This window comes from Pseudochaenichthys georgianus, chromosome 11 (assembly GCF_902827115.2).
Source record: "Pseudochaenichthys georgianus chromosome 11, fPseGeo1.2, whole genome shotgun sequence".
In the NCBI taxonomy this organism is placed as follows: Eukaryota; Metazoa; Chordata; class Actinopteri; order Perciformes; family Channichthyidae; genus Pseudochaenichthys; species Pseudochaenichthys georgianus.
The window spans coordinates 2268209-2409783 of NC_047513.1; the positions used below are offsets into that span (position 1 = coordinate 2268209).

At 43.0% G+C, this 141575-nt stretch overlaps 2 protein-coding genes and 1 long non-coding RNA gene across 3 annotated transcripts; 1 reads left to right on the forward strand and 2 right to left on the reverse strand.

Moving 5' to 3' along the window:
• Window positions 1-43156: 43156 nt before the first annotated feature.
• Window positions 43157-80071, forward strand: LOC139434853 (cocaine- and amphetamine-regulated transcript protein-like). The gene is made up of 5 exons (XM_071204907.1): window positions 43157-43259; window positions 43344-43485; window positions 45172-45236; window positions 58771-58870; window positions 80025-80071. Exons 2-5 carry the CDS (start codon window positions 43353-43355, stop codon window positions 80069-80071), a joined length of 345 nt encoding a protein of 114 aa, XP_071061008.1. The 5' UTR covers window positions 43157-43259; window positions 43344-43352.
• A 7820-nt stretch (window positions 80072-87891) lies between these two features.
• LOC117455293 (zinc finger protein 177-like) lies at window positions 87892-104313 on the reverse strand. The gene is made up of 2 exons (XM_034094736.2): window positions 103966-104313; window positions 87892-91564 (listed from the first exon to the last, which is right to left on the reverse strand). The coding sequence occupies exons 1-2, from the start codon at window positions 104141-104143 to the stop codon at window positions 90762-90764; spliced, it is 981 nt and encodes a 326-aa protein (XP_033950627.1). The 5' UTR covers window positions 104144-104313; the 3' UTR covers window positions 87892-90761.
• Window positions 104314-110329: 6016 nt separating this feature from the next.
• On the reverse strand, window positions 110330-111174 carry LOC139434818 (uncharacterized). The gene is made up of 3 exons (XR_011644115.1): window positions 111148-111174; window positions 110530-110590; window positions 110330-110447 (listed from the first exon to the last, which is right to left on the reverse strand). It is a non-coding gene; the product is annotated as an uncharacterized lncRNA (long non-coding RNA).
• Between the last annotated feature and the right edge of the window lie 30401 nt (window positions 111175-141575).

Below are 141575 nucleotides of genomic sequence, written 5' to 3' on the forward strand. Positions count from 1 at the left end.
GCAATGAATATCTTAAGTGCTTTGACAAAAAATCCATTAAAAAATGTCATCTGTAGAAGCCGTAATACTGTAAAAAGTACAACGATGGCCTACCTGCCTGTCAGCCTTCCATCGGGGCACAAACTTATCTTGTGCCCTCATTGGTCATGTGCGCGTTCGTGTGTGTTGGAGGAGGGGCTCTGTAAGGAAGTGGCAGATTTTCTCCCGTTGTGTATTTTCAAATTCTAGTGATCTCGAGCCGGTTTCTCAAACTTACCTACCCCACCTTTAACGTCACTGCAGGCATAACAACAGCCGGTGTTTCTCGTGAGGGTATTCCCTGGGAAACAAACACAATACACACAAACACAAAAAATACACACACACACACACACTTGCGAGCCTCCCCCAGACCAGTAATCCAAACGAAAATATCTTCCCTCCGTACTACTTTGATCATTTGCTCCACTAATAATCAATCAGATCGATGGGTTCCAGAGAAGAGGAAACTTTGAAGGCCTTTTTCTCAAAATGATGACTCGGTGACAGTCATTATATAATGTGACATATTTCGCTTAATATTTGGAGTTCAACAACAATCCTGATATCATTAGAAAGCTAGGAATATCCTCTTTCCAGCAGTGTATACAACTCAAAATGTGTCTTCGGGTCAATGCGACTGATTTCGATGGAGCAGGTCACATATGTGAGATGATTTTTCCATGCACTTAAAATAACTCAAACATATTGTGTGTTAGCAACAAACTCCTGACAACAACAACAACTCTCCTGCCCACACATGTCAGTTCACTGCTGACCCTGCTTGAATATTTTCTCACGTGCTATTCAGTTAAACACAGGAGAAACACGTTTAGATCAGACGAAGAAAATCCCAGGATTGTTGAGACTTTAATGAAGCTGGACACAAAAATGTATTTAAAGAATATGAAATAAACTTTAATGTAGTGTGGAGTTTATTTGTATATAACACAACCTGATCTCACCAGAATGCGTGACTCCACCACGACTCCTTAACACCGCATTGCGTGGTGGACTCACGGACTTTGTTACATTTACGTGTCGGCACCACGCAAACAACCCCAATGTAAAGTGAATGAGGCTCTTTTGTCGTGGTGCACACACGCATTTCTACAACGTCCTGCAGTGAGCTTTTATTCTATAAAACGTTTTTAAAATCTACTTTATAGCTTGTAGTAACTCACGGGAGGCTTCTTTTATTTTATTTGTATTCATAATAATTTACATTTTTCGTCAGAATGTATTATGGTGCATTAGTTACGAATTTTTGTACTAAAAAAACAGTGCATTGTGTATAATACATTAGTTTGTTTTTAAGGAAGGCCAGAGCTTCAGCTGTGTCCAATAGATTGTTCCCTTTAGTTAACATTATTTAAAAGAACATTATATTCCTATTTGATCATGTCCCCTTTATTGTATTACGGAGAGCAATGTGAGCGTCTATTCCCATTGGATAACGGAGGATTTTACACCCGGAAGTAAGTATTCTCTTTACTGTCGATTGATTTTACAGTGCTATCTGCACTACTCATCAACTCAAAAACACCAGATTATCCTTGTTGATTACACAACATTGATTGGTTTAAATTGTGTACAATGCTTTTGTAATTTTCCCCTTCGATTCGGAGAAACAAATATTTGTTCAGTTTAGGATGGCCGAAGACACTACACTACCCAGAATCCTCAGCTATCGTTTGGGACTACACCATGTGCTTTGCTTGACAAACCCCGTGGTTTTTCCTCAAGCTCTGTGATTGGATGTTGGATGTTGAAGTTTACGCTGAGCGACAAACAGCATTTTGAAATGGAATGAAACCCATCGACGGCACACTATTCAAAACAGGAATCGAACGTCTCCTACCCCTCCCCCCTTTAGGTCACAAGCTCCTCCAACAGTGCAACACAATAAAACAGATAAACAGAAAAAATAGTGCAAGTCAATACAAAAAGAAAAATAGTAAAATAGTACAAAGTGAAATAGTGCAATAAGAGTCTATACAAGTGATTGGAATATGATATATTAGACAAATCATTTCTAAGTAGCAGCCAGATGAATGTTATGGATGTTATTTAAAAGTGCAGGTGTTTAATAGTCTTATGGCCTGTGGGATAAAGCTGTCCCTGAGTCTGGTGGTTTTGGTCCGGATGTAAGATAACATAAGATAAGATGGTACTTTATTGATCCCAATTTGAGACATTGTTTTTGTTGCAGCAGCATAAAAGACAAGGCATTTTACAATAAAACAAAACCACAAATAAACAAGAATAGAAAGAAAAGAAAAGAAAATAGAAAATATACGTGTTGAAATAGAAAACATACATGTAGATATTATATATGCAAATATACATATTCAAAAATATATGACAATGGAATATGGACTATCAAATATTGAACAGATTATATATGTGTAAAATGTACAGCGAAGTTGTATTAGAGAAACTATGGAGCAGAGAGTTCTCTTCCAGCCAGAGGTGATTTATTGCACAGAGTTATTGCAGTGGGCAGGAATGTGTTCCTGTATGGGTCCTTGTGACAGCGGAGCTGCAGCAGTCTGTTGGAGAAGGAGCTCCGTTGACTGTCCAGCTGCAGGTGGAGAGGATGGGTGGGTTATCCATCATGGACAACAGCCTGTTCAGTGTCCTCCTCTCCACCACAGCTTCAAAGGGGTCCAGCTTGATGCCGATGACAGACCCAGCTTTCCTGATCACTTTATTGATCCTGCTGGTGTCACCGACTCTGATGCTGCCCCCCCCAGCAGACTGCAGCAAAGAAGAGTGCATTGGCCACAACAGACTAGAAGATCTCCAGCATCTTGCTGCACACGTGGACGGATCTCAGCTTCCTCAGAAAATAGAGTCTGTTCATCCCCTTCTTGTACACGCGTCAGTGTTGATCCTCCAGTTCAGCCCATAAGTGCACTCCCAGGTGCTATAGTCCTCCACAACAGCCACATCCTCTCCTAGAATGCGGCTGTTGTGCCAGATGGCAGCAGACAGAACAATTTGTGGCTGGGGTGATGGGGGTCTTTTATAATCCTGAGGGCTTTCTTTAAGGTTAACCTGGTATTTTTACTCCACTACATTTATTTTAGTTACTTTACAGATTCTGATTAATGATGTGAAATATAAATAACCCTTAAAGCAGACTTTAGTTACACCTGAGTAAAATTCAGGGAAGGTGATTGTCAAGTGCCAACAATCAGGAGAGATATTTGATTGGAGGACTGGCTTATCTATAGCCAGTTGAGTAGCACTTGAAATGTTTGGCTCTATGAAACCTGATGTACTTTATGATTCTGTTTTCTTCAAGCTTGTATTTTGTTGGTCGAACGCACTTATTGTAAGTTGCTTTGGATAAAAGCGTCAGCTAAATGCAATGTAATGTAATGATTGTTGGTGCTTGAGAAGACTAAATATGTATCTGCAGATCCCTATAAAGTATATACATTACTCGTTATTCTCTACAAATAGTTAATTAAAAACTGTATATAATTGCTATTTTGGACATCCCTTTTCAAGATTTCAATATTACTCTAAACGTGTAATAACGTGCTTTAACCAGTAGGTGGTTTGGGTTAAAAAGCTGTCAAGTTTACAGTGTTAACAAAATAAAATATACTGCTGTTTCTGGTATATTTAGTTATTGTTTTGATATTTGTAACACAAAAGCGATGGAAAAAACCCACAGCAACACAGAAAAGATGGTCTTAACATGAACCAGCGGTCTAGTAGTTAATAAAAAACAATAATATCAAAACAAATTATTACGACTAACTTTATTGTGAAATTAAAACTGAACGGTAAAAGAATAGTTTCCGGTCTATTCTGAGCCCGATCTCTGTAGATAAATACAAATAAAGAACTACGACAGATGTGTAATTTTTAATGCAGCCGAACCATTTATTACAATGCATTCATGTGATGACTTTCAAAGAGTAAAGCAAGCACTGCTGAATAAAGTATGATTTATCTTTTACGAAACGTTTTTTTCATATGGAATGCAGTTGGAGGTCAACCAATCACAGACCTTGAGGCAACGCGGAACAATAGCTGAGGATTCTGGGTAGTGTAGTGTCTTCGGCCATCCTAAACTGAACAAATATTTGTTTCTCCGAATCGAAGGGGAAAATTACAAAAGCATTGTACACAACTTAAACCAATCAATGTTGTGTAATCAACAAGGATAATCTGGTGTTTTTGAGTTGATGAGTAGTGCAGATAGCACTGTAAAATCAATCGACAGTAAAGAGAATACTTACTTCCGGGTGTAAAATCCTGCGTTATCCAATGGGAATGGATGCTCACATTGCTCTCCGTAATACAATAAAGGGGACATGATCAAATCGGAATATAATGTTCTTTTAAAAAACGTTAACTAAAGGGAACAATCTATTGGACACAGCTGAAGCTCTGGCCTTCCTTAAAAACAAACTAATGTCATAAAAATCACAGTTGTATTACACACAATGCACTGTTTTTTGAGAACAACAATTCGTAACTAATGCACCATAATACATTCTGACGAAAAATAAAAATTATTATGAATACAAATAAAATAAAAGAAGCCTCCTGTGAGTTACTACAAGCTATAAAGTAGATTTTAAAAACGTTTTATAGAATAAAAGCTCACTGCAGGATGTGGTAGAAATGCGTGTGTGCCCCACGACAAAGGAGCCTCATTCACTTTACATTGGGGTTGTTTGCGTGGTGCAGACACGTAAATGTAACAAAGTTCGTGAGTCCACCACGCAATGCGGTGTTAAGGAGTCGTGGTGGAGTCACGCATTCTGGTGAGATCAGGTTGATATAACATTACCAGAGGGATTCTTATTATTACATTATATGCATTATTGTGCTCATGAAATGTTGTGATGACTATAACGGGTTTGATACGAATCGAAGGGGACAGTCATGACAGTGTTTAGCTTGCAATGCTAATGTAGCAAAGCCAGGTGCAGACACTGTAAGAGGACAATGAGTTACTGAGGCTCTGGCCTTGACCGTGTGGGTGAGTTTCGCTCCCACGCATAGCTGGGAATCAGTATAACCAGGATTCCACTTTTTCTGTAGAAACTTTAGCAAAAACAAATGACTAGGATAGCGACAGAGTAGGGAGGAACCTTCACAGGCCGGCCGAATGCTGATTGGAAGATCGTGTTGCCAAGAGACTTTTGTCTAAGTCTGCGCACCAACCAGGGTAGCCAACGTCTAAACCATGGCCCTCCCCACTCAGTCTCAACCAATCATAAATGTACGGGCAATGCCCTGTGTAATAAAATGTATTGACGCACAAGGTTCCATGCTTTTTTACGGAAATAGTGGTTACAGATTACAACTTTACTGCCTGTGATTTCTGTGACCTGACGGAGTCCTTGGCCAAGTAATATATATTTTGCTCTCTTTTAATAAATAGTTGAACTTAGAAGTTGTTTGTCTTTCCTTGAATTTTGAACACAACAAAATGGCGACCCACGACATGATTCCGAAGAGACGATTTGTGACTCACGGCTTCGACCGAAGGACGGCGGCGACCTCCACCAGATCCTACCAATACTCATCGGGCCAAGATCAAAGGAGAGCAGAAGTACGTCTCCTTGGGATGTGCGAGGTCCCAGACACACCCTGTCACCTGTGGTGTCCCTCAAGGGTCGGTCCTTGGGCCTACTCTGTTCACCCTGTACACTCTTCCCCTTGGCCGTGTCATCAGCAAGCATGGAATATCATTCCATTGCTACGCTGATGACACACAGCTATATATAAAGACAGACCCTATCCCACATGGTTCCTCACTGTCACCATCATCATCACCGTTTCCATCAACATCCTTTAACACCTGCATTGAGGAGATAAAGGCTTGGATGCAACAAAACTTCCTGCAGCTAAATAGCTCCAAAACAGAAGCTATTTTAGTTGGCACCCCAAACCAGGTCCAGTCCTCCCCCATAACCCACATAACCTTTTCTGGACAAAACATACCCCTCTCCGCATCAGTTTCCAACCTGGGCGTAAGATTTGACAGACATCTGACCTTTGACACCCACATCAAACACCTGTGCAAAACCTCCTTCTACCACCTCAGGAACATTGCAAAACTCCGTCCCACACTCTCCCTGTCAGATGCTGAATAACTGGTCCATGCCTTCATCTCCTCAAGGCTCGATTACTGCAACATTGCTCTCCTTATCGGGACTCCTAGCGGGAGCCTTCAGAAGCTCCAATACGTACAGAACAGTGCCGCTAAGATCCTGATGAGGGTGAGTACAACCACATCACACCAGTCCTTCATTCCCTCCACTGGCTTCCTGTCTCATTCAGGATCGAATACAAGATCGCACTACTGACCCATCAATGCATCCACGAGAACGCTCCTCCATACCTGAAGGAACTTCTCACATCTCAAACCTCCACACGCAACCTCCGCTCCACAACCAACCATCTGCTTCGTCCCCCCAGGACCAAACTCCGCACAATGGGGGATCGGGCTTTCTGTGCAGCTGTTCCTCACCTGTGGATTTCCCTCCCAGATCACCTGAGGACTCCACAGACCACCTGAGGACTCAACAGACCACTGACGCCTTCAAGAAAGGCCTAAAAACCTTTCTTTTAAAAAAAGCTTTTGATTAAACTTTTGTTTCTTTTTATTATGCCTCCTGTAGCACCTTGGGATTGCTGTTAGCAATGAAAGGTGCTTTACAAATCGAATGTATTATTATTAAAAAGGGTGATTACGTTAATTCAGTGACGGCTCCTTAATTGTCTCATTCCTTCCTATTAACTATACTACACTGAACAAAAATATAAATGCAACACTTTCGTTTTTGCTCCCATTTTTCATGAGATGAACTCAAAGATCTAAAACATTTTCTTTATACACAAAATAACCATTTCTCTCAAATATTGTTCACAAATCTGAAAAAATCTGTGATAGTGAGCACTTCTCCTTTGCCGAGATAATCCATCCCACCTCACAGGTGTGGCATATCAAGATGCTGATTAGACAGCATGATTATTGCACAGGTGTGCCTTAGGCTGGCCACAATAAAAGGACACTCTGAAACGTGCAGTTTTGCTTTATTGGGGGGGTCTGGGGGGGTCTGAAAACCAGTCAGTATCTGGTGTGACCACAATTTGCCTCACGCAGTGCAACACATATCCTTCGCATACAGTTGATCAGGTTGTTGATTGTGGCCTGTGGAATGTTGGTCCACTCCTCTTCAATGGCTGTGCCAAGTTGCTGGATATTGGCAGAAACTGGAACACGCTGTCGTATACGCCGATCCAGAGCATCCCAAACATGCTCAATGGGTGACATGTCTGGTGAGTATGCTGGCCATGCAAGAACTGGGATGTTTTCAGCCTCCAGGAATTGTGTACAGATCCTTGCAACATGGGGCCGTGCATTATCATGCTGCAACATGAGGTGATGGTCGTGGATGAATGGCACAACAATGAGCCTCAGGATCTCGTCACGGTATCTCTGTGCATTCACAATGCCATCAATAAAATGCACCTGTGTTCGTCGTACATAACATACGCCTGCCCATACCATAACCCCACCACCACCATGGGCCACTCGATTCACAACATTGACATCAGAAAACCGCTCACCCACATGACGCCACACACTCTGTCTGCCATCTGCCCTGAACAGTGAAAACCGGGATTCATCCGTGAAGAGAACACCTCTCCAACGTGCCACACGCCATCGAATGTGAGCATTTGTCCACTCAAGTAGGTTACGACGACGAACCGGAGTCAGGTCGAGACCCCGATGAGGACGACGAGCATGCAGAAGAGCTTCCCTGAGACGGTTTCTGACAGTTTGTGCAGAAATTCTTTGGTTATGCAAACCGATTTCAGAGTGGCCTTTTATTGTGGCCAGCCTAAGGCACACCTGTGCAATAATCATGCTGTCTAATCAGTATCTTGATATGCCACACCTGTGAGGTGGGATGGATTATCTCGGCAAAGGAGAAGTGCTCACTATCACAGATATTTTCAAATTTGTGAACAATATTTGAGAGAAATGGTTATTTTGTGTTTATAGAAAATGTTTTAGATCTTTGAGTTCATAAACAAAAGTGTTGCATTTATATTTTTGTTCAGTGTATAATATCCTAAAAGTGGCAGCTAGGTAGGGCTGTTAAACAGCACATTTAGCATTTTGTTTCTAAATGACCAAGATCTTTTACGCTGTTTTGATGTTTTGATGAGTTGATGTGGATATTTTTAACAGATATTAGAGTAAGTGGGGTTTGAAAAGTAGAACGAACACATTACAGTTAAGTTAAGCTAAAACATAGTAATGTAATGAGAAGGAATTTTATTTAGACAACATCCTGTCTCTAGCCTGGTAAATAATTAGAAGTAAAAGCCATAGACTTGATTTTTTATCTTGAGTATCTTCCAAATTGCTCTATTGTGTTGTGTAGATGCGGTACAGCATTTTCTGGGTCTGTTAAGTAAATAATTATATCGTCAGCATACAAAGACATGTTATGTTCACCGTTAATCTTCACTCCTTTAATACTTGTGTTGTCTCGCACACATGACGCTAGTGGTTCAATCACCATAGCAAAAAGCAGAGGTGACAGTGGACATCCCTGTCTTGTTCCCCGTGTTAATGGACATAAATCAGAGGAACTGCTAGTGATGACTGCTGCTTTAGGATTTTTATAAATTGATTTGACCCACTCTATGAACCGAGAGCCCATATTTCATCTGTTCAAAATAGCACAAAGAAGATTCCTTTCTTTTATTTATAGGCATAGAATGAATTGCAGCCAAAACTTCTACTTCTGTAAATGATGAGTTTAGATACTCTTGATCTGATTCAGATAATGTAGGTAAATGTTATGGAGATAATTGTCCAGTTAATCTTGTGAGTGATCACATTGAGATTTGTATAATTTGTTATAAAATTCATAAAAAGTCTGGTTAATCTGTTTTGGGTGGTTTGTAGCCTTTATTTAACCGGGTGAAGCCCCTTGAGATCAAAAGATCTCTTTTTCAAGGGTGACCTGCAGGACATTAGTTACACTTGTAACATAAAAACAACAGAACAACAATAAGGATGACACACAACATAATGTACAGGGTACAGTTTACAAAACTCTATTTACAGTGACAGGTACCATGAGTATCAAACAGCATGTCACCCAGCCAAGTTTTAAAGTGATGCAGGGGAACCAAAGTGCTCAGTTTTAAACATGTTTGCAGACTGTTCCAAGTTAGTGGAGCTGCTCAACTAAAAGCTTTCTTCCCTAAGACAGTCCGAGCACTTGGCACATTTAATAAAACAACATCATGAGATCTCAGGCAATAAGTACTTTCAATTCGTCGAGAAATCAGAGAGCAGATATAAAAAGGTAGTTTACCCAACATGGCTTTATAAATGAACATGTACCAATGACTGAGCCTCCGTACAGCTAGTGAAAGCAGACCTGCCTTGGCATACAGGGTACAGTGATGAGTAAGTGCTTTACAGTTTGTCACAAATCTCAGAGCACTGTGATACGCAGCATCTAACTTTTCAAGGCATGGGCAGGTGCATTCATATAGATCAAATCACCATAGTCCAGCACAGGTCAAAGGTCACAGTGACTAGCCTTTTCCTGGCCTCAAGCGAGAAACAGGACTTGTTCCTGTAGAAGAAACCTAGCCTAACCCTCAGCTTTTTAAGCAGATTAATGACATGAAGTTTAAAAGTAAGACAATCATCAAGCCAGATACCAAGGTATTTGTAACAGGTAACCACTTTGACTACTTGTCCTTGCATAGTAACAATATCCAAAGCAGTGTCTGTAGTCTTGTTAGCTTTAGAAAAGAGCATTACCTTGGTTTTATCAACATTTAAAAGAAGCTTAAGCTCAGCGAGCTGAGTCTGAATAATGTGTGAATAATGTGAATAAACAGCCTGTAATTTAACACCAGCCTCCTTAATGGAGGGACCTTCACAGTACATCACGGTATCATCCGCATAAAAATGTAAAGTAGCTTCATTCACATTTTCACCTAAACTGTTGATATACACTTAACAAAAATATAAACGCAACACTTGTTTTTGCTCCCATTTTTCATGAGATGACCATGAGATGATCTAAAACATTTTCTATATACACAAAATAACCATTTCTCTCAAATATTGTTCACAAATCTGAAAAAATCTGTGATAGTGAGCACTTCTCCTTTGCCGAGATAATCAATCCCACCTCACAGGTGTGGCATATCAAGATGCTGATTAGACAGCATGATTATTGCACAGGTGTGCCTTAGGCTGGCCACAATAAAAGGCCACTCTGAAATGTGCATTTTTGCTTTATTGGGGGGTCCGAAAACCAGTCTGTGAGGGGTAGGGTTAGGGTTAGGGTAATGTTGTGAATCGAGTGGCCTGTGTTCATCGTCCATAACATACGCCTGCCCATACCATAACCCCACCACCACCATGGGCCACTCGATTCACAACATTACCCTACCCCTAACCCTAACCCTACCCCTCACACCAGATACTGATTGGTTTTCGGACCCCCCCAGACCCCCCCAATAAAGCAAAAATGCACGTTTCAGAGTGGTCTTTTATTGTGGCCAGCCTAAGGCAGAAACACACAGAAAACACTGAAAACACAAAAAACAGGCTTGTGTGCTAGTATGGTTTTTTGAATAAACACATCAGTATTATGGTTTTTTGTGTTTTCAGTGTTTTCTGTGTTTCTGTGGGGGTATAATATGCACATTTCAATACACATTTATCCTACATCTTCCCTGTTACCCTCCCCTTGTTATAATGAAGACAACAGTGCATGTGAAGGACTGTAACACACATGTATCAGACACGCTCCCCTGGTCGATCTCAGTAATGAAGTCGGTGAGCCAGAGTCGTTTCATTAACGCGTTGTAATTGTTTCTGAAGAAAAAATCGGGCATCTCATTCAGACAATCGTGTTGCCTCTGGCCGGGGTGAGTGACTCTGCATCCGTTGAAGATTTCTCTGTACTGATACAGCACCCTCTCCAGAATATGAACCAACTCCGATTTCACTGTGTCCATAAACAGAGACGTCTTGGCCCAAGGAGTAACATCAGCAGAAGTAGTACTGTAAGATTCGGGTGTCCAAAATGGTGGTGATGATGGTAGTCCAGGAGTCTGTTCCTGGCTGCAAGGGGGAGACTTGGTTTTTCTCAGATCCATGGCTAGTTTTCAACGGTCGTCTTAGTGGGGTCCTTAGTTTTAGATGATTTGCTGAGTGGAGGGTGGGACTTATTGCGTTGAATGGGGGAAGTCATCTGTAGAATTGAGAGTTTTTGAAAAAGTTCTTTAACCTGTTAAGCCCGAAGGTCCCCGCCGACGGGGACTCTGTTTTTTTTTTTCACAACACTGTGCCACAGGGCATCTTAATATTTAAAAACCTATTAATGTCTTATACCAGATTAACGAGAATAATCTCAGCTAACTGACAATACGAACCATTTTTTCAGGAGGTGGCTAGATGCCTAGGTGCCATCTGATGAAGGAAAATGCCTTCCCAGATGGAAAAAAGTAGAAAACATTACATTCAGTTATAACTGCCAAAACAAACATTATTTACACTATTATGGCCCCTGTTAAAAATGTTTGTAATGTTAACTACTGTAAGTTGGTCGAACCAATGCCTCCTCATCCGGAAGCTGACCGAGCAGACCCGAGCAGCAGTCGAGAGGAGCCGAGCACATCCGCGAAGCACACGTCAGAGTTCCCGTTAGCCGGCAAATCTAAATATCTTCGGTCAAAATAATTTCCCTTTAGAGCAATACCGCTTCAGTTGCGCCACTTATGTGACAGACAAGAAGAGTATGTGACAGACAAGAATAGTCAACTCTAATGTCTAACACTTAATGTGGAGAAAGAGATGTCCTGGATGGGTTGATTGTGCGTTGATCTGTTGGTAATGCCTCGGTGTTCCGGTTAGCATGTAAACAAATGCATAATGCTGCGCTATACTTTGTGGCCTCATCCAGTTGCATAGCGACACTTATTGTTTAGGTGTCTTTTAATAAGCAGGTAGTCATATCATTATCTAGAACTAGCTGGATCTGATCGATATGGACATAAACGCGAGTGAAGTCTAATCTGACGGGAGAGAGAGATCAGCTGCTGCTGACGAGTCGAGACTCGACACGCAGCTCTGCATAACCACATGCAGCGGTGAGCGGAACAAAACACACACTTCAGGTTAGAATATCACACGTAGCTATTTTAATTACCTCTCAAACTACCTAAACTAGTTATAGATATGTTTAGTTTTACTGTCGGGTCACTCATTACTGGATCCATGAGCTGCATGATACTGGCATAATAGATTGCCCGATCGGGCAACCAGCAGGTGAGGCTTCATTGCCCGAGCTAAATACTAGATGGCCCCGGGCCATCGGGCAGTCCTTAATGTCGAGCCCTGACGGTGCAATCCAGTGAGCCAGGGAGTTGGTTATTTTCTCAGACGTGGACTTACTCATCCTGGCCCTGAAACCAGTCATCTGGTTGAGTGTGGGTTGGGTCAGGGTGTGGTTCCTTGCACTCGGAGTCGGGCTAACGTCCACGCTAGCTGCTACATGCTTTGCATTTAGGTGATACTTTAGGCTTGATGTGCTGCGGTGATATGCAAACCTTTTTTTGCATAATTTGCACACAACCGTGCTCTTATCGACGCTTCCGTCCGTCCGTTTTTTAAAACAAAATTTCCCATCCACGGGGCCGACCAAAGCGGTCTCATCAGCTTGTTCGTTCATGTTTGACTATTGTTCACCGTGGTTTGTTGTTGTTTGAAGTCCCATGCTGAAGTCATGAACGTTAGTTGGTGCTCCAGTATAATCGGTACGCCTGAAACTCATCCAGTGAGAAACGTTCCGCTGTGCAAAAATAAGTGCGATTAAAGTGCGATTAAAATGCGTTAATTTTTGTGTAATTAATTAATCTTAATTAACGCGTTAAAGTCCCGGCCCTAATATATATATATATATATATATATATATATATCAGGGTTTCCGGTCATATTTCAATAATAATAATAGTTGTGTAGCAGAGTTTCCGTTAGCAGGTAATTACCGGACTATGAGCAGATATGCTTCAGTTTAAAACTCAGTTCACGGGCTCATTTTTATATTGCTTCAGTTTATAATCGTAACGGATCGAACAATTCAGATTAATTTTCAATAAATGATTCCACAAACAACAAACAACATAATTATTACATTCAAATAAACTACTTGTAGTAGATAACGTACATTATTCAGAAGTTTACATCAACTTTGAATAATAACACGGGAGAAACGGATCCTCTCCCTCCCTCTCTCTCTCCTGACAGCACTTCAGTTTCTCATGCAGCTCGCTAAACAGAGGGCGGGGCTTCAGGTGATCCTGCAGAGCTGCGTGTCTCGGTCAGACTCAGCAGCTGATCTGATCTCTCTCTCGCTCCGGTTACACTTCACTTGCATTTATGTCCATATCGATCAGATCCAGCTCTCCTGATCGGCCTTTATAGAGAGCACCGATCTAACTATTAAGAGTGAATATCGGCCGATAATGACCGGCGGCCGATCGATCGGAGCCTCCCTAATTATTACCAGACATTTTGACCGTCAGGTTTTGAATTTACCGGTTTTTTATACATTTTACCAGCTAAAAACCGGTAATTACAATTACGTAATTAATTAACGGAAACCCTGATATATATATATATATATATATATATATATATATATATATATATATATACGAAAACTAGATATAGGGTCATTTTCTGCATATGTCAATAGCAACTATCTTTTTTTGAAAATTAAAATACTGTAACGTTCACAAGGTGAGTCGGAAACAGGCTTCTCGTTATTAGGCTTTAATAACAGATATTCTTTACAGATGATCCCAGGTACAGGTACATTGTGGGGGTTCTACCTCACACTTCCCACACTGACTTAACTCCTACCCCTACACATATATATATAGCAGTGTCTACGTCACAATTCCCCGCCCTCCCCCGTCCGCTCCCCCAACCACAGGCCCGCACCTCAACCAGCATCACTGTGCAGCTCTATGATTGGCAGAGACGGGGGATGCCTGAGTGACACCCTGAACATCCTATGCAGGATCGCTACACTACCCCCCCACTACAAAGTTCCTCGCCCACGAGGAACAAATAAAACACAGCACAAACACTCCCCCCACCCTCTCCAGTACTCTGCAGGGACCAACCCACTGGCTGTCCACTGACACGCTGGTCTCCACGCTGGTCTCCACGCTGGTCTCCACGCTGTCTCCACGCTGTCCACTGACACGCTGGTCTCCACGCTGGTCTCCACACTGGTCTCCACGCTGGTCTCCACACTGGTCTCCACGCTGGTCTCCACGCTGGTCTCCACGCTGGTCTCCACGCTGTCCACTGACACGCTGGTCTCCACGCTGTGAGGAGAACCCTCTATAGAGGGGCTGAGAGTGTGGCTGGTCTTCTGCCTTTTCAGAGGCTGCTGGTCGATGGGCGCCGCCATTGTTGTTTACATCCAGCTTGGAAATGGCGCGAAATGGCGCGGAAGACGGCGACATTCCCGCGTCTCTAGCCATCTTCACCGCCGACTCTCTCAGGCGCTCTCTCGCCTCCCGTGCACTCATGAACTCCCCGCTCATGTCCTTCGACCACCCGCATGCTCCCTCTTCCTCTCCATCACTACTTTCCTGCTTCACTCCCATCTTGCTGAACTTTTCCATCTCTGCTAGCTTCCCGGCTAGCTCCGTGACGCAGTTACGGACTCCCGTCAGGATAGACGTCCTCCGTTCGAAAAGTCACTTCTGACACCAATGTAACGTTCACAAGGTGAGTCGGAAACAGGCTTCTCGTTATTAGGCTTTAATAACAGATATTCTTTACAGATGATCCCAGGTACAGGTACATTGTGGGGGTTCTACCTCACACTTCCCACACTGACTTAACTCCTACCCCTACACATATATATATATAGCAGTGTCTACGTCACAATTCCCCGCCCTTCCCCGTCCGCTCCCCCAACCACAGGCCCGCACCTCAACCAGCATCACTGTGCAGCTCTATGATTGGCAGAGACGGGGGATGCCTGAGTGACACCCTGAACATCCTATGCAGGATCGCTACAATACTATATATAAATATATACATAGGTACACATGTACTTGGCAAATTAATAATAATAATATATGCATAATTGCATATAAACATTGTGAACACTTATTTTCAAGTGACTTTTTTTACATTCATATGTTCACGCTGTGGTTTGGAACAACCTGATCTCACCAGAATGCGTGACTCCACCACGACTCCTTAACACCACAATGCGTGGTGGAGTCACGAACTTTGTTACATTTGCGTGTCGGCACCACGCAAACAACCCCAATGTAAAGTGAATGAGGCTCCTTTGTCGTGGTGCACACACGCATTTCTACAACGTGCATTGTGTGTAATGCAACTGTTAATTTTATTAAATTAGTTTGTTTTTAAGGAAGGCCAGAGCTTCAGCTGTGTCAAATAGATTGTTCCCTTTAGTTAACGTTATTTAAAAGATAATGATCATGTCTTGTATTACGAGCGTCCATTCCCATTGGATAACGAAGAATTTTACACCCGGAAGTAAGTAGTCTATTCTCCTTACTGTCGATTGATTTTACAGTGATATCTGCACTACTCATCGACTAAAAAACACCAAATTGTCCTTGTTAATTACACAACATTGATTGGTTTGAATTGTGTGCAATGCTTTTGTATTTTCCCCCCTTCGATTCGGAGAAACAAATATTTTTTCGGAGTTTTTGGACGGCAGAAGACACTACACTACCCAGAATCCTCAGCTATCGTTTGGGACTACACCATGAACCCCGTGATCAGCCCTCAAGTTATTTGATTGGTTGACCTCCAACTGCATTCCATATGAAAAAAAACGTTTCGTAAAAGAGAAAATCATACTTTATTCAGCAGTGCTTGATAGTCATCACATGAATGCATTGTAATAAATGGTTTGGCTGCATTAAATATTACACATCTGTCTTAGTTCTTTATTTATCTACAGAGATCGGGCATCAGAATACACCGGAAACTATTCTTTTACCGTTCTGTTTTAATTTCACAATAAAGTTAGTAGTAATATTTTGTTTTGATATTATTGTTTTTTATTAACTACTAGACGACTGGGTCATGTTAAGACCATCTTTTTTTGGTTGCTATGGGTTTTTTCCATCGCTTTTGTGTTACAAATATCAAAACAATAACAAAATAATATTCGTCGTAAACTAAACCGGAAACAGCAGTATATTTTATTTTGTTAACACTGTAAACTTGACAGCCTTTTAACCTATGCTTTTAACCCAAACCACCTACTGGTTAAAGCACGTTATTACACGTTTAGAGTAATTGCAATGCAGGAAGATTTGTGTTGCTTTTTAATGACTGTTTAAAATGCCTTTTTCTTAATGTCTTTCATTTTTGTAACGCACTTTTGAATGTGTTATATTTTATGAAAACATTCAAATATTAAGAGTACATACAAAATAGTGGGAAAGTAGAAGGTCAATTATATAAATATAGAATAGAAAATATCAAGAAGATACTCAAATGATATCTAGAGTAAAACAGTTTAGTGCCTGATAGGAGGATGTGCTAACTAATAAGGCTTTAATTAACCTGTTAAACCCCGAGCCTGTTTTTCAGGTTTCAGGCTCGAAAATGACATTCCCAGAACAAATGACTATAACTTCACTTCTAAAAGGTTTATATGAATAATTTTTGTTATCAAAGCAAGGTTACATCTGTGAGTTGGATGTAGAAGTGTCAGAATCAATATAGATGTTTCTGTGTCAGAGTAAATTCAGATGGAACATAGCAAAAAAATGTAAATTCCTGTCTCCGCCTAAAGAAAACCCATTACTTATAGTGAAGACCAACCTTGAATGATGGGTTAGTAGCCTAAAAGCTTTAGGAATCCAAATTATAACATATAATAAGTACCCTGTATCAAGATTGAGGCAAAACAAGTGCCATTTGACCTTTTTAGAGAGATTTATGAAAATAAAGTCCAGGCGGAATAAACTTTGGGCACATTTGGTTCCATCAGTGCCATTTGACCTTTTTCAGATACCAGACTATAAAAATCATTGTATTACATTGAATAATCACTATAGGTATTCATTCCATTAAAAAAAAAAAAATTAAAAATATTTAAATAAAAAAAAATATTCTTAAAAAAATATTAGAAATATTTGTGTGAGTGTGTATAAAAAAAATCAGGGTCCCCGTCGGCGGGGACCCTGATTTTCCTGCTTCGGGCTTAATTAAAGAATATGCAGAATACGACAGTGTAATGGTGGAAGTATACACACATTGATAGATGTCTTGTAATGCACTGTTGATGAACCTGTGACCCAAGTTGTTCATTCATTGCATAACTACACTGTTGTGTATATGATATGTCAATAAACCTTAGAAAATCTTGAAATCTTGAAAGGGATGTGCAAAATAGCAATTATATACAGTCTTCAATGAACTATTAGAGAATAACGAGTAATGAATATGCTTTAAACGGATCTGCAGATAAATATTTAGTCTTCTCAAGCACCAACTATCAAATATCTCGCCTGATTGTTGGCACTTGACAATCACCTTCACTGAATTTCACTCAGGTGTAACTAAAGTCTGATGTAAGGCTTGTTTATATTTCACATCATTAATCCAAATCTGTAAAGTAACTAAAATAAATGTAGTGGATTAAAAATACCAGGTTAACCTTAAAGAAAGCCCTCAGGATTATAAAAGACCACCATCACCCCAGCCACAAACGGTTCTGTCTGCTGCAGTCTGGCAGGCGGTACCACAGCATTCGGACTAAACCCACCAGACACAGAGACAGCTTCATCCCACAGGCCAGAAGACTATTAAACACCTGAACTTAGAAATAACATTCATCTGGCTGCTACTTAGAAATTATTTATCTAATATATCATATTCCAATCACTTGTATATAGACTCTTATTGCACTATTTCACTATGTTTTCTGTGTATCTGTTTTATTGCGTAGCACTGTTGGAGGAGCCTGTGACCTAAGGGGGGGGGGGGGGGGTAGGACACGTGCGATTCCTGTTTTGAATAGTGTGCCGTCGATGGGTTTCATTCCATTTCAAAGTCCTTTTGGACGCTCTGTGTAAACGTCGCGCATCCAATCACAGAGGTTGAGGACTGATCACGGGTTTATCAAGCTAAGCACATGGTGTAGTCCCAAACGATAGCTGAGGATTCTGGGTAGTGTAGTGTCTTCTGCCGTCCAAAAACTCCGAAAATATATTTGTTTCTCCGAATCGAAGGGGGAAAATACAAAAGCATTGTACACAATTCAAACCAATCAATGTTGTGTAATTAACAAGGACAATTTGGTGTTTTTTAGTCGATGAGTAGTGCAGATATCACTGTAAAATCAATCGACAGTAAGGAGAATGGGCTACTTACTTCCAGGTGTAAAATTCTCCGTTATCCAATGGGAATGGACGCTCGTAATACAATACAGAGGACATGATCATTATCTTTTAAATAACGTTAACTGAAGGGAACAATCTATTTGACACAGCTGAAGCTCTGGCCTTCCTTAAAAACAAACTAATTTAATAAAAATAACAGTTGCATTACTACACACAATGCACGTTGTAGAAATGCGTGTGTGCACCACGACAAAGGAGCCTCATTCACTTTACATTGGGGTTGTTTACGTGGTGCCGACACGCAAATGTAACAAAGTTCGTGACTCCACCACGCATTGTGGTGTTAAGGAGTCGTGGTGGAGTCACGCATTCTGGTGAGATCAGGTTGGTTTGGAACTGCTTTTGAATGTTATTAGGCATTTTCTTATGGAAAATGTTGTGCATAATCAGTACTGTTTTAAGCTGTACTATCTCAACACATTTGAATAGATTGAGTTTGGGGCTCTCTGCTGGAACTGCTACCCCCGACCCGACCACGGATAAGCGGGAGAAGATGGATGGATGGATGGAGTTTTTTAAATATGGGAGTTGTGTGTTCATATTTACCAGCACCACAGACTATTCGTAATACTTTTTGTTGGGATGTTATTATTTTTGGTAGATTTGTTGAGTACATTTCCCCATATTTCGGAGCAGTAGTAAAGGTAAGGGAGACATAGACTGTTATAAAGAGTATATTTTCTTCAAGAATGTTCTTAGTATGTGTCACAAACGAGCTGAGGACCAAAATGCAGAACACGGGAAACCAGGGATAGTTGGTAACCAGCTTTATTGATGGCAATAGCTTGGTTTCACTTGACGTCACACCGCTGCGTTCCTTTGGCGCGAAATTCCATTGGAGGTCAGGAAGTAATTTTCGACAGAGGATCTAGCTGCTGTTACCATTGTGAAAATGCCGGTGTGTTGTGTCGTTTACGGTTGTTCCAATCGATCCGGCCGAGAGAAAAACAAGAGGTTTTACCGAGTGCCGAAGGCTGTCGTCCATAAAGCTGAGCAATTTAAGAAGCTAACCGAAGAACGCCGGAAAAAATGGCTTTCAAACCTACATCTGCGGTCGGGAGGAGCAGAGTCGTCTAATGCACGTGTCTGCAGCGACCACTTCATCAGAGGTATTAGCTAACTTGGTTTTTGTGGCTTTGTTTATGTATTATTGGGTTGTGGTTAAATGCTTATTTACTTAGTAATACTGTTCATGTTTAAGTTACCTGTAGTCTAATATGGACTTTGTTGGGACTTTTTAGGGTGCCCTAGCGCTTTGGGTGACGTTGAGTCGGTAGACTGGGCTCCCACTGTTAGCCTCGGTTACCACACAGCAAGTAAGCCCAGATCAGAGGCATCTCTTCGACGAGAGCAGAGGATGGAGCTCAAGGAAGACCAACAAAGACGATCAGAATGTGCAGAGGCTTTGTTGGATCTCCTGCAGACAACCGAGAGCCCAGAACCGACGCAGCTCCCGTCTGACAGCCCACAACCAGAGGACACCAGTGGGATATTAAATGACCAACAAGGTTAATTAACCACCATTATTATTATTAAATATTACAAATGTGATTGTCAGAAAATCAATGCAAACTTTGAATTAGGTTTAGAAAATAGAGTACTAACTTGAGAATCTGCAATAATTGGAACAGAGAACTTGCATGTCTGTAAAAAGGTTGTCAAAAAGATAACTTCACAACAATTCACATTCATATTTGACTATTTTAAATAACTAATTATGCTTGCTACTGCTATATTGTATGCAGATGCAGGATGCCAGACTGATTTAACGATGGAGGACATCGAGAGGATGGAGGATGTTCTGAGACAGAACACAACAGAGCTGGGAGATCTTCGGACAAAGGCACTGGACACACAGTTCAACGAGGAGTCCTTTGAGAAGAACGAAGAGAAGACAAAGTTTTACACCGGGCTCCCCAACTTCTTAGTTTTACTTCAGGTTTTTCAACTGTGCGAACCCTACATCACCTGTGGCCCTATGTCTGTGCTCTCCAAATTTGAACAGTTCATTTTAGTTTTGCTGAGGCTGAGACTAAATCTCCCTTTCAGGTTCAACATCTCTCTCTCCACTGCTTCTAGAATTTGGCATAAGTTAATTGACATACTTCATGAGAGTACAGAATTTATAATTGAGTGGCCAGAGCGACATGTACTTCAAGCTATAATGCCAATGGGATTCAGACAGGCATTTGGGTGTAGAGTTGCTGTGATTGTTGACTGTTTTGAAGTTTTTATTGAGAGGCCCTCTAATTTACTAGCGAGAGCACAAACATGGTCCAACTACAAGCATCACCATACTGTTACATTTCTGATTGGTGTTGCTCCACAAGGCTATGTCACTTACATATCTTGTGCCTGGGGAGGAAGAGTTAGTGATAAACAGATCACAATACAGAGTGGGCTCCTAAAAAACCTGTTACCTGGAGATATTGTCCTAGCAGACCGTGGGTTCCATATTGGCGATAGTGTGGGATTTTACTGTGCTTCACTAAAGATGCCTGCATTCACCAGGGGGAAAAGTCAGCTGTCAGCATACGAGGTGGAAGAGACAAGAAAAATAGCTAATGTGCGTATTCATGTCGAAAGAGTCATAGGATTAGTCAGAAGAAAATATCAGATTCTGCAAAGCAGGGCTATGCCCATAGAGCACATGCTAACAAAACCAGGTGAGGCACTAGTATTAATTGACAAGATTGGGGTTATTTGCTGTGCCTTGTCTAATCTGTCAGTGTCTGTCGTCCCATTGGCGTAAAGTCATGGAGCTGTAGTCTTGTAAATAAGAAACCATGTGTTATTCAGTAAACATCTTTTTGTGTTCAAACAATTTGTGTTCAAGTCTTTTCAGTAAACATCTTTTTGTGTGTTGTAAATTGTGTAGCCCTACTCAATATACAACTTTCATCTACATTCAGGCTTAATTCATTCAACAATATTCTAGAGATGACAATTGGTCTGGTGACGCTCCCATGTATGGCCATTGAGGGTTATTGTAAATGTAAATAAGAAACCATGTATTATTCAGTCTTCTTAGTATCATTTAATCTTTTCAGTAAACATCTTTTTTACAATAGCAATATATCACACAGCCCTACTTCCTCTAGTGAGTGTGGTCAGTGAATATGAAGGTGCTGTAATGCAGGTTAAAGAGCTGCCACTGTGCAAATAATAATGCAACAAGGAGAGAACCACAACTTCCGGGACCAGGACAGACCACAGGTGCTGGTAATCACGCCTTCTCTCCCTCCTGATCATCTTGCAACTGAAACTGAAAAATGGAACAGCAGACAGGGAGAGGAGGCTTTTAGTCACCTGATAGTTATGCACCATCATGTTCTTGTGGAAAAAAATGAGCACACCAACTCTTTATGACTTTTACCTTTCCCCTTGTAAGTTTCTGTCCCAGCACTTCAGGGAGAACACATAGCACTAAAAGTTCAATGAAAAGAAAAGTAATATATTGTACTAGGGCTGTGCGATTATGGCAAAAATCATAATCACGATTATTTGGGTCAATAATTGATATCACGATTATTTTGACGATTATTCATTGACCATTTATTGAACTTTAAAACAAATAATATTTTACCAATAAACAAGATCAACAAATATGTTGGAGCGCACTTCCAAAACCATACTAAACATATATTATTAATTAAATGATAAATAAAAATAAATAAATTAGACCAAAATAAATTAAATCAAATATGATGCAGTGCACTGTCACAACCTTCTGAAAACTCCTTAACATATAGCCAACATGATGGTAAAACATATTCATTATTCCACTCAGTTAAACGTTGAAGGCTGGCCAACCGTCATGGTCCAGAAGTAACAGGAAATAAATGTTGAACTACAATTTAAGACCAAATAAAAATGTTTAGGCCACCATGGTCACACCATGCTGGTAGGGCTGCTCGTGTCATCTCTTAAAGATGTGTTGCTAGAAACACCAGCCTGTTTACATGGTCTGGTTTCAGAGATGAGCGCAGGCAGGTGACAAGCCACCTGTACTGAAGACCCTCAGCCACGCCCAGACACATGGGGTGACGCCGGCCAATCACAAAGCTTTGATGCGTTCAAGTGCATTATTCTGGCACAGGAAGATTATGTTACAGGACATTAACGATAAAACAGAATATTGTTGTTCTATTTTTAGACACATCTCGCGATCGACTGGTTGGGCACCCCTGGGCTAGACCATAGGTCTGTTGTGGTCGCAAAGTAGTCAGCTGAAGCCACATCTCTCTCAACTTCCCCACGGCATTTGTCATATAGTGCAGGCAGCGCAGACCTGCTGAAATAATACCGAGACGGCTTCGCGTAACGCTTGTCCAACATGTTGACACGTTGCTTAAAGCCCTGGTTGCTAACAGCGCTAACTGGGCACATATCTTTACCGATGTGAAATGTAATGGCACCTGTAATATCTCTGTGTCTCTGCGAGCTCGTCACGTAGGCCGTTGATCTGTACAATGCGTCCTGAATCGATGACTGTGATAATGTGGTGGATGAAGTCGAGCGGGCATCTGCTTTGTGTTGTATTAATGCCCGGTCGTATTGCACTTTGTGGTTGTATTTGAGATGATTAAAGAGATTGGTTGTGTTAGCGTGTGGTGCCAACACAACCTGGTAACACATCCTGCACTGTACTTTGTTTTGCTCCACGTCGGACTCCTGAAAGCCAAATTACTTCCAAATAGTGGAAATAGTTTTACCCTTCTTTTTAACGAGTTGCTGCTCTTGTTCTGACATCTTCGCTCGCGCTGAACACTCACAACACATGTCACTCCCACGTGGCCGAGTGGGCTTTTAGGGAGGGGCGAAAGCGCACCCAGTAAAATAATCGTATTTTGTCAATTATGCTGTTTTCATAATCGTCGCAAGCTATAATCGTAATCGCGATTAAAATACGATTAATTGCACAGCCCTATATTGTACTGTAAATAAGTCTGCAGCTCAAAATGTATTGGGAGAGGATCCCCAGACTCAGGATCACGTCACAATCCTATACTTACCCGCTTTACTGTAGCACAATACTGAACAAATAACTTACCTTTATCTCACAGATACCAGTTCCATGGCAGGTGCACGTGACACATCCGTCTGGCGACGCTCCCATGTATGGCCATTGAGGGTTCAGCCAAAGCCCGCTGTCTTTACAGCTGAAACCCTGGTGGTGCAGACTTTGTACTCCTTCATACTGCTTTCGGGCAGTTGCCTCGTATTTGCATCCATACCTGTAATGTATACAACAAGGAACAGAAATAGAACATTGTACATTATAAAACAGACAAGTCAAATCAAGCAATCTGATTGGTTCTTAGCCGTGATATAATCAGCGTATACCACGGGTAGAATTAAGTTAAGTTACTTTTCACAACAAGTCGGTATCCCTCCGCATCTGAGAAAAACTGTACAGTTGCGTTGAAAAGGAAACTGCCTGCAGTTTGCTTTTCAAACTGGAACAAGAAAGCAGCGGAGAAGTAACGGGGCAGAAACCCTCCTTTTTACGCAGCGGTCCAGACGCTTCGCGTCGGGCCGAACCACGCCTCTTAGCTGTGATATAATGAACAAATACCACGGCCTGTCGTGAGCTATTGCTTAATTATACCATGGTCTGGGTGAATACTCCATTCTGATTGGCTCCCTAATCCCTAATAAATACCTTGTTGCAGCTGTAGAGAACTTGTGTGCCTCTGGGTAGCATATGGACTTGATCAAGGACTTTGATGGCTGTGCAAGACTCGTCTGTAGAACCTGCTTCAGTCTTGAGGCTGTGATCCTTCCTGCTCTTTGGCTAAACCATATTGGTGATAAGCTCTGGTTTCTGGTCTCCTCCTCTACTGCCTGGACCTGTGGCTGTGTCAGTTCTTCCTGTCTGAAGTCCTGGCATGCATTCTGCAACTCTGTTGGGGACACAATATATCCTAAGCTAAACACATACACTCACATCAATATCCTAAGTACACACACCATAAGCACCCGAGTTAACCTCTGTTAACAATATCATAAGGACACACACATACGCACCAATAACACACAAACATTCTGAGGTATGGTCGCATGGCGTCCTAGCACAGATCCAGCGCCCCAAATGTCAACAACGTGGCAGCTTAAGTAGCGTCATCAAGAGGCCTCGGGACCTCTGGTAGGACCGAAACAACGTCGCCGACGCAGTAACCATAGTACCTACATGTAATCATAACACAAATACATATATATATATATATATATATATATACACAGAACACTCACAGGCCAGTTAATGCTGAAGGCAAGGCGACAGCCGTAACACTGCCTTACATGAGTCCATGTAGCTAAAGTTAGCTAGCTAGATGTCTCCTAATAATGCTACTTAGAGGTAAGAAGGTAACTCACCCGGGCAAAAACAAGGCGACATTTGTTTAATGCCTTTTTGGTGCCGAGGTCATTCACCCATCCACACACAAAGTAGTTAAAAGCTTCCAGGCTTTTATACGCTTTCATTTGGCTAGCCGTGTAGTAGGAGGTATGAAGGACGAGGTAGCTGGTGATATCCATCGCCTCGATAGCGGGAAAATCTGATAAATCACGAGAAAAGTCGCTCTTTTTCAGCTGATACGGATCGTATCTGATGTGTACTGTGATTTTTTTCACGATATCTGCGGCGTGCAGGTTCATTTAATTGTTTGACATAGTCGGTGTCCTCCATGATTCCTGCGTTGATGAATGATTGCGTTTTCACTTCCTGACCTCCACTTGAATTTCGCGCGTCGTAGAAGTCACGTGACTGAAACCAAGCTATAGGCTGGTAGGAGACAAAACGGCAGATAGTAGGCAAAGGGCTGGTCGGGGACAGGCGAGGGTTCCAGGAGAAAGCAGGACGGGAGTCGCAGGTACAGAACGGGTCAGGGAGCAGGCGAGGCACGCTGGTCAGGGACAGGCAGGGTCGAAACCGGGAGAGCAATCTCAAGGGTAATGCGGGAAAGACTGGCATGCTGCAAAGTACGATCTGGCACTGAGGTGAAAGTGAAGTGGGCCTAAATACTAATGGAGCTGATGGGTGTAACAGAGTGAGAGAGAGACAGGGTGTGACTACCAGGTGACTAAGGAAAGTTAATGCAGAAAATAGATGAGTGAGAAAGCAGACTGTGACAGTATGATACAAAATACCTGTTGTTGTTGACAGTTTAGTCTGTACATAATTTATATGGTGCTTCCAATTGGGTTTTTCGTCAACAAGCAGTCCTAAAAATGCAACTTTTTCTATCTCTGTATTGCAAATCCGTATAATGCAGTCATTTCTACTCTCAGACTTTGTATTGAATAACTTGTAATTTGTTTTGGCCACATTAAGGGATAATTTATTAACTGCAAACTAGTTACATAGTATTTTTAATTCTGCATTCACAATTTTAACAACATCGCCAAGATTATGATGGGAGCAGAGAATGCAAAGTTCATGTTCAGCCTCAATATATTTGGGGAGAATTAAAATGAGCCATCTTCATTTGTAGACAGCCAAGCCCCCTCCTGTGTGCTCAGTGGCGTTTCTATATGTACAAAAGTGGTGGGGCACAAAAAACGTAGACGTCTATATATAAGCTTCTGCAGTGAGGTTCATGGCTGGTGAGGCACTGGCACTGACTCTTCAGGTTTACAAATATTATATTTTGACCTAAATCAAAATCTAATATTATTTTCAAAAGCTTTTTTTGTCTGATGCTTCAATTAATTTTAAACAGACAGTTCAACAAAAGGATACCCAAAAACGTAATTGTATCATTTACATATTGAATTGTTCTCTCTTAGTAAGATCCCATTTTTCTTACCTTGACTTGAAGATGAAGTCCATTTGCCTATCCTTCTGGACAAAAATCTCTATTACTTTTTTGTAAAAATCCTCCTTATCTTCTTGTAGTTTCAAAGGTCTATCATAAATCTAATCGATAGATTTATGATTAGAACATTATAAAAGTAGGGTAGACATGTGGATATTATCCGGCTGAACAAAACATGCATTTATCTAACAGCTACGTTTCCCACAGATATTATTTTGAGCTATTTTCTAAAATCCCATGGAGAAATATCATTGCTTTTTTGTGGAGGGAAGCCATGCGCAGCTTACTTCCTGGTTTTAGGACGCGTCTCTCTAAAACGAGACGCGTCTCCACCACACTTTTCGCGGCACACGTACTTACAGCCAATCAGCTCTGAATTATGTGAGATGACGTATGGTGGGGATGGCGGCTCAGTGCTCCTATGGTCATTATTTGTTTGCCACACACATTAAATAGGACAATACTCTGAGCATGCGCAGTGTAGTTTTTGCAGTCACCATTCTTAGACAGTCAGAGGGAGGGGCAGGATCAGGGTTTGTCCCACATGGCTCTAAACAGCTCAATAGGCACACACTGTAGACACTAATTAGAAGAACACATACTAAAACAGCAATGTACAGACGAATCAGATGATTAAACATGATCTTAAAATATATTTTATATATTTTGTTATTTATTTTTTGCATTTTTTGGAATCATTATTTGTAATACTTTCTGCTGACACTAGGTGGGGCTGTACCAGTCGCCACTGTGTGTTCAGTGAAGCATTATATGCTTACAAATCCAATGTAGGATATAAACACGACAAAATTGCAATGATAGCAAAGCTGTGGCTTGGGTTTTTGGGGTAATAAAGTCCAAATCTGACTGCCCAACGATCTGAATCTGAGGAAAAATGAAAAATGTAAATTAAACATTGTTGAGAAAATTCTGCATCTCTTGCATTTATTGACATAGAGGAGCCTTATTGTTTACCTCTTTAATATTATTTTTTGTATTTTTTAATAAGGTAGCCTCTCTGCGCATGCTAGCTTGCCTTAGAGGGGAGAAATATTGCTGCTCTGATATCAAGCAACGGAAAAGCTGTTTTATTGCTTATGGATTATCAGAACATTTCAAAGGGGACGCAGTCACATTGGATTAACTACACCATCGTTTTTATCGTTTTAATGCCATTGAAGACCAGTTTAGACCAGACAAAGACGAAGGTAAGCCATGTTAGCGTTGTGGGGTACCTAGTGCCACTTGTTTTGATGTACGTTTTTGTTACGAGTTTGTATCTTTCAGTGTTGAGGTGGGCACCGTTAGATTCTGTGTCTCCTTGCGATCATAAACGATGTGTTGGAAGTGCACCTAGGATAAGTAATAAGGGAGCTAGGAGTGATTATCGGTGCAGTAATAGGTTAGCATTTTTCGCTCGGGTCATTTAGATGCTTCTTATGAGACTTGTGTTTTGTTTTGGTAAAAATGGTTTGTATCGTCAGTTAGCTGAGATTATTCCCGTTAATCTGATATAACACATTAATAGGTTCTTAAATATTAAGATTCCCTGAGACACAGTGTCGTGAGACTTTGGGGCTTAAAAGGTTAAGGGGAAACGTTTAAATGTTTTGGAGTGGCCTAGTCAAAGTCCAAACCTTAATCCAATGGAAAATCTGTGGTACGACCTAAAGATGGCTGCACACGAGCGGAACCCATCTAACCTAAAGGAGCTGGAGCAGTTTTGGCAAGAAGAATGGAAGCAAATCTCAATGGAAAGATGTGCCAAGCTCATAGACACAGACCCCAAGAGACTTGCAGCTGTTATTGCTGCAAAAGGTGGCTCTACAAAGTATTGACTTTAGGGGGGTGAATAGTTATAGTTATGCACGCTCATTATTTCTTGTTTGTTTCACAATAAAAAATATGTTTTGCATCTTCAAAGTTGTAGGCATGTTGTGTACATCAAATAATACAAATCACATGTTTTAAAGCAATGAAACAAGAAAAATGCCAAGGGGGGTGAATACTTTTGCAAGGCATTGTATATGGTTATATTGTTTATTTTACAGAGTATGAACAGTGTCCCCCCCCCCCCAGGGTACCACAGTTATTCCTGGGTTTGCGTGCAGGGCCTTTTGATGGTGATGGGAGATGTCGGGTATCGAACACGGGCCATCAGTGGCTCACAGCGTGGGGAAGCCTCGGGTTGCACGTTTATTTCAGGAGTCTGCAGACAGGAAACATTCTCACCGCTGTAAAGTGTTATCCTCTGGAAGGAAAGAGCGTGTGGAGTAACCAGAGAACATCTGGATACATCTGTCTGGTGGACAACATTCAAAATGTTGGAAGAAGAAGACAAGATAACTTTCCATAGCTCGACCTGAACAGAATAAAAGGAGCTGAGATGGAAACTGCCGACTGAGAGTCAAAGAAGCCGTAACCTCCCAAGTGCTTTGCGACTCATCACAAAATACATTTTTCAAGTCATTTCATTTAACTTAAGTAAATACATGTTTCCACACTGAACAGATAATAGATCCAGGAACTATAATGTGGAGCTCATTCTTCTAATGACAGAACAGTTTTAACTTTGGTGTAAACACTCCTCACCTGCTGCAGTGAGAGACACAGAACGACCGAGACATACACTTTTACATTTTCACTATTTTAATGTTGGATATTCTGTCCTGTGTCTCCTGCCGGATCATTCTGACGGCTGTTGCTGTTTTTTTCTCTGGTTCCTCTGAATAAAGTGAATAATAAATAAGTGTGTGTGTGCGTGCGTGCGTGCGTGTGTGTGTGTGTGTGTGTGTGTGTGTGTGTGTGTGTGTGTGTGTGTGTGTGTGTGTGTGTGCAGCTGGATGGTCTGCTGTTATTGTGGCAAGGGCCAGCCCTGACTAATGTGCTGCCCTAGGCAAGATGTTAGCTGGCACTCATGGATCGATGCGCTCTTAGCATTCACCTATACTGCCTATGCCATGGGCCGACCATGATTGTGGCACCCCTGGGATGTGTGACCACATTAAGTTGATATGTATATTGAGAGGTATGATATGCATTTATTTGTGTACATTTGTTTATTTTCATATCACTAACGGGGTCGATAAATACAGTTAGAAGTGAGGCGGAACGTTTGTGATTGCTTCAATGGTTCCGGGGTACCGGTTAGAGGGACAGACACTTCCGGTGTTTGCTCAGAAGCGATCTAGAAGGAAACATAACACACCGTGAACGTTTCCCATTTATCTAATTTCTCCTCATTGACTCCTCTCCTCGTGTCTTAGTCCCGCCCACAGGAGATGCGAGCGGAGGAGTCGAGGAGGGGAACCGAGGAGAGAGGAGGGGAAGCAGCAGGCGGTTAGAGAAATGAGAACTCCTCTCCTCTGAGAGGTCATTTTAAAGAGACGTCCATTAATGATGACAGGAGGCACAGCAGCCTCTGTCTGATGGACAGATGTGTTCATGACCACTTCTATATTTACTTTGATTCATTCACAGTGCGGTGTAATGAGACAATAACATGCTACAGATGCGGACATATACACACCCACTTATATATATATATATATATATATATATATATATATATTTATATAAATATATATATTAGAGCCGGGACTCGATTAAAAAAATTAATCTAATTAATTAGAGGCTTTGTAATTAATTAATCGAAATTAATCGCATTTTTAATCAAATATACATATTTGACCTGAGAACAGTGAGAAGCAATTTTCACATGGATGTTACTCCAAGTGGTCGACAGTCGAGTGCAATGCAGTGAGCAGGGAGTTGGGTATTCTCTCAGACGTGGACTTACTTATCCTGGCCCTGAGACCAGTCATCTGGTTGAGTGTGGGTTGGGTCAGGGTGTGGTTCCTTGCACTCGGAGTCGGGCTAACGTCCACGCTAGCTGCTACATGCTTTGCATTTAGGTGATACTTTAGGCTTGATGAGCTGCGGTGATATGCACATTCTTTTTTGGCATAATTTGCACACAACCGTGCTCTTATCGACGCTTCCATCCGTCCGTTTTTTAAAACAAAATGTCCCATCCACGGGGCCGACCAAAGCGGTCTCATCAGCTTGTTCGTTCATGTTTGACTATTGTTCACCGTGGTTTGTTGTTGTTTGAAGTCCCATGCTGAAGTCATGAACGTTAGTTGGTGCTCCAGTATAATCGGTACGCCTGAAACTCATCCAGTGAGAAACGTTCCGCTCTGTAATTTTTTTAACGCGTTAATTTTTGTGTAATTAATTAATCTTAATTAATGCGTTAAAGTCCCGGCCCTAATATATATATATATATATATATAAGTGTGTGTGTGGGTGTATATAAATATATATATACAATTTCAGAATCAAAAAAGTATGAGCACTCTCATAATAACATAACACTATCAGAGACTGGATAGTGTTATGGAGTTACTGGAGCTCAAAGGCTTTCTCCAGGCCCACTTAAGATTTGTGCTAGACAAGATGATAATGAAACACAACAACAGTTTCTCTACCGGGTGATAGGGTTAAAGCAACGTGTCCTATTCACATCCAAATTGTCAGACGCAGGCATTAAATACAGTCCAGCTGCTGTTCAAGATGTGTTTTACATATTGTCTTGCAAGGACTTGGATATAAAGACAGAAGGAGATCTTGAAGCTGTACTGGCCCTGAAGGCGAAAACACCGAAGACCGTAGGTGACCTGTGAACAGGGCCGCCTTAATGCACGGACTGACCCGGGCTGAAGCCCAGGGGCCTATGGAGATCGGGGGCCTATCATGAGCCAATACAAAAATAAAAAAATAAAAGTTTTTTATTTCAGATGTTTTTTAAAAATGTTTAAATAAACCAAGTCTTGGCTTTCAGAATATGAAACTTTATTTCCAAAATCACACGATAAATACATTTTTGAAGCTTGTAAAGGGAAGAAGACAGCTCTCCCTCGCCACTCTGCTCTTCCACAGCGCCGCTTCCCCTCCCTCCGCTGAAATTATGAATGTAGGCGTAGAGTAATCATAGATAACACGGCAGGGTCCGTTACAGTTTGTTTTCATCTGGTTTCAAATAAACTAAGTCTTGGCTTTCAGAATATTAAACTTGTTTCGGCAAATTCAGATGATAAATACAACTTTGAAGCTTCGGCATAATTACAAGCGGAGAACGGAGTAACTTGACGTCACAGCAGGCACAACAACAGCCGGTGTTTCTCATGAGGGTTTTCCCCGGGAAACAAACACAATACACACAAACGCAAAAATACACAAACACACACACGTATACACCAGAGTTCCCGTTAGAATATTTTTTCGCCGGTCAACATGTCCGTTAAAGTTTAAATCTTCCGAACAAAATGAGAAAAGTGCCGGTCAAACGTCTTCTTTGTTATTTATTGAGCTTTAAAACAAATGGATATGATTCGATATTAAACAAACTAACTATAGCAGATTAACTACATTATTCAAAAGTGTTCAGTAATTTACAATAACAAGGGAATAATAAACAGAGTGCTCTCCCGCTCCTGACAGCCCGCCAGTATCATGCAGCTCGCGGATCAGTAATGAGTGACCCGACAGTGAAACTAAACCTATCTATAACTAGTGTAGGTAGTTTGAGAGGTCATTAAAATAGCTACGTGTGATATTCTAACCTGAAGTGTGTGTTTTGTCCGCTCACCGCTGCATGTGATGCAGAGCTGCGTGTCGACTCGTCAGCAGCAGCTGATCTCTCTCCCGTCAGATTAGACTTCACTCGCTTTTATGTCCATATCGATCAGATCCAGCTAGTTCTAGCTAATGATATGACTACCTGCTTATTAAAAGACACCTAAACAATAAGTGTCGCTATGCAACCGGGTGAGGCCACAAAGTATAGCGCAGCATTATGCATTTGTTTACATGCCCACCGGAACCCTGAGGCATTACCAACAGATCAACGCACAATCAACCCATACAGGACGTCTCTTTCTCCACATTAAGTGTTAGACATTAGAGTTGACTATTCTTGTCTATCACATACTCTTTTGTCTGTCACATAAATGGCGCAAGTGATGTGGTATTGCGCTAAGCGGAAATTATTTTGAACGGACACTTTGACCGGAGAGATTTAGATTTGCCGGTCTTCAGCATATTTTACCGGTCGTAGTCCGGTAATTACCGGCTAAAAGGAACTCTGGTATACACACACACTCGTGAGCTTTCCCCAGACCAGTAATCCAAACGAAAATATATTCCCTCAGTAGTATTTTGATCATTTAATCCGCTAATCAATCAGATCGATGGATTCCAGAGATTTTTCTCAAAAATTACGACTCCGAAACAGTCAGTGGGCACCACTTAACAGCCAATCAGAATGAGAATATGTTTCACATGTGACTTATTCAAATTGCGAGTGATTGAGTGACAGATGAAGGTTGTTCAAGAGAAAAAGTTTGAGAAGAAAAAGTTTGAGAGTGGCGCTCGGGAAAGGAAATTGTTGAGAGAAAAGGAGTTTCTAGACAAGCAGCTATTACAAAACATGTCGAAGCCTACAGGTTATTTTAGACCTGTAGGCCAGGATGAGGAGGAAGGACAGATGAGTTCTGTACCGAGAGGTAGCGGTGCCGGCAGCGGTGCCGGCCGCGGGGCCTCGGAGCCAAGTAGGCCGTCTGGTTCTGATAGCGATGGAGTAGCGGGAGAGGAAGAACAGACAGGAGGGACATTATCCGTTGGAGGAGATGGAGAGGATGACGAGGACTTGCTACGTGGAGGGGAGCCAACGGCAACCGGACAAATACATGAGGGAGGCCCGATACGTCACTAATCTGGAGGAGAGGACCAGGCGCGTAGAGCAGAGTGGAGAAGTGCGATCACAGAGCCTGCCGAGGCTATAAATGACTTTGATTTGTTGTTTAAATAGGGGGCCTACAAAACCTACCAGCCCCAGGGCCTGATGGCAGGTTAAGGCGGGCTTGCCTGTGAAGGGTCCTTGGCTTTCTCAGTTACTACAGGTCGTCCATACAAGACTTCTCGAAGATAGCAAAGCCATTATATGAGTTGCTCCAAGTGAAAGCCTCAGCACAAGCTCAGTCTCTGCAGATCAAAGCTAAAAGCCCCCAGCTGTCATCCAGGGCGCCTATAGAGAGGACTGCTGTGCATCAGACTACATTTGAGGAACTGGTTGATATGTTAACTCATCCTCCAGTTCTCGGATACCCAGACTTTGACATGCCATTTGTCTTGCATACTGATGCATCGGAGCAAGGGTAGCTGTTCCAGCAGAGAGCCCCAAACTTTCCTTTCCCTGGCTACATCAACCAGCTCTGACTGGGGGATCCCAAGGCGCTCCCAGGCCAGCGAAGAGATATAATCCCTCCACCTGGTCCTAGGTCTACCCCTCGGTCTCCTCCCAGCTGGACGTGCCTGGAACACCTCCCTAGGGAGGCGCCCAGGTGGCATCCTTACTAGGTGACCGAACCACCTCAACTGGCTCCTTTCAACACGAAGGAGGAGCGGTTAAACTCTGAGTCCCTCCCGGATGACTGAACTTGAGAAGAGGATATATGTGGTAAAGGAACAGGTTTCAGATAACTCAGTATATGTCGTCCATCCAGAAAGTGATGCAAAAATGAATACCAGAACCTTGCACAGAAACCTGCTTCTGCTTGTCAATGACTTGCCAGTGGAATTCCCACCACAGTTAGTCAAACCAACCCCAAAGCCACCACAGAATCAAGGAAGCCATCCAAGGAGACAAAGGGATGTGAGAGACCAAAATGCTGAGACATCTAATTCAGAGGATGAGTCAACAGGAGGTTACTGGTTTAGGATACCAGAAAATCGGGATAGGCCTATCATAACAGTTACGCCAAACAGACCAATTATGTTAAGAAGAGAGCAGACACCAGTGTTGGAACTACAGTCTTCTGAGGAGATGTGTGGATAGACTCCCAGGAACTCTGGTGCGGAGAGACAGCTGGAGGTCCAAACCTTACCTGACACGGACATTGCTGGAGAACAGGCTAGAGGTCTTCGTGAAGGAGGGTACTCGTCAGACAGGGGTGGACTTCAACTTGAGGATGAACCGGAAATCCCTCATCAAACTGACTCAGAGGAGGACAATGAGAAGACAGCCCCTGATGTATTTCAGACCGAGGATGAGCAAGAGTTGCCTCAACGTGCATGTCTTGAGGAACGGGTACAAGACCCTGACCTGATTCACCTGTCCCACTGAGACGGTCTAGTTGGGAGAGACGACCAGGCCAAGTTCTCACCTACTCATCTCTTGGCCACCCAACATGCCAGTCGTGTCCCACACTAAATGCTATTGATACATACCTCATGCCCTACACTCACATTTGGTATTCATACAGCAACCCTTTTAGCGCCTGGATTTCCAGTGAAAGAACCAAACACGAGAGGAGGTAGAGTTGCACACCATAGTGTCTTTATTTCACAACCACCATAAAGAACAGCCAGCCAGCATGGAGGTGTTAACCACTTTACTCCGACTGAAGACTGGCTCTTTTATAGAGGATCTTATTGGGAGAAACTATTCACAGGTGAGCCAATATAAATACACATGTCATCATAATTGGTATAACGATAATCTATAATATTCTGTGCATGTATGATCAGTGGTTTATAGCCAGCTGTTAAGTTAACCCCAAAACCCACATTATAACTGACCATAATATATAGAAATACATTCCCAACTACAACAGAAACCCCTACGCCCATCCCGCCACTTGGTTCGTCCCGGAACCTTCTTTAGTCAGTGTTTGTTTCCCCCCGAGGACCTTTTGGCCAAACACACTGGAGCGGACACCGGACGAAACCGCATGGGTAAGCAATGGACGTAACCTTCACACAGTGTTCACTTCTACAATGAATGCAACGTAATGTCATGGCATATACACGCTAAAACAGGACATCTGCACACAATGACTAATCTCATCCGCTGTCAATCTTACACAATCATAAACACTGTCGGCGCTCTCGCTATAACTCCCCTCTCTTTTCAGGTGGAGCCGAGCACCGACCAGCATCTGCCAGACGACATTCCAAATAATACGGTTTAATCATTTAACAACTACTACATCAATAAATAGTATAGATTATATAAAAATGTGCAAATAGGCCATGTCAAACTGTACTGTGCAAATCATGCTAATAAAGTGCAAACTGTTCACGAAAGTGCTGGGTGACATTATTACTGTGCAAAAGGAAGTCGTAATATAAAGTGCAAACCCACATGTGCAATATTACAAGGCATTAGGGGTGTAACGGTACACGTACCCGTACCGAAATTATTCGGTACGGGCCCTTCTGTTCGGTACACGTGTGTACCGAAGTGTACCGAACGAATATAACGTTAAACGTAAAAGATTGAGAACGTGAACAACTTCTTGGAAGTAATCTCAGGTGATGCGTCGCAGCATTCAGAGTAATTTGTGTTCAACGCATCATAGAGCGAGCAAGTCATTTCATTGGACGAGCTGGTCAGAGGGATGCGTTCAAATGTAGTCAGTAATTTGAGGAACTGTCGAAATGGCGAACGCAGATAAAGTTGAGCTCGAAAATCCTCCAGCATCACTGAAGTCTCCAGTTTGGGAACATTTTGGTTTCGCAGTTACGTACAAGGATGACGGACAAAGACAGGTGGACCGACCCAAAGCTGTTTGTCGGCATTGTTCAACTAACATTGGTTACGCGGCTGGCAATACATCAAACGTGCACACTCATTTGAAAAGGCATCACCCGAACGTGAATATCACCGGTACCAAAAGACTGAAGTGCAAACCCAACTCCCACTAGCATGTAAGCCTCCACCACTCGCAAAAACATCAGACCGAGCCAAAGCTATTACAAACGGCAAATATCCTTATGTTGCCATGTTAGCAAAGCGCTACCTGGCTGTATCTGCTACTACCTCTGTCCCTAGCGAGAGGGTGTGTTCTCCACAGCAGGAGACATTGCTAGTGCCAGCAGATCTGCCCTTTCGGCAAGCAATGTGGACAAGTACATTTTTCTTTAAAAAAACATGAAAATACAATGACAAGCAAGTCCTAATGTCAAACTGGCTGCTTAGGTACAGTACAGTTCAAATACAGATTATTTCAGTTCATCGAAAAGCTGCACCTTAAATGTTCATTTTATTTTATATTTATTTGAGTGAATATTCATAGTTTAATAATAATTAAAAACCCAAAACTAATAGTTTATGTTTTGTGAGTACTAGTACAGTAAAGTTCAAATACAGATTATTTCAGTTCATCGAAATGCTGCACCTTAATGTTTATTTTATTATATTTTGTATTTATTTGAGTGAATACATTATTCACAGTTTAATAATAATTTAAAAAAAATATGTTGTGTTTTGTGATAATTTTTTCTGCTGTACCGAAAACGTACCGAACCGAACCGTGACCTAAAAACCGAGGTACGTACCGAACCGAAATGTTTGTGAACCGTTACACCCCTACAAGGCATAGTAACGATGTTACCTTCGTTATATTTCCTCCTCCCTCTCCCGAAGGAGAACAGTGTCTCATTCCTGCGACACTCTGGACAGAAAGTCCGCCACTATATTGGTCTTCCCTGACCTGTAGCGAACGGTGAAGTCATACGGCTGCAGTGCCAGGTACCATCCAGTGATGCACATATTTGCATCTCTCATGCGATGCAACCACCGTAGAGCTCTGTGATCTGTTTCCAAAACGAAGTGCCGCCCCAGCAGATAATATCGGAGGGAGTCAATGGCCCACTTCATTGCCAAACACTCCTTTTCAACCATGGAGTATCTAGTCTCTCTATCCAGCAGCTTGCGACTCAGGAAAACAACAGGTCTCCAGTCTCCCTCCTGCTCCTGCAGCAGCACTGCCCCTAGGCCCACTCCAGAAGCGTCGGTTTGCAGGGTGAAGGGCTCCAAAGTCTGGAGTGTGAAGGACAGAGTTAGCGCAGACTGCATCTTTCAAGTCTCTAAAAGCTTTGTCACACTCATTGGTCCAATTCAGTTTGTTGGGAGCAGAGGCTTTGGTCAAGTCATTCAACACAACCGCCCTGTCTGCAAAATGAGGAACAAACTTACGGTACCAACCGACCAACCCCAGAAACCCTCTCATCTTCTTCTTGGTAGTGGGCACAGGGAACGACTGTATGGCCTCGACTTTCCCCAGCTGTCGCTTAATCTTCCCAAATCCGATGATGTAGCCCAGATACTTCACTTCTCTTTGAGCGATAGCACACTTGTTTGGGTTGATTGTCAGACCAGCTGCTCTGATCCGCTGCAAGACGTGTTGTAGATGGAACCTGTGCTCATCCCAGGATTGGCTGAATATAACCACATCATCCAAATATGCAGCAGAGAAGTCAGAGACATCCCTCAATACATGGTCCATCAGTCTTTGGAATGTTGCCGGCGCCCCTTGGAGACCAAATGGCATGACTCTGAACTGATACATACCAAATGGGGTCCTAAAAGCTGTCAACTCCTTAGCTTCAGGTGCCAATGCTAACTGCCAGTAGCCTTTGCTTAGGTCCAACGTGGTGATGTACTGAGCTTTGCCAACCCTTTCCAACAGATCGTCAATTCGAGGCATTGGGTATGGATCGAAATTAGACACTGCATTCAGGTACCTGAAGTCAATGCAAAATCGAAGTGATCCATCTTTCTTCGGAACCAGTACAATTGGGCTGCACCACTCACTGCAGGAGACCTCGATTATCCCCAGTTCCAGCATAATCTTTATTTCCTTTTGTAGAACAGGAATAAGCCGTTCAGGAATCCTGTAGCTCTTCTGCCGAACTGGAGCATTTCCTGTTAGACGGATCCTGTGCTGGACCAGTGAGGTAAAACCTGGTGTCTCTTTAAAAAGATCCGGGTCAAGGAGTGGCTTTACTCCTTCCTGCTGGGTGGGAGATAGATGAGACAGGTCCAACGTCAAGGGCTCTGCTGTTGCAGTGGTGGCAGGAAAGAACTTCTCATTTGCTTCCTCATCCTGGACAGCACATACCAACAACTGGCACATAGGCTCTTGACGAACCTGGAACTCCTTGAGCAGATTGACATGGAAAGTCTGATATTTCTTTACTCTTTCTGGCATATATACTTCATATGTGACCTTACCAACAACCCTGGTAATTTCATAAGGTCCATGCCATTTTGTCAGCAGCTTACTGTCACACGTTGGCAACAATAACAGTACCCTCTGTCCTGGATTGAAAACCCTCTCCCTGGCCTTCCGATCATACCAGGTTTTCTGTTGTTGCTGTGCCGACTCCATATTGTCATGTGCCAGTGCTGTCATCTCCTCAAGTCTCTTCCTCATTTTGATCACGTATGAGACAACATTTTCTCCTCCTGGCTGTGGACTCTCCCAGTGGTCTTTAAGAAGATCCAAGGGTCCTCTCACTTGATGGCCATACAAGAGCTCGAAAGGTGAAAAACCTGTTGACACTTGTGGAACTTCCCGATAGGCAAACAACAGGTACGGAAGCCATTGGTCCCAATCAGCCCCTGTGTTGGAGACAAACTTGCGTAGCATGCCTTTGAGAGTCTGATTGTAGCGCTCTACTAACCCGTCTGTCTGGGGGTGATAAGGGGTGGTATTAATGCCCTTCACACCTAAGACTTGGTAAAACTGCTTCAAAAACTTGGACAAGAAATGTGTCCCACAGTCTGTAAGGATCTCTCTAGGTATGCCTACTCTGGAGAACAGATGAACAAGACAATTTGCTACCTGCTTGGCTTTGATGGATCTGAGAGGGAAGGCTTCTGGATAGCGGGTGGCATACTCACATACAACAAGAATGTAACGGTGTCCTGAGAAGCTTTTCTCTAAAGGTCCTACTATGTCCATGGCTATCCTCTCAAAAGGTGTGTCTATTATAGGCAATGGCTGAAGTTGTGCACAGGCTAATGAGGTAAGTTGACAGGTTTCACAAGACCTACACAACTGAGAGACTTGCGTATACATCCCTAGCCAACCAAACCTACTTCCAATCCTGTGCAAAGTCTTTTGGAAAGCCATATGACCTGCCCATGGAATTGAATGGCCTAACTCCATCACTCTGGTTCTGAATAGCTTTGGCAGAGCTAAAACCTCAGTATTTCCCTTGCGCTGATAGAGGATGCCCTGCTTAACTATGTAGGTGGCCTCCTCCAGATAGCTATGGTTGTCTTGCTTAACCCCCTCAACCTCTGTTACTTTCCCAAACCAATGCGTCAGTGTGGCATCCAGTTTCTGTACTGCCCCTATATCTGGGGGAAAGTCGAAGTCTAGCAGATCTGGTAATTCTGAAGGTTCCTGTGACCCTTTCTCCAGAGTACCCCTCAGTTTTTCCCTTCTTCTCTGCGCTCTAGTCTTGGGCGGTTTACCTGGACTTGTCTCCCAGTTCACCCCATAAAAAGGCATCTCAGCGAGTTTCTGCGCTCTAGTGGTAACATTACAAGGCTTGACTGGCTGTAGGACTGGTTTCACCTCACCTTGGCTAAGTGGCTCCCTGACCGTTGCCCCAAGGCTCTCAACCTCACATCTTTCCCTGTCAGACTTGCAACCTGGCTTGTGCACTAGGTCATAACGTGTAGGGAGATCATTACCAAGAATGACTGGGTATGGCAATGTTGGGGCTAATGCTACAGGCAACATAAAGGTTTGGCCTCCTACAGTTAGAGAGACCTCTGCTGTGGGGTAAACATGTTGATCACCATGAATGCAACTTTTGGTTGAAGTATCCTGACTCCACTTTTCCCTAGGGACCAAACTGGACAAAACAACTGACTGAAAACATGCTGTATCCAGCAAAGCTTCTACCCGCTGCCCATCCCGCCACTTGGTTCGTCCCGGAACCTTCTTTAGTCAGTGTTTGTTTCCCCCCGAGGACCTTTTGGCCAAACACACTGGAGCGGACACAGGACGAAACAGCATGGGTAAGCGATGGACGTAACCTTTACACAGTGTTCACTTCTACAATGAATGCAACGTAATGTCATGACATATACACACTAAAACAGGACATATGCACACAATGATTAATCTCATCCGCTGTCAATCTTACACAATCATAAACACTCTCGGCGCTCTCGCTATAACTCCCCTTTCTTTTCAGGTGGAGCCGAGCACCGACCAGCATCTGTCAGACGACATTCCAAATAATACGGTTTAATCATTTAACAACTACTACATCAATAAATAGTATAGATTATATAAAAATGTGCAAATAGGCCATGTCAAACTGTACTGTGCAAATCATGCTAATAAAGTGCAAACTGTTCACTAAAGTGCTGAGAGACATTATTACTGTGCAAAAGGAAGTCGTAATATAAAGTGCAAACCCACATGTGCAATATTACAAGGCCCCCAAAGCCGTCAGTCCATAGTAACGAAGTTACCTTCGTTACAATGCCCACCATCATTCCACTTCACACGCCTAATCCCATATCCACATCCACCATTTAGATGTCCCATATAAGGTCATTGAAAGGTCACACACAGTATTAGTCCTAAGGTCATACATTTTGAGGTTTGTGTTTTATGAGGATGTTAAAGTTATCCTGAATAGGAACTTGTGATTTCAAATACGTGTCGGGAGAAACTTTTGTGGTCGGGGAGCGTGTGGCACCCATGAGATGTGTGACCACATTAAGGTGATATGTATTATTATTGAGAGCTGCTGCGAAAGCCCTGTCACCCCAGGCCCGGAGCTTTGTTCTGATGGGCTGCAGTAGGTGAGCGTCAGCAGACCTGAGGCGAGGGTGGGGGTGTGTGGTTGGATGAACGACACATCCAGTATAATGACACATTTAACAATTAACCATAGAGAGCATTTCAAGCATTAATACAGTTACACAATAAGAAGAACACATGGGGGTAGTTACTTTACTGCACTGCAATAATACTGAAATAAATATGTTTACAAACATGTGGTTTTGTAGCACATTAAGCTTTAAATGATCTATGATTATTTGTTCATTCATTTATCTTTTCTCTTTAATGGAGCAACTGTTCTGAAATAAACCTTGTACCCTGTACTTGTACTCCCTGAGTATCGATGGCTGTGCGTTTGTACTAGGGATGCCCTCGACTAAAGATTGTTTTAGTCGACCAATAGTCGTCAATTAAGGCGATTAGTCGACTAATCGCCGCACGTTTATTATTATAAATATATATTATTATTATTTTTTTTTTTTTTTACCCAAAATGGTTTCAGTCTCAAAGGCTGATAAAGAGTGATATTATAACAGCATGGTACATTGTGCTTCACATACAATATATATATATATATATATATTTTTTTAATTTATTCTACTAAAATCATACAAAAACAAAAACGTATAATTCATACACACAAATGAACAAAATTAGTAGAAGCGGGAGGGCTGAAGCATAGCTTATGGGGAGTAGCCCTCCCGTGCATCATCATTAGCATCAATATAGTAATGGCACATATTTCGTCAAAAACGTATAGAAATTAATATACAATAAACCTTTGAAATATACAATTAAATGTAGCGCATGGGAGTCACAGCGCACGGACGCAGCGGTCCGCCCGTCAGTGGTGTAAACAGCAGAAGCTCCGGTTAGGATTCTTATTGTGTGTTTGAACAAGCAGCGAGGACACACATGGAACTTTAGTTTTAGTTTCTATTATTCATATCTGACAAAGTAACAGACGTTAACACAGAGCTTAATTAATCCTTAATTAAACACGGAGCTTAATTATCCCGACGACAATTGTCGTCGGGATAATTAAGCTCCGTGTTTTGTTATGAAGCCGGCATTCAGGAAACTGCACTATGATGGTGTGGATATGGACGAGACTTTTTGCCGTCGTAGTTTGCTCGTCCTTTTTTCTCGCTCAGAAAGATCCACACTTTAGATTTCACACCCGACCAAATTAACTTAATGACCAGGCTCTGCTCTGAATGAAGTCTGAGGGGGTTTCCAGCTGAGCACATGCAGCGCACGGATGGAGCTTCTTTTTTTTTGGTTACATTTTTTTTTAATATATATATAATTGTTGTACACTTGTGATGTACTTGTACTCCCTGAGTATCGATGGCTGTGTGTTTGTACACTTGTGATGTACTTGTACTCCCTGAGTATCGATGGCTGTGTGTTTGTACACATGTGATGTACTTGTACTCCCTGAGTATTGATGGCTGTGTGTTTGTACACTCGTGATGTACTTGTACTCCCTGAGTATCGATGGCTGTGTGTTTGTACACTTGTGATGTACTTGTACTCCCTGAGTATCGATGGCTGTATGTTTGTACACTTACAGTATGATGTATTTGTACTCCCCGATTATCGATGGCTGTGTGCAGCAAAGGTTTCCTGACATTTCTGCGTTAATGAAACACGGAGCCTGGAGATGATAATCAGACGAGGAAAAGGGCACGAGCAGCTTTCTCCTGCGTCATCCTTAAATCACCTTCCTGATCTCAGGTCAGTCCAACAAACAGTGTCTAAAAGAAGGAGAGACAGAGGCCTGACCTCTGACCTCTGATAGGAAGTGAACCTACAGGTGGAGAGATGTGCACTCCTTAGTCCTCCTGAGGAGCTGCTACAGAGACACAGACTCATCATTTCCAGAAACTCCTGTCCATGATCCGACGGCCCCCCGAGGTTAATTTAGCCTCCTGCTGTGAGTCACAGTCTGACCCTTGACCTCTGTACAACAACACACAGGACGCCATCGACATGTTAATATTAACCTCACAGACGCGTCATCGATCACAGCCAAACACGTCGGCAAGTTTATCTGATGTCTGAATACATGAATACTATCTGACAGCAGCAGGAGCTATAAATACGGGGGCAGAGCCAGCATCAGAGAGGAGGCTACGAAGAGGAAGACACCGTTTCATCAACGAAGAAAGAGTCCTAGGAGCTGCACATAGCCACCACAGAAGAAAACATACTTGCGATCTTCTGGAGGACCTTCGTCATCTCTGTGAGTGACTTCACGTGTCCCTGTTCCGTAGTTAGAGCTTTGAGAAGTTCAGGGGTAGAAAACCATGCTCTGTGTTTTGCTCAGTTCCTGGAGATGGAGAGTGTTCGTGCGGCCGTCTACCTGTCCGTCTGTCTGTCCCTGCTGACCTCCCTGTGTCAGGGTCAAAGGTCACCGGAGATGCTCTTCGGACTCACAGACAAAGAGCTGGTGAGGCATCTGTCTGCGTACAGGATCTCCGCAGCGTATTTACATGCTTCTATTCTGAAAGAAACTAGCCATGTTGCTTTTTAAATGTTTAAATGATTAAAGAGAATGACTGTTAAGGTGGTAAAATGGTGATTTGAAGAACCTGCTCAAATATAATGTAATGAAAGATAAATATTAATACATGAACCTGGTTAAAGATTATTAGTCAAATATGTGTTGAACTTATTAAAATGGATTAATGTAATAAGGTTATAAAATGTTGGTTGAAACATGGTTAAATTAGAAATAACAAATGTAGTATATGTCGTAAAATCATACCTAATTAAGGTTGTAAGATTGTTGTATAAAAATGTTTTACGGGAAAATCTAAATGGAACTAATGAGGGTTCAAATGTTTTCAAATGTGTGGTTATTAATGTGGTAAATGATTATCTTATTCTGAAAATAACTTTTCATTTCTAATGTTTAGTGAAGTCATGTTGGAAAATGTTTTTCTAAATCTATAAAATATTATAATTATTAAAAACTATTAGGTGGTAAAATACGCATTTGAAAGGAATAAGAAGATGAACCTTTATTAATCCCCGAGGGGACATTCAGTTGTACAAAGCAGCAACAGGGTAAGTGTGAAAAAACAGGACAGCAAAGATTCACACAGATTAATAAAATCTAAAATAAATAAAATCAAGAAAAAATTAAACTGATAATAATAATAAAAAACTATAACATAGGAGATGAGTAAAAATAAGAGTAAAATAACTGTCAGCATGTACATATTTGGTCATCTAAGTTATAAAGTAATGTGAAAAGTGAAAATGGACATCTGTACACATAGTGACATATCTATCTACCTTTTTGGTCTACTACTAATAATATGTTAGCATGGGTTGTGGAAACAGTGTATATTTATGTCCAGTGATAAACTAACAAAGATAAACAATAATGAAGCTAAACATATATATTTTTAAATACTTACTGTATACATGATCTTAAATTAAGACAGATCAATCGTACTACTGTAGAGTTTTAAAATCAGTAAATAATGTTAATGTTGGTTAAAATATGGTTTAATTTGAAATAATAAACAAGGTAAATGTTGGAAAATTGCAGATAAATACATTTGCAAGATCATCATATTAAAATGATGTGTTTTATCTTCATCTGCTTATCATACTTAATAATATAAGTGAAATCTTATTCTAGTCATAGTATAATCTATCTATCTTTGAAAGAGCAGAACGGTGGTGGTGGCGAAGTCGATAGGGACTTGGCTTGGGAACTGGAAGGTCACCAATTCAAGTCCCCGAAAGACCAAGTGCTACCGAGGTGTCCCTGAGCAAGGCAACGTTCCCCACATTGCTCCCCGGGCGCCGTTCAAAATGGCAGCACACTGCTCCTAACACTAGGATGGGTCAAATGCAGAGAAATAATTTCCCCATGAGGGATTAATAAAAATTCATCTTAATCTTAAATACTGCCGTTTGTCAGAATATATTCTGCATACTTTACACACAACATGAGTTAATGTTAACAAATATAGAGTACAAATAAATTATATTGTTTTAGTAAGACTCAATAATTAGTGTGTGTGTGTGTGTGTGTGTGTGTGTGTGTGTGTGTGTGTGTGTGTGTGTGTGTGTGTGTGTGTGTGTGTGTGTGTGTGTGTGTGTGTGTGTGTGTGTGTGTGTGTGTGTGCAGGCTGTTCTCCTGGATCAGGCTGACAGCAGTGTGTCTCTCTCCGTGGAGAAGAAGGCCAGCGTCATCCCCCGGGTAACACCTGGGGCCTGTACTACGAACCTGGTTCAACCTAACCTGATATGTTTGAGTTAGCCGGTTGGCCTAATCCAAAACATACGCTCTCTCGCTAAACTGTACTACGACGCTGGTTATCAAGTAGATCTGGTATCTGGAGCATTCGACCAATCACAAACATGGAGAAGCGCACTGACAGCGCAGCGTCATACTTCCTGAATGAAAAGTCAACTATAATATTAATTAAATATGAAGAAGTTAAACTTTAAACATCCATGACTTAAACACTTTATCAGGATCAAAGCCTCAGAGCTGCACCTGCAAGGTGAACACAGCTGGGAACAGAACAAGTGTTTGAATGCGTACATTAACAGGTTTATGATCACTGCCCGTCTAAAACACGATCTGACTTTAATTACATTTGACTCGAGTGTTTCCTCAACTTAATGTGTTGCTTAAAATAATACTTCTGCATCCAGTCTGTGACGCTGTGAGTGTTGCATGGCCAGATACGGCTCAGCTGACTCAGATAAGAACATATGATACATTATGAAGTGATATGCCGCAGACTGTACTTAATGTACTCTGATCCGGTTACTTATGTTGTGGCAGATATTTAAGTAAGCTTTCTTAACGCTAATGTTATAATAGTCAGATTGCTCTGAAGATGGAGGTGATATTACATTCATGTTTACGTTCACACAGTCGGTGATTTTTGCCGACCGTCTTTCCTGCGACGGCAGCTTTTCTGTATTTCCTTTCTCCTGTAATATGACTTGATCGCTTTAAACTCTGCACACTGAGCTCTGATTGGTCAGCAGGCGGTGCTTTCACTGAGTTGAGCTCTTAGCCTGCAACCTAACCTGCTCCGGGGCAGGTTAGCCGCTCAGCATAAGTTACCATGGAGATCTAGCCTGCTAAGAAGAGAACCAGCGTCGCAGGACCGGAAACCTATGGGTGGAGATAAAACAAATACACGTGTGATGTTGTACTTTAGAAATCCATACAAACTTGTGAGGATTCAGAGGGTTTTAAACTTCATTATATCATGATTTCTGAGTTACTGGCCCGAAGTCCTGGCAGGAGTCTGTCTCTTAGCTAAAGAACAAAGCTGTGATCGTCCTCTGTGATCGCCCTCTGATCGCCCTCTGTGATCGCCCTCTGATCGCCCTCTGATCGCCCTCTGTGATCGCCCTCTGTGATCGCCCTCTGTGATCGCTTTCGTGCCCCCCTGTGGGGTGCCACAGGTTAGTGTCCCTCTTCCTCAGAGGGGGCTTTATGGCAGCATCCCCCTAGCACCCCGGCTTGGGACCTGCCCCTACTGCCGGATGCCCTATCATCTCCTCCCTTCGAGCCCCTGGCCCAGGTGGGGCTTAAGTGGCTGTCCACAAAGGCACCATTTGTGCTTGCCATAGCCTCAGGGAAGCGAGTTGGGGAGTTGCATGTCCTCTCCATAAACGATACTTACCCGAGGTGGGACTCTCAGGTGTTGCCCTTTGGGCAAATGTGGCATTCCTGCCCAAGGTGCTTCCAAACCCACTTCAATCAGCCTGTCCAGCTGGCACGCTTTGACATTCAGGAGAACGGCACGTCGGAGTTTCTGTGCCCTGTGGGTGCCCTAAGGGCGTATATTGAGGCTACTGCCTGTACCAAGCGGCAGCTCTCGGGTCTTCATAGGCCTGTGCCCACTCCCAGCAGGCCCAGGGGCCCCTCTAGCAGCCACACTCAGCCACCAGCTTACAGTGGTGGTCTGCGCAGGTCCCAGCGGCTCACTCATCCGCCTCCCGGGGGCTTTCGTGCCCCCTGTCGCCAGCCTTCTAGGCGGACTCGTGCCTCAGAGACTTACCGTCGCGCTCCAAGGAGCAGCTCTTTGTTTGCCATGGCGGCACAAAAAGAGGTTGGGCCCTCTAAATAGCGGCTGCCCCACTGGCTCGTCAATACCATCTCACATGCCTATGGGCCCAGTGGCCACCCCCTGCCATCAGGGCTGAGATGCCACTCTACAATGGGCATCTCAACATCTTGGGCTGCCCTGAGAGGGGTGCCCCTGAACACCATCTGCGCCGCGGCGTCGTGGGCATCGTTTGGCACATTCTCCAGGTTTTATCGGGTCAATGTCGCCACTCCGCATCCTTTGGGCGTGGTCCTTTTGCCGAGCTCCGCTGCTCCCAGTAGTGAGCAAGGGCTTGGATTCTTCATGACATGGTTGGTATAAGTCATCCAGTGCTAAAGCACCGCCTCTGGCGGTCAGTAGGGACGAAATAGAATGATAGTTACGTCTGTAACTACGGTTCTATGAGTCCCGGATGACTGCCAGAGTATCCTGTCACTCAGAATTCTTGTGTGCTCGCGAGAAGATTCTGGGTGCCGATCCTCTGACGACACCGGCATATATAGCCGGTGTCACATGGGTCACAGGTGACTTTGCTGTTATTTGTACTCAAGCTGCGCATGTGCGTGATGGACATATCCAGTGCTAAAGCACCGCCTCTGACGGTCATCCGGGACTCGTAGAACCGTAGTTACAGACGTAACTATCTTTCTTCCCAACCTAGTCTAAAAAAAAAAGTGTAATAACTACGTTGGTCCACAATGTAGGATGTAGTATTTCTACAAAAACGCCTCTGAAATTGTAAGATCCCTACGTTTTTTTTCACCATTCATTCCAATGGCTGGCGTCTATGTCACGTGATCTTCACATTTCTCCCTGCAGAAAAAAAAAAAAAACATGGCCGAAATTTTATTCTCGGTGTAAAATGCCTATTTTAAAGTTAGTTTGGCCATTAAAATGCCTTTTGATGTCATTTGCGCGAAATATGAGTTGTTATTTCAGATTATGTGTGCAGTGGATGTACATGATCTTTAGTTTAACGGCATTGTAATACACGGTTCGGCTGCATTACATATTACATATCTGCCGTAGTTCTCTATGTATAGAGCCCTGATGAGAAGACTTCTAGACAAACATGAGGAACTGCCGCCAACACTGAAAACGTGACGTGGATCATAAATATATCAGCAATTAAACAACATCTTACATTTATTTTCACACAATACGTCTCCTTGCAGTATCAACACTAATTCGGCTGACTTTTATATTTGATCCAATTGGTAGATAGGCTGTATTTACAACATAAAGGTGCACAGCTGATATAAAGGGACACCTAGTGGTTAAAGCATGTTATTGAATTTCATTATTTCTATTATTAGATATTAATAGGATCCCTATAAAGTATATTTATTACTCGTTATTCTCTACTAATACTTAATTAAAGACTGTATATAATGACTATTTTGCACATCCCTTTCAAGATTTCAAGATTTTCTAAGGTTTATTGACATATCATATACACAAACGGTGTAGTTATGCAATGAATGAAAAACTTTGTGTATACATCCAGCTATGTTGAAGCACTTATTTTAACTGATATTATACATATGTATTATATTATTATATAAGATGTATGTAGATAGTATAAGAAATGTGCAGAATATGACAGTTTAATGGTGGAGGTATACACACATATTGATAGATGTCTTGTAATGCACTGTTGAGGAACCTGCGACCAAAGTTTTTCATCTCCGGCCTTGTCAGGTATTGAACAATCAATAAATAAAGAACACAGAATTATTAAATATAAAACACAGAATTTGTGTGATTATACTAAATGATTTACAAATAAATACCACTGCATATTTACAACTGTTACACATGCAAATGTTTCCAACTTGGGATCAATAAAGTATATCTTATCTTAAGATGATCAATGGCTTCTGCCATATTTGCAAAATGTGCCTCTGAACCTTGACAAGTACATGTTTCAGGCTTATCAATGAACAACAGGAGGGGTCACAGACATAAGACCAGCTGTTAAATAAAGCTTTTCTGACCTTAGCTGGCATGTGGGTATATATATTAATGCTGCCCATTATGGGCACAAGCAATTTTCACCCATTTATTAATTATATGTTTTACATTTGAGTGTTTCCTATCCCCTAAACCTCCAGGGATGTACACAGTTTAATACTGGCAACTTCTTATTATGGGAAATAAGAAAACGTCTTTTAAAACTACAACTCCCAGTAGAGACGTGCCATAGAACATGTTGCGAAACACAATAGCCAGCATGTGTAGTTCTGGGGACACGGTGGACCCGTTCAAATCCAGTTTTGGACAGTCTGCTGTGGTTCCATCCCATTTCAAGTGCTGATCGACGCTCGGCGTAACCCTCGGAGCACACTCTCCAATCACAGAGCTTGAGGACTATCATGGGGTTTGTCAAGCGAAGCGGAGAGAATACTTACTTCCGGATGTAATATTCTCTAAAGCAAATGAGCTGCTCCGACCCTCGGTCATGACGGACTCCAACTTGTGTTTATTAATCAAACAAATAAATAAACACAAGGATAATTATGTGTTATTGTTGAGTAAATGGAGAATTGCACAGGGGAAAATAACGTATCTATGCCACAATTTTAGATGCGGATTTTGTTAAACTAATATGTTTGCGCTGTGGACCAACACTATACATTGACGGGGAAGAGAATAGCAATAAAGATAACACCATTAAACAGTTACACAAGCATTTCCACATGCATTTCCAAACATTTGGACTACCTATGTTGCAAATGTATTAACTTTTCAATTTACACACGGCATCTATTGCACGTCTGTCCGTCCTGGGAGAGGGATCCCTCTTCTGTTGCTCTCCCTGAGGTTTCTGCCATTTTCCCCTTTAAACTGGGTTTTCTTCGGAAGTTTTTCCTTGTACGATGTGAGGGTCTAAGGACAGAGGGTCTGAGGACAGAGGGTCTAAGGACAGAGGGTGTCGTATTGTCATACTGATATTCTGTACACACTGTGAAGACCACTGAGACAAATGTAACATTTGTGATATTGGGCTATATAAATAAACATTGATTGATTGACACAACATAACAGAAATAATATCGATAGCAGCGTCCCTAGCAACCACCTTGGTAACAATGAAAACGTTGTATAGACACAATTTCCTGAAGTAATCTTCGTAATAACTAGCAAACTAAAGATCATGTGCATCCACCGCACATATAATCTGAAATAACAACTCATATTTCTCGCATCTTGTGGCAGAACTTCAGTGTTAGTATTATTAGATCTCAGTGCTGCGTTTGACACTGTTGACCACAGCATATTACTAGACCGACTGGAAAACTGGGTGGGACTTTCGGAAACAGTTCTAAATTGGTTTGAATCCTACTTAAAGGATAGAAACAACTTTGTTTCTATAGGTAAATACACATCTGAGTTGACAAATATGACATGTGGGGTTCCTCAAGGCTCCATCTTGGGGCCTCTTCTCTTTAACATCTACATGCTACCACTGGCTCAGATAATGAAGAACAACAACATAAGTTACCATAGCTATGCAGATGACACACACATGTACGTAACAATTTCACCAGGAGACTATGCTCCAATTCAAACACTGAGTAAGTGCATTGAACAAATCAATGACTGGATGTGTCAGAACTTTCTCCAATTAAACAAAGAAAAAACTGAGGTAATGGTTTTTGGAGCCAAGGCAGAACGTTTAAAAGTTAGCGCTGAGCTTCAGTCTGGCAATGTTCAAAACAACAGATAAAGCCAGAAATCTAGGTGTAGTCATGGACTCTGACCTGAGTTTCAACAGTCACATTAAAACAGTTACTAAATCAGCCTACTATCACCTAAAGAACATATCTAGGATTAAAAGACTAATGTCACAGCAGGATTTGGAAAAACTTGTCCATGCCTTTATCTTCAGTAGACTCGACTACTGCAATGGTGTCTTCACAGGTCTCACTAAAAAATCTATTAGAAAGCTGCAGCTGATTCAGAACGCTCGAGTCCTCACTAACACTAAGAAAGTGGATCACATCACTCCTGTTCTGAAGTCTTTACACTGGCTTCCTGTGTGTCAAAGAATAGATTTCAAAATATTGCTGCTGGTTTATAAAGCACTGAATGGTTTAGGCCCAAAATACATTACTGACCTCCTGCTAAATTATGAACCATCCAGATCTCTCAGGTCTTCAGGGACTGGTCAGCTTTCTGTCCCCAGAGTCAGAACTAAACATGGTAAAGCAGCGTTCAGTTATTATGCTCCAAATATCTGGAACAAACTCCCAAAAATCTGCAGGTCCGCTGCAACTCTTACTACTTTTAAATCCAGGCTGAAGACTTTTCTTTTTGTCGCTGCTTTTAATTGAACTATTCATATTTTAGACTGCACTGTAACTTTTATCCATGTATTTTTCCTTTTAATGTTTATTTTATTAGCTTTTCTTTTCATTTTTTGTAAAGCACTTTGAATTGCCTTGCGTTAAAAATTTTAAGGCGAGACATGGCAGGCAAAAACATCGTTTTTCAAGTACTGGTCAATTTTGAGATGTTGTGCTATTTTGATTGTAACATGTTTTCTTTCAGGCACACTCAGCCACCAGCGTATGGTGGTGGTTCGCGGCGGCCCACTCAACTGCCTCCCAGTGGCTTTCGGGCCCCCGATCGCCGGCCTTCTAGGCAGCCTCTTACCCCAGCGCCTTACCGGCGCCCCCCAAGGGGCTCCAGAGGCCGGGGTGCGAGGCCCTGAAGCCCCGGGGCCGGCCGTCGGCTGCTTCTCCCAGCAGCAGCTCAGTTACTGGGCTGCCTGTACTTCCGACCCCTGGGTAGTTTCCATCCTAACCCGGGGATACGAATTGCAGTTCCGACGCCGGCCCCTAGCCTTCAACCGGGTCAGAATGACAGTTGTCAGCGACCCGTCGAAGGCCTTAGCTCTGGCCCAAGAGTTATTCGTCCTCTTGGCCAAGGGCGCAATCGAGCCGGTTGACCCTCTGTTTCAGACCGAGGGGTTCTACTCGGCGTACTTTTTTGTAACCAAGAAAGTCGGCGGATTCCGTCCAGTGCTGGACCTCAGGGGACTCAACAGATTCCTCAAGGTGCTGCCCTTTCATATGCTGACCACAACAGACACCCTTCGTGTTGTCACACAGGGGGAGTGGTTTGCAACCGTGGACTTGAGGGACGCCTACTTCCACGTGCCGATTGCACCCCATCACCGGAAGTTCCTGAGGTTCGCCATTCAGGGCCAACACTATCAGTTCCGGGTGCTTCCCTTTGGTCTCTCCCTCTCTCCAAGAGTGTTCACCAGGGTCGTGGCGGCAGCTCTCGCACCCCTGCAAAAGCAGGGCGTAAAGGTCCTGACGTATCTAGACGACTGGCTGGTCGGCGCGCCATCCCGGCCTCAAGTGACCCAGGATACGGCGCGCCTCTTGTCTCACGTAGCCCGGTTGGGCCTGAAAGTGAACATCGAGAAGAGTTGTATGGACCATGCCCAACAGGTTATTTACCTTGGGATGGTCCTAGACTTGGTCGCCATGAGGGCCTATCTGACACCTCGTTGTGTGGACGACATTTCCCACCTTCTTCCCACCTTCAGGCTGGGCAAGATGGTGCCTTACATCCAGTTCCTCAGGCTCCTGGGCACACTGTCGGCTGCCTCAGCCGTTGTGCCCTTAGGCCTGCTGTCTTTGCGCCCCATACAGATGTGGCTGAACAGCCTCCACTTGGATGCCAAGTGGCACAGGCACAGGAGAGTCAGGGTGTCACAGCTGTGCCTCTGCTCTCTGTCATGCTGGGGGGACAGGGCCTATCTTCTGATAGGTGCGCCCATGGGCGTCGTCCCATCCCGCCGGGAGCCTGTCACTGTGGATGCATGTCTCTCTGGGTGGGGTGCAGTGTGGCAGGGCAGAACTGCTCAGGGTCAGTGGTCCACCCAGGAGGGGGCGCACCATATCAATGTGCTAGAGCTTCGGGCTGTGCTGCTCGCACTCAAGCACTTTCTACCCCAACTGGCGGGCAGGCATGTGCTTGTTCGTTCGGACAAGATGTCCGCCGTTGCCCATATCAACCACCAAGGGGGCACCAGGTCCGTGCAGCTGCTCCAGCTTTCACAGAACCTCTTGTCTTGGGCGTCTCCCCGCTTGACCAGTCTGCGGGCAGCCTTTTTACCAGGAGACCGAAATCAGGTTGCGGATTTCCTCTCTCGGCACAAACCCCCATCAGGGGAGTGGAGGCTTCATCCAGAGGTGGTGGAGACAATTTGGAGCCTTTTTGGCAAGGCCAACGTGGACCTTTTCGCCTCGGAAGAATCGAGGCACTGCCCCCTCTGTTTCTCCTGGTCGGAGGTGACCAGCCCGATGGGGCAGGATGCTCTGGCGCACGACTGGCCAGACAGTCTCCTATATGCCTTCCCGCCACTGCCTCTGATATTGCAGACGCTTTACAGGGTTCTTACTCAGGGGCACAGGCTCCTTCTAGTCGCCCCCTGCTGGCCGGGGATAGTCTGGTTCCCACTGCTGCGCAGTGTCTGCTGCAGCCCACCATGGCGTCTCCCCGACAGGAAGGACCTTCTGTCACAGCTCGGGGGTCGGATCTGGCATCCCGACCCTCACCGCCTTCAGCTCTGGGCCTGGCCTCTGAGGGGCCAAACCCACTGTTGAGCGTTTTCACGGCATCTGTCAGGGAAACTATCCTGAAGGCCAGAGCACCATCCACTCGAGTACAGTACGAGTACACATGGAAGGTCTTCTCCCACTGGTGTTCGGGTAAGGCTGAGAATCCGGAGCGTTGCTCGGTGGCCACCATTTTAGAGTTTCTTTAGTCCCTTCTAGATAGTGGTCGTTCTCACTCCACCTTGAAGGTCTATACGGCTGCTATATCTGCCCGTCTTGTGGGAGTGGACGGCTGTCCCTGAAGGCAGCATTTCTGCTTGCCATGACCTCAGGGAAACGAGTTGAAGAGCTACATGCCCTCTCTGTGAGTGATACATGCCTGAGGTGGCACTCCGATGGCTCGGGTGTTGCCCTCTGGCCAAACGTGGCGTGCCCAAAGTGCTTCCACTAGCCCACTCCAATCGGCCTATCCAGCTGGCGCGCTTTAATGTCCCACAGGAGAACGGCACAACTGAGTTGCTGTGCCCTGTGCGTGCCCTAGAGGTGTATATTGGTGCTACGCCCATATACGACAGTCAGAGCAGCTCTTCATCTGCCATGGCGGCACGAGAAGGGGCTGTGCTCTCTCCAAACAGCAGCTGTCCCACTGGGTTGTGGATACAATCACACATGTTTATGGGGCCAGTGGCCGCCCCCCGCCATCAGGGGTGAGATGTCACTCTACAAGGAGCATCTCAACGTCTTGGGCTGCCCTGAGAGGGGTGTCCCTGGAGACTATCTGCGCTGCGGCGTCGTGGGCATCGTCTGGCACATTCTCCAGGTTCTACCGGGTCAATGGCGCCACTCCCCATCCTTTGGGCGTGGTCCTGTTGCCGAGCTCCGCTGCTTCCAGCTAGGTAAGCAAGTGTTCGGATTCTTCATGACATGGTTGGTATAGTCATCCAGTGCTAAAAGCACCGCCTCTGGCGGTCATTAGGGACGAAATATAACGATAGTTACGGCTGTAACTACGGTTCTATGAGTCCCGGATGACCGCCAGAGTTTCCGGTCACTCAGAATTCTTGTGTGCTCGCGAGAAGATTCCAGGAACCGATACACTAATGACACCGGCCTATGTAGCCGTAGTCACGTGGGTCACAGGTGACTTTGTTGTTATTTGGTACTCGAACTGCGCATGCGTGCGATGGACATATCCAGTGCTAAAAGCACCGCCTCTGGCGGTCATCTGGGACCCCAGAACCGTAGTTACAGCCGTAACTATCGTTTGCATGAGAAGACGACAACAATTGTCACTTGCACGAAGCAAGGTTATACAAAAAACAAATGACCCCGAACATGAAATACCTTCACGAAGTGCGTCGATGCGCAAGCTGTCATCCAAAGAACAGGAGGGTTTAGCTAGCGCCTCACTGCAATCTTTAAAGGTCGTTTTCTCAAAATGAGTTTTTCTACTATACTCTGAGTTCGAAATTTCAACTTCAGTAGCACGTACATACACCAAACCTTCCAGTTATATTCCTATCAATATTATGAAGGCTTTTACAGAAGGGTTTGTTCAGATATCATTCATAGCCTGAATTATACAACATTGTGTATACCTAAAATCATGGCGAAAATTGATATTTTAGGGCTGTTGACAGTATTTTCTGATTTATGGAGTGATAAAAAGAGATATCCAATATCCATTATGTAAAAGCCTTAGATACCAATATCACTACAAAATGAAACAAGAATTTTGAACCTGGCTTTATCCAAAGTTCAGATTTCGATTCCTGAAATGTGTTAATGTGCATATTTAATGAGATAATGGTTCATTTACATATTTAAACGTGCTATTTCAGAAAACTTGTAATACAAAAAATAATTGCCTTATTGTAGGTAATTAACTGGAGACATTTATAGCTGATACCTTTAAGTTAAAAAATTACCCTATTCACCTGGGGTGTCTCAAAATAGGCATTGTCCACCGAGAATTAAACGAATGTCGGCCATGTTTCTTTTTTCTGCAGGGAGAAATGTGAAGATCACGTAGGGATACATTGTGGACCAATGTAGTTACTACACGTTTTTTTGTGAGACTGGGTTGTTCTTCCTGATGGCACTGGTCTCCAGTCAGTGAGTATATGAGCCTTGTGCTGATTCCCTTAGCTTTATACACCTTTTGCTCATTCATGTATCAGAGTGATCACACTTTTACTGTATTTTTTATGAATTTTTAATGTTATAATTGTTACGGTGTATGTTGGAAGCAGGACCCAAATGCAGATATAAACTGAAAAAACTCCTTTATTTCAAAACTAGGGCCACCAGGGTGGGTGGAGGGGGTCTGGAGGACGGGACTGAACTGACCGCCCAGGGGCACGGCAGAGGACCAGGAAGGGGTCTCGGGCGGACGGCCCGGGGGCAAGGCAGAGGACCAGGAAGGGGTCTCGGGCGGACGGCCCGGGGGTAAGGCAGAGTCCAAAAAGGGGGATTCGGGCGGACGGCCCGGGGGCAAGGCAGAGGACCAGGAACGGGTCTCGGGCGGACGGCCCGGGGGTAAGGTAGAAGCCGAGAAGGGGGACTCGGGCGGACGGCCCGGGGGCAAGACAAAGTCCAAGGTGGGGGTAATGGAGGGGCGAAGGCCACCGCGGCCGGGAAAGTCAGGGGGCTGGGCTCGAGGGCGAAGGCCGTGACTCTCAGGGGCCAGGGATCGAGGGTGAAGGCCGTGGCTCTCAGGGGACCGGGATTGAGGGTGAAGACTCCGGCTCTCAGAGGGCCGGGCTCGAGGGCGAAGACCGGACAGCTCCGGAGGCCGGGCAGGAACCGGAGGCCGGGCAGGAAAGCGCTGATGGGACAGCTCCGGAGACCGGGCAGGACCCGGTGTCGGCCGGACAGAAACCGGAGCCGGTCGGACAGGCTTCGGCAGGATCTCCCACGGAAGTGGACCAGGAGTTGGCAGGAACCCCGGCGAGACAGGTGATGGACATGGGGCTGGCAGGGCCCCCGGTAGAACCTCCAACGGCACGGGATATAGGGTTGGCAGGACCCCCGGCAGGGGAGTAGACGGCGGGACCTCCAACGACACAGAACACAGGGTTGGCAGGACCCCCGGCAGAAGAGTAGTCTGCGGGACCTCCAACGGGACAGGACCTAGGGTTGGCAGGACCCCCGGCAGGGGAGTGGACGGCGGGACCTCCAACAGGACAGGACATGGAGATGGCAGGACCCCCGGCAGGAGAGTAGACGGCGGGACCTCCAACGGGACAGGACAAAGGGTTGGCAGGACCCCCGGCAGGAGAGTAGTCGGCGGGGCCTCCAACGGGACAGACATACGATTGGCAGGACCTCCGGCAGAGGAGTAGTCGACGGAGCCCCCAACGGGACAGGACCCGGAGTAGGGACCCGAGAGGAGACTCGAGAGGAGACTCGAGAGGGGAACCAAGGGGGAACTCGAGAGGGGACTCGAGAGGGGACTCGAGAGGGGACTCGAGAGGGGACTAGAGGAGGGACTAGAGGAGGGACTAGAGAAGGGAACTAGAGAGGGGACTCGAGAGGGGACTCGAGAGGGGACTCGAGAGGGGAACTAGAGAGGGGACTAGAGGAGGGACTAGAGTAGGGAACTAGAGAGGGGACTCGCGAGGGGAACTAGAGGAGGGACGAGAGGAGGGACTAAAGGAGGGACTAAAGGAGGGACTAGAGTAGGGACTAAAGGAGGGACTAGAGGAGGGACTAGAGGAGGGACTAGAGAAGGGAACTCGAGAGGGGAACTCGAGAGGGGACCTAGAGCAGGGACTAGAGCAGGGACTAGAGCAGGGACTAGAGCAGGGACTAGAGGACGGACTCCAGAGGGGACTCCAGAGGGGACTCCAGAGGGGACTCCAGAGGAAACTCCAGAGGAAACTGGAGAGGGGACTGTGGCAGCTGGGGCCGGAAACCTGGCTGTAAGGTCCGGAGCGGAAGCCTGGACCCTGGCTGTGTAAGCCAGGTAATGCGAGCTTGGCTTTGCGCCTCCTCTTAGCAGCCGCCTGTGGCATCAAAAAAGCTGAATCCACTGGGTCCATCTTTGGTCGGTTCGTAATGTTACGGTGTATGTTGGAAGCAGGACCCAAATGCAGATATAAACTGAAAAAACTCCTTTATTTCAAGGCTAGGGCTAGGGATATAAACAAAGACAAAACAGAACACTCACCGACGAACTAGTCATGACACAAGACGAACCGACATTGAACACTGGGAGACAGGGGAATTTAAACACAGGGTAACTAGACACAGGTGGGAACAATCAGGGGTGGGGCCAACACTGATGAGCACAGGAGACACACAAGGAGTGATAGGTGAAAACAATCAGACAACTAGACACACCAGGGAACTAACGACAGAAGGAAAAACACAGGGAAAAAGACCAGACAATATACCAGGAGGAAAATACCCATAACCAGACATACACAACTACAAACGTGACAAAACATGAGAATCCTGACAATAATAGTTTCCTTAAAATAGTTCTCTACCTGTGTTTTACATTTTTGTTTTACTTTACTTTTATGTGTACACCAAGTCAAATTCCTTGTACGTGTCAACCTACCTGGTAATAAACCTGTTTCTGAATCTGATTCTAATAAGATATACGATAATACATTAAATAAACATTACACATATGATCTATCTGATGAACCAGCAGAGCAGGAAACACAAAGGACATGAATGGATGAATGACTGGATGAAGGAATGAAGGAATTAATGGATGAATGAGATGTGATTGATTGACAGCTGAGGCCTGTACAACGAAGCAGGATTTCCGCTTAGCCGGCTAACTTCAGGGAGAACTCTGTCTCTGTCTCTCTCTCCTGTCCCCCTCTCTCCTCTCTCTCTCCCTATCTCCTGTCTCTCTCTCTCCTGTCCCCCTCTCTCCTCTCTCTCTCCCTATCTCCTGTCTCTCTCTCTCCTGTCTCCCCCTCTCTCCTATCTCTCTCCCTCTCTCCTGTCTCTCTCTCCTGTCTCCCTCTCCCCCTCTCTCTCTCCTGTCTCTCTCTCTCTCTCTCTCTCTCTCTCTCCTCTCTCTCTCTCTCTCTCTCTCTCTCTCCTGTCTCCCTCTCAGTGTGATGTGGGCGAGCGATGTGCGATGAGACATGGTCCCCGTATCGGTCGGCTGTGTGACTGTCTGAGAGGAACGGCCTGCAACACCTTCTTCCTGCGCTGCTACTACACACACACACACACACACACACACACACACACACACACACACACACACACACACACACACACACACACACACACACACACACACACACACACACACACACACACACACACACACACACCCACACACACACACACACCTGTCTCGCCTGTCTCTCTGCACGTCTCTGTTTCAGTTTCAGTGTCTGTCCCTCAGATTCATTTATTTTTCTTAAAATAAAGATTCTTCATTAAGCTGCTCGGCTCACATGACTCCATCATTTAAAGTACCTGCATAACAAATATACACAGTACAAGTTCCTGAAGTCAAAGTATTTGCAGTAAATGTATCTGAAGTAACATGTTACTGTATGAAGTAAAAATATACATGATTAAAGTATCTGCAGTAGAACTATACACAGTTCAATCAGGAAAGACTTGTTTTGATGTAACAATATATATTTATTGCCAATAATACACGAATGTAATGGTGTTTTGGCGATTAGACCCAAGGCCTCGACGTCTTCTAAAACAGACTGGACAGCAGCACGCCTTCTCTTGAACCTTTATTAACACCAACGCTGATGACAACAGCTGCAGCGTCAAACACGGGGAAACCAGGTGGCTCTCATAGTGAGAAATGTGTCCTAAGCATAGACTGCATATATAAATGGACGTAGGGTTCATGACGTCACCCATAGGATTCTGCAGAGTTGCAGAGAAGTCCTTAGTAGGCGGAGTCGGCCACTAACGGCTCGACAGTGACGTCAGAGTTCAACTCCCGCCTGCTCCAAATAAGGGCAAAGAGGCGGAGCCGAGGGGGGACCTGCTGCCACCGAGCTGGAAGTTCCAGAGCTAGCTGAAGCCATAGATATATATTATAAACACTAGATGGCTCATGGGAGATTTTCCAGCGTAGCTGACCGGCCGCCATCTTGCCACAGTCAACAGTTACGGCCCATCCACACTACAGCTTCGACAGCTTCACAAACGGTTTCCAACGCGTCTGTCCATTCACTTTGAATGGGATGACGTCACGTTGCCTCGCTTTTCGCCGAACTGAATTGTGGGTAGCATCGCGGTCCGTCTCCGGCGTCTCCGGAGTAGCCAGCACCAGCCAATCAAATCCCGTTTCTGAAAATCTGACAGCTCAAGCCCTAGCCAATCAAACCGCGTCTAAGCTGGGAGAGATATCCCGCCGTTCATTTCTATATTTCCAAAAAAGATGGAGGAGAAACTAACTATCGCCGTAGGAAATCACCCGGTTTTGTATGACCAGACCCTCTTCACCTACCGGGATACAAACCGGAGGAACCAGGCATGGAGGGAGGTGGCAGAGACAGTGGGTGAAACTGGTAGGTTTTCGCCTGTTTGGGTAGTTTATATATATATATATATATATATATATATTGCTCGCATAAAATCCCCGGGGTTTTTTGTTTTGTATGTCGGGGGCGGGAGATTCATGTGATTGGTTGTTGGTTGCGTTGCTCGAATAAAATCCCCAAGCTTCACACACGCCCAGCTCCAACCTTTTTTTTAAGCTGGAGTGTGGACGCTCCGTTACTCTGATTCGTGTTATGGTAGCTGTTGTAGGTGAGTGATCTGCACAACAATACTCTTAACTCGCTGAAATCTTGACTGATTTACAAACGGTTTGGTTTATTATAAACATTATTAGCATGGCTATGATACAGGATGCTTGGACATGTTGAAATTGCAGCTTTTCTTTGTGTATGTGGTTGTATTTATTAGCTGGCTAATAACAAGAGGCTGTGAGTGAGACCTAGTATTACAAACGAAATATTGGGCTACCAGTAATCTCGAACCGTCAGTTTAAAAAAGAAAAAGCGATACCGTTCCGTTAAATATCAATAATTTCGAACATCGCGGGGAAATTCCTTCGACTCATTTTGAAGTTTTGGGGGAAGCCGGAAGTGACGTCAATGCGGGAACGCTTTGAGAGCCAAACACGGACAAAGTGTGTTGTCATGCGTAGAAATGGTGAATTACTGAGTTTAGGCACGTTAATAACGTTGTAATGAAGTTGACTACAGTATATTCATATTTGTCAGTGCTTTCATGTCAATGCGGCGACATAAACATAAATGATCGTGGTGAAGATGATGATTACATTAGGATTACAAATCGGGAGTGAGAGCTGCTGAATTTCCTCCCGTCGGATGTGATATAAAAACAAATCGACTATTTTTGTGGTTGTAAACTCAAGTGGATGAAACTACATTTATTAGTGCTTTCATGTCAATTCGGCGAACATATGATACATTAAATGATCGTTTGTTTGAGCCGGTCTGCATTTCCTGATGAGAAAACAATCCGATGCTTTTTGTAGTTGTAGTACACCAACAACATGGATTAAACGTGTGTTTTTTTTACCACAATGTTGGGGAAAGTAATGGATAAAATGCACGGATTATTATAATTATTCCCACTCCGATCGGGACACTAGGTCCACCGTTTCCCCGCAGCGAGGCTCCCCCCGTTGACAGTTTACGTGGGCTGGGTGCAGTGGCGGACTGGCCATCGGGACGAATCCCGATGGGCCGGTACCGAAGTGGGCCGGTCGGATAAGTCACCAGCACATCCCCCATAGGCGGCGAGTGAGGCTCAGGTTTGAGAAGGCTAAATAACTTATTTTACCTGACACTGCCCGCCTCCGGCGTCTATAGAAAAGAGATCCACTCAGTGTGCGGAGTTTAAATCTCTCAAGTCATATTACAGGATAAAGGAAATACAGTTTAAACTGCCGTATGCAGAGAAGACGCCGACGTGTCGCACTTATCATTCATATTACATCATCAATCAGATCATCGATCATATAATATCATAATATATCATATATCTCCTGATCTGAGTCAGCTTCTCCAGCCTCATCTGGCCGTGCAACACTCACAGTGTCACAGACTGTATGCAGAAGTATTATGTAACACATTATGTTGACGAAACACTCGAGACAAATGTAATTAAAGTCAGATCCACTCGTGTCTTAGACGTGAACGCGCTCTCAGCTGGAGAGAGAAACCCTGGCTTGATTTACCGAGTTGATAACCAGCGTCGTAGGACCGCTTAGCGAGATCTCGTTTGTTAGTTTGTTGTTGTTAGTTTGTTTGTTACTCAAACATATCCAGGGTCTGTTGAACTGGCTTCGTAGTACAGGGCACAGGTGGCTAGCAGCGCTAATGTCAAAGACAGAGACATTATACATTATATTTGTATTTTTACCAGGATGCAGTGACACAAATATTTACATATTTACATTTACTATCTACAGCTGCCGCCGCCCCTGAAATCCCCACTCCCCCCGTTGACAATTTACTAGCGGTACCGAAGGGGGCCGGTCGAGAGTCCCGGGATGATTTGTAGTCCCATTCCACCACTGGCTACATGACCGTATGATCGCCCATATTGACGCACCTCATTCCTAAACTTCTAACAGATACAACATAAACCGATCCTTCAGCCTCATATGAGCTCTCAGACACGTTCAACATTAACCTGTCATCGCTGTCTGAGCTTGCTGCTGTGTGCGCCGTCGTGCGTTTACATCTGACTGTATATATATATAAAGGTTTACATGCAGATGCTGGGATCCTGAACGGTGCAGCTGGAGCGCTGTGCCCGCAATGACGTCACCCATCATTTGGCGGGACTTGAAGAATCCGCGAGAAGATTCAGAAAATTGTCAACATTGAAGGCAGATTAATGGTTATCAAAGTACAAATATCCAAAATCAGTTCAGTAACGGTTTTCAAGGGGACAATATGTACTCAAATTGATGGGTTTGGATGATGGGGGAAAACCGTGTCACCGGCTCTTTAAGTTACACATGATTTCTTCCAAGTGGTTTGGCTTGTTAAAAACATCTTGCATTATCCATCCATCCATCCATCTTCTCCCGCTTATCCGTGGTCGGGTCGCGGGGGTAGCAGTTCCAGCAGAGAGCCCCACACTTTCTTTTCCCTGGCGACATCAACCAGCTCTGACTGGGGGATCCCAAGGCCCTCCCAGGCCAGCGAAGAGATATAATCCCTCCACCTGGTCCTAGGTCTACCCCTTGGTCTCTTCCCAGCTGGACGTGCCTGGAACACCTCCCTTGGGAGGCGCCCAGGTGGCATCCTAACTAGGTGCCCGAACCACCTCAACTGGCTCCTTTCGACGCGAAGGAGGAGCGGCTCAACTCCGAGTCCCTCCCTGATGACCGAACTTCTCACCTTATCCCTAAGGGAGACACCAGCCACCCGGCGGAGGAAACCCATCTCGGCCGCTTGTATCCGCGATCTCGTTCTTTCGGTCATGACCCATCCTTCATGACCATAGGTGAGGGTAGGAACGAAAATGGCCCGGTAGACAGAGAGCTTTGCCTTCTGGCTCAGCTCCCTTTTCGTCACAACGGTGCAGTAAAGCTGTCAGGATTCTCATGTTTTGTCACGTTTGTAGTTTTGTATGTCTGGTTATGGGTATTTTCCTCCTTGTATATTGTCTGGTCCTTTTCCCTGTGTTTTTCCTCCCGTCGTTAGTTCCCTGGTGTGTCTAGTTGTCTGATTGTTTTCACCTGTCACTCCTTGTGTGTCTCCTGTGCTCATCAGTGTTGGCCCCACCCCTGATTGTTCCCACCTGTGTCTAGTTACCCTGTGTTTAAATTCCCCTGTCTCCCAGTGTTCAATGTCGGTTCGTCTTGTGTCATGACTAGTTCGTCGGTGAGTGTTCTGTTTTGTCTTTGTTTATATCCCTAGCCCTAGCCTTGAAATAAAGGAGTTTTTTCAGTTTATATCTGCATTTGGGTCCTGCTTCCAACATACACCGTAACAAAAGCGACTGCAGTACCGCTCCCGCTGCTCCGATTCTCCGGCCCATCTCACGCTCCATTGTTCCCTCACTCGAGAACAAGACCCCGAGATACTTGAACTCCTTCACTTGGGGTAAGGACTCATTCCCTACTTGGAGTGGACAGTCCATCGGTTTCCTGCTGAGAACCATGGCCTCAGATTTGGAGGTGCTGATCCTTATCCCAGCCGCTTCACACTCGGTTGCGAACCGATCCAGTGAGTGCTGAAGGTCGCAGACCGATGAAGCCATCAGAACCACATCATCTGCAAAAAGCAGTGGTGCAATCCTTAGTCCACCGAACTGCAGACCCCCTCCCCCACGACTACGCCTCGAAATCCGATCCATGTATATTACAAACAGGATTGGTGACAAAGCGCAGCCCTGGCGGAGGCCAACCCTCACCGGAAATGGGTCCGACTTCCTGCCGAGGACCCGGACACAGCTCTCGCTTTGGGAGTACAGAGATTGGATGGCCCTGAGTAGAGACCCCCTCACCCCATACTCCCGCAGCACCTCCCACAGTAACTCCCTGGGAACTCGGTCATACGCCTTCTCCAAGTCTACAAAACACATGTAGACCAGATAAGCGTACTCCCATGCCCCCTCCAGGATCCTTGCGAGAGTAAAAAGCTGATCCGTCGTTCCACGACCAGGACGGAATCCGCATTGTTCCTCCTCAATCTGAGGTTCGACAATCGGCCTGACCCTCCTTTCGAATACCTTAGAGTGAACTTTCCCGGGGAGGCTGAGTAGTGTGATGCCTCTGTAATTGGCACACACCCTCTGATCCCCCTTTTTGAAAAGGGGAACCACCACCCCGGTCTGCCACTCCTTCGGTACTGTTTCCGACTTCCACGCAACGTTGATGAGACGTGTCAACCATGACAGTCCCTCAACACCCAGAGCCTTCAGCATTTCCGGGCGGATCTCATCCACCACCGGGGCTTTGCCACTGTGGAGTTGTTTAATGACCTCAGTGACCTCCCCCCGGGAGATTGGTGTTGATCCCCCGTCATACTCCAGCTCTGCCTCTAACATAGAGGGCGGAGTTGTCAGGTTCAGGAGTTCCTCAAAGTGTTCCTTCCAACGCCCTAACACTCCATCAGTAGAGGTCAACAACGTCCCATCCTTACTGTACACAGCTTGGATGGTTCCCTGCTTCCCCCTCCTGAGGTGTCGGACAGTTTTCCAGAACAACTTTGGTGCCACCCGAAAGTCCTTCTCCATGTCTTCTCCGAACTTCTCCAACACCCGCTGCTTTGCCTCGGCCACGGATGAGGCTGCTGCCCTTCTGGCCTGTCGGTACCTTGCAACTGCTTCGGGAGTCCCCCAGAATAACATATCCCTGAAGGCCTCCTTCTTCAGTCGGACGGCTTCCCTGACCACCGGTGTCCACCAGGAGGTTCGAGGGTTACCGCCCCTTGAGGCACCTAGGACCTTGAGACCACAGCTCCCAGCTTCGGCAATAGAGGCTTTGAACACCGACCACTCTGGTTCAATGTCCTCAACCTCCACAGGAATGCCTGAAATGCTCCGCCGGATGTGTGAGTTGAAGGCCTCCTGAACTTGGGCCTCCTCCAGACGTTCCCAGTTCACCCGAACTACACGTTTGGGCTTACCAGGTCTATCCAGAGGCTTCCCCCGCCACACGACCCAACTCACCACCAGATGGTGATCAGTTGACAACTCCGCCCCTCTCTTTACCCGAGTGTCCAAAACATACGACCTCAGGTCCGATGATACGATAACGAAATCGATCATGGACCTTCTGCCTAGGGTGCTCTGGTACCACGTACACTTATGAGCATCCTTATGTTCGAACATGGTGTTTGTTATGGCCAATCCGTGACTAGCACAGAAGTCCAGTAACAAACCACCACTCCGGTTCAGATCAGGGGGGCCGTTCCTCCCAATCACGCCCCTCCAAGTGTCTCCATCATTGCCCACATGTGCGTTGAAGTCTCCCAGCAAGACTAAAGAGTCCCCTTCAGGAGCCCCATACGGGACTCTTTCCAGGGTCTCCAAGAAGGCCGTATACTCTGAACTGCTGTTGGGTGCATAAGCACACACAACAGTCAGAGTTTTCCCCCCCCATAACCCGCAGGGGTATGGAGGCGACCCTCTCGTCCACTGAGACAGCCCACGCTGTGCGTAGAGGTGAGCTCAACCAGATCCAACTGGTAACGCTCCACCTCCCGCACAAGCTCCGGCTCCTTCCCCCCCAGAGAGGTGACATTCCACGTCCCCAAAGCCAGCTTCTGTCGCCCAGGTCTGGTCCGTCAAGACCCTTCGCTTACACTGCCACCCTTCTGGCAGCACACCCGACCCCTTCGCTGTTTCCCGTAGGTGGTGGGCCCGCGGGACGGAGAAGAGGAGGTGTTGGCCACGTTGCCTTTTCGGGCTGGACCCGGCCGGGCTCCGTGGCAAGCCCGGTCACCAGACGCTCGCCGACGAGTCCTCCTTCTGGGACTGGCTCCAGAAAGGGACCCTGGGCTTCCTCCGGGCCGGGTATCCTCACTTCTTGTTGTTTCTTTCATGAGGTCTTTTGAACCAATCTTAGTATGGCCCCTTGCCTGAGACCAATTTGCCATGGGAGACCCTACCAGGAACACAAGGTTCCAGACAACACAGCCCCCAGGTTCATCAGGGCACACAAACCTCTCTACCACGGTAAGGTGCTGGTTCTTCAGAGAGGACAAAAACCAACAGAATCTAATATAGAGTTAAATGCAATAGTAAGGCTATCATCGTCAACATGAATATTAAAGTCACCTACGATAATTACTTTATCTGTTTTAAGTACCAAAGTTGATAAAAACTTGAAAACAAGTGAAAACAATTCACTCACAGATCCATAATCATGAAGGTGGAACCTAACTATATTCATAATAATATGTATTGCAGCCAGGGGTAGAAACATGTTTTTTTCTGCTGTAAAGTTGGGCATTTTAACATGGGGGTCTATGGAAATTGCTCCTTTCTGCAGCCAGTCCCTATCGGCCAATATATGAACTGCAGTGTGTGGCACTTCCGTATTGGCGTCCCGGCTCTTCCCCAGAGTTTTGCCGCTTGGTCCTAAGTCCCTGACATGACTCAGCATTATACAACTTTCTGTTTCCTCCTCCGGAATGTGTTGAACATGTTTCGCTAAGAAACCTGAAACAAGGGCTTCGGTTAACATAAACTTCTGTTCTACTACATTAAATACGTCAGTAAATACCCCACTGGTCAATTTAAAAACAGAGGTTGCTAACAAGTTTCTAAATGAGACGACTAAACGTCATCACGCTCAAAATTATCCGCCTTTAGCTTAGCGGTGGTGACGTGAAGTCATGTGACAGTGCTGTAATTTTTCTGCATCATGGATGTATAAAGACAAGGTGCCGTCCCCATGTTAACAACGTTGAAGTAATATCACGTCCCGATATGGGCTGTTTATTATACCACTAAGAATTAGGTAACCACCTTTCTCCAGTGGGAAAGTAACAAGTACATATACTCAAATACTGTACTTATGTACAAAGAGTGACAAACTAAATAACAAGCTATTAGGCTACATATTTTTCTCTAGTTTATTATTTTTAAATCCATAGTCAACTAGTATTACAAGTTTAATTAAAATGTAGTCAGCTGCGCATAACTGAGATCTTCATATTAAAAAAGTGATATTTTCATCTATCTACTTGAAAACATTTGCTCTATGAAGCAAATTCATATGTTTGCTGGTTAAAAACGCAGAGGGTGATGCTGCATTGATGCTTTCATCATGTGGAAGTGGGTTAGATCTCAACTGGGTTGGAAAAAGAATAGACGCTACAGGGTTGGACTTCAAAAATAAAACAGGTCTTAGGGTTAAAGCCTTTACACAGCAGGTAAAATGGTAAATACTCTTTAACAAATGTTTTTATATGTCTAGGGCCTTTATTGTGAAAGGTAAGAAGGGAAGGATAGACATGGCCTACAGTTGAATTGTCAAAAATGCAGGTCCTATGTCTTTTTCTATCCACTTTTCCATAACCTCAGAAAAGTAGCAGCAACATGAAACACAGCAGCAGGAACATGAACGCAGCAACAGCAAGTGAACACAGCAGTGGCAGCAGCAGCATTAGCGAGGCAGAGGCAGGAAGACCTGGCAGCTTGAATAGAGCAGCATGTTTATGAGACTGTGATTGGTTGGTTCTAAGAGGAACGAGGTGCGTCACGTGTTAATGTATCATTGGTGCTCGAGTTGACTTCCTGAACTAGCTCGCAGGCTTCACCCCATTTATTGGAATGATATATTAGAGAAATAATTACTAAGTAGCAGATGAATGTTATGGATGTTGTTTCAACAGTTCAGGTGTTTCGCAGTCTTATTGCCTGTGGTATGAAACAGTTCTTGAGTCTGGTGGTTTTAGTCCGGATGCTGCGGTACCGCCTGCCAGACGGCAGCAGACTGAACAGTTTGTTGCTGGGGTGATGGGGGTCTTTTGTAATCCTGAGGGCTTTCTTCCTGAGCCGCTGGGAGTGAAGGTCCTCCATGGATGGCAGCTCCGTCCTGGTGATGTTCTGTGCAGTTTTCACCACTCTCTGTAAAGCCTTACGATTGAGAGCGGTGCTGCTGCCGTACCAGGCCGTTGATCTCGTAACAAATTAAAGGCAACTAAAACAATGTATGATATTTTTCATACAAGTAATATGAAGATCAATTCTGCATGTAGTTTTCATGGAAAAATTCAAATATACAGGTATATATTAAGTATAAAAACTGCCCATAGTGTGTAATAACCTTTAGCAAGTTAGTTAGCAGTAACCAGAGTTAAATAACTTCATTATGACTTCATCCTGTCTGTTCCGTGGATCTGACTCATTATTTCAGCTGATGAATAAAACTGTGTGTGATTCAGAGAACCATCAAAGGTTTTAATACAATTTAAGATAATTCACAGATCAGACACACATTTGATCCAAGAGCATCACAGAGACAGGATGACATAAAGGCCCAATCCCAAACCACGCCCTACACCCTACCCCTACACACTACCCCTCCGTTTGCGCGTTCGCGCGGAGGGTCCGCCACATTAAGTGCTGTTCCAAAGCAACGAGTGTGGAGTGGTGTGGAGTGGTGTGGAGGGGGAGTGGGCTATCAAGCCCTCAAACAGCGAGTCTGCATCGGTGCTGACTTGAGACCGGTCTCTACCTGACCGGAGTCACGCTGTGTGTGTCCGTCAGGAAACAAGCTGTTAACAAGTAGTTCCAGCAAACATCCACTGATAAACTGCGATGTTAACAACCTCATGATGACCTCATATGTTTTTAACTTAGGATCAAACCTGTGTTTAGTCTAGAAAAAGGTAAATGTGAGCATTTTATTATAAAGTTGTGTATATTTACAGACTGCAAAAACTAAGAAGCTTATAAACATCAGGTTTAAAACTAAAAGAGCTTTGACAAAAAAGCAACACAATTAAAGATGTTTTTTGTCAAAGAGATGCTGATTTGAAACCGTTGTTACACAGTTACGACATTTCCTGTTTCTGCCGGAGAGAGGGGAGTTTGCTCTCTCAATGAAAACATCCTCCCCTCTGTCATGAACCTTGGAGTGACCTTCACTAGCACTTTTAAATTTGAGAAGCAGGTCAGCACCGTAGTCAAATCCTGCTTTTTCAAAATACGACTATTGGCTAAGACCAAGTCGTTTTTATCTTTTAAAGACCTAGAAAGGGTTATTAACGCCTTTGTTACCTCAAGACTGGATTACTGCAATGCTCTGTATGTGGGTATGGACCAGGCCTCAATTAGACGCCTCCAGCTAGTTCAGAATGCAGCTGCACGTCTTCTCACTGGCCATAAAAAGAATGACCATATCACCCCAATTCTGGCTTCATTGCACTGGCTTCCAGTTCGGTTCCAAATTGATTTAAAAATCCTTTTATTTGTTTTTAAAGCCCTAAATGGGCTAGCTCCTGCCTACAGATGTAGCACTCCAGATCAGACTCAAATGGGTGTGTCCCAGTCAAAAGCCCAGCAGATGCCAGTGGCTGGGGGTGTTACCAAATTGCTAGAGGGCGTTGCCCAATTTCCCCATTTGTTCAATTACAGGATTTAACCATGAGATGGCGCTTCATTCACAAAATACACAATGGGTGTTGTAGAAACATCAATATTTTAGATCAAATAAAGTATATAGTTTGCTTTATGCAGTATATTTCTTGTAATATTGTACAGTAGATTGAAGTAAATCAACTTATACATTAAGATAAGATAAGATGGACCTTTATTAATCCCGTGGGGAAATTCAGTAGTTCAAACAGCAACAGGGTGAGAGTGAAAAACAGGACAGCACAGATTCACACAGATTAATAAAATCAAAAATAAGATGAGCGATACAAATAATAATAATGAGAAACTATGAAATAAGAAATGAATAAAACTAAAATGTAATTATCATATCATATATTATAATGTATTGTATTATTAAGTAATATCATACATTAACCCCATTATAGCAGATGCCACATTGAATGGATGAACACATGTATGCATCAATAATTACAACAGAGTATTTCTAAATACAAGTTGTAAAAATACTTATATGTATTTAATATTAACCCTTTGGAGTCGACCGTCACGCCGGCGTGATCAGATCACATGACCTGTTCAAGCCGGTGCCGCATAAAAACAACAGTCCGGACAACATTGCCGTGTGTTTCTGTCGAAAGTACTGGCTTGAAACTATATCCCAGTCTTTGTTTCATGCAAAAAGACCCAGTAAACACGGAGACACGATGATCTAAATGTAATACATTTCAAAAGTATGAAATATGGAAGCACATATTTGAATATCTTCGCCGTATTTGATCATTTTACGAAACGGAAAATACTGGAAACTGTAGATCCTGCTCAACAGGATGTATATGTGTATTTCTGTCGAAAGTACTGGCTTGAAACTATATGCCAGTCTTTGTTTCATGCAAAAATACCCAATAAACACGGACATACGATGATATAAAGTTAATACAGATATATTTCAGAAGTATGAATAATGGAAGCACATATTTTAATATCTTCACTGTATTTTATCATTTTACGAAACGGAAAATACTGGAAACTGTAGATTCTGCTCAACAGGATGTATTTACCAGGAAGGGGTGAGGTAATCAGGTAAACGGAGTGATACGAAACGAGACGAAAAGAGACGAAGAGGGACGGCGGGAACCGAAGAGAGACGGCGGGAAATGGAGAGAGACGAAGATATACGAAGACAGGCGGCGGGAGACGAAGAGAGGCTGCGGGAGACTGCGATTGAAGTAAAATGACAGACAAATATTGAGAATTTAGATATAGTTAGATAGATTTAGAGTTTTGAAGACTCAACTATGATGAAGAGAACTCTGAACGTGAGTCAAGCTTTAAGCTTGTTTTTTGACATGGAGGAGGAGGAATCTGTGATGTTGCCCTCTGTGTCGTAGTTGACAGAAACCGCTTTGAAGTGTGGCACAGATAAAGACAGAAAAAACAGATTTTTGTACATAATATGTATATATATATTTGTATTATATTTATAATAACACTTTTGCCTTATCAGAATGAAATCCCATGCTACCTCAATCAAACTTTCACATTATCATAGTCACATCCCATGTATATATTTCCAGCTTTTAAATGGTTTCGTTGTGTATGTTTGTGTTATGAAAAATAAAATCATTTTCAAAATCTGTTTTTACGTTTTTTTTGTGATTTTGGGTCCAAAATGTTAATATAGTAGAAGATCACTGCTCTAAACAAAGTCAAACATCCTACATCCAAACGAAATAAATATAATTAATTATGATGAATACGTTAAGTCTTGTTCGTTGTTTTTCACTTTTATTAAATGTTTGATATTTCCGGTGGAAATGGTGGACTATCGGACATTCAAACTGCAGCATATTTTCACTCTTACACACATATATTCTCATTTTACATACATACATTTTCACTCTTACACACGGATATTTTCCTTTTGCTCTCATGCGAAATCTACTAAAACAAAGTATGTCATGTATATTTAGTTTTCGTTGATGAGACGAGACGGACTAAGGTGTTAATGGTGGACTATCGGACATTCAAAATGCATTTTACGTTTCTAACTTGCAATATCATTATTTCTGCTCTCTTCACTCCAGAAGAGCGATCTCCCTGTGTCTCTCTGTGTGCGGGGGATCACAGGAGGGGGGGGGGGGGGGAGAGCTGTGGAATGTGACTCCACACATTCCGATGGCCAATTAGTTTTAAACAAAGGGTCCCCGACATACATATAGGACACATGGGGGGTTGGGCTGGTGAACGATGGTCTGCAGCACATCACAGAGGCATTTAAAAAGTGAAGACAATACATTCTGGAAATGTTCACATCAGGCACCTTCAAGTTAAACAATACTACTGTACAGTAAACAATTAACACAGTAAATTATGTGGATTAAATCACATTTATTTCGTTAAAAATAAACGAAATGACTCGGTTTGCATTCATAAAGAATGCACAAATGTGTTTAATCGTTAATGTCAGATATGTACTAAGTAAATAGCCTACATTAGTTCCTGCTCAAGATTAGATTCAACTTTATTGTTATTGCACAGATTACAGGTACTGAGACAACGAAATGCAGTTTAGCTTCTAACCAGGTGCAACAAGCAGTAAAGTGAAAAGTAATGTTCACAATCTACAGAATAAAATATAGAATGAATTGAATGATGAATAAACAGTGAGGGGTATGAATACACTAGATCTCAGCATGTGAGCAGTATGAACAGTGTGTTAATCGTTAATGTCAGATATGTACTAAGTAAATAGCCTACATTAATTTCATGATGGATTAAACCACATTTATTTCGTTAAAAATAAACAAAATGATTAAATGTAGAGTGAATTGCCCTAATGTGGAACATTTTTGCATTTCAGACTTCGGGAATATATTGCGACATGAAGCCGATACAATAAATCAAAATCCAGTAACATTCTGAAATCCCCAGGATGTGTCCTAATCAAACCAAAAGAGAACATGCAGATATTAAACTCATAAAAGAAATGGTAGACATATTAGTACTCTTAGTGCCAAGTTGTCTCAGACAATCTGTTTTCCTAATGTGGGACAGTTCTGTGCAAAATGTGGGACACTGAAAAGTCTATATTAAAAAGCCTCAGTCACCTTCATTCATGTAATAAAAAAATCTCAGGCCAGTAACACTCAAAGCTACAGTAAATGTGCAATACCATGCTATGTTACTATTTATAATGTTATTGTTGTTACAACAGAAGATGTTTTTATTTAAATTGAAGTTAAATGCATCAATCTGGTGCACTGAGGGCAAAATTAGTAGATTTGTGGATACAGCTCTCAACACTCATATGAAACAGAACTGTTCTTACAATGTGTGTTGGAAGGTATTAAATTACTATGCATATTTTATTGTGTAAACACACAGCTGATCACCTGAGAGCTGCCGTTTCATTCAGAGCGTTTAAAAAAAACGACGGTCTGATTTCAACAACTCAATGTGTGATTATTATAGCAGTACTATTAGACACTAATAATAGAGTAAACTATTAACACTGTACATATTATTGTTTGCCCGTGGGATTAGGGTGATCGGTAGTGAGAGCCGCTGCATTTTCCTCCGGTCGGATGTGATATAAAAACAAAGCGATTATTTTTGTTGTTGTAAACTCACGTGGATTAAATTTAGTGCATTCATTTCAACTCGCGAACATAGATACATTAAATGATCGCGAGGATGACGATTGAACATCGTTTGTTTGACCCTGGATGCATTTCCTGATCTAAAAACATAGCGATGGTTTTGTACTTACGCCAACGTGAATTAAACATTATTTTGTTAAATAAAAACATGGTGATGTTTAGTAAATGATTACATGTCTCTTACTTAGCACAGAATATGATCCTATCCGTGATATATGGATCTTAACAATTATCCGCTATATCAGATACCTGTAGATCAGCTGTTTATTTCACATGAGTTTCAGTGTGGCATCTTTTCACGGCTCCCCCTGGTGGATCCATGATCCATTGCAGCTGGTTTCATTATAATTAAATGTATTTATCAAGGGGGCGTTTCAAGTCCTGCGGGGGGTTTTACTTTTCAGCAGGGGCCCACCCCGTGCCGATCACGGACCTGCACGGATAGGCATCTGAAACGAAGCGCTACATCTGTATATAGCCGAACTCCTCCAGCGCTACACCCCAGGCAGAGCCTTAAGGTCAGCTGATCAGCTGCCTTTGATAGTGCCCAAGAACAGGCTCAAAACCAGAGGGCACCGAGCCTTCGCAGCAGCTGGCCCCAGGCTCTGGAACACTCTGCCCCTCCATGTGAGGTCGGCCCAGACCCTGGGGGTTTTTAAATCATCACTAAAAACACACTTTTTCTCTCTGGCCTTTGATGGAGATTTTGAGGGATAACTGGTCCGCTTTTCAAATCTCCGCGCGTCCCTAACAAGCTGGTTATCATACAGGAAGGAATCCAGAGCTACCAAGTAACCGTTAAACAATAATCTACTTTAATGGTAATATGACAATGCAATACAATCAATACATTACCATACCATACAAAGCCATATCATATCATATGCGTAATGTCAGGAATATACCTACTCCTGGCCTTGTTCACATGCTGCAAGACCCTCCGGTCTGGGCAGCGCGAGAAGAGAGGCAGAACAAAAAGATGAACAGCTTCTTTCATACCAACACCAACAGGAAGGGGTGGAGTTTACTCAGCCTCCACACACACACATCCCCCCACATTCCAGAGACCTCAAAGTCTTAAAGGGTATTTCCTTGCTTCCAAAGATAACCCAAAGATTTCATCTCTCATATCTCCAACTTCTGGTTACACAGACTGCTTATTATTAATACAAAGTAATTACACCCACACATACCCTGTTTACTCTAAGCAGCCCTTGTTTATAGCCATTTTAGTCCTCACATTTATGAAAGGATAAAACAGAGAAATCAATATAAAACACAAACACAGGTATTGTTTGAACAGTATTCACTTAACTGCTACTATTGATAATTACCAGAGAAACTCAAGGACCTCTTTTAATGTCTGGAAATTGCAACAAGACTTTCTGCCATTTCAAATGTAACACACTTCTTAAATATCAGATGATAATACTCTGCACCTTCTAGTCACAGCGGAGTATGACACCTGACTATTCCCTGTGTTTTTGTTTTTTATATTTCTGTTGTAAATGATTGTCTTTTATTGTGATTGTAGTAATGTGTTTTTATTACATGTATAGCACTTTGGCTCGACCAAAAATTGCTTTTAAATGTGCTATATAAATAAAACTTGATTTGATTTGTCCCAAAGCTTGTCGCTGTATTTATTCCCTCCATCTGACAGGAGGGAGCCTCGTTGAGCTGCGAGTGTCACTCCACGGAGTTCACTACGTCACGGAGGGCGAGTGTGTAGAGGTAGGGGTAGGGTGTAGGGCGTGGTTTGGGATTGGGCCTTAGTTCCCAGCAAAAGCAGAGAGAAAAGACGTGGTAATCACTCACTCACTCTCTCACAAATATACACACAAACACATTTTCATTTGATTTAATCTGTTATTCTTGTTAACGGAGTTTGAAGTAAAAACATGTACTATTTACATGGTACAAAATGAACAGTGACTCCATGTGAAATCTCCATGATTATTTTGTATCTCATCATAATATGAAATTGTGTTTATATTCACTTTAATATTGTCAATCATTGGGCACAGTCAATACAATGACTGTTTTTAAATTAAAAAAATACTAAAGCACTTCCATTAGTCTGTTACAGGCTTTAAAGAGCCTGTGACACGAGTTTCCCCCATCATCCAAACCCATCAATTTGAGTAAATATTGTCCCCTTGAAACCGTTACTGAACTGATTTTGGATATGTGTACTTTGATAACCATTAATCTGCCCTTCAATGTTGACAATTTTCTGGATCTTCTCGGGATTCTTCAAGTCCCGCAAAATGATGTGTGACGTCATTGCGGGCACAGTGCTCCAGCTGCACCGTTCAGGATCCCAGCATCTGCATGTAAACGCACGATGGCGCACACAGCAGCAAGCGATGACAGTTTCATTTTGAACGTGTCTGAGAGCTCATATAAGGCTGAAGGATCGGTTTATGTTGTATCTGTTAGAAGTTTAGGAATGAGATGCGTCAATATGGGCGATCATACGGTCATGTAGCCAGTGGTGGAATGGGACTAAAAATCATCCCGGGACTCTCGACCGGCCCACTTCGGTACTGCTAGTAAATTGTCAACGGGGGGAGTGGGGGATGTGCTAGTGACTTATCCGACCGGCCCACTTCGGTACCAGCCCATCGAGATTCGTCCCGATGGCCAGTCCGCCACTGCACCCAGCCCACGTAAACTGTCAACGCTTCGCTGCAGGTAAACGGTGAACCTAGTGTCCCGATCGGAGTGGGAATAATAATAATAATCATAATCCGTGCATTTTATCCATTAATTTCCCCAACATTGTGGTAAAAAAAACACACGTTTAATCCATGTTGTCGGGGGTCCTTAGCTATTAGCTTCACCTTAGCATGTGTTCTTTGCAGGTGTTTGTTGAGGTTTGACATGGTGTTTACAGCAGTGGATAACAGCTTCTGGCCTGGACACAGTTTGCACCTCACCGTCACATTCCTGTCTATTCTTCGGACGAACTCAAAGTAATGGGCATACCTCCACCCCTGGGCGTCGCAGCCATTATGTGAGGGTGGGACAAGTCCCCCCCACTTTTTCAAATGATTAGTTTAGACCCCCCCACTTTTACCATGTCGAAAGTCCGTGAATCGGTCTATCCACTCGCCGCACTTTGTAGAGCGCTGTGTCAGTGCTTCACTATCAAATCCATTCCTCTTGCTTATTGAGAGAATGCCCAAATCAATGAAACTCCGTACCATGTTTTCACTGCTACTTTGCACCAAGGCAGATTCTCACATAGCGCGTGCATGTTCGAGGAGTGTTGTCGTAGTTGGACAGCTCAGATCTGTTGTATGAAGCGATGCGGGTAGCGGAGGTAAGGCACACACACCAAATGTTCAGGAAATGGTAGTGATGGTGAGATGAAGCATTATGAACCTTTGAAGCTTTCCAGCCAATTGGTTCGCAAAAGGGTTCATCTCATGAGGCTTCATCATGGGCTTCATTTGAACACAAATCTCCTGTTGGTCAAAGTGTGTAAAACAGGCAGATTAGACATCTCAACAGTGTGCTTTATCTCATACCGAGTTCCCAATGAGTAAAGCCTTAGAATAACTCTAATCAACGAACATAAAATCATATTTTCATGTTAACAATATTGTATTTATTCCAGTTTAATGATTGTGATTGAAAATCCTAAGGAGGCTGGTAAACATTGCAAAGAGGGATTTGTATTCCTTAATAATATTCATAAACTTAACCACGTTGTAGCCTGAGAAAGGCTAAACCATATCAAAGAATACATTTATTAACTACATTGTCTCATTTAGCTGTAGCTTTTATAAACAACAAAAAAGACTTATTGACCAGTCGTTGAACCAGGGACCCTGCGGTCATGAGTCAACTGCTTTCTAGCTGAGCCACAGCACACACACTGAATGTATCTGAAAACACTTTAGACTATTTATTCCTGTATTTATTCATGTTTGTATTCCTACATTTATTTATGCTTTTATTTATTTATACTTATGACATGTTCCGACCTCTATATGAGTGAGGGTCTGAGCTCTCTTAATTCCATCGTGTCACCGGGCCCGGGTACAGGAGGGGTAATATGGTTCTTATTATACATCCATGGGTAATATGAGCGTTGTGGTTCAACCGATCTGAATCGCCACGTAGGCTTCGTTTGTCATCGATGACGTCACTGGCCCAAAACGACACAAGCCTCGAGCCTATGTTTTCTCCAACAGACAACATGGACAAAATAAACCATGTTTCAAAGAAGAGGAAAGTAAGTCATCAGCTGGTAGCAGTTAATCAGTTAACAGTGATGGCGGCGACGGCAAAAGCGTCTCACGTCTGGAGAGGAGTTTCGTCTTTGTCATGATAGAGAAATACAAATACTGAATAGTTCAACTTTAGATGAGAAAATCATCGAAATGCCAGGTTATGATGTAAACAGGAAACATGAATAACCCGATCTCTCTGTGCTCATGTAAACACCATGATGTCCATGTACACTGAACAAAAATATAAATGCAATACTTTTGTTTTTGAACTCAAAGATCTAAAACATTTTCTACATACACAAAATAACCATTTCTCTCAAATATTGTTCACAAATCTGAAATAATCTGTGATAGTGAGCACTTCTCCTTTGCCGAGATAATCTATCCCACCTCACAGGTGTGGCATATCAAGATGCTGATTAGACAGCATGATTATTGCACAGGTGTGCCTTAGGCTGGCCACAATAAAAGGCCACTCTGAAACGTGCAGTTTTATCACACAGCACAATGCCACAGATGTCGCAAGTTTTGAGGGAGCGTGCAATTGGCATGCTGACAGCAGGAATGTCCACCAGAGCTGTTGCCCATGAATTGAATGTTCATTTCTCTACCATAAGCCGTCTCCAAAGGCGTTTCAGAGAATTTGGCAGTACATCCAACCGGCCTCACAACTGCAGACCACGTGTAACCACACCAGCCCAGGACCTCTACATCCAGCATGTTCACCTCCAAGATCGTCTGAGACCAGCCACTCGGACAGCTGCTGCAACAATCGGTTTGCATAACCAAAGAATTTCTGCACAAACTGTCAGAAACCGTCTCAGGGAAGCTCATCTGCATGCTTGTCGTCCTCATCGGGGTCTCGACCTGACTCCGGTTCGTCGTCACCGACTTGAGTGGGCACATGCTCACATTCGATGGCGTCTGGCACGTTGGAGAGGTGTTCTCTTCACGGATGAATCCCGGTTTTCCCTGTTCAGGGCAGATGGCAGACAGCGTGTGTGGCGTTGTGTGGGTGAGAGGTTTTCTGATGTCAATGTTGTGAATCGAGTGGCCCATGGTGGTGGTGGGGTTATGGTATGGGCAGGCGTATGTTATGGACGACGAACACAGGTGCATTTTATTGATGGCATTATGAATGCACAGAGATACCGTGACAAGATCCTGAGGCCCATTGTTGTGCCATTCATCCACGATCACCTCATGTTGCAGCATGATAATGCACGGCCCCATGTTGCAAGGATCTGTACACAATTCCTGGTGGCTGAAAACATCCCAGTTCTTGCATGGCCAGCATACTCACCGGACATGTCACCCATTGAGCATGTTTGGGATGCTCTGGATCGTCGTATACGACAACGTGTTCCAGTTCCTGCCAATATCCAGCAGCTTCGCACAGCCATTGAAGAGGAGTGGACCAACATTCCACAGGCCACAATCACCAACCTGATCAACTCTATGCGAAGGAGATGTGTTGCACTGCGTGAGGCAAATGGTGGTCACACCAGATACTGACTGGTTTTCGGACCCCCCCAATAAAGCAAAACTGCACGTTTCAGAGTGGCCTTTTATTGTGGCCAGCCTAAGGCACACCTGTGCAATAATCATGCTGTCTAATCAGCATCTTGATATGCCACACCTGTGAGGTGGGATGGATTATCTCGGCAAAGGAGAAGGGCTCACTATCACAGATTTTTTCAGATTTGCGAACAATATTTGAGAGAAATGGTTATTTTGTGTATATAGAAAATGTGTTAGATCTTTGAGTTCATCTCATGAAAAATGGGAGCAAAAACAAAAGTGTTGCATTTATACTTTTGTTCAGTGTAGATACGTAGTCAGTGTGTTTTACTGGAGCCTCAGTTCGATAGGAGATTATTGTCCGAGTTCTTTAACTTAGGTACTCTCTCTCAAAATGATAATGTGCATTATGTTTTAATTATACTTCTTATCATTCAGAAGCTTTTTGTGTGTGTTTATGTTTTACCGAGTGCTTATAGGCCATTTCCATCCCAGTATTCAGTTAACTATTTATTTTCTGTGTACATTACATAGACTAACTAATATTCTACCTACTGCTTGGGACTTTGAGTCTTCAAAATGTCCAATGTCACAGACTGGGACTTACTTTAGAGTCAGTTGTATTTACATTCAGTAGACTTGTTATGATTCAATGTGAAAGAGTATACTGCTCAATAGATAATGATCACTTCACCACCTCTCTTGACATCTAGGCGCTTGAGAGTGAGTCAGAGGCAGAACACAGGGACAGTGGAGAGAGGTCCGTTGCTGAGGTGAGTGATGAAAGGGAAAGGACAGTTTAGAGTAAAGTGTGATGTGGACTCTCATCCCTACAGGCCTATTAAAAATGGAAGTGACCAAGAAGACCTACAGGGTGACCTGACTAGACTTCAGTAATGGGCTAACACTTGGGGAATGTGCTTTAATACTAGTAAGTGCTACATTCTACGAACAAGCAGATCAACAAACCCGCACATTAAAAACCATACTCTATGTGGCCAGGTGTTAAAAGAGGTGACCCACCAGCCTTATCTTGGGGTAGAAATCCATAACAACCTGACATTTGGCCCAACACATTGGCCAAATTGTAACACAGGCAAACCGTTCGCTCTGCTTCCTACGCCGGAACCTGCGACGCTGTCCGCAGAAACTGAAGGAGACAGCTTTTGTGGCCCTAGTACGTTCTAAACTAGAGTACGCCAGCTCGGTCTGGGACCCCTACACTGATAAAGACAGTGATGCCCTGGAATCAGTACAAAGAAGAGGTGCAAGATTCATTTTTGGAGATTATGAATGGGACAGCAGTGTCACAGAAATGCTTAAGCGGTTGAACTGGGTGGAATTAAGTGAAAGGCGGCGATTGGCTCGTTTGATTCTCTTCTTGAGTCCCTGCTTATCTTTCTTACAGTGCAGACGCTTTTCTGCTTGCTCCTGCCTCTGCTTACTTTTTATGCTGATTTTCCTATTCTTATTCTCTGAAAACTTCGAGCAGCGGCTCCTGGACATTAACCTATCACTGGGACAGTTCATCTTCGTAAATAGACGGAGGTTTTCAGCCATATTTCAACATTTTTACGGCGACCCCAGTCTTACAGTAGCGTGGCCTAGCAACAGCTAAAGCCTGGTAGGCTACTGCATGCTATTTAGCTTAAGCTAGTTGGTAGAAAAATGCCTCCGTTCTCTACAGATGACTTCCACAAACTTCTACAGAAGATGGCCATGCTGGAAATGAAAATGCAACGGCTGGAAGTTAACGTGGAAGTGAATGGACTATGTTGTGGGAATGACACCACTTTACCAGTGTTGCAAAATAATGGAAAAGGGTATGCTAACTCACAGCTAGTTATCAGCTACAAGGATTCCAAGGAACAGGAGGGCTGTGTACCGGGTCATAAATCTACAAGTGGTGGTCCTCCCTGGAACTCTCTGGGTGCAAAGCCTAAGAGTAAATCATTTTCATGGGATTTGGGAGGAAGGATAACGGGCAGAGCCCAACACTCTGAAATATGTGATGCGACCGGCTGGCCTGCATTGTTATCACCCAAGAGGAGCGCCTCTTCAACCCCTAAACAGCAGTGGACAGCTGCTAAAGGGAGAATTACAAAAAATCCTCCTAAACCACCAAGTGTGCCAATCCAGAACAGATACGCTCCGCTGACCAAGAGCCGGAGATCTCTTTCTGATGACCTGGATAACCCGTCCTCTTCACACAGCAGGGTAAGGACCAATAGCTACTCCAAAAGTAAAAGGCTAGAGGGAAAGCTAACGACTGGGCCTGAAACTCTGATTGTGGGTGACTCTGCTGTAAGAGATGTAAAAGGTCTGTGTAGTAAGAACAACACCAAAGTACTCTGTTTTCCCAAGGATACAGTCTCTGACTTGGCTGATAAGATCCTGCATATTGGGGCTGAACATCCGACTGTGAAGAATGTGGTACTACATATTGGAACAAATGATGTTGTGAAACAAGAGTCAGAAGTGCTGAAAAAAGACTTTAAATGTCTGTTGGAAACTGCCAGCTCTCTAAATGCAGAGGTGTTCATCAGTGGCCCTCTACCGCCAGTCAGAAGAGGAGTGGAGAGATTCAGCAGATTGTTTGCACTGAACACCTGGCTTTCAACTGTCTGTACTGACCATTCTGTGCATTTTATTGACAGTTTTAACTTTTTCTGGGACCGCAGACATCTTTTCAAGGCAAATGGAGTTTGCCTGAACAAGTCAGGAGTGAAATTGTTTATCTCTAACATATTCAACTGCCTGCATCATCAATCTGTTCCCTCTGCCAAGGACAAGCGGCAAGAGGAATCAAAACAGGAGATAGACACAACACATCGCGCAGAAAACCCTGAAGAAGTATCACTGCACCCGCCTGAGGAATGTTCTGATTATGGGAGACCTATGAAACACACGGAGGAGTCCCCACCGCCCGTCACCCCCCCCCCTGTCAACGCCTTTGAGGATACTCCGTTCACCCTTTCGCCCTCGCCCACCCTCCTGGAGATCGTGGAACACAAGAAGGAGATACAGAGGGCTGGCACCGATTCCTTCCTGGATTTCAAAGACCAGACTAAGGCGATACGCAGAGCTGGCAGCATGTCCTTTACCCCCGCTCCTCAACGACGCCCACCAAAATCACCAAAGCAGAGACGCGCACCATCTCCCCCGGCTTCATCACCATGCCTACCACAATCATCCAAACCAAAACAATCTGCAAACTGATATCTGCTGGGTCCAGGCTCAAGGGCGTATGGCACTCTCAACTCTTTCCAGGACATGCCCGGGCCCTGCCTGCCAGTAGCTTTGCCGATATCTGTGTTGATAGGTAATAGATTAAGAGCGGTGAATGATCTTAGATACAGGAAGCACTCAAACGTTTGTGTGAGTTTATCTAATTTAGCAGTGATTCCATGTCAGCCACAGCTTGTTACAAAAAACATGACTGATAGTGTGTTTAACGAACTTAAACTAGCTTTATTAAATGTCAGGTCTTTGGCAGGAAAAACATTTTTAATCAATGATTTTATCACTGAGCACAATCTTGATTTTATGTTTTTAACAGAAACTTGGATTGAACAAAATAACAGTGCAGCTGTTCTTATCGAATCAACCCCTCCCAACTTTAGTTTTATGAGTCAGGAAAGAATGCATAAGAAAGGGGGTGGAGTTGCTATTCTGTTCAATGATTCCATTCAATGCAGGAAGACATCGTATGGAAACTTTGATTCTTTTGAATATGTGGCCCTTCAGCTGAAATGCTCCTCTCGAGCTCTGTTCCTAAATATCTATAGGCCACCCAAATACTGTGCAAGCTTTTTTGATGACCTTACTGAACTGCTGTCTATAGTGTGTATTGACTTTGACCGTCTCGTCATTGTTGGTGATTTTAACATCCATGTTGACAACCCCCAGGACAGAGGGGCTAAAGAACTGTTTTGTGTTCTTGATAGCTATGGACTGACTCAGCATGTGACGGAGCCCACGCACAATAAGGGGCACACTCTGGACTTAATTATCTCAAAGGGTCTGAATATCTCTAAGGTTGTGGTGACTGATGTTGCACTGTCTGACCATTCCTGTGTTTTCTTTGAGAGCTCTATTTCTGTTCACACAAGTGTTCAAAAAGAGGTAACCACAAAGCGATGTTTAACTGAAAATACTAGGGAAATGTTTACTCAGAATTTTTCTTCCACACTTGCCCCTGCTAACACCTCAGTAAATGAGCTAGTAGATCATTTTAATTCAAAAATTAAAAATGTTATAGATGCCATTGCTACAATTAAGGTAAAGGAAGTGACTGGGAAGAAAATATCTCCATGGAGAAAGGCCATGACCGTTAAAACAGAAAAAAGAGAATGTCGAAAAGCTGAACGCAGGTGGCGAAAAACAAATCTCCAGGTTCACTTTGAAATTTATAAAGAGAGACTTGGCCTTTATAATTTGGAATTGAAAAACGCACGACAATCATTCTTCTCTGACATCATTACCAAAAACAAAAACAACGCACGTGCCTTGTTTGCTACCGTCGACAGACTAACTAACCCCCCAGTGTCAGTAGCCTCTGAATTTCTATCCACCAGGGCGTGCAATGATTTTGCTTCCTTTTTCACTGACAAAATTCAGAAAATCAGACAAGCAGTCAGTGCCTCTGCATCAGGAATAGCAAATGTGTTGTCTCTGTGTCCACTTAACATCAATTCAGACATCATGACACAATTCCATCAGATTAATGATAAAAACCTGGAGGACATTATACAACTTCTGAAATCCTCCTCCTGCTGCCTTGATATTATTCCAACAGGATTTTTCAAAGATGTTTTGCCTTGCATGGCCTCAGAACTACTTCATATCGTAAACAAATCTCTTCACTCAGGTATTTTTCCACAGGCCCTGAAAACTGCAGTCATTAAACCGCTCTTAAAAAAGAATAATCTAGATGCTTCAGTAATGAACAATTACAGGCCCATATCAAACCTGCCATTTCTAGGTAAGATCATTGAAAAAGTTGTTTTTCAACAGTTGAGTAATTTCTTGCATTTAAATGGTTGTTTCGATGTGTTCCAGTCAGGCTTTCGTCCAAACCACAGCACTGAGACTGCTCTTGTAAAGGTCTTTAACGACATCCACTTAAACACAGACAGTGGCAGAACTTCAGTGTTAGTATTATTAGATCTCAGTGCTGCGTTTGACACTGTTGACCACAGCATATTACTGGACCGACTGGAAAACTGGGTGGGACTTTCGGAAACAGTTCTAAATTGGTTTAAATCCTACTTAAAGGACAGAAACAACTTTGTTTCTATCGGTAAATACACATCTGAGTTGACAAATATGACATGTGGGGTTCCTCAAGGCTCCATCTTGGGGCCTCTTCTCTTTAACATCTACATGCTACCACTGGCTCAGATAATGAAGAACAACAAAATAAGTTACCATAGCTATGTAGATGACACACAAATGTACGTAACAATTTCACCAGGAGACTATGCTCCAATTCAAACACTGAGTAAGTGCATTGAACAAATCAATGACTGGATGTGTCAGAACTTTCTCCAATTAAACAAAGATAAAACTGAGGTAATGGTTTTTGGAGCCAAGGCAGAACGTTTAAAAGTTAGCGCTGAGCTTCAGTGTGCAATGTTCAAACCAACAGATAAAGCCAGAAATCTAGGTGTAGTCATGGACTCTGACCTGAGTTTCGACAGTCACATTAAAACAGTTACTAAATCAGCCTACTATCACCTAAAGAACATATCTAGGATTAAAAGACTAATGTCACAGCAGGATTTGGAACAACTTGTCCATGCCTTTATCTTCAGTAGACTCGACTACTGCAATGGTGTCTTCACAGGTCTCACTAAAAAATCTATTAGAAAGCTGCAGCTGATTCAGAACGCCGCTGCTCGAGTCCTCACTAACACTAAGAAAGTGGATCACATCACTCCTGTTCTGAAGTCTTTACACTGGCTTCCTGTGTGTCAAAGAATAGATTTCAAAATACTGCTGCTGGTTTATAAAGCACTGAATGGTTTAGGCCCAAAATACATTTCTGACCTCCTGCTAAACTATGAACCATCCAGATCTCTCAGGTCTTCAGGGACTGGTCAGCTTTCTGTCCCCAGAGTCAGAACTAAACATGGTAAAGCAGCGTTCAGTTATTATGCTCCAAATATCTGGAACAAACTCCCAGAAACCTGCAGGTCCGCTGCAACTCTGACTACTTTTAAATCCAGGCTGAAGACTTTTCTTTTTGTCGCTGCTTTTATTTGAACTATTCATATCTTAAACTGCACTGTAACTTTTATCCATGTACTTTTTCTTGTAATGTTTAATTGAACTATTTATATTTTAGACTGCACTGTAACTTTTATCCATGTATTTTTTTTCTTAATGTTTATTTGATTAACTTTTCTTAATGCTTAATGTCTTTAATTTTTTTTTTTTTTTGTAAAGCACTTTGAATTGCCTTGCGTTGAAAAGTGCTCTATAAATAAACTTGCCTTGCCTTGCCTTGCCTTGCCTTCTTCAAGATTGTCCATAACATCTCAGCCATTGATGCATCAATGTACCTAGAGCCAGTTAGAAGAAGTGCAACCCGCAAAGCCAACTCTTTGAACTTCAAGCACATTTTCGCAACTAGTGACACTCTTAAATACTCCTTCTTTCCGAGAACAATCAGAGAGTAGAACTTGCTACCAGAAGAAGCTGTCATCGCAGAAACCGTGGAGTGCTTCCGGCAAATTTTAAGAGACATTTAGCGGGGATCATCCATCCCCCACTGAGCGTGATACCTCTGGGTTCTGCTCAGTATTAATCCAGATCCAGATCCCAGAATGTTAAGGAAATCAGTGGGGATATTGAACAGGAAACATTTCAGAAATCATATGACCAATATAGACAGAAGAGCAACATTTATTTGAACATTTAACATCTGTATGGAGTCAGATCAGTCTCAATATTAATAAATGCTCACAGAAGGATTCACAAATGTATTTTACGGTTTATATATAAATGACTCTCCACAACAATATCTCTCAATGCACTCACAAATATTTATTGTTGTATATAAATGTACAAAAAATGGGCATTTAACTTTTATTAATTCAAAGACGGCTCTGAATTAATAATCAAATGTACCCATAATTTTCCTCATGCTAGTATAGCCACATAAAAGTATCAAACCACCTGTTAAAATGCACCAGAATATAGGAAATCAAAAGAAAAATGTCATGGGGGAGGGCCCCCACACTCCCCATTAAAAATGTCCCCCCCACATTCAGGATGCTTCCTACGCCCATGCCTCCACCCCTCGAAAGTTATCGCTGACTCAGCCATGTTTATGCAGCACTGCACGTAGTGAAGTGGACGCGCAAGTCGCGCAGATTACGTATACATATAAACCTGCGGCGGAAACCCCTCTTGTCTGTGTGATTATAGAGTGGCGCAGTCACGCCCATCTACTTCCGGTCCATGGGACACCGGAAGCGGAAAATTATACATTGAAGTCAATGGACAATGGAGAGAGAAAAGTTATCTTTTGATCCCGTTTGAATTGTGCCACGAATGACACATATGATGTTTGTCAATCTTAAATAATAATTTCCATGTAAAAAAAGTCACAGTTTGTCGTAAAACTGTTGAAATATAAGACTATGAAAAATACGCAACTAGAAAGACTACAAATCCCAGATCCCATTCTGGGTCGCGTAAGTGATGTCATAGGCGATAATGCTCCAAGACCATGTCCAAGACTGGTTGCAGAGCAAAGAAAAGCAAAGAAGAAGAAGAAGATCTCATAACTGATGTATTCCCTCCAATAAATATAAGAGATTGCTCCAATAAATTCACTTTTACAAGATGCCTGTGTGCTTTGTACCAGGTTGGAATCACAAAAGTGATCATACCACTTGCTCGTTCTATCGCTTCCCGTCTGATGAAAGGACCAGGAGTCGTTGGACCAAACATATCAGGCAGGCGCGCCGGATTCATTTTAGAAGTGGGAGGGCCAAAAAAAAGTGTGTGTGTATGGCCCAATCCTAAACCACGCCCTACACCTACAGACTCCCCCTCCGTGACGGAGTGAACTCCGTGGAGTGACACATGAGGCTCCCTCCTGTCAGATGGAGGGAGTAAATACAGCACCAAGCTCTGGGACAAACTCCCCTCTCTCCAGCAGAAACAAGAAATGCCGTAACTGTATGTAGGCCTAACAACGGTTTCAAATCAGCATCTCTTTGACAAAAAATGTAAATGAATAACTTAAATACAACTCCAAACATCTTTAATTGTGTTACTTTTTTGTAAAGCTCTTTTAGTTTTAAACCTGATGTTTATAAGCTTCTTAGTTTTTGCAATAGTCTGTAAATATACACAACTTTATAATAAAATGCACACATTTACCTTTTTCTATCTAGACTAAACACAGGTATGATGATCCTAAGTTAAAAAAATATGAGGTTATCATATCATGAGGTTGTTAACATCGCAATTTATCACTATCGTTTAGTGGTTTTGCAAAGAATTAACCACTCTCTGTTTTTGTACCATTCTGCATTGAAGTACCTTCTCTTTTCTCAAAAATCTACTAGCGGTCTCCTTTTTTCCGATAGTTAGCTGTACAGCTTTACCCGCCTCAATGTCCCGACAACAAACCTCCATGCAGTCGGAACCAGCCTGTTTCGGTTCAACGGCGGCGGTTTTGACAGTTTCTGCGGCCGCAGAGGTGCTGCTTTTGGGTTCATCTGGCTTCGCTGTTTCTATGATTGATGAAGGTCCAGGCTCCGGAGATGTGGATGTCAGGGATGTGACCTTCCAGTTGTTAAATTTAAGTTTAGATTGACTGTATTTAGTTTTCTTCTGCACTGGTTCTTCTGACATGTTTGCATGTGTATATATTATTTATAGGTTAACGGCTGACACCAGAGGCGTCGCCTTGACCTGGAAACATTCGGGGCTTAGCCCAGTGGCGGCGCTACAGTCAAATGTTCTACTGCAAGACTCCCCACACGCACATACACAATTGCGCCATCTAGTGTCACAAACGTATGCCTGCATTAGCTTTGTTGCGGCAATGGATTTCATTTCATTTCAAACCTTTATTTATACAGATAAAATCCCATTGAGATCATTGATCTCTTTTCCAAGGGAGACCTGCTCAAGTAGTTCCACATGAAACATAAAAGCATAAACAGAACAACAAAAGGACATCATCCAGCATCATTTACATAATTATCCACATAAACAGGTACCAATAGCTTCTGATTGACTAGCATCCAACCGAGCTTTAAAAACATTTAGTCGCACCAGATTGTTCAGTTTCCATTTAATTTGCAGACTATTCCAAGACAGAGGAGCTGCATCTAAAAGCTGTCTCCCCTAAGACAGTCCTAGCAGTTGGCACATTTAATAAAACCACAGCATTCGATCTCAGGCAGTAGAGGATTGTGGGAGATTCTCATAGCACGTGAGGATCTCTTGAGGGTAAGGTGCCTGTATTATGTCGGTGGACAAAATGTATGTTTTTATTTTATAAGGACAATAACATACTGTTGTGTTTGTTTAGTTTCATGTTAATTGTTTAATACTCACAGTCACAGCAACATGTTTTTTGTGTGATTGGCTATTTGCAAATGGCGAGCCGTGACTTTTATACATAGGCCCTCTGACCCCCACCCCTTCCCTCGAGTTATTATGTCACAGCAGCGTATACTTCAGCGGAATATCAAAACAATTACAAATTAATAACTCATATTCGAACACCTGAATAATTATTCGAATAGCTGAATAATTTCGAATATTCGATTAATCGTTCCCATCCCTAGTCCGTATGCTTCTTCACCAAAACAAATATTTAATAATATGTTCTTTATAGCATCACACTCCACTGAGAATCAATAAAAAACAACAGTAGAAAAGCGATGGATTGTGTATGAGGGCAGAGGAAAAAAAACAATGAAATGTAAAAGACGGTAAACAAACATTGATCGTCAAAGTATTTTTAGTGCAACGTCATGACAACAGCTACTGAAACTAGAAAATGCATTTCCTGCAGAAAATGCATGCGAATGCTGTAAACTGTGAATATTTGTGGCTGAATTTAGCTGAAAATGCAGAAAAAGCAGAATATTTTATTAGCTGAATGGTAGCTGCTTTTAGCTACAAAAATCAAGTAAGTGTGTGGCTGAACTTAGCGGAGAAATGCAGAAAAGTGAAATGATTTGAATCAAATTGATACAGCTCAAATGCATTGCAAAGACTTCCATGTTAAAAAAAGACTTTAAAAAGCTGAATATTTTGAAAAAGTACAACATATTTTGAAAAAGTTGAAAGTTTCCCATCATGTGCTGAAAAGGCTAAATAGTTTGATATTTGAATGGTTCCTGCAGCTGAAATTAGGCTGAAGGAGTTAAATAAAGATATTAAATGTAAGTAGTAGTGAATGAATGTTTACAAATACCCGTGTGTGTAAACCCAGGGATCAAAGGTTACCATGGTGACGACTTATGACGATTTACCAACTGCAGCACTGAGTCCCATTAAGAATGCATTGAGGATTATATCTGACAATTTTGCCACCTGTTGAAAAACTATGGCTCCTATAAAAAAAATTACCAGACCGTGAGCATCATGGAACCCCAATTAACTGATGTTTGTTTTTTTGGTTTTGTGTGTAAAATGTGGAGATGGGAGCAGTTTGTCTAAAGTGTACTTCTCTCTGCTCTGAAGAAAGATCCGGAAACATTTAACATGGGAATCAATTGGGAGCTAGGTGGACATTTTGTCTCTTCATGCCCTCAAGAGGCATTTTTTTATTTTCCAACCTAGGAGAGGTTTTCCTACGTTTTTCATGAAAAATAAATCTGAGGAGTGTAGGGTTTGGCAATTATAGCAAGTTTAAAACATTTTTTGGGGAGGATTTCAAGCACTCCTGCAATCTGTTTTGAGATCAAAGAACTCTAGACTTAACGAGCTGCTCCATCCACTCTAATGTTAAAATCTGAAAAGGCCTCTACCAAGCGCCAAACTAAGTTAAATATCTCAAAAAGTTCAATTCAATTTTGAATAGCTGAAGGTATTGTGATCATTTTAAAGCTGAAAGTATGTAGAAGGAGTAGCATTTGGCGCAAGGTGTAGGAAAAGAGGATTTGAAGGCATCTCCCATTGACTTCCATGTTAAAAAAAGAGTTTAAAAAGCTGAATATTTCAAAAAGTATAACATTTTTTAAAAGTTGAAGGTTTCCCATCGATTCCTGAAAAGGCTGAATAGTTTAATATTTGAATGGTTTCTGTAGCTGAAAATAAGCTGAAGTTATGGAGAGTCAAAGTATGGGCTGAAATAATCAGAGGAAGAATAAAGATTTGAAGTACTATAGTGGAATGCTGTAAACAGCATTCGCACTAATAAATTATCAGTAATGTATGGAACATGTTACACTGCATGGAAGGATAACCAAGAAAGATTACTGTGACAATTAGTTAAACAGAAAACGGTATGGAACTTTAGCATTTCAAACATTTTGCAGACTTTCCATGGATATGGGAACCCTTGAAGAGTCTCCAGCTCTTGGCTCTGCCTCTCAGTTCTCCTCACTCTGAGTCTGATGAAGCTGTGAGGACTGACGCCCAACACATTTATGTGTATTGACCTGATAACGCCAGGGAAATTTGCGGTTACAAAATGAGCAGCTAAAGAGAGTCTCTCCTGTGTGAGTTCTCATGTGTCTCCTGAGGTCAGCCTTGCTTCTGTAGGTTTTCGCACAAACTGAGCAGCTGAAGGGTTTCTCTCCTGTGTGAGTTATCATGTGTCTTGTCAGATTTCCACTTTCAATGAAAGCTTTACCACATACTGAGCAATTGTATGGTTTCTCTCCAGTGTGGATTCTAATGTGTTTCTGTAAACTTCCGCTCTGTGTAAAAGATTTCTCACAGAACGCGCAGCTGAATGGTTTCTCTCCTGTGTGAGTTCTCATGTGTGTATTCAGATGCGTTTCCTTTCCAAATCTTTTCCCACACTCTGCACATCCAAATGGTTTCTTGTCCTCAGTGCCTGGTAGTAAATGTCTCTCTGGATCCGAGTCCCTGGCTGGTTCTGGTTCTCCACAGTCCTCTCCATCAGCTTCTGCTTCCATGTGTTCAGTTTGTCTTTGATGAAGCTGTGAGGACTGAGGTTTCTCTTCATCATATTCACTCTTCACAGGGACAGGAGTGAAGGTGAACTTGGTGATATCTGCTTCATTCAGCCCTTGAAGCTGCTCTCCCTCCTGACTGCTCCAGGGTTCCTCCTGTTCCTGTTTTATGTGTGGGGGGGGCTCTGGGTTTTCCTGGCCTTCCTGCTGCTCAGGAGGAACCTCTTCATTAACCACCAACAGCTGCTGGACATCTGCAGCAAACAGGAAACACGCAGAGGGAAAGTGATATGAGAGTGAAATATAGACTGACGTCTCATACATCTTTCCATGTTAAAACGTATACATTAATCATTAATATCGTTTGAACAGTTCGAAATCAGCTCCACCTAAACAAACTACCAATTCATTCTTTAACAATAATGCATGTGCAATAATACTTTGGTTGTATAATCTATTACAGTATGACATTTACAGGGGACATTTTTGTACTTCTGTACAAAAGCTTTCATATCCTTTCAGGTAGGGGCAAAATGGCCACCGGGAGCACCGGGACATTTCCCAGGGGCCTGAAGGTTGGTCAGGCCTGCCAGCCGAGGGTCAAGTGTGACCTGTGACCAGCAGCTAATGGGAATAAGTTGACGGGCCTATTAAAACAGGCACAGTTTCAAAATGACATCCTCATGTCTATCACAAACTACGCTGCGTATCATTGATAACATGTAAGGTAGCGATGATCACAAGAAAGGGAAGGTAGAGTAGAGAAGGAGAGTGTTAAAGAGTCCTTGTCACAGACAACATGTGTAGTTGATTTTCACTTTTCTCTAGTAGGATTGCAAGGAAATGGTAAATAAAAATAGCACTTCTATTTGTGTGTGTATCAACACACACACACACACACAATAGATATACACAGTGGGGCAAAAAAGTATTTAGTCAGCCACCAATTGTGCAAGTGCTCCCACTTAAAAAGATGAGGTCCTAGGTATACCGCAACGATGAGACAAAATTAGAAGAAAGAAAAAAAAAAAGAAAAAAAAAAAAAATCCAGAAAATCACATTGTCTGATTTTTAAAGAATTTATTTGCAAATTATGGTGGAAAATAAGTATTTGGTCAATAACAAAAGTTAATCTCAATACATTGTTATATACCCTTTGTTGGCAATGACAGAGGTCAAGCGTTTTATGTAAGTCTTCACAAGGTTTTCACACACTGTTGCTGGTATTTTGGCCCATTCCTCCATGCAGATCTCCTCTAGAGCAGTGATGTTTTCGGGCTGTCGCTGGGCAACACGGACGTTCAAGTCCCTCCAAAGATTTTCTATGGGGTTGAGATCTGGAGACTGGCTAGGCCACTCCAGGACCTTGAAATGCTTCTTACGAAGCCACTCCTTTGTTGCCCGGGCGGTGTGTTTGGGATCATTGTCATGCTGAAAGACCCAGCCACGTTTCATCTTCAATGCCCTTGCTGATGGAAGAAGGTTGTCACTCAAAGTCTCACGATACATGGCCCCATTCCTTCTTTCCTTTACACCAGGGGTGCCCAACCTTTTTTGAACCGAGAGCTACTTTTGAAGTTGCCAGTCTGCCGAGATCTACCAGTACAAATAGAGAGGCGTAGCCATTACTGACAGCCTACTGCCAGGTAAATACACACTTCTACTTGTATAAAACTGACCTTTGTACGATTAATACTTCAGATCCTTTATCTTACCTCTTTCTAATCTACACACATACAAGTATTTAACTGAAGTTACACAACAGTGTTGTTGATACAGAGTTGGAGTTTATTCACACGTCACACTACAGTGGGTAATGTCTTCAAGAAACATTGAACAGTGCTGCCACATATGACACAGGAAAAAAAGAAAAGACTCTGAACCCTTTCTTTGCCATTATATAAAAATAGTGTTGCTACAAAAGTATAAATTAGGCTTACTAATAAGACAACTCAGATCTGAAGCTACACAGGAATCTGCTGTAACAGTGCAATAAAAAAGACAAAATTAATAGAATCAAACCCTTTTTTTGTTGCATTTTAGTAGATTATAAAAAGAAATGCCTTTAAAATACGATGCAAGCAACACTAGTTTCTTAACCTGAATTGATAATAGACTAATCAATTTAAGTTTGCATTCTTATACCATTTTGTACAATAATTATAATGAATAAGTTCAAACAAACTCAAACTTACAGCTGATTAATAACGGTATCTAACTTGAGTTTTTATCATATCAAAAACCTGTTGAAATGCGACTGTTATTTTTATTACGCATCGACAGCCTCCAGGAATGCTTCTTTCACAACTTCACCGTCTTTGAAAGACTTCATGTGTTTCGCAAGAACGTGACTGACACGATAAGATGCTCTGGTAGCAGCCTTGCTCTTGTTGTTGGGCCTGGTGAAAATGGACTGCTGTGCATTCAGCTGTCCTCTCAGGCCACTCCCCTTTTGGAGCGTAGGGCCGAATCAGGAGGGAATTGTGTCTCGTAGCGTTCGTGCACTGTTTGGAAATGCCGCTCCTAAATTACCCTTCTTCGATAAAGCCACGCTCGCATTGCAGATGAGACAGATGGACTTTGAATTGGAATAGATATAAAAATAATCATCCTCCCACTCGAGTGAAAATTATATATGTTTTGCTTCTGCCATAATTGCGGTCTTGTGTGTGTGCGGACTGTCACTCCTGGTGTTGACATGGTGTTGACACGGACAACGTTAGCGAACTAGTGCACTGCCCACCAGCCACGCCCCGACACATGGGGTCACGCCGGCCAATCACAAAGATTTGATGCGTTCAAGCGCATTATTCTGGCACAGGAAGATTATGTTACAGGACATTAACGATAAAACAGAATATTGTTGTTCTATTTTTAGACACATCTCGCGATCGACTGGGAATCTCCCCGCGATCGACCGGTTGGGCACCCCTGCTTTACACGGATCAGTCGTCCTGGTCCCTTTGCAGAAAAACAGCCCCAAAGCATGATGTTTCCACCCCCATGTTTCACAGTAGGTATGGTGTTCTTTGGATGCAACTCAGCATTCTTTCTCCTCCAAACACGTCTAGTTGAGTTTTTCCCAAAAAGTTCTATTTTGGTTTCATCTGACCATATGACATTCTCCCAATCCTCTTCTGGATCATCTAAATGCTCTCTAGCAAACTTCAGACGGGCCTGGACATGTACTGGCTTAAGCAGGGGGACACGTCTGGCACTGCAGGATTTGAGTCCCTGGCGGCGTAGTGTGTTACTGATGGTAGCCTTTGTTACTTTGGTCCCAGCTCTCTGCAGATCATTGACTAGGTCCCCCCGTGTGGTTCTGGGATTTTTGCTCACCGTTCTTGTGATCATTTTGACCCCACAAAGTGAGATCTTGCGTGGAGCTCCAGATCGAGGAAGATTATCAGTGGTCTTGTATGTCTTCCATTTTCTAATAATTGCTCCCACAGTTGATTTCTTCACACCAAGCTGCTTACCTATTGCAGATGCAGTCTTTCCAGCCTGGTGCAGGTCTATAATTTTGTTTCTGGTGTCCTTTGATAGCTCTTTGGTCTTGGCCATAGTGGAGTTTGGAGTGTGACTGTTTGAGGTTGTGGAAAGGTGTCTTTTATACTGATAACAAGTTCAAACAAGTGCCATTAATACAGTTAACAAGTGGAGGACAGAGGAGGCTCTTAAAGAAGAAGTTACAGGTCTGTGAGAGGCAGAAATCTTGTTTGTTAATGTGTTAGTGTGATCCAAGATGGCGCCAGTGTGTATGGCCTGCCGTCTGCCGATGCTTACGCTGTGTGTTTTTGTACTGTTTTTGTCATGCTTAATGCAAAATGTCAACTCTCTACTGGTGTACGATCGCCAAACACTGCTGGACCTTCGGTTTTCTGCCATTAATCCAGCAAAGTCTACTCGTGGTGGAGATAAAACGCTGCCTCCGTTTTTATCAGGGGGACCAGTTTACCTGTGCCGCACCCCTGCTCCACCTACCCGCTGTAAACGCCACCGCCGCCGGGGAAAACGCAGTGGTCGACTGGTGAGAATGAAGGCTTTTTCAGCTCATCGCTTCCTGGACCCTGTCGACGCCTGGCTGGTACCTGTCGTCGACCCGAATAAGGCATTCCTGCACCGCGGGACCTGCTCCCATCGTCCCCGTTGCCGTGGGGTTAATCCGCATAACCTGAGGTCTCTGTCGGGTTCCCCGGTCCTCTAACGCCGCCAATCTGCCAGGTTTGGCCTGGTCAATGCAAGATCGCTAACAAACAAGACTTTTGTCCTAAAGGATTTCTTCATTTCCAAGGGCTTGGATTTCGTCTTCGTGACTGAGACATGGCTCAGTATTGGTGAGTCCAGCGCGTTTACCAAACTTGTACCGCAGCATTGCTGTTATTTTGACTCTCCGCGGACGTCAGGCCGAGGTGGAGGTAAAGCAACTGTTCTTAAGAGTGACTATAAATGCCAGCAGCTTTCACTGACATTCTCACCCGGCAGCATTGAACTGAGCGTGTTCGAGCTTGGTCGCTCTCATACAGTGCTGTGTGCTGTGGTCTACAGATCTCCCAAATACAATAAGGGATTTTTTAACGATTTCTCTGACTTCTTGGCTGAAATTATGCCAAAATATGATCGTGTACTTATTGTTGGGGATTTTAATATTCATGTGTGTTGCCCCGACAAAGCTATGGCAAAGGACTTTTTAGACCTTGTTGATTCCTTTAATCTTGTGCAGTCTGTGTCTGGCCCAACGCAGGAACGCGGGGACACACTTGATCTTGTTTTATCTTATGGTTTGCCTGTTCTTAACCTGGAGATTTGTGACGCCTTTTTCTCTGATCATATGCCTGTATTATTTGATGTGAGTCTTGCTTGTAAAACGGTTAAACCGTGCGCTGCTCCTCGGCGCGCTCGCATTAATAACCCCTCCACTGCTAGTCAGTTGCCTTTAAACAGAACTGTGTGAATCGGGAACCTATGTCACCTGAAACGGATGAGCTTAGCTCATGGTTTCACTCTACTTGCAAAGCTGCCATAGACACTGTTGCTCCTTTAAAAACCAGGCAACCGAAAACTAAATCTCAGCCTTGGTTAAATGACACGACTCGGGCTGTCCGACAGGATTGCCGTAGAGCTGAGCGTAAATGGAAAAAGGACAAACTGCAAGTTTCATTTGAAATGTTGAGGGAGTGTTGGCGTTTCTATCAGATCACTGTGAAGGAGGCAAAAAGCAAACTTTTATCTGACATCTGTCTGTAAAATCGTCATAAGCCACGCGTTCTGTTCCAGACTATTGATGTGGTCCTTAATGCCCCCCAGAATAGCTCTATGGAGACCTCTACCGCGGTCTGTGAAGATTTTCTTCACTTTTTCATTAATATGGTAAACTCCACTAGAGCTCAAATCTCTGCTCCTGCAATTGACCCCTCAGTTCCTGCACCGTGTTCTGCTGTCTTTAATCAGTTTGAGCATGTAGCTCGGTTGGATGCTACTCAATCGGAAGCTATTGGTACCTGTTTATGTGGATCATTTTGTAAATGATGCTGTATGATGTCCTTTTGTTGTTCTATTTATGTTTTTATGTTTCATGTGGAACTACTTGAGCAGGTCTCCCTTGGAAAAGAGATCAATGATCTCAATTGTATTTTATCTGTATAAATAAAGGTTTGAAATGAAATGAAATGAGCTCTGTCTTTTGTACAGGAGATTGTTTCCAAGTTAAAGCCCTCTGGTTCTCCAAATGACCCTGTCGCGTCTCGACTTCTTAAAGAGGTTTTCCCCACTGTTGGACCATCTGTGCTGGCGGTTTTAAACAGCAGCCTGCTCTCAGGGAAGGTCCCCGAAAACCTGAAGCATGCAGTAGTGCAACGTCGTATTAAAAAAAACCAGCCTGAATCCCACAGTTCTGGCTAATTTTAGGCCCATTTCCAAAATGCCTTTTATGTCAAAGATCCTGGAGAAGATTGTCTACAGTCAAATTATGTTTTTTCTGGAAGAGAACAACATACTGGAGGTTTTCCAATCCGGTTTTAAAACTATGCACAGCACTGAAACAGCGCTTTTAAGAGTCTTTAATGACATCCTTTTATCTACTGACTCTGGGGACTGCGTTGTGCTTCTACTTATTGATTTAACTGCTGCTTTCGATAGAGTCGACCATGACATCCTGATCTCCCGCTTGGAAAAGTGGGTGGGCATTGAGGGAAAAGCCCTGGAATGGTTCAGGTCATATTTGAAGGACAGAACTTTCTCTGTCAGCCTTGGTGACTCCGAGTCATCCTCTGCTCCACTCCTGTATGGGGTCCCACAGGGCTCAGTATTAGGCCCCCTGCTATTCTCCCTCTATTTGCTCCCTCTTGGGTCCATTTTTTAGAAAGCACGGTATTGCATTCCACTCCTATGCTGACGATAGCCAGATTTATGTCCCTCTAACAAAGAAGGAGGGTTACTTAATTAGCCCACTGCTAAAGTGCCTATATGACATAAAGGCCTGGATGGCGTGCAATTTCCTTAAACTCAATGAAGGAAAAACCGAAGTAATGGTTTTTGGTAGGACCACTGACACCACTTCTGTAGACCTGGGTCCCTTGCATCAGTACACCAAGCCCACCGTTACGAACCTTGGTATTAAAATGGACCATGAACTCAAACTTGAGTCAGATTAAGTCGGTGGTAAAAACGAGCTTTTATCACCTGAGGCAGCTAGCGAAAGTAAAACCTTTTCTTTCCAGACAGCAGTTTGAGACAGTAATCCATGCCTTTGTCACCACCCGGCTGGACTATTGTAACTCTCTACATGGGGGTCAGTGGGTCCTCGCTCGCACGACTGCAGCGGGTGCAAAATGCTGCAGCAAGGCTCTTAACTGGCACACGGAAGTTTGACCACATTTCCCCTGTTTTAGCTTCTCTCCACTGGCTGCCAATTTATTTTAGGATCCATTTTTAAATTATTTTATTTACTTTTAAATCCCTAAATGGCATGACCCCACCATACCTTGCTGAGCTGCTACAGCATTACACGCCGAACCGCCCTCTCAGGTCAGCGGACCAACTGCTCCTGAATGTGCCTAAAACCAGGTAAAAGCTCAGAGGGGACCCTTGCTTCTCTGTAGCGGCTCCCAAACTGTGGAACGCTCTGCCCCTGGAGATCAGACAGGCCTCCACACTGCCTGCTTTTAAATCGCTTCTTAAAACCCACCTCTTCTCCTTAGCGTTTTAACACTTGGCGTTTCAACATCTTTTAGAGTGTTGCTTTTTTTGCATTTAAATTGTTTTTACTTGTACTTGTTTTATGGTGTGTGAGCTGAGCTGTGTTTTATCTATTTTCCTGTACAGCACTTTGGTCTGGAGGTTTAAAGTGCTTTATAAATAAAGTTGTATTGTATTGTTTGTAGGTGACCAAATACTTATTTTACCGAGGAATTTACCAATTCATTCATTCAAAATTCTACAATGTGATTTCCTGGATTCTTTCCCCCCATTCTGTCTCTCATAGTTGAAGTGTACCTAGAATGAAAATTACAGGCCTTTCATCTTTTTAAGTGGGAGAACTAGCACAATTGGTGGCTGACTAAATACTTGTTTGCCCCACTGTATGTTAAGGGTGTAACGGTTCACAAAAATTTCGGTTCGGTACGTACCTCGGTTTTTAGGTCACGGTTCGGTTCGGTACAGCAGGAAAAATTATCACAAAACATAACATTTTTTTTTTTTTTTTTTTTTATTAAACTGTGAATAATGTATTCACTCAAATAAATACAAAATATAATAAAATAAACATTAAGGTGCAGCATTTCGATGAACTGAAATAATCTGTATTTGAACTGTACTAGTACCTAAGCAGCCAGTTTGACATTATGACTTGCTTGTCATTGTATTTTCATGTTTTTTTAAAGAAAAATGTACTTGTCCACATTGCTTGCTGAAATGGCAGATCTGCTGGCACTAACAATGTCTCCTGCTGTGGAGAACACCCTCTCTAGGGACAGAGGTAGTAGCAGATACAGCCAGGTAGCGCTTTGCTAACATGGCAACATAAGGATATTTGCCGTTTGTAATAGCTTTGGCTCGGTCTGAAGTTTTTGCGAGTGGTGGAGGCTTAAATGCTAGTGAACACGTCTTTTTATCAGATTGAAAGCTACGGTGAGACGATCTCCCTAGAAGCTCTGTAAAGGTACGTGTTGTGATGACTGTATTTGCTTCGCGAGTCCGGATCACTCAGTGATGATACTATATACCTATATAATCTGTGGAGTCTCAGCTTTAATCGGATATATTGTATGTGCAGCTACGATAAGTAATAAGGGTACTTTTATCTTGAGTTCTGTGCCAATGTCCGTTAGCATTTTTCGCTCAGGGGTCATTTAGATGCTTCTTATGAGACTTGTGTTTTGTTTTGGTAAACATGGTTTGTATCGTCAGTTAGCTGAGATTATTTCCGTTAATCTGGTATAACACATTAATAGGTTCTTAAATATGAAGATCCCCTGAGACACAGTATCGTGAAAACAATTTTTTTTACATTACTTTTTTTATGAATTGAACAACAGAAAAATAATCGCCCGATTAATCGTTTTCAAAATAATTGTTTCCCCCCAGCACTAGTATACAGATATCGAGAATACAGATGTGTCAACAAAAGTTCACTGGAGAAAGAATATAGAAGAGACAACAGATTACCGGTATTACCTGTTACAGGGTATATGCAGGAATCCTGAAGTCAAATTTAATACCTTTTAAGACCTTTTTTAAGACCCTTTCCATACATGTTAAGACCTCACACCTACGCAATGATTACATTCAGGCATACTGTAGAATGCAAGCTCTTTGGACAATTTATATACTTATTAAAAACAAGCTACAAAATGTAATACAATAAAGTACAATGGGAGCCAGAGCCTTTTCTTATCAAGCTCCACATTTGTGGAATCAGCTTCCAGTTTGTGTTCGGGCGGCAGACACCCTATCCGTTTTTAAGAGTGCGCTTAAGACCTTCCTTTTTGATAAAGCTTATAGTTAGGGCTGATTAGATTCAGCCCCTAGTTTTGCTGATATAGGCTTAGTTTGTCGGGGGACATCTTACTTCTTCCTTCTCTCTGTCTGTACCTGTGTACTCTCATGTTCCCATTAACCCAGCTTCCCCAAATGTCTTTCTTTTTGGTGTCTATATACGCTGGGATCCGGAGTCATGGATGATCCTGCGGTCCTGTGTCCTGGATCGCGAGCGCTGGATCGCGAGTCGTGGCTGTGGTCCTGGATCATAGGTCCTGGATGGATATCCTCGTGGATTCATGTTCCCATTATACACACATGCATTTCCAAACATTTGGACTACCTATGTTGCAAATGTATTATCTTTTCAATTTACACACGGCATCTATTGCACGTCTGTCCGTCCTGGGAGAGGGATCTCTCCTCTGTTGCTCTCCCTGAGGTTTCTCCCATTTTTCCCTTTAAACTGGGTTTTCTTTGGAAGTTTTTCCTTGTACGATGTGAGGGTCTAAGGACAGAGGGTGTCGTATTCTCATACTGATATTCTGTACACACTGTGAAGACCACTGAGACAAATGTAACATTTGTGATATTGGGCTATATAAATAAACATTGATTGATTGATTGATTGATTGATTGATTGATTGATTGATTGATTGATTGATTGATTGATAATACATTGGAAGATGCTGTTTAATACTTTTTAATAAAACACTGCTCCGGAAGGTTGGAGATCTGCTCCTCACCATCGACCCTTCCCCTGAGGTTCGCAGCCTGGGCGTCACTCTGGACTCTAGCCTTGCCTTCAACTCCCACATCAGGTCTACTGTCAAAACCGCTTTCTTTCACCTACGAAACATCTCCAGACTCCGGCCCTCTCTCCCCGACCCCGTTGCAGAAACATTAATTCATACCTTCATCTCCTCTCGTCTGGACTACTGCAATGGAGTTCTGTTCGGGGTCACCAGCAAAGCCCTGGACAAGCTCCAGTACGTCCAGAACTCTGCAGCCAGGCTCCTCACCCACACTAAGCCCTGGCAACACATCACCCCTACCCTCATCCACCTTCACTGGCTCCCGGTCAAGTCACGCATCCAGTACAGACTCCTCCTGCTAACCTACACATTTCTCCACTCCCTAGCCCCTCCATACATCTCTGACCTCCTTCAGCCCTACACCCCCTCTCGTCACCTGCGGTCCTCTGACAAAGGGCTGCTCTCCATCCAGCGCTCCAAGCTGAAAACATTTGGCAACAGAGCCTTCAGTGTCGCAGCCCCCCCCCTCTGGAATTCTCTCCCCTCTGCAATCAGGAGTGCAGACACTCTGGACACCTTCAAAAAACACCTCAAACACCATCTGTTCACTCAGGCCTTTGGCCTCAACTAATTTACAGTCACTTATTTCCTGCTATTGCTCTGTATGTTTATTATTACCTTTTGTTTTGTTACTTCCCATTGTAAAGCGTCCTTGGGTTTCGTGAAAGGCGCTATATAAATTGAAATTATTATTATTATTATTAATAGCCTTAATTTTCGCTAAATTGATTTATCAACTTTTAATACTTTTTAAGACCCCGCGGACACCCTGTGTTATCGGCAGTACAAATAAAAACATGATTTACTTACTAAAATAAGTCATATTATAATATTTAAAACTTTATTTCAGTAAAAGTACAGTAAAGTATTAGCATACAAATATACTTGAAGTAGAGCTGGGAGATGATTAACCCTATGGAGTCGGTGGACTCGCCGGCGCGTCAAGGTGTGCATAACTTATGTAATTATTCATATATTTTCAATTATAAGGAGTAGAAATATGATTCAGATAACGACGGAATCGCTGGAAGTGTAGCTTTCCAGCGGTACCTCCTGTGAGACTGTAAACAGGGCACAGCAGCCAATCGGGCTGCTTGAAGCAGCCTGACTTGGCGTTACACTGTGTGGGATTGGTGGATTGGTGTGTCAGTCAAGGAAATCTCGGCCGGCAGCCATGTTGGTCTGAAATGACCAACATGACTCGAGAAATCACTAAGAACCTACCCACCAAGAAAAAAAACATAAACCACGTGTCTCCCATCAGTTTACGCCTGTGAGGAAGAGAGAGAGACAGAGAAAATGGCTAAAAAAAACTTTTCAGTTGCAGACTTCGCTAGAGATTTTTTTCGCTAGCAGCAGTGAAGGTAGAGCCTCAGAACATGAAGTTAACACACCAGCTAAAATCTTGCCTAGGGCAGCAAATTGGTCAGGGCCGGCCCTGTGTGTGTCTGTGGTTGTATACTGGATGTAAAGTAACTGGAAATACCTGTGTGAGAGAGAGAGACCACCTCCCAAACTTTCTTTTTAGTTGTGCATTGTTATTTGTGCTCGAGCAACATTTTAATTGAACTTTATTTCAATGTCTCGTGGAGGTCTTGTAGAGCACACGTGACCCCCCACCTACACAGCAGCCCATGCACCATCACCCCCACCTACACAGCAGCCAGCCCCACTGTCTTGGAAGACAGACAAATACCTTGACACTGTCTTGACATTTATAATGAATAGTTGGTTGAAAGTTCTGATGTTCAATATTGTAAATAGTGAGATTTTCCAGTTTCTTATATTTGTATAAATAGTTGGTTGAAAAAAAACATTTATAATAAATTGTTGGTTAAGAAAAAAAAATGTTAATGCTCAATTTGTATTTGTACACATCACATGAACCTCGGTATGTAATATGAAGTCATTATTCAGTCCTAACGTATCTCAGTCCCTGCTGTGGTGAAAGTAGAGTGATAAACACCTATTCTACTCAAAATTCGAATTACATTTTTTTTTCTTTAGACATGAATTACACATTTATATACAGTGTAATTCAAATATGTCACTACTTGTGTGATCCTAAGACTTTGGTAACCAAATCTAAAACACCAACACAATTGGAGTTTTGAAGATTTCCAAAAATCGGATGTCAAATCTTAAGCTTTAGAGCTAATCGTCTCATCACACAGTGCTCTAAGGTGGGCGAGTGACTTGCATTGCTAGCAAGACCAGAGACTGTCCTGAATATTTTGATACGTAACACATGTGGTGCCATGATATAAGAAGTACATTTAAAAGTTCATTTAAGGAGACATCTAAAAATCGAGAAAATACCCTTAGACTCCAGAGGGTTAAACATAATAATGTACAACTTTTAAAACGCTACACCTACACAGTAGTCAGTTCTACTCGTGCAATAACATTACAGAACTGCTAGCTTGAAACCGGCTACTAGCTCTTTATAAATGAATGTGGGTTCATGTTGGTCTGTTCTTTAAACTCAGACAGTGATCCCCTTTAGCTAAAGCTGTGTATGGAGAATGTAGTTAACGTTAGCTCAGCACGGACAGCAGTAGCCGTCAACATTTTCCATCACAAGCTAGCTGCCAACGGGATGTGTGGAGGGTTTAGCTAACGTAAATTAGCACGGATATCATTGGTAGTAAACATGCTTCCGGTATGAGCTAGCTGCTAACAGGCTGTATGTGGAAGGAGAAGCTATCTCATTATAGGCTGTGTTTGGAGGGTGTAGCTAATGTTATCTTACCACAGATATATAGCTGCTAACAGGCTGTGTGTGGGGGGTTATGCTAACGTTAGCTTAGCACGGAGGGCATTATCACTTAACATGTTTCCAACAGGAGACAGAAACGTACCTGCTTCTGTCTGCAGATGTACTTCATTTCTTGAATCCAACTCGCACAGTTTCCGGTGTCGGAGGTCCATCTCCTCTTCATACTCGGTTATTGTTCTTTCAAAGTGCTCAAATATGTCCTCGACAGCCGCAGTGAGACGCTGGTTGATATACTGCTTTAGACTCTGAAGTCTGGACATCTTTCACACGCAGAGGAATACTGTCGCTTCTTCTGCTGCTGTTATTCAATGTTTGAAGCTTTTACTTCTGCTTGCCGCTGCACAATTGTGACTGTGGCTGCATGTCACTTCTCTTAAATGCAATCCTTCCGTCCCTCATTGGAGAAGGGTCCAGCTGCAGCTGCAGCCGCAGCCAGTCGGTGGAGGTTGAACCTGTAGGAAGCTGTACTTCCAAATATGGTCAGAAGAGAGCGCGCCTAGCACGTGATACGCTGACGCAAGGATACTTAATAGTCCAGCAGCAAGTCCTCAAAAAAAGCGTTAGTTTTCGAGATACCCCTACCCGAGGTAGAACAAATTATCTTTAGGGTCTCCCATTAATGAAATTGATTGTTGTCATTTTTTTTTTTTTTTTGTACCCCAATCCCTGAAAAAGAGCCAAATTAGACCAGGCCGAATATGGGAAAGGTGACAAAAAAGCCCATAACTTGAGAATGGCCAATATTTTCCTCTTCAGATTTGCTGAGGTATGAACCAGGTGGCTGTCCTACATCAAATAGTCAGACAATTATTTAACTAAAAAAATACTGAATTATAGTCCTGTAGACTTAGCTTTAGTTTAGACGGAAATTGTGCTTTTGGTGATAGGAAAATAGGACTCAATCACTTTTCTCTCATATATCAGAAAAACAGAAATCCATAAAAAATATACCATTACTGAATTGTCTAGGGTGCTATTTAACACTAACCAGTAGTTGTATGGAAATATCTGGTACAGTTCTATTGCAAATGAAATTGCTTTAGACATAGGCCTACCTCTTCTCTGATACAGTCAAATTCCGAATGGGGGATAAGTGGCACAATAGCAAAGTTAAGAATGCTCACTCTGATGGTCATTATATTTGGAGAGGGAAATACCAGGTGGCTGAACTACATCACCAAATAGTCAGAATAAGAGTCACCCAATACAATAAAGTGTATTATTTCTAAATTGCAAGCCTCTAAAACATAGTTGTAAATAGTACAGGTTTTATTGAAACTGGAACCTTAAGACCTGTTAAGCCTCAAAGTCCCCCTCAGCGGGCACTTCTTTTTTTTTCATGACACTGTGTCTCAGGGGATCTTAATATTTAAGAACCTATTAATGTGTTATACCAGATGAACGGGAATAATCTTAGCTACATGACGATACAAACCATTTTTACCAAAACAAAACACAAGTCTCATAAGAAGCATCTAATGCAACAAAAAAAGGGTTTGATTCTATTAATTTTGTCTTTTTATTGCCCTTATGGCAGCAGATTCCTGTGTAGCTTCAGATCTGAGTTGTCTTATTAGTAAGCCTAATTTATACTTTTGTAGCAACACTATTTTTATATAATGGCAAAGAAAGGGTTCAGAGTATTTTCTTTTCCCCCTGTGTCATATGTGGCAGCACTGTTCAATGTTTCTTGAAAACATTACCCACTACACCAGGGGTCTTCAACTAAAATTCAACGAGGTCCAGTTAGAGAAAATCTCCCCATGCAAAGGTCCGGAACATCAAAATGTCTAAGTTGCTTCATGAATTAGTGTGATATATATTGAAGTGACCTGTAGCTTTATCAACGTCTGCATGTAATCAACAACTGACTGCCAATCAAATAAAGAAAGTACAATTCAAAAACAACAATATTTATTGTCAATTAACATTACTTAAATACTGTGGATATGTGTAATGTTTAAATATTGAAGTTAAATGCATCAATCTGGTGCACTTTGAGAGCAACATTAAGAGATCTATGGATACATCTCTCAACACCCATATTAAACAGAACTGTAGCATATTTTCCTTTTTGGATATTTTACAAATCACTCCCCTTTTAAACTCTATTCTTGTTATTTTTAACAACTTTTTTGTTGCTGTATACCCATTTTTAATTTAGTCTCATTAATAACTATAATGATCATCATATCAAGGTGTGCCTTAACCTCACTGAGCTGAGGTTATTTGAGCCTCTCAGGAGATAGCTCTCTTCCACCTGGTTGTAGAAAAGCTCTGTAAATTCGTTAGCATAGCTAGCTAAGCAGATGCTAATAACAACAGATCGCCACTGTGCTTACAACTAAAGACACAGCCACGCAAACACTGCGGCATGTGTACGGCTCCTTATGGGTATTGCAATATTTTAAGGGCTGGAGCGGCGTTCTGGTGCTCAGCACTCTTTTCAGACGAGACATATACCACGTGAAGACACGTTACGCTCTTGTTGTGTTCATGAACCTGTCCTTGGCCAGGAAAAACCTATAGGCCCTGGCTGCGGAACGCGGAATGGGGCGGGGTCGGATGTGGGCGGGGCTGGACGTCCGATGGGCGGGGTGTATGGATATCCTAATGACACAAACAGCATCATCTGCTGGACAACTACAATAAGTACAAATACAAATCTGCACTGACTAAATATAATTAATCTGCACTCGACTAAATATAATTTAAAAACTAAATATAAAAACTTCCTACTAATTAAATGCATGAATGTATTTAAATGTGTGGTATAAAAAGTCATATATTCTATATTAGTGTATTTAAGTATATTATTTAATATTTGTTTTAATTGATTATTCATTTAGTCAGTTCTGTGCATACTCATATCTAGTCCATATATTTCAAATGATACATTGCACTGCATTTCATAGAATGATAGAAAAAGCATTTATTATTTACAACATTTATCATATAACAGAACAATCATTAAGATAATAGAACCGAAAAAGCAAATACAGTAAATATAAAAACCAAACCAAGTACAACAGTGAAAGGCTTTGCTGATGCAAACATTCAACCACGCTCTTCAAAACAGGCGTGAACCTTAAGGTTTTCTTTATCAATGCACTGCTCAAAAAACATTAAATAATCCGACTCAAATTTGAACCTTGTGGTGACTACCTATTTAACCACTGGGACATAATTCAAACCTGGAACTACAGTTGCGGTTATTGTTCCCACACGGACATGTTATGGGTTACCTATAAATAGGTGTGCCCTCTTGGCTCTCTCTCTTGTCGACCCGGGCTGCGACCCGACAACATGTCCTTTGCAGCTTGTGATTAAAGTTCCCTTTTGTACCTTCGATGCACCGCCTCTGACTCCATATCTCTCGGCACTACAACCTGAACATAAATGCTGTGCTGCCTGGGGATGCTTCAAGCGCTCAGAGAAAGGAGTATGAATGTGAGGTTTCCCCACTGACACAGAGAGGAGGAAAGAATGGCTGGCTCAAGTCAGCAGGAGCAATGTAACTATCACAAAAGACAACAACAGCAACAACATATCGAGGGGTGAGAACCAGAGACGCGTAAGTGACATTTTGGTCAAAAATGAGTTATATATATCAAATGAAAGCTCTCAATGAGCTCTTTCTACTGCCAAAAGGGTGCATTTGAATTCTAAACCAATCCAGAGTTATTCATCAAAAACCAAAAGACCTAACACAGAACACACTGAACTATTTGGGGCCAAAAGGACGTAAGTGCACTTATGCCCTTTTGGCCCTGAGAAATGTATTATGGGTAAAGCCTTTGGATTGCACTTGAGTCAAAATGGCTGACACCATATGTAAGCAAGCTAGGTCAACCATGAGAAGAAAGCTTTTCACTGCTGAAGAAGTGTTACTAAGCTTATTTCAAGATGCAGAAGAGCTTGAAGAAGAGAATGAAATAATCCAGGAATCAAATTCAATGCTGGTGACAAAGGAAACTTAGTTTCTACAGATACATCTTCAACAGAGAATTCAACTCATCAGAGATCAGCGCATGCATGTTCCAGTATCTGTCAACTCTTTCAGGTACTGAGCATGTGGTGCTGTACTCTGACACGTGGTGGGCAGAACAGGAATGCTGGTTTTAGTGCCATGTGTCTCCATGAAGTTAAAACCTTGCCCATCTCCATGATTGACCATACATTCATGGAGTCTGGACACAGCAAGATGGAATGTGACAGTGTTCATGCAGCCATTGAGATCGACAGAAAAAAGGCCCTTTGTATAGTTCGGAGGGGTACACTCTTGTGAGGATGGCAAGGAGGAATAGGCCATAGAAGGTGATTCCAAGTCCTTCTCACAACACATAGGGACGGGTGGCGAAGTGGTCTGTGCATCTGATCATCAGATCAAGGGGGGTGCTGGGGAACTCCAGTTCAAAACCCGCTCCTGCTGCCACTGTGTCAGGCCGTTGTGTCCTTGGGCAAGACACTTCACCCGGAAGTATCCACAGGACATGATATCAATGTGTACTTGTAAAAGCGCCTCGATGACTTCGAGGCGTGAAGATGGATGGTGTGGCGCAGTGCGCTGTGCAATGATCATCAGATCAAGGGGTGAAACCCGCCGCTGCTGCGTCTGTAAAGCCGTTGTGTCCTTGGGCAAGATGCTTCACCTGAACTTGCTCCTGTGGGTATTGTCCACAGTGACCATTGCATGTATAAAAAAATATGTGTAATGTGTATATGTAAAGCGCTTTGAGCTATAATAAATGCAAGGAATTATTATTATTATTAACACACTAGGGATGCTCAATTATGGCAAAAATCATAATCACGATTATTTTGGTCAATATTGATATCACGATTATTAAATATGATTATTCATTGACTTTTATTGAACTTAAAAAATAATAATAATAATTTGAACAGTATCTTTTTAACAGTTGATTACCCTGAACTTTAAGTATAACTCAACTGCAAAGTATTCAGCTAAAGCCACATATTTTTTAACTTCCCCACGACATTTGTCATATAGGGCAGGCAGTGCAGATCTGGTGAAATGATGCCGAGATGGCATCGCTTAACGCTTGTCCATAGTGTTAGCCAGTTGCTTAAACCCCTGGTTGCTAACCGTGCTAACTGGGCACATGTCTTTAGCTATGTAGAATGTGATGGCATGTGTTATATCTTTGTGTCCTTGCGAGCTGCTTGAGTAGGCCGTTGCACTGTAAAGCGCGTCCTTAATTGATGACTGTGATGTGGTGAATGAAGTCGAGGGGGCACGCTCGTGAACTGTCAACAGGGGGGCGGGGGGGGGGCCTCGCTGAGGGGAAACCGTGGACCTCGTTGCAAGCCAAAATCGTAATCGAGATTAAAATACGATTAATTGCACAGCCCTACAACACACGGTCCGAAACAGAACCAAAGACACAGAGGGACAAACAGTTATTTGGCAGAAAATGAAATGGCTGTGCTACACAAAAGAGGATCCGAAAAGGACTCAGTTCAAATATGAGCTGTCCGACCAAGCTGCAAGTTGGAAAGCAGGAGACCAGAGGTGCTCATGCAATTGAACCAAAGAAGATGCACACAGGTCCACCTGGGATCACTGCTGTGAAAAAGAAAGATGTACTCACACAAATGGGAGTATCCCTCACTCCTATGTGGACTTCTACCAGTCTTTGCCAGTCATCCAGGCAGAGTAGGCTAGTATGTCGTTTCAAATCAATCTGAAACGTACATGATCTGCATGAAATATGCTGTTGTCGTATATTATATTGCTATATTTGACATTCCCAATGTTCTAAAGTAGTTTTTGATTTGCCAAACAGTTATTAGGCCAGGTTTAATGTAATTGATTGTTATTCAGTGAACTAATGTGATATTGATATGTTATATGATCACAATGGACTCTGTAGCCTATTTTCAATCGGTTATTTGGGGAAATGGCTAAATAATTAACTATTTGGCAAAATGGTTATTAATGTTTGTTTTTTTGAAATATAATTACATTCAATGAACTAATATGATATAAGGATATTTTCATATAATATTGTTATTATAACAATTGATTACTGTTACTTTTGACCTCATTAATGTAAAGCCTTTTTCCTATTTTTATCAGATACGCCCTTTTTCTTAGTTCATATGAGATAAAATCTTAGTTCCAAAAAGGCGCATGTGACTTTATTCCAAAAAAAAAAAAAATAGAAGAATATTTTTTTCAATGAAAGTCAAAATATTGTTCATTAAGTATATTGTCATCCACATGTTTATGAAGTTTTCATATTAAAGATTGAATTTAATAAACAAAGTCAGGACAAAGTATTGTCATTTTTTGTTTTGGCTCTCCTGTAAAGTTGGTCAAATGTCACTTACGCCCCTCTGGTTCTCACCCCTCGATATGTGAGGTAATCATATTTTTCACAAAACGAAGACCACACCATTGAGAAGCTTAACGTCTGTTTAATAAAAAATAAGGAACAGGGAGAGGCTTGCAAAGCTCTGGGAGTTGAGACTCAGGTGCAGGGTGAGGGTCTCATTGCAGGTCTTCAGGCTCCATTGAATCCCCCTGGGGTTCTTGTGCTGAAAGAGGGAGACAGGAGAAAGGGTTAGATACATCTAGCAACCTATAGGATGGGAAATTGCCGACCTATTTTAAACGTACCTTGTGTTTTCACTCTCACTTAAGTCCCTCTCCCTTTGCCATCAATCCAACATCAGCTGAGCTGCAACATAATACAGAGAGGTAATAATCAACAGAATCAAAGACATAATATGGCTCTGCTAAAAACATTCACCCATAAGTTACGTTTTTGTTTACTGTTTGGAAGTCTCAAATATGCACTCTAAATCCATATCCATGTATCACAAAAATAGCTCTCTTCCTTATTATTGTGTAACGTTAACTATATTATACTAGCTTGAACTCCAAAATGGATATCCTCATTTCACCACCTCCACCCACTACAATCACATGCCCCAATGTTATATTTAGCTAATATGTAACTCCCTCCACCCCGGATAAAAGCACGTTAAGAAGCCCCTTTTCTCTAATTCCACAACGTTGGAGGAAATAACATGAGGAGAACGGATTAATAGGCTGTTCGTGGTTAACGTGTGTTGCTAACTTTATCCGGCATTCTAGCCTAATCTGTTATCTGTAAACGTTAAATATACTGACTGAAGGGATAATCCACTAACATCCTTTAATACACATGTGTAGTTAATTTGATTCAGATGTTTTGATAATATCCGCAATATAAATCTTTAAACGTCTTCTTACCTTTAAAAGTCCATCACGAACAGTCTATGCTACAACTCTACTGCGCTGCTAGCCGCAGATCCTCTCAATAGTTTCCCGGAAGTGCTCCGCGATCTGCCATTGCTGTAAAAAAACTGGTCCATTGGAGTGAACGGAGATGTCGGAACTCTTCTCTGGGCGGGGTCGGACATCCAACCCCGCCTTTTATCCGACCCCGCCCCATTCCGCGTTCTGCAGCTAGGACCTTCTCGGAAAAACAGGTACTCGCTTGTTTCATTATTTTTGCGGTCTAGATTTCTTCTTCTTTTTTGAAGTGAGAAGTTGTCCGTCTGTCGGACTGACTCCCTCCCCCCCACCCCCAAAACGAAAACTCTTCGGTTCTCCACGAATTACACAAGTCACCCAAATCAGCGTTAAAAAAGCGGGAGGCGCCGAAAAATCCCCTATTAATGTATTGATTATAGCTCCGGGTCCGTATAGGTCGGCGCCTGGGTCCGGATCCGGACCGCGGTCCGCCTGTTGCCGACCCCTGCACTATAGTATGTGACGTGCGAATAAACTCCAACTATCAACAACACTGTTGTGTAACTTCAGTTAAATACTTGTGTGTAGATTAGAAAGAGGTAAGATAAAGGATATGCAGTATTTTATGAAGTATTAATCGTACAGAGGTCAGTTTTATACAGGTAGAAGTGTGTATTTACCTGGCTGTCAGTAATGATCTCTATTTGGACTGGTAGATCTCGGCAGACTGGCAACTTTAAAAGTAGCTCTCGGTTCAAAAAAGGTTGGGCACCCCTGCTCTAGCCCATCCAGAACAGAGACAACAGCCTGTTTCTGGAGGCGAGTGGGGGGCAGGAGTCGGACGACTCCTACCCCGTCTCCCTCCATGGCTCGCCATGCGGCTCTCCCCTCCCCCCTATTCCCCGGACGGGGGAGACGGGGTCGGAGCGAGAGTCAGAGGTGGCGGCCGAGCACGTGGTCCCCTTCTCCGTGGCCACGCCGCTACCGGGTGGCATTATGCTGGAGCTGCCGGAAATAATCGGCAAAGCAGCAGCATGCAGAGGCCTCCCCGTTTCCCGAGGACGGGAGAGGGTGGCTCTGGATGACATGGCCGGAGTGTTTTTCCGGGTTCAGACGGGTAGGAGTGACCCGATCTGGCCGCGCTTCCCCGCCATTAGGCGATACCAGGAAGGGGCAGCGGCGAACCTGAGGACCTTAAGGGCTCCGGTGGCCACTTTTGTTCCCTTCACTAAGGTGGAGGGGTTCACAGAAGAGGTTTTTCCAACCACCCCCGCTCTGGAACCGAGCTTAACGGCGTTCTTCGGGGTTAGGCAGGCCAACTTGGTCGCCGGACGGCGCCCTATGTTGGCCACCCTCAAAGACCAGTATGTCGCCCGCCAGGCTGACCGGGCGCACCAGTGTGCGTTCCAGGCGTCTGACCAACTCGGTGGTGACGTTGGTCGAACGGTCCACCACCGTAGCTCCAGAGGAGGCGGAAGATATCGCTAAGGCGGCCAGCACGGCACTCACGCTGTGCGCAGCCGTGGCAGTCTCCCAGGCAAGGATCACAGCCTGGATGACTCAGATCCAGCGCCACCTCTGGTTGCAACAAGCAGCGGTTACAGAGCCAGCCAGGAAGGTTTTGCTGGACGCTCCGATCAGCTCGGACGGGCTGTTCGGACCCCAGTTCCTGGCCGTGGTTGAGTCCATGAAGGCGGCATCCAGCCAGCAGTGAAGCAGCAACGGCTCCAGCGGCAGCAGCAGCAGCCAACCGGGCCACAGCGGCAGACGGACAGACACTCGCAGCAGCAACAGCCGAGGCGTCAGACTCGTCCGTCAGCGACGGCTGAGGCACCGTCCCGCGCCTCCAGGGCACCGTCCCGCGCCTCCGGCCCCCCACAAGAGAAGGGGGGTAAGAAGGGAGTGAGGTACTTCCGTTCGGCGTCTGCTCCACGAGAGCCGCCGAAAAAACAAAGCTGGCCTTGACGGTTTGGGGGGGGGAGTGTGAGGGAAATAAAAGAAGATTATTTCCCAACATGTTGTCTGAGTCATCAGTTACAAATGTGTTTCACATATCCCCCACCCTGGGTGAACCAGCTGCCTATGACCTATCGGTTAATAGCCAGCAGGGTTCGTTACAAAAGCCTGCGCTATTTAATCTATCGATTAATAAGCTGCGGAGCACAGTAACTACACCAGCTGCCTCCAATCTGTTGATTAGTAGGCAGCAGGATTCGCTGCAGAGGCCTGATGGTTATGACTTTTCGGTTATTAAACCACAGACCTCGCGGCATTCCTCTGTCCGAGATACGCCACCTACACACGGTCACAATAAGCCCATGAGCGCCGTGGTAACGCCTCATGTGGATATCACTGCACACAGCTCCATCCATCCTCTGAGCGTGTACGCGCGTCATGATGAGAGGCGGAGTGAAATGCAGCGTGTTGAGGTTTCCTCACAGCCCTTTCGCTCTAGGCCCACCTTGGGTTGCCTCACGGGCAGCGGCAGCGAGGGCTCTGGCGTGGCTCGTCGTCATGACGACCACAACACATCTCGAGCATGTGCGCCCGCTCTCAGAGTGTTTCTCGGAGTGGCAGCGCGTGTGTCTGATGGACAGATGGATGAGCAGGCTGATCAGCAGAGGGTACACCCTGCAGTTCGCCTCCCCCCCCCCCACAGTTAAACGGGATACAGGTGATACACGCTTGTCATCCCGAGAACAGTGTCTTGCGCTCCAAGCAGAGCTACGGGAACTCCTGTTGAAAGAGGCTATTTCCAGGGTTCCCCAAGAGGAAGAAAATCAGGGGTATTACTCCCGCTATTGTCTTATCCCGAAAAAGACGGGGGGAATGAGACCCATCCTCGACCTGTCAGCTTTCAACAAGGCAATAATGAAAAGGCCTTTTCACATGCTGACGGGCAAAAAGGTATTAGAGTGTGTTCACCAGGGAGACTGGTTCACCTCTGTAGACCTAAAGGATGCATACTTCCACGTACCCATCATCCCGCAACACAGGAAATTCTTGCGGTTTTTATTCCAGGGAATATCGTACCAGTACAACCGTCTGCCGTTCGGCTATTCCCTGGCTCCTCGCACTTTTTCAAAGTGTGTAGAGACGGCGCTGCAGCCGCTACAGAGAGGAGGGATGAGAGTACTGTTTTACCTGGACGACCTGCTGCTGCTGGCTCGCTCCAGGGAGGAAGCGGCTTTACAGACGGTACAACTCATATCGCATCTGTCAAAGCTGGGTTTCATAATGAACTGGGAAAAGAGCTGTCCTCTTCCCTCCCAGAGTTTTCTTTACCTGGGGTGGAATTGAACTCAGCCCGAATGAGAGCACGACTCTCACGGCAGAGAGTGGAGACGCTGACAGCTCTCCTTCGACGCGTCACACCCCGCAGCGTGGTGACGTCACTCTCCGTGATGCGGCTGCTCGGCATGATGGCAGCTGCTCACGGGGTGATTCCCCTGGGTCTCCTGCACATGAGGAGACTGCAGAGGTGGTTCATGCGCATCGACCCCGTACGACAGAAGAGGCGCATGGTGGTCATCCCTCTGTCCGTGGGTTCAGACTTAACCTATTGGAAAAGTCCCCACATCCTGTCAGAGGGGGTTCCCCTGGGCAGAGTTACGTCACACACCTCGGTGTTCACAGACGCATCTCTCTCAGGGTGGGGAGGAACGTGCATGTCGCAGGCAGTGGGAGGACAGTGGCCGGCTCACATGCCTTTCCACATAAATGTGCTGGAATTGATCTCCGTACGGAGAGTAATTCAGCATTTTGCCCCGTTGCTGCGGAATCATGTGTTGATTCGCACAGACAACAGAGCCGCGGCAGCCTACATCAATCGCCAGGGCGGTGTACGCTCAGCGCAGCTCCTGAACACAGCCAGACGGCTGTTGATCTGGGCGCGCGCACACGTGCTCTCCATCAGAGCACTGTATGTGCCCTGAGAGCTGAACAAAGGGGCAGACCTCATGTCCAGAGGAGGTCCTCGCCAGGGAGACTGGAGCCTCCATCCCGAGCTGATCGCCCAGGTTTGGAGCCGGTTTGGAGCCGGTTTGGGAGGGCCGAGGTGGATCTGTTCGCCACACGCGGGAACGCGCAATGCGCCCTCTGGTTCTCCCTGTCAGCGCGGGACCACCCCCCTCTGGGGGTGGACGCGTTCGCACATCGGCCATGGCCCAGGGGACTGCTGTACGCCTTCCCACCAGTCCCGCTGATTCCTCGGTTCCTGGACCGAGTGCAGGAGGAGCGGCTGTCAGTGATCCTAATTGCCCCGGAACGCACGGGAGCTTCCTGGTTTCCATGCCTACAGCGTACGCTGTCAGGCAGGCCGTGGGAGATTCCGTGGCGGGGGGACGCTCTCTCACAGGTGGAGGGAGCGATCTGCAGTCACCCAGTGATAGGCCAGCCCTTATGGGCATGGCCCCTGAGCGGGAACACTTAGAGAGGTGGGGTCTCTCTCAAGATGTTGTACGCACCGTTCAGGTAGCCAGGGCCGCGTCTACCAGAGCGTCCTACACAGCCAAGTGGGCAGCGTTCCAGCGTTGGTGTGTAGAAAGAAGCCTGGACCCCATCACGTGCCCCCTGCCTCACGTGCTGTCATTCCTCCAGCTGTTGTTGGACAGGAATTTGGCGTTCAGCACAATCAAGGTATATGCGGCTGCCATATCATCTTGTCACGTGGGTTTCGGAGCAGGGACGTTGTTCAGTCACCCCCTGACGAAACGGTTTCTGCAAGGGGTACGAAGACTCAGACCGGTGTCACGCGCACTGGCGCCTCAGTGGGATTTGGCTTTGGTGTTACGAGCACTAAGCAAAGCCCCATTTGAACCTTTAGAGCAGGTTCCCCTCAACATGTCATCAGCCAAAGTAGTACTGCTTTTGGCTCTAACGTCGGCGAAAAGGGTGAGTGATTTATCGGCTCTCTCTTTGTGGCCCCGTCATGCCTCCGGATCCAGGGGGATGGCAGTTCGGCTGTGTTACGTCCTAACCCAGCCTTTATGCCAAAGGTCATCACAAGCTCTTTTAGGTCAAGAGTGATCACCTTGGACGGGTTTTTTCCGCCTCCTCATAAATCGGAGGAAGAAGCCACGTCTCATCTCCTCTGTCCGGTGCGCGCGCTGTCCTGCTATGTGGCGCGCACGGCGGCATGGCGCCGTTCTCAGCGCCTGTTTGTGCTTTACAGAGAGCGCTCGATCGGGCAACCTCTGTCTGCACAACGGCTGTCACACTGGCTGTGTGAGGCTGTGTCGCAGGCATATGTCTCCTCTGGGGTGAAGCCCCCGGAGAATATCAATGCGCACTCCACCAGAGGAATTCCTCCTCCACGGCTTTGCACGGAGGAATGTCAGTGGAAGATATTTGCACGGCTGCATCTTGGTATTCCCCCTGTTCATCTATTCAATTTTATTTGAGGGATGTCTCCCTTTCCTCTCTGACGCACCCTGTACTGGGTGTCCTGTCGGAGTGAGTGACGTCAGGGATCTGTGCTTCTAGTGCCGGGCGGACCCAGTGGGGCGCAGACTACATCATGCCTCGCCCTTAACCCAATAGCGATAGCCTTAGAGGGCGAAGCCATATACGAAATAGAACTGAGGTTACCTACTGTAACCCAGCTTCTATGAGTAAATGGCGCAGCCCTCTAAGCGCTGGGCCCCACTGGCTCTACGAGTAGCTGAAGAACAGTTATATTGTATGGGAGCAGATTTCATACAGGGGATCGCAGTTCAAACTAAGTGCTTTACATCAGTAAGAAATAAGATATAAAATCAGTGTAAAACAAGCAACAAGAGCAAAGCATCAAGTGGGATACAATAATATATATTATATATAGTAATCCCAACAGGCCACCTTGTTTATGGTTTGATTCAGTTTTAGTAGAATATAAAATACATGAATGAATGATGAAATGAGCACAAAGTGCAGACATACTATAATTATATTGAGGTACTTGAGACTAGTCCTGCAACTGTATAGTTCTGCTCCACAACAATTAGAGAATGAAGAAACCATCATGTAGGAAAGGCTACATGTGAATAGAGGGGCAGAAAAACGGCTTGCACATTTACATTTCAATCTTGAACAATGAACAGCGGTAGACAGTATCTCATTTAGTATCATCATCCTGCGCTTCGCCGGAGGCCTTCGAGTGCTGAGTGTGCTTGGCCTCTCTCCGAGCGGTGCCGGTGTGGTGCAGATGGTGGATTCTGCCAGGCAGGGCTCAGCATCAAAGTGGAAGGACTCCTCTGTGGTGCTGGTCCAGGTTTCACTGCTGGTGCCACCGGGGGGTGATTCTGGTGACGTTCCTTAATTTTTTTTAAAATAAATTCACAGTTAGTTGGATTTAATACCATGGCTTCTTAAAACTGTTTACTAAGCATTCATAACAAAACAATACCCTGAAATGTGTGTGCCATTAGTTTGGGGTGTGGTCGAGTGTGAGAGGTACATGTGATGCTCTATTCAGATGCTAAAGACATACTTCTAGAAGATTCAGAACACTACAAGATATAATCAAGACATATTTTATCATGTATTATTATAGGTTAAGATAAAAGCGTTATTGATCCCATGGTGAATTTCATAAGCTACCCAGCAGTATATCATGTAATTTCAATTAGCTCCTCCTTTACCAGCTGCAACATTAAGAGCACATCAATAATTATAATACAATAATATATATATTATTCTGTTATTGTTATATTTAACACTGTAACCACCAAATGAATGAAAATAATGTTTTTGTAAATGAAAGAAGCAAGAAACACTTATTTGTACTCAACAAATAAAATAGTTACGTGACGGTGAGGTTCGAAGTACTCTCCTTCCTTCTTGTGTAGGGCTCTAGAAGCTGCAGCCTGGTTATGATCCACTGCTGTCTGCCAGTCCTTTGTGCTCCACAACTACCCGAAGGGGCAAGTCTCCTGTACCGGGTGTACTGGGTTCGCAGAGAATCCCACTTCTTCAGCTCTTTCTCTGAAGCACACAAATAAACGATGTAAGCATTGTGGCTAGTTTAGTTTAGTTTATTTATTTATAGTGTCGTGGATAGTCCCCATCGATGAACTGTCACAAAAACAGTAAATGGAGCACCTTTAGCCGACATGGCTAATTTCCAGCCGTTGTCCCCGGCCAGATGGTAATAGACACCCTTAAAATTACAATATATCAACAGCATTAGTTATAAGAAAATATATAAAATAAAATAAAAAGGAGGAAAGAGGATAAAAGAGAACAATAAACAACACACGTTACTATATACAGTACATGTCACATATAGCACATCACAATCACATCACAGAAACGAGGGGCAACATCCATGATCACAACATGTAACACAACATGTAACACTCACGCCATACTCAACACAGACTAGTGTGTGCAGGTGTAGTTCTCAGTGAACCATGTTTTTAAGTGAGCTGTGAAGGTGGGATGTGTGTGTCTGTCTTTGATTTGAGTGGGTAGAGAGTTCCAGTTTTGTATTGCTGTGACTGAGAATGATGACTGACCAAAAGTCCTCCTCCTGAATGGGACTGATAGGTCGCCACGTGTGGAGCTTCTAGTGGTCCGTCTGGTGTTGTTACGTTGAGTAACCAATGAGCTAAGAGGTGGAGGGGCTGTATTGTGCAGGATTTTGTAAACCAGAACGATGTTCCTATACTTTATTAAATGTTCTCAACTCAGGATGTCATGCTTGTTGAGGATGGTACAGTGACGGGAGCGGTTAGGTTTCTGGTCCAGTACTTTGAGGGCTTGTTTGTACAGGGTTGCTCGTGGCTTCAGTGTGGAGCTGTTAGTTTGCCCCCAGCTTGTGAGACAGTATGTAAGATGTGACATGATCATGGCATTCATGTATCATTTGGCAGAATTCAATGTCATTGTGTTTCTTATGTATTTAAAATGGGCTAGGCTAAACTTGACTCTTTGGGTCACTTTTTTGACTTGTGTTCTGAATGTTAAATTAGAGTCAATAATGATTCCAAGGTACTTAACCTGAGGCACAATGTTAATATGTTCACCTGAGATGCTTATATTTGACACAATGCTGCATTTTCTTTTTGTGAAAAACATTCCAACTGTTTTGTTGACATTAAGCTGAAGACAGGAGCGGTGTAGCCAGCTAGTGATCAGCACTAAAGCTGAGGTCAGTTTATCAGCAGCCTTTTGCTTTGTGCTGGCATGCACATATATCACAGGGTCATCGGCATATAGCTGTGTTTCCACATCAGGACAGACAGATGGCAGGTCATTCATATATAGGGAAAAAAGAAGTGGACCAAGTATTGAACCTTGTGGTAGTCCGGTGCTTAAGTCTAGAGCTGGAGAGAGTCGATTATTGACGATAACATGCTGACACCTACCAGTGAGGTATGATTCAATCCAACTGAGTGTTAATGGAGAGCAGTTAAAAGCAGACAGTTTGGACAGAAGGACCTTATGGTTGACTGTATCAAAGGCTTTGCGTAAATCCAGAAATACTACACCAACAACACCTCCCTTGTCAACCATTGCTTTGACCTTTTCTATAAAAAAGCAGTTGGCTGTTTCGGTTGAATAATTTGCCCTGAAGCCAAACTGCATGGGATGAAGTTGAAATGGACTGTTGTTTAAGAAGGAGACAAGCTGTTCTGACACCCACTTCTCAGCCACCTTGGATACTACAGGTAAGATGCTAATAGGGCGGTAGTTGTTGATGTTCAGAGGGTCACCTGACTTGAAAATGGGGGTTACAATTGCAGTCTTCCATGCACTTTGGGAATGTCCCATGTAATACAGATGAATTGATGATTTGAGTAAGAGGGCAGACTAAGTAATCTTGCAGTGATTTAAGCATTGTAGAATCCATAGCATATGTGTCCTTAGCTGTCGAAGTTTTAAGAGAATTAATAATTGCTTTGGTTTTTAATTCCGATATGGGTTGAATGCAAAAGGACATCTTACTTTCGTCGACTTTGATAATATGTTCTGCTCTCAAAGGGAAGTTCTGTGCAATCTCATCTACAGAGTTGATAAAATATTTATTAAAAGCTATGGCAAGTTGTTCTGGGTCTTGCACGAGGTTACCATTCTCTTTTAGTTCTAGCTGCTTTTTTGGCCTGTGCTTGATTCCCAGTAAGTTTTCAATCTGTTCCCAAATTATTTTAGTGTTACCTTTTGCCTCATTAATTATTGGTATGAAGAAGTTGGCTTTTGCCTTTCTGATCATTTGAGTTACTTTGTTACGTAATGAAGTAAACCTATGCCTGTCAGTAGTTAATTTAGTTTTCAGTGCTCTTTTCAGTGCAACGTCTCTTTCCTTCATCAAGTTCAATATGTCCGTATTGAACCAAGGAAGTGCATTGTTTTTGTTTTTTCCACTTTTCATTTTTCTGGAGAACATCTGCACTAAATCATGTAGCTTGGTCGCAAACATTTGGCTGTCTGTTTCTACACTGCTTCCAGTTAGCATACTTTCCCAGTCAGTGTGTTGCACAGCTTGCTCAAAGTTTGCAAATTCATTTTTTGGTATTCTTAGTTGTTCCAGAGGTTTGTAAGAGTGGTGGAACCGTTTCTTTGTGAGTTTTCTGGATATTAATATTAAGTTGTGGTCCAGTGATGAAATTAAATGTTTTATCCACTCTCTCAGGTTTATTACTTAATATTAAGTCTATTTGTGTCTGTGAGGATGAGGTTATTCTGGTTGGTCCTTCTGTCATTTGTGTTAAGTCTAAACTATCTGTGATTTGCTTAAGGGATTTCCTACTTGTCTTGTCTAACCAGTTACAATTCAGGTCACCAAGCAGTATTACTTCTGTTTTGAAATCACATGCTTTAAGAAGTGTTTTGAATGTGGTGTAGAAGTCATTATTTGAAGATGGTGGGCGATAAACAACAATGAGCACAAATGACATTTAGGGGACAGCATTATTTTTAATCCAAGACATTCCAAGTCATGGTTAAAAGGCCAGCATATTTGATGACAGTTGAGATGGTCTTTGACATAAATCATGACCCCACCCCCTCTTCCGTAAGATCGATCATGTCTAAAGCTTTGATAGCCTGGCACATGCAATGCAGCGGATGGAGAGTTGGTATGAAGCCATGTTTCTGATAGGCAGAGAAAATCTAAATTGGAATCATGAAGAAGATGATAGACTTGATCAGCTTTAGGTGTGAGGCTACGGATGTTCAAATGTCCTCCAAGGATGCCCTTTGGTTTATGTTGTTGATCCCAGATCACTAAAGAGTGATTAACAGTTTTAAATAAATTGAACTTGCGGTGTTTTTTGAAAACAGGATTTATGGTCCTGTTGATTTTGTAAGCATGTTGTTTGTCGAACGGACTGACGCGCTGAGTTTGCACCTGAACGCAACATCCAACTTCCGGGTTTGCTGGACAGCACAAGCCGGTCAAGTTATAAATGCCATACGGGTCAGAGGACACCTCCTCCATGGCCATCGGGGCATCCTCGACGCTGTGCCCGAACGCAGCAAGCCGGTCCCGGTCCCCGCCGCTCCCCTCGTCCACGGCCCCCGGCGTCCCAGATCTCCGCTCCCCCGCACCGGCAGCTCCACTTCCCAGTCGACACAGCCCAGCCAGTCCGTCTCCGGCACCCGGACAACAAACGCAAGGCATCACACCAGGTTGGTGTATGTGTTCAATCACTTTGCTTTCTCTGTGAGTGTCACGTACCTGAGAGACAGGGATGTTGCTCTTCGTGACTTCACGGTTGATGTTTCGAGTTGTTGGGCCTGGCCACTGATGTACGTCTCCAGATAGCAACAGGTAGAGTGTGATGATGATACGGCAGTTACCTTGACGTTTGTCTCGGACTTCATTATTTCGCTTAAGGTTATGTTGTTGATGTTGACCCGCGGTGAGAACAAATGTTTGCATCAGAGCGTGTTTCCCGTACCCAAAGTGCTTCAATTTGTCTGTGTGCACTGCTAAGATGCAGGGCCCATTATTCGTATTTAAGAATGGACCCGTGTTTAAAAAGTTTAAAATGAAGGCATATGTTAAAAATGCAAGGAGAGCTCCTGTTACACCTGACCTGCCTGCCACCGCCATCTTCCTCATCTTCCTCCCAATCACTGTCTCTGTACCGTTGTGTGAAAGCTGGGGCTAGCTCCAGTGACCAAGGTGACGCTGAAGTTGGATGAGAATGGCTTCGTGTGTGCAGGTGGAGTTTCCGGACCTTGAGTTAGCATGTCCAATTCATATCTATATGCAGTGCCAAACTGCACAGCTAGCAACAGCTAGCAACAAGATAACAACAAAACACAAGGTTGAAATAACAAATTACATTTCACGTTAACGTCACCGTACGCTGGCAAACAATAAAAAGCCAACAGTATCTGCTAAAGAGCTCAATTGATGAAAAAGATAATCTTACCCGAGAAACCAAGTTGCGTTTCAATCTCTCGCCAGAGTCCGGTTTTCACTACTCGGTTCGAGTACTTTTTTTCTGTGATGTCGTACAGAGCTGGCCTCTCCTGGATCAAGGTGATGAGCAGGTCTTTGTTTGCGTCATTCCAGATCGCCATGATGAGATGAAAATGAATAGCAGTCTGGGGCCCTTTCTCATTTCTCTAACTCCCCTCCTCGACTCCCCTCCTCGACTCCTATCCTCGAGACTTAGTCCCGCCCACAGGAGATGCGAGCGGAGGAGCCGAGGAGGGGAACCGAGGAGAGAGGAGGGGAAGCAGCAGGCGGTTAGAGAAATGATAACTCCTCTCCTCTGAGCATTTTAAAGAGATGTCCATTAATGATGACAGGAGGCACAGCAGCCTCTGTCTGATGGACAGATGTGTTCAAGACCACTTATATATTTACTTTGATTCATTCACAGTGCTGTATAATGAGACAATAATGGCTACAGATGCGGATGCGGACACACACACACACACACACACACACACACACACACACACACACACACACACACATTTATATAAATATATACAATTTCAGAATCAAACAGAGCATTCATAATAACGTAACACAATCAGAGACTGGATATTTCCCCCCCCCTCTCTGGTCGCTGCAATGAGGAAAATAAATTACGGGCCAAAAGTTTTATTTACAGGTATTACAAGTAAGCAGAGGACACCAAACCAACTGAGACCTGTCTGTCCGCTGCATCTACACACACACTGTACCACACACACACACACACACACACACACACACACACACACACACACACACACACACACACACACACACACACACACACACACACACACACACACACACACACACACACACACACATAATCAGGCTACAGCTGTTGTGTATTTTATTATGTGAAGCACTAAATGGTTTTAGAAAAATATCGACTCTTTGTTTGTAGATATCTACTAAACTAAAGCAAATAAAGAGAGTAGGCCTGTTATACTGAGTGATATATATTATACACACTGCTCTGCTTTCTGCACGGACCTCACAGCTGTTCTCACTGGAAACATCGCGTCGCGATGAAAGCAGTTTCTCAAATAATATCCAGGGGATGCATGCAGAGCTGTCATTGGCTGAGATAAGTCCGGCCGTGCCTCACGACTCTTTGAAACATCTCTGTTCCCGGAAATGCATCCGCGAAGGAGCCGTGGAGGACCCATCAGTGTCTCCTCGGTTAGAGCTCCTCCAGAGAGCCTCCTCGATGCTCGATGCTCGGTCCTCGGCGTGCATTTAGAGAAATGAGATGTCCTTCAACATGGCGTGCTAAAATTCATTTCCGGGTCACTACCGGAGGACAGAGGAGTCGAGGAGGGGGATTTGATGAAATGAGAAAGGGCCTGTGTGTGCCTTCTTAAATTGTTTGTTTACGTCCCTCACTTCCGTTTCGCTTCTCATGCACTGATTCGCTAAGCTGAACAGCCAATCAGAGTGATTGCTTGGTCCGACTGCCTGACCCGATTCAACATGTTGAATCGGCCATGCATATCCAAATCAGGCGTGTCACGGCCGACGGTGCGGGACACACCAAATTGAGTTTGGGCGACAGGACACGCTTCGTCTTCCGACTTACGAAAACAGCCGAAATCGGCCTGGTGTGTCAGGGCCTTAAAGAGCTCCCTCTCTGTGGTCGGCCGACCAGAAGAGACCCCACAAGCATTCGTCCTTCCCGCTTTCTGGCTGTTAGTTCCTCCTCTCTGGGGGCTGTGGTGACGTAGGAGACTTCTCCCTCGTTCTTCTGTGTCCGATATCGAGTTAAACAGAGGATTTCGATATTTTACATTCATTGCTTACTTCCACATGCCTTTTCTCCTCCTTACCTCTTTCATAACTTTGTTAACGGCGTCAATAGCCACTTTAATGATACTAATGGACGGTAGTCCCGGATGTCGTCATGAAGGATTTTCAGAATAAAAGCTTGGTATTGAGAACTTCCGTTTTTGTCCAGAATAAAATGGCATTTAAACTGACGGTATATTTAAGGTACATTATGCCATAAAACATTTATTTTAATTTCTAACAAAGGTAAATGTGTTCATTTTATTATAAAGTTGTGTATATTTACAGACTGTTGCAAAAACTAAGAAGCTTATAAACATCAGGTTTAAAACTAAAACAGCTTTGAAACACAATGAAAGATGTTTGGAGTTTTATTTGAGTTATTCATTTAAACTTTTTGTCTAAGAGATGCTGATTTGAAACCGTTGTTACATACAGTTACGGCACTTCCTGTTTCTGCCGGAGAGAGGGGAGGCCGTCCCAAAGCTTGCTGCTGTGTTTACTCCCTCCATCTGACAGGAGGGAGCCTCGTTGAGCTGCGAGTGCGGCTACAGACGGAGTTCCCTCCGTCACGGCGGGGTAGGGTCGAGGGAGTGGTTTGGGATTGGGTTTATATATCTCATTTGGCTCCTCCTCTTCAGTGGCGGCTGTGGTGACGTATGGGGGTCCGCCTGCCTCCGATCTTCAATGTCCGTTGTTGCGCATAACAGAGGATTCAGACATTGTACATTCAATACATAACTAAACATGCCTTTTCTCCTCATATTCTCTTTCATGACTTTTCATTTATTGCATTTTAACAGCTGGAATCGTCTTTTCTGTAAAACCTGTAGTCAAGCTGTCGGAGAACCCTTCTAGAATAGCTTTTCAAAATAAACTTTAACCACAGGCGAAAGCTAACCGGAAGTATTTTCACAATAAAACAGTTATACAATTACTGTATGTTTAAACTATCTTATATCATTACATATTGATTTTAATTTCTAACAATACTGAATATTATTTGATCTATTCCACCACTAGCTTAATCCCAAATAATGTAGAAGTGTGTTGTAGGTGCCTTAAATAACCCCTTATGTTCTAGTGAGATGTATTTTTATGTTCATATAATAGCGATTTCAATGCCACCCCAAAATGATCACTGGTTCCATCCTGGCCACCCCACTGAAAATGTCCTGGCTCCGCCACTGAAACTCAGAAGTCATGATGATTGAGATACCTTAGTTGATGCATTCATTAAGGTATTGTTCCTGCATTAAGTCATGCATGAGATACTATTAATCCTTGTACATTACTGATAGTTAATGAATTACGACATGAATGAATTCATGCTTTTTCATGCATTAAGTCATGCATGAATTCATGTACCTTTACCATAAATTGTTACCGATTAATATTGATTAGAGTGCACAATAGAAATAAAATAATTGAGAGAAGAAAACGAGATAATGTTATCTATCAAAACCCAGTTAGATTAACATTCATTGGATTGCACACTTTGTTTGTTTGTGTGGATATGTAACAAATTAACATTTTAAAAATAGTACTTAAAACCCTCTGGAGTCGGTGCACTTTGGGTCGACACTGTAGGTCAGGGGTGTCAAACTCAAGGCCCGGGGGCCAAATCCGGCCTGTGACTTCATTTTCTGTGGCCCCACAAGAACTTGCAAAGAATATTATATGTTTATTATACGGTTACATGATGATTTACAGAAGCACGTTACCCATAAACTACATGTCCCTCAATGCATCTCAAATGAGACTTTTTTTTCTCAGAATATTACTTTTATTCTTCTAAATATGCCTTTTTTCTCAGAATTTGACTCTCTTTTTTATTAAATGTTACTTTTTTTTCAAAATGATATATTTTTTTTAAATGTCACTTCTTTTTTTTATTTCGACTTTTTTTCCAGAATTTGGCTTTTCTTTTTAAATCATTTTGTGACATTCTCACTGAAGAGACTTTCAATTATTATTTGCCCCAGACTTCTGCTTTCAGACGTAGTTAATTATGAAGTTATTACCCTATCTGATAATAATCCAATGCAGAGGCAATAATGTAATATAATACATTATTTTATATAGTCTTAAAGTTACAACCGGCCCTTTGGGTGCAGCCCTAATGCCGATGTGGCCCGTGATTAAATTGAGTTTGACACCCCTGGGGTCGAGGTGAAGCTTATTCCTGGTTGGGTGCCGCCATCTGGTGGCCAATAGGGTGTGGTGCATAAAAAAGAGGGATTCATGATAAATTAATGTTTGGCTCCATCTGCTGGGAATATTGTATATTATTTCAATCAGAACTAGAACCACACACGACACAAGTGTTCAAAATGTAGAACTATTACATTTAACACATATTTGTATATTTAAAGCATTACACATAGAACAAATTGTATCAAGAGTACAAAAGTACTTCAGTGAATTAGAAATTCGTTTTTGATAACTTAATTTTATAAAAATATGGCAGATTCCAAGAAAACAGTACTCTCAAAGCCAGGCTCAACTGCAGACTATTCAGAGTCAACAGAGGGAACCATGGAGAGGAAACCATCGTTCAAGAAGAAGAGGTAGGGATACAAATGGGTGTTATATTTGTGGATTTAAGGGACATTGGGCCAGAGATTGCCCCACTCAGTCAAATCCACCAAGATATAGCCCCTCGCAATACAGAGGAGAACCAGTGTTTAACATCAGTACCATTGAAGCAGATGCATGTGTCAGGGCTTTGACAAATATGTTCCAGGTTTTGTCTACACAGGTTCAAACAGCTGAGAACACACCAGAGACTCCTGTTGGACCAGGTGATTGGGTACAAGTAAAAGTCCACAAGAGGAAGTCGTTGGAGCATGTGTGGAGTGGACCTTGGGAGGTTGTGGAACGCACTACACATGCACTCCGGGTAAAAATTAAAACACGAACATATTGGCACCATCTTGCACATTGTGTACCTGCACTGCCACTTTCCAGAAATAGCACGGCAGTTAGAACTGATTTGACAGAAGCTGAAACAAAACAATAAGTAATTAGAGATTTTTAACAGCACCAGGAAATGAGTAAACTAAATCTTTAGAGTGTAAACAGATAGGGAAAAACAAATGTTTACACTCAAACAATGTGCATGTCTGGATCATGGACAAGGCATTTAGATAATATAAATACATGTCCACGAAAAGTAATGAGTATAATGATAAATGAGAAAGTATAAACATGGGCCTACTCTTGAGTCAATTTACATTTCTGTTATCTGTTAGTCTGCTCTGCTGGTTTTTACTGTTGTTCTAAGTAACAGTGGGATGTAAACGGGGAATATATGCACTGAAAAAATTGATACTTTGGATCGCCAATTTTTTTTGTTTATTTCAACTTGATTTTTCAACCTAAAGAAACTAAGTTGAGTTAAGTGAAAAATATTGCTTCTGTCTAAGATATATATTTACATTCACACAAAGTAATAATATGATTCATTCTGAAGACCACACAACATTTGTTACTTTGTTATAACTTAATATTTCCTTTTGGACTAACCTCATATTTATATTAGATCTAAGTAGAATTTTTAAGTTTGTGAACAAAATTAAAAAAAATACTTCATTTTGTTGCAGGCAATATTTTTTATTATAGCTTAAAATATTTTATTTTATTACAAAGCAAACACTTTAATGTACATAAATACAATACTGTGTTTTGTTTACTGTAAACAAATTACATTTGACTTATAACACTTTAGCTCAGTTCACATAAAGACAGGAATATTCTCTTCAAAATACCTTAACATTTATTGGGATGTCTTTAAAATCTGCATCACCTATTCTGTGTTATAAAATACAATATTTTTTTAATTAAAAATAAATACATCAATAAATTAATACAATGAATTGAGTAAATTATGCAACCAATTTGCACTTAAGTAAATCAAGATCACTTTGGCTTTTTTTTTTACAAAACTCTCCTGTAGCCTTAACCAAATACATCACAAATATGCATATGCACATGTTAAACTATCTTGCATATCTCCCATATCTTAAAATGTAAATATGTAATGCGTTTAAACCTCGCTGCCTTTTAATTAAAGACTAGAACGTATGCATGACATCTTGTTTTTCTTTACATTTGTGCCACAGTGACGCGTCCTAAAACCCGGAAGTAAGTTAGCATTTTACCACTCCCGGTTCCTTCAACAAAAAAAGCAATGCATTTTCTCCATAGGATTTTGGAAAATAGCTGGAAATAAGGTCTGTGGTTGAAACACATTTAAGAGACGGATCACGTTTTGTTCAGCCGGATCATATCCACATGTCTACCCTACTTTTATAATTTAGAATCATAAATCTATTGATCATAAATCTATCAATTCGATTTATGATCCGGCTGAACAAAACGTGATCCGTCTCTTAAATGTGTTTCAACCACAGACCTTATTTCCAGCTATTTTCAAATTGCATTGTTTTTTTGTCGAGGGAACCGGAAGGAGTTTACTTCCGGGTTTTAGGACGTGTCACTGTGGCACTCTATTTCACACACTTTCCTGACTTCATCAGTAAGTCCATTGTCTCTGGAATTCCATCAGGCAGAAGTAGCTTCCTGGTGTCATCGGCAGGCATATTGTCATTCAAGAGATGCGTAGTTCTTTTGGAACATTTTGAGTTTAGCCTATTCACCTCGTTAGCATAAATAATACTCATTACATTGACACATGCATTATTGTTGATACAAATAACGGTTGTTGGTAATGTATTAGCGACCCACACAGATGTATGATTTCACTGCGTCCGTTGGCTCCCACATAACTTGAACCCTGGCTTCAACGCACGCTGCCGTGTGGACGGGCCGTAAGTCTCCATTTTGGGTTTTTCAATCCTTTTTAAACGTACATGAAAACTACTTGCAGTTCATTTTGGAACTTACCAAATCAGCATACATTGTGACCTTCAGTGGAAACAGCAAACCTGTAAACACAAAGGAAATAAATAAATAAACAAGGTGTATTTAAACGATCTTAACCCAGCACACCCTCACCCTCAAAGCATGGTCAACAAGACGGGCAGCGTGTTACAAGGAGATTCGGGTTGTTTCCCCCTCCCCACTGTTTACAGTCCCCTCTCCGGAGCGGCGTGGTCCGAGTGCGGGTTGCTGCGGAGTAGAAATACACCATCAGCCACATAACTATAGCGGTCCCGGAGCTTTAATAACGGTTTGTCAAAGGTCTAAACATCTCTAACGCTGGCTGGGGTCTGGCTGTCAGTGTCAACCCAGTCTCACGGCATTTCGTGTTCACCAACACGATTTTTAATCTATTGATTCGTGTTCACCAACACGATTTGCCCCTTTTTTTCGTGTTGCACAGCACGATTTTAAAAGCAATGTATTTCTACTGGTAACGTGTTTCGTGCCTGCAGGCTGCAGCACGTCTTTTTCTCCGGTCGGGTCGTGGAAGACCGGAAGCTGTGTGGTTCATAAAAACGTGTTCTTACTCAATATCAAGCCACAGTTATTGCTTTTATTTTAAATCGTATAATGTCGGACTTTTGTTGTCGTCTGTGAGGAAAATAAATGGGGCTCAGAGCCTCAGGATACTGAAATCTGTATTTTTAAATATTTTTTCCTTCTAATTTGTTATTCTTTTCAAAATAACACACTGTTATTTACTCACCAATAACACTCAATTATCCTTGCTTTTATTTATTGGTTTAATTCCATAATCTCGGGCTTTTTTGGCATCCGTCAGGAACTGAATTTCAAAATAAAAATAACCGGAAACAGACGTAGGCATTTCGAGCGATTACCCAAGATCCTCAGCTATGGTTTTAAGCTCGCTGATTGGATGTGTTAGCCGCAATGCATGCTGGGATTTGGTGTTTATATTATATGAAATCCGGAAAACATTTTAAAAGTATAAAATAATACTTAATTCCGAGTGCTCTTGCTTTTCTCTTTGAAAGTCATCACATAACGGCATTGTAATACACGGTTCGGCTGCATTACATATTACAGATCTGCCGTAGTTCTTTATTTAGAGAGCCCTGATGAGAAGACCTTTGGAAAAACTGGAAGAAATGGCACCGAAACTGAATACTTGACGTGGATCATAAATATATCAACAATTAAACAACATCTTCAATTCCTCTTCACACAATACGTCTCCTTGCAGTATCAACACTAATTCGGCTGACTTTTACATTTGATCTAATTCATAGATAGGTTATATTTACACCATAACGGTGCACAGCTGATAGAAAAGGACTGTAGTTTTTAAAGATATTACTGATTTTCTTTGAATGTAAGAATGTAAATACTGAGTCTGAAATAGTATAGCAATATGCTGTACAATTATGTGAAAGCATGCATACAACTATACATCTTCAGATGTTGTACATACACACTAATAATACAAAGTTATTATGGCTGTGTGCACCTTGTGTGCACCTCCTAGTGGTTAAAGCACGTTATTGAATTATTGTTTTTATGTGTTATATTTGATTAAAAAAATATTAAGAGTAGGCCTACATACTTTCATAGGGGGAAAGTATAAATATAGAAATATAGAATATAAAAAATCAAGAAGATACTATAAGTGATCTCTACAATAAAACAGTTTAGTGCAGGATGTACACCATAGACTGTATATATAAAGATTAGGGCTGTCAGTCGATTAAAATAGTTAATCGCGATTAATCGCAAATTAATCGCACATTTTGTATCTGTTCTAAATGTACCTTAGAGGAATATTTTTCAAGTTTTTAATACTTTTATCAACATATGAGTGGACAAATATGCTTAATGCTAATGTTTATTATCATTTGAACAATGACAAATATTCTCATGAATATTAAACACAACAACCTGGAACCTCTCTCATACAATACAAATGGTGTGTGTGTGTGTGTGTGTGTGTGTGTGTGTGTGTGTGTGTGTGTGTGTGTGTGCGTGTGTGTGTGTGTGTGTGTGTGTGTTGGATCGTTGGAGCTAAGTGCAACTCACATATGCTCGAACGGGAGCTGCCTGGACGCTGCAATCATGTTGCTGAGCTGAGTGTGCTGACTTCTCCTACAATGTCCCGCTGTCTGCTTCCTGCATCAAGTCAAGTGCTCGGCGCAGTTGTGTGGATAGAGCGCTCCTCTGTTTTCATTTAAACAGCTCCTTATATTCGTTAGCGCAGCTAGTGAAGGATAAAAATAAGGAAAAAGTAACTGTGAATATAAGATATAGTAAATCCTGTTATAGGAAACGCTAAAAACATTGAGCTGTCTGAGTGGAAAAATAACGTGTTAAAGTTTACTGCTGGCCGGCTACATCCTGTTATCTTCAAGGACGGTATGTGGGGCCCTGAGCCACACCAGGTGCAACTGTCTTGTGAGAAAACCAGTTAAAACAGGTCATTAGGAAAAGGGAGTATGGCCCTGGCCTGACCTTAGCTAAAACTGTGTGTGGCTGGGCAGAAAAGGCAGACTGCAGCACAGAGAGCACCAAAGGTGGGGGCTTCACAGCAAACACTATAAAGAACAAGATATATTCAGAATTCGGCACTCATTCAACTGGGATCTCACACTGACGAGCCTGTCACGGTGGGAACTCAAGAAGGAGTCCAAAGCGCTTTGTGGTATAGTACGGATTGATATATTTTTGTTGAACTGTGTAATAAAGTGCTTATTTGAAGAAACAATTCATTGGAGTGCAAAGTCTAGTTTTTGTACAGCTAACAGAGAATAGTGTCTAGGACACAATTCCTTTCCCCTCAGAACTAAGAAAGGTCATCGGCAGATCCGGACGGCGACCCCGCTCTGGCCATATCCAAACGATCTGCGCGGAGGACGGACCTGGTCCGGTAGACTCCGGTAAACTTGTCAAAACAAGTAGCCAACAGTAAGGTGTCAAACTTGTCAAAACAAGTAGCCAACAGTAAGGTGTCAAACTTGTCAAACAAGTAGCCAACAGTAAGGTGTCAAACTCGTCAAACAAGTAGCCAACAGTAAGGTGTCAAACTTGTCAAACAAGTAGCCAACAGTAAGGTGTCAAACTTGTCAAAACAAGTAGCCAACAGTAAGGTGTCAAACTTGTCAAAACAAGTAGCCAACAGTAAGGTGTCAAACTTGTCAAACGAGTAGCCAATAGTAAGGTGTCAAACTTGTCAAACAAGTAGCCAATAGTAAGGTGTAAAACTGGTCGCCGTATCAGTAGCTAATATATCTGTGTACAATGTTTGCTGTTTGTTGATTGTTCTGTCTGTTGGTTGTCATTGTTGATTCGTAAAGACCTTGTTTTATGTTGGTAAATGTTTTGGTATACCAATAGTTTGTTGTTAGTTGTTGAAAGAAGCCCCCCTTCTCTTGAAAAGGCTGAGAGCTCCAGCCGGAGCCGGGGTGTCAGTATTTGTCTGTGAAAGAATCTCCCCCCACTTTCGGATTCTGTAGAAGAATACTCTTTGTTTCAATCAGTAAAAGAGCAAGCTATTCATCACAATTGTATTTTTAGGTTATGAATAAAACAAAAAGTAGTAGCCTAAGTGATAAACAGGAGGGTTTTTGAACGCTTGTCAGTCAGAAGGAATATATTAATGTTTATATAACAGGGGAAGCTCATTTGTGGTCAGCTGCTCTCTGTTCTTCAATATTCTGTGTTGCTCCACGGACATTCAAATAAATAAGAATAAGGACATTAAGAGTAACGACAAGAATTGTCCAGTGTATTAATAAATACAAGTGAACACATATTAACCTAGTCAGATAAATAGATACGAAGTCATTCTTGTTTCAAGGAAGCCCCCCCCCCCCTCATGGAATGCCTGTTCAAGCCGGGGTGTCTGTGAGAGTACCCACCCCCCCCCTCCTTCTTTTTTCTCTCTCTCTTCTTAAATGCATGAAGAAAGAGCATTGAATTTAAAACAAGGAGTGAATAACATTGAAAATGAATAGATCAATGTGGGAGCTCAAGTAGTAGATATTGAAATAAATAAGAAACTATAATTTGCTGTTTTTAGCATAGTTTTTGTAGGATACAGTTACGTCACTTTGTGGTTTTATGAGGGGTTTTGAGAACTGATTGGTACCATTACATTGCATTGTGAATTTCGTGGTATTTGTCATTTACTGAGAAGTTTACTTATATTTCGAAGGCATTTATTGCATACAGTAACGTTGAGGGAAAGTAATAATACTGTTTGCTGAGTATATGAAGCAGGTTAAAGTTTGATTCAAATTGAACATAATAGTGGATTATTCCACCTAGTGTTTTTATAATATCATTAGTAGACATTAATTGTGTTTGTAAGTTTATGAAGAAAGAGTAGAAAGTAAACGGGAGGTTGTTATGAGTTTGTCAGTCAGAATGAATCTGTTAAATGGTTACGCATGACAGAGGTGTTGCACAAACACACCGGTGATTGATGAGGGGAAACTTGAGCCGGCAGCTGCAGGGCACAGGGAGGAAAGAGAAAGACAAGTAGATGTTTTGAAGAGTTCAGAGAGAGTACAACTTGTTTCTAAATAATGTCATATTGTTTTGTGAGTAAACATGAAATAAAAATATATTTACTAGATATAACAACAACAACAGGCTTAACTAGGTTGACAGAAAACTGCTATTAACCAGTTTCAGCAGCTACTGTCATATCTGTGTTCTACAGAGAACATATGTTGCATTTACAATTCATATTAAGGAAGTCCACAATTGATACCATTAAAGACCTTTTTTGGTTTCAAATTAAAGAAGATTTTAAAGATGAAGTAAGCAGGACTTCAACTAGACAAAAGAGATTTTACAATGTGGTTTTACTACTTTTAATGGAGTAAAGAATCCGGGTAGACTACTGCCATTGATTTGTTTTAACATTCACATGTTTCAGCATTCCTGACCATATAGACACTCAGCCGTTTTATTTCGTAACCCTTTGGGGGAGAGATTTAAATTAAGTTTATCTCCAGTTGCTGGTTTTATTGTGATTACAGCGGCACTGGAAAGTTGTGCGCCACCTTTGGGTTGTACTCTGAATCAGTGTGTTGGTGAAGAGTTGCTCACTACAGAAACAGAAGAACTGTGCAAAGAACGCATCTGAGGAGGGTTTGACATTTTGCGTGTACCTCGTTGTCAAGGCAACAGTGGTGGGAAGAGAAACAGCAGTTTTGGGGGATTCCTGCTGTGCGGAGGACAAGTGTGTCTGCTGATTGTACCACATTGATCCAGAGGTGCCTTCCCCCTCAGGACATCCCAGTGCAAGAGTTTCATTGATCCTATTGACTACAGCTGCAGAGGACAACGCATTACTGACTGTTCACAATGTGACAAGATCTTGAGACAGGCTGGTCTCAGACGGTTCAGACTCTGAGGAAAATATGCGATGATTTGACAGCATAACTGTGCAAGAGTTTTCCAGAGGGTGGTGTACAACAATAACATTAGTGTTTGAGAGGGGAGGCTGATTGTTTAAATGATGGTCTGGAATGCTGAAAAGATTAAAGTTTAATATTCTTGGTTGACAAACAAGACATCTGATTATTAGGTCACACATAATAATTTAGACATATAAACTAACTATGAGTAAAGGGATTAATGGATTTCATATCCTAGGGAGGGTTAGTTAGGTTGCGAATACTTCGCAGGGTATTTGCTAATGTATTTTGAAGAACAAATAACAAGGACACAAGTCCAATTTTGTTTTGTTTTTAGATTAAATTGTCCGTTACCAAAACTGTTGTGTCTAGATTTGGACTTTGAGGGTAAGGGAGTATTTAGGCTTATTTTTATACATCTGACATTTTAAAATATGTTGGCTGTTCACCAGATAGACATTGGTTAAGAACTTTTCTGAAGATTGAATATTTGTTCCATTTCTACATATTCCTATTTAAAAAGTAATTTTAGATTAAAGAGGGCTGATGCTGAAATGGGAAATAATGTGGGGCCTTCAATCACCCAGTAAGGGTGCATATTATTGACGACCAATAGGGAGGAGGGGTCACTCGACCCACCCTGCAGTGGTTTTTAAATCTTACTTGCAGCTTCACAGGAAGCGCACGGCACCAGATTATGAGTTTAGAGGACTAGCGGCACCACCTCCTAATGGACATTCATTTAGTTAGTAATTAACCGACATTTAGAGATGTTAAAAAGTAAAAACATACCTACCATGAGGGATGATTCCTAAGTTCAGCTACAAACCATTGATGAAATTACTTCTGTTTTTAGGTCCTTGATAAAGGAAGGAGTGATTGTTACATGTTCAGGACACCCAGGGTTCCACGCACTGTTAAAGAGGGTAACATTGTTCTTTAAGTGCACCAGAATTGAAGATAAATTAATAGAATGAGTTATGGAATACATAGAAGAGTTTCACAGATCCTGATAATGTTTTGACACAAGATAATAGTGATGTACACAAGTTTCTGAATTACATCTATTAGACGTGTTGATATTGATTAGGTGTAAATGAACTGCAGTAGTAGTACAATAAGGAAGTGACATTTTTTGGCTAACACTTTTCAGGGAATTTGGGAAAACAGAGATATCTTGAACATTATAGTTGTAATTGTGAATTAATAAATGATGGCGCTCCATATATACAGATTTCTATAGACGGAGGATGCTGGCCTGTGCTGGAACATCGGAGTCTCTGCAGGGCACGACACATGGCCAAAAAGACTGAGACCAACTGACCTTTGACCCTGACAGACAGGGTAACTTGGGAAGGCACTCTCAATGACTGACTCTGAGGTGTACCTGACCAAAACCTGACTTTACAACCTGACAGTGTGAGTGAGTGTATGTTTGCATCTGATCAGTGCAACTGCATGATTTAAAACGATGACTAATCAAGCATGTTTTGGACTAACACATTATTTCTGTGTGATAATAATGTGTGAAATGAGAGGTTTCCTAACATTGCACAAAAGGGGAAACCGTTTCTAACCTACTTGATATTTCACTCCCACAGGAGGTGGCGGTTTGCAGAATGTGAAACTCAAACTATGACATTTGAAGATTCTGTTTCTTTTAGGACTGAAATATGGAGAGAAACACTTACTGGAGTGTTTACTGTGGGAAATGATGGATGTACATTTGGGAAAAATGTTTGGTATTGTCTTATAATCCATTATGACCTGAAGGTTTTCTTCCCATACAGGTTTTTGTTTACACATGAGATAATGTGTAAAAAAGGGGGAGTGTAAACTTTACAATGTACATTTTTCATTTAGGGACTGAAAGGGACCTGCTGCCCAACTCCATTGTTCAATCTGATCATTGATTGACAGTTTTAGAATTGACCTGCTCCATATTTGGGGATAACACACTGTTTGATGAATGTTGACATGTCTCTAATATTGATTGAGTTATAGCAGGTAACACAGATAAAGAATCAGTGGCCAAGGGGCTACCAGAGAGATGTAAGTCCAGAATGAAATACTGAAGAAGCTGACCGGTGAGTAATGTGTCAACTAATGTTTCAACAGGTATTAAAGTAACTAAGGTTTGAAATGTAGAAACAACATATTTACAGTTAAAGTTAAAACATAGTAATGTAATGAGATAGAATGTAATTTGGACAACATCATGTAACTAGCCTGGTAAAGAAGTAAAAGCCATAGACTTTATTGTTGAGGTCATTATGGGGATATACATTTAATCTAAATACATAATAGAAAGACATTTGAGGACAGTTTGTTGGAATTCTGTATTCATTTTTTCAGCGGGATAATATCTAAGCACTGACGGGTAGAAGCAGTATCACCAGGAAGCCATTCACTTTGTTAGTATTGTGATTTTGGTTGTTTTTGAATCCATAAGATTAGTGTGTTTCTTTACCAGAAACATTAGCAGTTCAAATCATATTTAGATTTTTAATGGGATCTCAGGGATTTCATTTAAAAATAAATACAGATGCTTGTCAGAAATTCAGAGCTATTGAAATATGTTATTTAGTTTACCTAAAGATGTTGGGGTTCTTATTTAGTGGGCACAGTCCAAGTATTAAGATTCTGAAGCTGCACAATTAATTTAGAAAACCTGTGCACAGACGTCTGTTGTTTTAAGACACCCCACCAACAGGCTCCAAGTGGCCACGCACTGGTGGGTCAAACAGCCGAGGGCCCCAGAGCCCGGAGCGTAGGCTTGAGGGATTTGTATCAGATTTCTCCACACAGGTTGCTGACGCCGAAAGGGGGACCCGAGACGCAGGAGGCTGACTGTCAACCCCAGGCTCTCCGGCCCCGACCGAGTGACCCAGAGGACATCCCATGCCGTCCGCCTACAAGGAAAGGGGGACACGTGGTACCACTGGAGCAGGTGTGTGGAAGCACCAGCACCTACCAGGACCCTCGCTGACACCATCCAGGACCTAGGCCAACTGAACATCAGGCAAACAACCGAAGCCCCCCAACCCCCAAGTGTGGACATCGACTCAACTTCAGAGGAGGAGGAGACAACAGGAGAACCAACGGCAGCCCAGGAGATAACAGCCGGCAAGGAGGCACAACAAGGGACCGCTCCCCCAAAGTAGGCGGTACACCACACGCATCACATACACACACCACACAAGAGACACTCACCTACACTGATACACCAAAGAACTTTTACAAGAAAAACGAAGATGAAGAAGAACTCAGGACCTAACCAACACCTCTATTGCTTGACCTTAACACTTTGTTTTTTCATCATTGTTGGAATAATCATTATCATAGTGGGTGAAAGGGGGAGGCAAATCATTGACCAAAGTAATAATCCAAATTCCCCACAAAATGAAACTACACAAGATATCAATGGCCGTGTTTGCAGCAATTTTGACCTTGTGCGGGTGCTGCTGCATCCCATGTATCCGCTCAATGGTGGACAAAATAATTAGTACCGCCATAGCACCTTCTACTCCCCTGGGCCAACAACTCGCCTTGCTATCCTTAGAAAACAACCCAGACATTGAGGAAGGCGAAGAAGAAGCAGCAGCAATGGACACTTTCCCGACAGCACCACCAGTACCACCGTATGGCAGAATGTGGGAAAGAGAGACAGAAGCCTAAAACAGCTGACATAAATGTACATAAACAATAGCGTTGTTTTGTTGCCCCAATCATTAGAATGGGGCAAAAGGGGGATTGAAGGATAAAAATAAGGAAAAAGTAACTGTGAATATAAGATATAGTAAATCCTGTTATAGGAAACGCTAAAAACATTGAGCTGTCTGAGTGGAAAAATAACGTGTTAAAGTTTACTGCTGGCCGGCTACATCCTGTTATCTTCAAGGACGGTATGTGGGGCCCTGAGCCACACCAGGTGCAACTGTCTTGTGAGAAAACCAGTTAAAACAGGTCATTAGGAAAAGGGAGTATGGCCCTGGCCTGACCTTAGCTAAAACTGTGTGTGGCTGGGCAGAAAAGGCAGACTGCAGCACAGAGAGCACCAAAGGTGGGGGCTTCACAGCAAACACTATAAAGAACAAGATATATTCAGAATTCGGCACTCACTTCAACTGGGATCTCACACTGACGAGCCTGTCACGGTGGGAACTCAAGAAGGAGTCCAAAGCGCTTTGTGGTATAGTACGGATTGATATATTTTTGTTGAACTGTGTAATAAAGTGCTTATTTGAAGAAACAATTCATTGGAGTGCAAAGTCTAGTTTTTGTACAGCTAACAGAGAATAGTGTCTAGGACACAATTCCTTTCCCCTCAGAACTAAGAAAGGTCATCGGCAGATCCGGACGGCGACCCCGCTCTGGCCATATCCAAACGATCTGCGCGGAGGACGGACCTGGTGCGGTAGACTCCAACACTAGCTAGCACCAGATGCTAACAACAACAATGCACGTAAGGTCTCTCTCTCGCTCGCTCGGGCCACACAAACCCTCCCGGTCCTCCTGATGGCCAGTCGGTGAGCATTAAAGCAAACAGATATTGTTCTAAACTGTATTAAAGTAAACAGGTATTATCTTGAACTTTATTGAAGTGAACATGTATTATTTGGGACTTTTTAAGTAATCCTATATATATAAACCTTCTTACTTACACTTTCCCAGACACCTTGACACACACACACAATACACTCCCTGACCAAGATACCAACACACACACACACACACACACACACACACACACACACACACACACACACACACACACACACACACACACACACACACACACACACACACACACACACACACACACACACACACACACACACACACACACACACACACACACACACACACACACACACTTTCCCAGATACCCTGACACACATACACTCCCTGACCAAGATATCAACAAACACACACATACACTTCCTCTTTACCAAACGCACACACATGTCCTTTTCAAGGTTCTTTTTGGGGCCAATGTTTGATTCTAATATATCTGTGTACAATGTTTGATTGTTTGAGAAAGAATAGTTTGTGGGAAACCTTCCCTGAGAAATTAATAATTTGTGTGAAACCTTCTCTGGGAAATTAAAGGAGTAGAATCCAGTGGAAGATAAGAAGTGACTCTCCGCCCCAAAAAGGTCCATATATACTGTTGTTTATTCATGCACGGTGCCCCCTGTTGCTGACTGGCCGGTCCCGATACCTGTATCGCACAGCAGTGGAGCGGGGAGCCCGGAGTGCTCTGTTACAGGGCACTCTGTATTTTCGTATTGTGTCTTTTTACCATTAAAATCAGATTATTGTTATAACTTGTATGCCGGTGTTTTGAACTCCTTTTCTTATTAATCTGACCAGGCTCATCTAAACGGACGGCGCGGAGCAGAGCTGGGCTTTAAGCCACCACAACTGTGTCTGCTCCTACAGCGTGGAAGTGTGGTCTGCCACAAGCGGGTGGCAGGAGCGGGGCTGTCAGCATCAGCTTGTAGATGGTATTTTAAACTCGATGCGCTCTGAAACTATGGGGCGGCCGAGGAAAAAAAAATACACATGCGTTAATCGCGTTAAAATAATTAGTGCCGTTATTTTATTTTTGCGTTAACGCGTTATTAACGCGTTAACTTGACAGCCCTAATAAAGATGTACACAGATATTAATAGGAGGTGCAAAACAGAAAAACGGATTAACCTTTATTTAAACATTAGATAACAGATTAAGGTCTTTGGGGGTATCTATCTACAGATAAATATTAAGCCTGACAAAGTAATTAACGTCTAATATATTGCTTTCCTGCAATGTTAACTATGTTGAAGCACTTATTTTAACTGATATTATACACCTTAATTATACTCTTATGTATGTAGAAAGAATAAGAAATGACAGTTTAATGGTGGAGGTACACACATATTGATATATGTCTTGTAATGCACTGTTGAGGAACCTGTGACCCAAGTTTTTCATTCATTGCATAACTACACCGTAGTTGTGTATATGATATGTCAATAAACCTTTGAAAATCTTGAAAGGGATGTGCAAAATAGCCATAATATACAGTCTTTAATTAACTATTAGTAGAGAATAACGAGTAATGAATATACTTTATTACTTGTTTCCATTCATGTCAATTGCAGATACATGTTTAGTCTTCTCAAGCACCAACTATCAAATATCTCTCCTGATTGTTGGCACTTGACAATCACCTTCCCTGAATTTTACTCAGGTGTAACTAAAGTCTGATTTAAGGGTTGTTTATATTTCACATAATTAATCAGAATCTGCAAAGTAACTCAAATAAATGCAGTGGAGTAAAAATACCAGGTTAACCTCTGAATTGGAGTGGAGTAGAATTACAAAGTAACAATGAGCTGTCATGTGGGTATATATTAATGCTGCGCATTATGGACACAAGCGATTTTCACCCATTTATTAATTATATGTTTTACATTTGATAACACCAATGTGTTTAATACTGGCAACTTCTAATTGTGGGAAAAACGAAAACGTTCAGTAGAGACGTCCCATAGAACATTTTGCGAAACACAATAGCCAGCATGTGTAGTTCTGGAGGGGCGTTCGATTCCAGTTTTGGATAGTCTGGCGTGGTTTCGTTCCATTTCACACAGCTGTTTGACGCTCTGCGTAACCTTACGGGGACTGTAGTCCTAAACTATAGCTGGGGATTATGGGTAGTGTAGTGTCTTCGGCCATCCTAAACTCAGAAATGTTGATAATCGCAATGATGCTCGAAATGTCCCTTATAGGCCTACGTCTGTTTCCGGTTATTTTTATTTTGAAATTCAGTTCCTGACGGACACCAAAAAAGCCGGAGATTATGGAATTAAACCAATAAATAAAAGCAAGGATAATTGTGTGTTATT

Coding starts and splice junctions, on each gene's coding strand:
- LOC139434853 (XM_071204907.1), top strand. CDS start 43,353: ATGGAGAGTGTTCGTGCGGCCGTCTACCTGTCCGTCTGTCTGTCCCTG. Junction 43,486..45,171: donor GGTGAGGCATCTGTCTGCGT/ACAGGATCTCCG, acceptor TGCAGGCTGTTC/TCCTGGATCAGGCTGACAGC. Junction 58,871..80,024: donor CAACACCTTCTTCCTGCGCT/GCTACTACACAC, acceptor TCATCCCTACAG/GCCTATTAAAAATGGAAGTG.
- LOC117455293 (XM_034094736.2), bottom strand. CDS start 104,143: ATGTCCAGACTTCAGAGTCTAAAGCAGTATATCAACCAGCGTCTCACT. Junction 91,565..103,965: donor ACATCTGCAGACAGAAGCAG/GTACGTTTCTGT, acceptor TGTTTGCTGCAG/ATGTCCAGCAGCTGTTGGTG.